This window comes from Anomaloglossus baeobatrachus, chromosome 5 (genome assembly GCF_048569485.1).
Source record: "Anomaloglossus baeobatrachus isolate aAnoBae1 chromosome 5, aAnoBae1.hap1, whole genome shotgun sequence".
NCBI classification, from domain to species: Eukaryota; Metazoa; Chordata; class Amphibia; order Anura; family Aromobatidae; genus Anomaloglossus; species Anomaloglossus baeobatrachus.
This window is the reverse complement of record NC_134357.1, coordinates 546239604-546383782: the sequence shown is the minus strand read 5'-3', so window position 1 is coordinate 546383782 and position 144179 is coordinate 546239604. Positions and strand designations below refer to the sequence as shown.

General features: G+C 45.3%; 1 protein-coding gene across 1 annotated transcript; it reads left to right on the top strand.

Annotated features, from left to right (window-relative positions):
- The first annotated feature begins 80978 nt into the window (after nt 1–80978).
- LOC142312955 (uncharacterized) lies at nt 80979–129495 on the top strand. The gene is given in 7 exon segments (XM_075351943.1): nt 80979–80996; nt 81054–81233; nt 81315–81438; nt 81522–81619; nt 81817–81907; nt 91508–92768; nt 128281–129495. Coding segments are annotated over 7 exon segments (2910 nt in total). The 3' UTR covers nt 129419–129495.
- The last annotated feature ends 14684 nt before the right edge of the window (nt 129496–144179 follow it).

Genomic DNA, 144179 nt, shown 5'->3' with positions numbered 1-144179 from the left:
CTAAAGAACACAAGGAATGTATATTAGACTAGTGGAAATCTGTGCTTTGGTCTGATGAGTCCAAATTTGAGATTTTTGGATCCAACCACCGTGTCTTTGCATGACGTGGAAAAGGGGAACGGATGGACTCTACATGCCTGGTTCCCACCGTGAAGCATGCAGGAGGTGTGATAGTGTGGGGGTGCTTTGCTGGTGACACTGTTGGGGATTTATTCAAAATTGAAGGCATACTGAACCAGCAAGCCTACCACAGCGTCTTGCAGCGGCATGCTATTCCATCCGGTTTGCGTTTAGTTGGACCATCATTTATTTTTCAACAGGACAATGACCCCAAACACACCTCCAGGCTGTGTAGGGGCTATTTGACTAAGTAGGAGAGTGAAAGGGTGCTACGCCAGATGACCTGGCTTCCACAGTCACCAGACCTGAACCCAATTGAGATGGTTTGGGGTGAGCTGGACCACAGAGTGAAGGCAAAAGGGCCAACAAGTGCTAAGCATCTCTGGGAACTCCTTCAAGACTGTTGAAAGACCATTTCCGGTGACTACCTCTTGAAGCTCATCAACAGAATGCCAAGAGTGTGCAAAGCAGTAATCAAAGCAAAAGGTGGCTACTTTGAAGAACCTAGAATATAAGACATATTTTGAGTTGTTTTACACTTTTTTGTTAAGTATTTCATTCCACATGTGTTAATTCATAGTTTTGATGCCTTCAATGTGAATCTACAATTTTCAGAGTCATGGAAATTAAGAAAACTCTTTGAATGAGCAGGTGTGTCCAGACTTTTGGTCTGTACTGTATGTAGGTCAAAGCGTAGCATCTTTGGTCAGCCCCCACTCAGGTACAGGGAGTGTCAAAAATAAGAGTATAAAAAGGTATCCTGATGTATATGGTTGTAGTAGTGTATATGTTGATTTTGCTTTAACCTGGTTTTGATATTGTTTTGATAAAAATGGACCACCAGTTACTGGACTGGTAGTAGCAAAAACTTGCCATGTAAATAGTTGTGTAACGTCCTGGAGGTGGATTCACGGGGCCGTGCGCCGGACTCCCGCAGTGAGGCAACCCGGAGCTAACCCCTATACAGGGACTGTCCGATCACCCCACCAGAGGGCCTAGATGCACGGTAGCCGGAACACTAGGGGTACGGGATAAGAGTCCTTCAGGGATCTGCGCAGGAATGTCTCTAAGTCCAAGGGCACCGTAGGCAGGACGGATGACTGGAACCGGGTTCAGGTGCCGGGTAGGAACAGCAGACTGGGTCCGGGTCCAGCGAGACGTGCAGGCTGATGTTACCAGGTGAAGTCGGGGATCGGTGACGGGTTCAGGCTGACGGAAGTTGGCAGGATCCTCAGCAGACAGTAACCTGGTTACTTCCTGTGGAATCAGCAGTCAGGACCAGGTCAGGGCGGCAGACGGACTCTGCGGAAGAGATAGTGTTAATCGGGACACAAGGCACAGAGGGACCTGAACACTTAGCTTTGGGAACACGTTAAACAGGCACCGCCCATCTGGAAAGGGAAGTCTATATACCCTGTACCAGTCATATCCTGTTCCCTGGACGCTGGCCCTTTAAGACGAGGTAAGTGAGCGCACCCCCCAATGCGCATGCGCGAGGCCCGAGTGCCGGAGACCAGTACAGGAAGCGGTGAATGAGATGCAGGGGTGCCTGACAGAGTGTCCTGGGTCGCAGGGAGACGCCGGGACCGGCGAACGAGAGGCACAGAGGACGCAGAGGAGGGGGAGTGAGAGGAGCAGCCGTGGGCAGGAGGACCGGAGCGGTGAGTGACAGGCGGCACCGGGACCCGGGGAGCATGACAAGTTGCATCAGTTGTGCACGCTACCAGAGTAATACTGCAGCAACGTCTTTCGAAGAGGACCTGTGTTCTGCAACAAAGTCTTTCGAAGAGGACCTACTGTATATTCTGCAGCAAAGTCTATTGAAGAGGATCCTTAATTTGCAAAAAAGTTTGGGGAGAGGAAAGGTCGCAGGAAGGTCTGCGTCAGAGGCAGCCGAGACCCAGTCATCATAGCAACCGTCGACATACCTCCCAGGGACCCGGGGTTGCGGATGGCAGAAGGGTTTCCTCATGTAAATATGTTTCAATTTATAGAAACGTTTAAGAAACGTGCCTCCCTTGCATGGGAAGAACGTTTTAAAGTTACTCTAAATTAAAAAAAAAATAAAATGTATAATTTGTTGTTTATGTTGCAGCCCGAGGACGTGCTGGAATTTACCTAGGGGGAATGTGGTGCCCCTGACTGTTAGGTCCCACAGGGTACTACATCCAACCCTGGATTCCTGGAAGACCAGTGCTGGTAAATAACACAACACACACAAATCCATACTCTTTGTCCCCAGACTGGGTGACAGGCCACAGATGGAACTGACAGGTGGTCACTTATTGGCTGGGACACATCCAATCCACTAGTTAGAAACCTAGGGGAGGAGGGGCTGTGAGTGCAGTTTCACACAGACAGACCGGAAATGGCAGTCTGAGGAGGGAGAGGGGAAAAGCAGTCAGTCAGCATTTTTGAAGTGACTTGTTGAGTGAAAAAGTAGTACAGTCACTGGGAGAGTACGTGCGAGTACTCACAGGACTGAGCATCGGCGGGGCACAGGTCCCTAGTTCAGGAGGACGCTATAGACTCACCTGATAAATACCTGCCCGGTAAGGGGACCATCAAGGACCTTACTGAAATTAGTGTCCGGGGCACAGCAGCCCCATATCTGGGGCTTTCTTAAGGGGTGTACGCGTGTGGGGTGCTGCATGCGTGTGCCATCTTATGCAAAGTCCCATCGTTGCTAAAGTGCTGGGAAGTTATTTCAATGGCAGTTAGTCAGGGCAGGAGGCGGCAGGTCACTTAATTTTAACACCCTCTGGTACTACTATGATCTTTATTTCTATCACCACCATCCTATATGCTTTTACTGTTCACTTTCACCGCCTCATCCCCTCTCCATCACCACTCATCCACATCAGCCCCTCTCTCCTCCCCTCTCCTATGTACAGCTCCCACATTCTTTTCACCTTCCTTAATAACTTCACTCCTTCATGCTCCAGGGTCTTGCAGAAAAAAACATGTCACAACTCCAAAAACTATCTGCTCTTCCCCCTTTTGCTGCTACTTCTTTCAGGCAATATCTCTCCTAATCCCGGTCCACCCCATGCCAACTTTACACCCTGCCCCACCTCTCATGGAAACCCTGCTAACCTCATTAACATTAGTTGTACACCCTCACCTCCCTCTTTTAATTGTGCTCTCTGGAATCCACGATCTGTATGTAACAAGCTTCCTTACATCCACAACTACTTTCTCAATAGCTCTCTTAATCTGCTAGCCCTCACTGAGACCTAGATTCAGGATTCAGACACTGCTTCCCCTGCTGCCATTTCTCATGGTGGCTTACACTTTTCCCATTCACCAAGACCTGAGAACAGACATGGTGGTGGAGGCGGCTTACTGCTGTCTCCACAGTGCACTTTCCAGGTCTCCCCCCCCCCCCAGCTCAATCACTCTCATTCCCATGCTTTGAGGTCCACACCATCAGGCTCTACCATGCCCTTTTTCTCAGAGTAGCTGCCATATACCATCCCCCAGGCTCACCCACCCAGTTCCTTGACCACTTTTCAGCCTGGCTGCCGCACTTCATGTCCTCAGAATTACCAACCCTTATCCTAGGAGACTTTTACATACCCATGAACCATGAACAGCCCCACCTCCCCTTATGCATCCCATCTTCTATCTCTAACCACCTTCCTTGGCCTCTCACAGCTCTCATCCTCTGAGACACATGAAGATGGCAACACCCTTGACCTGGTCTTCGCCCGCCTTTGCTCCATCTCTCAATTTGATAACTTATCTCTTCCCCTCTCTGACCACAACATCCTCTCCTTCAAGCTCACAAACCCTCGCTCACCCCAGCACACTCTCACCTATCACACATTCAGAAACCTACAGGCCATCGACTCACATTTACAGACTCTCTACACTCATCACTGTCCCCTATCTCCTCACTGTCCTGTCCTGATCTGGTTGTAAACCACTGCAATGACCCACTAAGAAGTACCCTAGACCACGTAGCGCACCTCACCTTCAGAAAGGCCAAACACAGAGGAAAACAGCCCTGGCTCACATCGCAAACTCGATTTCTCCAGCTATGCTCTAGGAGTGCTGAATGCCTATGGAGGAAAACCCGCCAACCAGAAAACTTCATCCACTACAAATTCATGTTAAGACCCTACAACGCTGCCCTTCACGTTGCTAAAACAGACCTACTTCACCACCCTGATCTCGTCACTATACAACAATCCAAAAAAACTCTCTTGGACACCTTTCACTCCCTCCTCAGTCCCAAAGCACAGACCCCTATAACAGACCTTCATGCTGATGATCTGGCCTCGTATTTCACAGAGAAAATAGAAAACATCTGTCAAGAGATCAGCTCCTAGTCACCAAGCGTCCTGATTGCCATCCCTCCCCACATCTCATCCGGATCACTCTCCACATTTCTCCCAGTCAGAGAGGAAGAAGTCTCCTGGCTCCTCTCCTCTTCTTATCCTACCACTTGCCCTACTGATCCCTTTCCCTCACATTTAAAATTAGAGATTTTTGGCAAAAAATTGCAATTTCTTGAGCTACCCCGCCACGTCACGGCAAATCTAATTGGGGCAGTCCTACTCTAAATATTTTTATATAAAATGTGCCATACGGCCTCACATATGAAAAAGTAGAATTGTTCTTAGCAGCACTTACTTGGTGTTTTTCAATCCCATACCCATGACTGAATCATGACTGTGGGCGGGACAGGCCTAAGCAAAAGCTGCTTGAAGTAAATAGCCGGTGGACAGGGCTGATGACTGAATGTGAACAGCCACCAATTGCCAAAATCAAGACAGGTGGAATACAATCCAAATTGTGGTGCACGGCAAAGTGGGGGTCAGCCACCCACCAATTCAATGGAAAAAAACAAGAAAGTCAGCACTAAATGTGCAATACTGCACTAAAAATTCCAAACTGTACTTATTATTCACCCCTTCAGCCCCCAGCCTATTTTGACCCTAAAGACCAGGCCATTTTTGCAATTTTGACCAGTGTCATTTTATGAGGTTATAACTCTGGAACGCTTCAACGGATCCCAGTAATTCTGAGATTGTTTTCTCATGACATATTGGACTTTATGTTAGTGGTAAATGTATGCCGATATTTTTTGCATTTCTTTGTGAAATCGGAAATTTTGCGAAAATTTTGTAATTTTCACACTTTGAATTTTTATGCTCTTAACCCCTTAGTGACGGAGCTAATTTTCACCTTAATGACCAGACCAAATTTTGCAATTCTGACCAGTGTCACTTTATCAGGTTATAGCTCTTGAACGCTTCAACGGATCCCACTTATTTTGAGATTGTTTTTTCGTGACATATTGGACTTCATTTTAGTACCAAATTTTGGACAAAATTTTTTGCGTTTATTTGTGAAAAAATATGAATTTTGGCAAAATTTTTGAAAATTTTGAAATTTTCAACTTTTGAATTTTTTTTCCGTTAAACCAGAGAGTTCTGTGACACAAAATAGTTAATAAATAACATTTCCCACTTGTCTACTTTACATCAGCACAATTTTGGAAAAAAAAATATTTTTTGTTAGGAAGTTAGAAGGGTTCAAAGTTTATCAGCAATTTCTCATTTTTACATCAAAATTTACAAAACCATTTTTTTAGCGACCACATCACATTTGAAGTGATTTTGAGAGGCCTAGATGACAGAAAATACCCAAAAGTGACACCATTCTAAAAACTGCACCCCTCAAAGTACTCAAAACCACATTCAAGAAGTTTATTAACCCTTTAGGTGCTTCACAGGAACTAAAGCAATGTGGAATGAAAAAAGCAAAAAATAAAATTGTACCTAAAAATGTTGCTTTACCCCAAATGTAATCAATTTTAGAAGAAATAACACAACAAAATGGACCCCAAAACTTGTTACCCACTTTCTTATGAGCGCGGTGATACCCCATAAGTGGTCAGAAACCTCTGTTTGGACAAATGGGAGGGCTTGGAACACAAGGAGCAATATTTGAAGTTTGGAAAGCAAATTTGGCTGAAATAGATTGCGGGCACCATGTTGCATTTACATGTCTGCTAAGGTACCTAAACAGCAGAAACCCCTCACAAGTGATGCCATTCTGGAAACTAGACCCCTCAAGGCTTCTATCTAGGGGTATAGTGAGCATTTTGGATCCACAGGTACTTCACAGATTTTGATAACGTTACGTTGTCATATTGAAAATTTTCATTTTTTTCTCACAAATGTTGCTTTAGCATTAATTTTCTTACTTTTTCAAGAGGTAATTCCAAAAATTGGACCCCAACGTTTATTACCCACTTTCTTATGAGCGCAGTGATACCCCATATGTGGTCAGAAACCTCTGTTTGGGCAAATGGGAGGGCTGGGAACACAAGGAGAAATATTTGAAGTTTGGAAAGCAAATTTGGCTGAAATAGATTGTGGGCACCATGTTGCATTTGTAGGGCCCCTAAGGTACCTAAACAGCAGAAACCCCCCACAACTGACCCCATTTTGGAAACTAGACCCCTCAAGGAATTTATTTAGATGTTTGGTGAGTACCCTGAACCCCCAGGGGCTTCACAGAATTTTATAGCGTTGAGCCATGAAAATAAACAAATTAAATTTTAACACAAAATTGTTACTTCAACCATGTAGCTTTTTTTTTCACAAGGGTAAAAGGAAAAAAAACACCATAAAATGTATTGTGCAATTTCTCCTGAGTTCGCCGATACATCATATGTGGCGGAAATCAACTGTCTGGGTACACGGCAGGGTGCGGAATGAAAGGAGCGCCATTTGACTGCAAAATTGGCAGGAATCATTAGCGCACGCCATGTTGGGTTTGGAGACCCCCTAAAGTGGCTAAACAGTAGAGCTCCCCCACAACTGACCCCATTCTGGAATCTATACCCCTCAAGGATGTTATCTAGGGGTATAGTGTGTATTTTGAACCCACAGGTACTTCACAGAATTTTATAACAATAGGTTGTCATATTGAAAATGTTCTTCTTTTTCACAAAAGTGATGCTTTAGCACCAAATTTTCCACTTTTACAAGATGTAACACCAAAACGTGGACCCCTCATTTTGTTACCCACTTTCTTACGAGTCCAGCGATACCCAACATGTAGTCAAAAACGTCTGTTTGGGCAAACGGCAGGACTTGGAAGGGAAGGTGCACTTTTCAAATTTTGGATTATTTGATTTGCAGAGCCTATGTGTTATCAGAACAACTGAAAACCGACATAAATGGATTTTTTGTACATTTTATCTTGGAGTGAAGGGCAAAATGTGGAGGAAAATACCGCCAATTATATGGCAGACTTGTGCTTGTTCCAGAGATGAAGGAACACCAGGAGGGCTAGAAGGACACGTTAATTTTTCAGAGACTGGTCGTACAATGTCTGTTTAGCACCATCAATCCCTATATGAGGGACAATTGTGCCAGCCGACATGGTACATCATAACAGGCTCCTACCTGCCAAGGTCGGAACCGCTATATGCACAAAACAACCAGTCCCCCACAGGGTTATAAAAGTATTGTCCAGTGCAGGAGGTTCGGCAAGAACCATGCAGTAAAGCCCATGGTGTAAAATTACAGAACAGCTTCAGATCCTCCAATAAAATTATCATGCCCGTATCACCAAGACATAGTTGTAATAGCAGTCAGACTAAGATGACTGGTGCTAAAACTTTGTGAGTGGTCAAATCTTGGAATTATTTGTCAGATGATCAGATGTTTCAAGAACATTTGCGGGGTCCACATTCTGGAGTACGCAGACGTGGGCATATGACGAGAATTTGTCTGCATAACACTTCGGTATGTGAGTGATCAAGTCCTGGAATTATTTGTGAAATGGGGTAAAATGTGTTTTACTGATGAAAATAGTAAATTTTATTTGACAAGTAACACAGGGGCTCACTACACAGGAAATATAAATGTTGTGAAAGAAAAACCCTACCACACAATTTGGGAATAGTGTATAACGTCTAATAATTGTGAGATGTGTGGTAGATCTCGAAGCAAGGGGTAACACAAAGTCCTGGCTGGGAAGGGCACATGGGACAGTAATATCTAGATTCGCTCCTATTGCCCTGTTTGCTGCAGACCCGGCACCTTTTTTTAGGACGGTTTTGGGTGGGAGTAGGAGGCATGAGACGCATAAAATGCCGTTCCGTTAGTCTCCGGGCATTCTCTGACTCGAAGGCTGCCTCTGGTGCCGCTGAGTCAAACATGAGGGACTCAATAATTTTTTCCTGGTATTGCAGAAATGTGAGGGCCCCTTGTGATTTTTTATACAGTACAAAACTGTTGTAGGTAGCAATCTGTATCAGGAAGATTGCTACCTTTTTGTACCAGGCCCTCGTTTTCCGCTTTACCAGGTATGGTTGGAGCACCTGGTCAGACAGGTCCACGCCACCCATAAACCTGTTGTATTGGGTCACACAGAAGGGTTTCTGTTTGTCCCTGGTGGCTCCCCTCTCTCTGACCGACACAGTGGTGTCCTCATGCAGGGTGGTGAGCATGTAGATGTCCTTGCGGTCATTCCACTTTACGGCAAGCAGTTTGTCACTTGCCAGTGCGAATGACGCCCCCTTCTCTAGACGTCTGGACACTAACTGTGCCGGCAAACCAACACGGTTTTTCCTTATTGTCCCACAGGCCCCTGTATTTGCAGCATGGAGAGATTGGTATAGGGGGATACTAGTGTAGTAGTTGTCGGTGTACACGTGGTAACCTTTACCAAGAAATGGCGTCATTAGCTCCCAGACAATTTTTCCTGGGATGCTAATTGTCTGGGGACAGTTGGGTGGGCTTATTTGGCGGTCCCTACCCTCATAAATGATAAAGTTACACATGTACCCGCTGGTGCTTTCGCACACTTTATATAATTTTATGCCATACTTGGCTCTTTTGGAGGGAATAAACTGACAGAATGAGAGACGGCCCTTGTAACTCATTAGGGACTCGTCAACCGAAACGTTCTCCTCTGGGCTGTAGGAAGTTAGGAAGGACTCTTTCAGGAGGGATATTAGCTGTTTCAATTTATTAAGGCGGTCATAATTGGGGTCAGTTCTTGGGGGGACTTGGGAATTATCACTAAAATGGAGGAATCTCAATAGGGTCTCATATCGGGTTCTGGGCATTACGGCTGCAAATACAGGGGTGGTGTGGACAGATTTAGTTGCCCAATAGGAGCGTAAACTGGGTTTTTTCACTATTCCCATGTTGAGGGTAATGCCTAAAAACTTTTTGATTTCCGGGACGCTTGTGGGGATCCAGGAACGGGAATGGACAGATGTTGGCTTTTGGGCAATATATTGGTGGGCGTACAAGTTGGTGTGGTGGGTGATAAGCTCAAGTACTTGTTGGTTAACAAAAATTTGGAAAAAATCCAGTGGGGCAAAATTGGTGACATTTATTTTTATGCCAGGGTCTCCTATGAAAGGGGGAATTTGTGGGGTAAAGGACGGGTCGGGGTACCAGAGAGCATGAGGGACTGCAGAACTAGGTCCTGCCCCTGACGCTTCAGCAGTGGCGACTGGCGGGGTGTGGGACCCCGTGGAGGAAGCCGAATCGTCACCGCTATCCGAAAAATCTCTTTCTGAGGCCGATTCGGTCTCTGACCCAGAACTGCCGGAGGCAAGCAGTGAGTACGCTTGCTCTGCCGTAAACATCCTGCGGGCCATGGTTTTTGTTTTTATCCCTGGCTAACAAAAAATAAACCTAAACCTAACACTAGTATTTTTTTTTTTTTTATATATAAACCCTAAATTTTTTTATAAAGATTATAAAAAAAAATATTTAGGGGAATGACGCAGCGAAGGATGACGGAATGATGGAGGAGGGGATGATCACAGGGGGGTGATCAGAAAAATTGGGAATAGATTATGATGATCTTTGTGAATTTATAACTTTTTCTCTCTATATGGCAGCACGTAGTCTCTCTCTCTTCTCTCCCAGATCAACTACAAGGGAGAGAGGAGAAAGGCAGACCTAAATGCTGCCATATTTATCAAATATTGGCATTTTGACTACTGTGATAGGATCTATCACAGTATTCAAATCTAAACAGCCAATCAAATTTTTTTTTTTTTTGCCGGGTGCAGGAGGCAGATTACGCCAAGCACACTGCGCATGCGCCCGCCATTTTCCCGGAGAAGGGAGGAAGGGGGGCCGCGGGGAACCGGGGGGCCCAACGATTCTTCATTGAGGTACTGTGCGGGGGCAGTGGGGGAACGGGGGATCCCAGATCGGGTGGGAGATACCGGGATATAGAGGATCGGACCCCGGTGGACCGGAGGGAGGGCTCTGGAGAACCGGAGGGGGCTCCGGGGGACCAGACAGCTCCGGTGTACCGGTGGAGGGGTCAGGGGGAGGACATTTCCCTCCGATCTGAAATGTTTGATCATTTCAGATTGGAGGGAAATGAATGTGGCGGCGGCGGCGGCAGCAGCAGTTTTCAGCGCGCGTCGGCGCCATCTTGCAAGGTCTGGAGAACCGGAGGGGGCTCCGGGGGACCATACAGCTCCGGTGGACCGGAGGAGGGATCAGGGGGGAGGACATTTCCCTCCGATCTGAAATGTTTGATCATTTCAGATTGGAGGGAAATGAATGCAGAGCCGGCGGCGGCGGGAGTTTTCGCCGCGCGTCGGCGCCATTTTGGATGTCTGGGGAGGGTGGGGGGGTGGGGGTTGATTTTCTCCGGTACCAGGGGCTTTGGGGGCACTAGGGGCTTATATTTCTTTATCATCTGACATGTTTGATCATGTCAGATGAGAAAGAAATTAGTAGTATTTGCCATTTTTTTTTTTTATGTGACCTGCGGTATACGGTGTATACCGGAGATCACATTATCGGGGTCCAAAAAAAACACCCCGATTCATAATCTTGGGGGTCTCAGCTACCCCCGGTAGCTGAAACCCCCGAGATTTTCCGTCACTGGGGGGCGCTACAAGCTTTTTCCGGCCTGACGTCTCAAGACGTCGGAACAGAATAAGTACCCTGTTTTTCCGACGTCTTGAGACGTTAGGCCGTCGCTATGGGGTTAAACCAGCGAGGCATATGACACAAAATAATTAATAAATTACATTTCCCACATTTCTACTTTACATCAGCACAATTTTGTAAAAAAATAATAATTCATAACTAAGTTATAGGGGTTCAACGTTTGAGCAATTTCTCATTTTTACAACAAAATTTACAAAGCCTCTTTTTTAGGTACCACATCACATTTGAAATGATTTTGAGAGGTCTACATGAAAGAAAACACCCAAAAGTGACACCATTCCAAAAATAGCACACCTCAGGCTACTCAAAACCACATTCAAGAAGGTTATTAACCCTTCAGGTGCTTCACAGGAACTAAAGCAATGTGGAAGGAAAAAATGAACATTTTACTTTTTCCTACAAAAATGCAAATTTCGCCTCAAATATTGCATTTTCACAAGGGTGTCAGGATTAAATGAACCCTAAAATGTGTTGCGCAATTTCTTCTGAGCACGCCGATACCTCACATGTGGCGGAAAAACACTGTTTAGGCGCACGGCAGGGCTCCGAAGGGAAGGCGTGTCATTTGACTTTTTGAACAGAAAATTAGATGAATTTGTTCGCTGTACCATGTTGCGTTTGGAGAGCCCCTGATGTGCAGAAACAGTGGAAAATCCCCACATGTGACCCCATTTTGAAAACTAGACCCCTCCCAAGGCATAAATATAGATGGGTAATGAGCACTTTTAACCCTCATGTGCTTCTTACATTGAGCCGAAAAAACAAAAAAGTACTTTTTTTTTTCCACAAAAATGTTATTTGGTGCTCAATTTTTTAATTTATACAGGGGGAACAGGATAAAATGGACCCAAAATTTGTTGGGAAGTTTGTCCTGAGTAAGCTGATACCTCATATGTGGCAAAAAAACACTGTTTGGGCGCACGGCAGGGCTCCAAAGCGAATGAGTTATGCAATTTATCAGGGACCTGGTATGTCAATTTTATATTTGTGTTGTGTAGGTTTTGTCAAGTTGCCTCTTTGTTGTGTAGTGTGCGTCAGGTCGCTGTCTTTGTCATGTAGTGTGCGTCAAGTCACTGTCTTTGTTGTGTAGTCTGCGTCAAGTCACCATCTTTGTCATGTAGTGTGCATCAGGTCACCGTCTTTGTTGTGTAGCGTGCGTCAGGTCACCGTCTTTTTTGTGTAGTGTGCATCAGGTCACCATCTGTGTGTTGCGTATAGCAGGAATGTGTATGTGTGTGTTGTGCAGGGAATTTTAGGTTGGCATATATCAATTTAGTCCTATATCAATTAGTCACTACACACGACCTATGTATACAAAGTCACGGAAACCACCCAATTTACATAGAAACTCAGCAGAAAAATAGTGGTATTTATCCAATTTTTTTAAACAACTATATACTTTATTCATATCAATTTAAAACATGATTAAAAAACAAGCAAGTAGTGCACAGTATGGGCGAGATTACAATCAAAGCAGATTCAAAAAAAGTGATTATACAAAAGCAGTTATACAACCTCAATAGTAGTAATGGGATATAGGGAAAGATCCTTGACCCAGCAGGAAGTACGCCGCCGCCTCGAAATCACTAAGGTTGACAAATCTCCGGGCCCGGATGGCATACACCCCAGAGTACTACAGGAATTGAGTTCTGTGATAGATAGACCATTATTTTTAATCTTCTCAGATTCCTTAATAACAGGGTCGGTACCGCAGGACTGGCGCATAGCAAATGTGGTGCCAATATTCAAAAAGGGGACAAAAACTGAGCCGGGAAATTATAGGCCGGTAAGTTTAACCTCTACGGTTGGTAAAATCCTTGAGGGTTTCTTGAGAGATGCTATACTGGAGTATCTCAAGAAAAATAACCTTATGACAGAGTATCAACATGGGTTTATGAGGGATCGATCCTGTCAAACTAATTTAATCAGCTTCTATGAAGAGGTAAGTTCAAGCCTGGACCAGGGAAATGCAGTGGATGTTGTGTATATGGACTTTTCAAAAGCTTTTGATACGGTGCCACACAAAAGGTTGGTACATAAAATGAGAATAATGGGGATAGGGGAAAATATGTGTAACTGGGTTAAAAACTGGCTCAGTGATAGGAAACAAAGGGTGGTTATTAATGGTACGTACTCGGACTGGGTCTCAGTTCATAGTGGGGTACCACAGGGGTCAGTATTGGGCCCGCTTCTTTTCAACATATTTATAAATGACCTTGTTGGGGGCATGCGGAGTAGAATTTCAATATTTGCAGATGATACTAAACTCTGCAGGGTAATCATTACAGAGGAGGATAATTTCATATTACAGGGAGATTTATGTAAATTGGAGGATTGGGCTGAGAAGTGACAATTGAAGTTTAATGTAGATAAATGTAAGGTCATGCACTTGGGTAGAGGAAATAACATTTATGATTATGTACTTAATTGTAGAACACTGGGTAAAACAGACACAGAAAAAGACTTGGGTGTATGGGTGGATGGTAAACTTCACTTTAGTGGACAGTGTCAGGCAACTGCTGCCAGGGCTAATAAAATAATGGGATGTATTAAAAGAGGTATAAGTGTTCATGAAAAAAATATAGTTCTACCTCTGTACAAGTCACTAGTGCGACCGCACTTAGAATACTGTGTACAATTCTGGTCACCGATATATAAGAAGGACATAGCTGAACTGGAGAGGGTGCAGAGAAGAGCGACCAAGATTATTAGAGGAATGGGTGGGCTGCAATACCAAGACAGGTTATTAAACTTGGGGTTATTTAGTTTGGAAAAACGAAGGCTTAGGGGGGATCTAATCACAATGTATAAATATATGAGGGGACAGTACAGAGACCTTTCCAAAGATCTTTTTACACCTAGGCCTGCGACTGGAACACGGGGGCATCCGCTACGTCTTGAGGAAAGAAGGTTTAATCATAATCACAGACGAGGATTCTTTACTGTACGAGCAGTGAGACTACGGAACTCTCTGCCGCATGATGTTGTAATGAGTGATTCACTACTAACATTTAAGCAGAGCCTGGATGCCTTTCTTGAAAAATTTAATATTACCAGTTATGTATATTAGATTTTATGACAGGGTATTGATCCAGGGAACTAGTCTGATTGCCGGATGTGGAGTCAGGAAGGAAATTTTTTCCCCATTGGAACTTGTTTGCCACATTGGGGTTTTTTTGCCTTCCTCTGGATCAACATGTTAGGCTACGGGTTGAACTAGATGGACTTAGAGTCTCCCTTCAACCTTAAAAACTATGATACTATGATGATACTATGATGACTATAATGCATCCAATAATCAATTAATTAAACTCACAGTAAGTTGGTTTGCACTTTGTCACTAGTTAGTTATACCCTATACTCTTTCCTTCCTTAGTAGTATTAGGTTAGTCTAAACCAGGGGTCTCAAACACGCGGCCCGCGGGGCGCATACGGCCCCTCAGGGTAGTTCGTGCGGCCCCCAGGCCCGTGCCCCTGGTCACTATCGCGGCAGGTGCAGGGGCCGCAGCCACTGTCTGCACTTTATGTCAGATGAATGTGTTGCTGGTGCTGCGCTCTCGCGCCGGCAATACAATCATCTCACATAAATCACTGACAGTGACACTGCACCTGATGTGATAGTGAACAGGGGCACGGGCCTGGGGGCCGCACTAAGCAGAGATGAGGAGCCGAGGGAACGCGGGGCAGGTGAGAAGAATAGTGTGTGTGTGCGTGTGTGCGTGTGTGCGTGTGTGCGTGTGTGTGTGTGTGTATGTCTGTGTTGGACGTTATAACCCCTTAGCGACTTATGACGTACTGGGTACGTTATGGCTCCCTGGTACTTAAGGACCCATGACGTACCCAGTATGTCATGACGAAATTGCAGCCCTGGTGGCTATGATCGCTGCAAATACCTTAGATTCGGGGAGGAGGAGACCTCAGGAGGGGTGGTGTCTCCTCCCCGGACCTACGGAGGCTGTGATTGGCTGACGAACGCCGCTCTGCCAATCACAGCCACTAATGTTTCAGCCATTGAAAATTGCTGAAACATTGAAATCCAGCCAAGATCAGTGCAGCTGTAGCCCTGATCATTGGCTGGAGCTGGGTGACCTCAGTTTCACCCGCCCCCAGCTCTGATTGGAGAGACCGGCCTTGTGACCGATCTCTCCAATCACTGTGGATCTGGGGCTGGAGACCACTCCCCTCAGCTTCACTCCGGCGTCTGTGGAAGGTGAGGGGAGCTGCTGACCCATTACTACAGGATGGGGACAAAGTGCGCACATTACTATGAGATGGGGATCTGGGGACATTACAATAGGATTGGGACATTACAAGGATGGGCACAATACTATTGGATGAGGACATTATTACTATAGTATGGGGACATTACTATAGGATAGGGACTAGGATGGGCACATTACTATAGGATAGGGACAAGGATGGGCACATTACTATAGGATAGGGACTAGGATGGGCACATCACTATAGAATGGGGACAAGGCTGGTGACATTACTATAGGATAGGGACTAGGATGGGCACAGTACTATAGGATGGGGACATTACTACAGGATGGGGGCAAGGTGGGCACATTACTATAGGATAGGGACTAGGATGGGCACAGTACTATAGGATGGGGACATTACTATAGGATGGGGACAAGGTGGGCACATTACTATAGGATAGGGACTAGGATGGGCACAGTACTATAGGATGGGGACATTACTACAGGATGAGGACAAGGTGGGCACATTACTGTAGGATAGGGACATTGCTACAAGGGGACAAGGATGGGAAACATTACTATAGAATAGGGATAATGCTGGGGACATTACTATAGGGTGGGGACAAGGTGGGCACATTACTATAGGATAGGGACTAGGATGGGCACAGTACTATAGGATGGGGACATTACTACAGGATGGGGACACGGTGGGCACATTATTGTAGGATAGGGACATTACTACAAGGGGACAAGGATGGGAAACATTACTATAGAATAGGGATAATGCTGGGAACATTACTATAGGATGGGGACAAGGTTGGCACATTACTAAAGGATGGGCACATTACTAAAGGATGGGCACATTACTATAGAATGGGGACAGTACTATAGGATGGGGACATTGCTACAAGAGGACAAGGATAGGGAACATTACTATAAGATGGGGGACAAGAATGGACACATTACTATAACATGGGGACAACGATGAACACATTACTGCAAAATGGGGACAAGGATGGGGAACATTACTTTAGGATGGGGACAAGGATGAGCACATTACTGTGGGATGGGGACTAGGATGGGGTACAATACTACAAGGGAACAAGGATGAGCACATTACTGTAGGATGGGCACAATACTACAAGGGGACAAAGATGAGCACGTTACAGCAATATGGGGAACATTACTAAAAGATGTTGGTCAAAATTTCTATATAGTGCTAATTGTAAGACTATTAGTTACAAGAAAGGAATAAAACATAAAAATAAAAATGTTTATATTTAAACAAAGAATGTGCACGTTTGCTATAATGAACAAGTGAAAATGTTCAAAATCAGTGATCCCAAGGTGTGTAAAAAACAATAAAATATATTATATATGGTACCAACAAAAATGTCACTTTGTCCTGCAAAGAATGCGGCCCCCCCAAATTATTTTTTTTTCCTCTGTGCGGACCATACACCCAGCCGAGTTTGAGACCCCTGGTCTAAACCGTACCAAATCAAACTATTTCTATTAAGGTTGTATTAAATACTAACCAGTTGACTGCTTGGTTTGAGTCATACCCGAGCGTCCCGATGCACGTTTCACCTCTTCATCAGGGAACGTATACTGAGCTAGATCAATTGCAGGGTTTAAATAGCGCGGGAAGGGGTGACATATGCTATGGTGGGCGTATACCATATTTTTCCCGGAAACCAACCTGTTACGATGGTTTCTGTTGTTGGAACGCAATCTGTGGTTCAACCGCCCAGTTCCTGTCATCCAAACCACGAGCATGTATCACGAGGAAGGTTGACGTGTATTACAGTGGGCGTGCGCCATGCTTACCCCGGAAAACATTTCCTTGCAATTGTTCCTATTATTGGAACGCAAGCTGCGGTTCAATAGATCACGAGTGAACATCACCTAGTAAATTGCACTCCCGGTGGCCAGTCCGGCGCCAAAGCGCCCTACAATAGTACTCCCAAGTCGTAAATATAGTACTTTTAGAATGACCAAGTGCCATTTACTGCTTAAAAAGCAACACTCTATAGTGGTTCCGGTCATTGGAACGCAAAGTGTGATTCACCGCCCAGTACACGTCATCCATATTGCATAATCTCCTTGTGACCTATAAAATTGCAGTAGTGAAAAGGGCGTATGCCGCCTCCCCAAGGACTTAGTACAGTATAACCACGACACAGATGTAACCTATATACGTCTCTCCACCATAGTAAGTATCAATTATACCTAAAACACCCAACTCCTCACCATTGAACAAAACCATCACTACCCCTCACCTAACCAACTCGTCTTTTATATATCCAATTATATGATTCTTTAAGACCTTCCTCGTTATATATGTCCCTTTAAACTATAATTATGGCTGTTGTTAATGGCGCATGAACCGCCGAGAATCCCGGTCAAGGCCAGTTCCCTGTTTCGGTCGATGTCAATCGCAGGGCAGCCCGTCTCCACGGCACTTATGCCGTGGAGACGAGGGGCCAATGAGACGACATCCGTACCGTAGTGGGGGAACGGGCACCTGGGATTGCCAATGGTCATGCTTTCAACAGCCGCAATGAATTTCAATTCAGAAACTGATCAAAGTCCTTAGCTCTTTAAAAGCAACTAATACCATCCCTCATCATATTGCATTAATTTGCATCATGAATTTCAACAACATCTTGTGACTGTAAATTGCATAATACATTATATGAGGGGAAAAAAAAAATATATTATTTGTCAGGTCATTATGCAGAATGTTCATCCACTTGGTAACGGCGTAGGGCTGGTTGGCACTTTTATGCAGGTCCAATGGAAGGTAACGTCCATATTATAGAAGTTGTCTTTATTCACACTGGTCCCACTCTTTGTCAATACGATAAATGCCTCAACCAACAAAAACCCTCTAGAGTGATTATTTCAGCATCTTAGGAGAAATAATTACAAAATTAGAATCATAACATAAAACCCCCTTAAATTACAAGGAAAGAAAAAAGGGGGGAAGAAAAAGAGAAGCAAGACACAAGGGCAATAAGGACATATATCGAAACCTGCAATCTGATCTATTTGCCATAACTAAATTAAAATTAACTGCTGGAGAGGGGGAAACAAAGGCGCAATAGGGTCTTACCCGGTAATAACCGTGTGAAGATATAAATAGGTACACTCACCTGGTGCGGTTGTGCCAGTCACAACCCCTAATAGAGCATATGAGTGTCCGCGTGGTTCAAGCAGCGGCCCCGTGGAGACGTAGTAAAAATAAATATATATATATACACATATATATGAGAAACGGGTTTTAGTCGCGCTAAAAAACCACTGTTGTCAGGATGTTAATTAAAAATCTTTTATTACAGCATTCCAACGCGTTTCAGAGACATGGACCGTCTCCTCCTTCAGGGAAAAGAGAAAATATACACACAGTATACAGACCGGTTACTTATAAAGGAGTCCATACCGCCACGTTGACATCTATGACGTCAATGCTCTCATGTTAACGGAGTGACTCATGGACACGTGAAAACTGCAGAGGAGGAGTACTTTCTGCTAACACGAAAAAGGCATACATAAGAATGTTGAAAATGAAAATAAAAAGCATGAAATGAATGTAAAATTAAAAATTTGTGGACAAATAAATGGAAAAAAATATATACTGTTTGATTTTTCAGAGCGCGTCAATATGATAACAGACGTATGTGTTTAATGTGATTCTCGAACTCAAAAATGTAAATCACTGAGTTCAACACAAGGTGGTTGATGATCATCCGTTACTCCAAAGCTGACTGCTTACAAGGGAAAGTAAAGTTTAGAGATTACTATAGTGCCACAGTGAAGAAATAAAAGTATGAGGGAATCAAATGCACTGATTCAATAAAGAAATGCGCATTTGGCTTGTATTTGTGCTATCAACCCGAAAGAAGAACTAAAGGTGCAGTGAACAAATCATTGCTCGGGGAACCTTATATAGTATTAGTAGGAAATGTCTCTCATATCAATACGGGTAATTGGAAGAGACACATAAATAAATAAATAAATAAATAGATGAATGGATATATCACTTCAATTTGAAATGGAGACTATGTCCGTGATACATGGAAACGTGCTGGCATAAAACATTTAGATAAAATCTGTCTAAAATACAGACCATTGTACATACATGATTCAAAAATATGTGAAGGCAAGTATAAACATAAGAAAAATTCATGAATAAATATATATATATATATATATATATATATATGTGTGTGTAAAATTAGGATATATAAATAGGATGAAGGGGGGGTGCTAGTAGCTCATAGGGAACTGGATGAAAAATAATGCTTGTACAATTGTATCAAATTCATACATCATATTTATTTTTACTAAATTAAAATTAAAACATAACTAAAACCATTACAATTAAAAATTAACTAAAAACTTAGTTAACAGGCCCAGCCCTATGTACTAAGGAATTACCGTATTTTTCGGACCATAAGACGCACTTTTTCCCCCCAAATGTTGGGGGAAAGTGGGGGTGCATCTTATGGTCTGAATGTAGGGCTGCGGGGAATGAGGGTGCTGCGGTGGAGCGGGTCCTCGGTGGCACGAGCAGGCTGTAGCAGCGCCTGCCGTGACCATGTGGACCCGCTCATTACATATGCACGCCCATCCTCCCGCCCATCATCTCTCAGCGCTGAAGTCGGCACTGACAGGTGGGCGGGATGATGGGCGGGTGACGAGCGCATAGTAAACAGCCGGCCGTATGATCACCCCTGGCAACTAAAGCCTGGAGTGATCATGTACAGCTGTATTCACTGCCCCCCGTGCATCATCAGCGCGGGGTGCAGTGAATCAGTATAACTCATCGGCCATGATCCCTGCAGCACCGCGATCTCTTCCTGTCTGTGCCGGCCGCGGCTGTTTGGACACTAGCGGTGCTCACAGCGATAATGTCATCACTGTGCGCACGTGTCCACACGCAGCCGGCAGAGACAGGAGGACGTCGCAGTGCTGCAGGGATCGTGGCCGGCTCCACACTGCAGCGATGCTGCAGGGAGTGAGGGAAGGGGTATGGTGAGTATGAACATTTATTTTTTTTTATGTACCACAGGATGCAGGCCGTATAGCAGGATTGGGGTATATTGTGAGCAGAATGGGGATATATGATCAGGATGGGGAGTATATGAGCAGGATGGGGGTATATTATGAGCAGAATGGGGTATATGAGCAGGATGGGGAGTATATGAACAGGATGGAGGTATATTGTGAGCAGAATGGGGGTATATGAGCAGGATGGGAGTATATAGCAGGATGGGGAGTATATGAGCAGGATGGGGGTATATGAACAGGATAGGCGTATATAGCAGGATAGGGAGTATATGAGCAGGATGGGGGTATATTGTGAGCAGGATGGGGGTATATGAGCAGGATGGGGCTATATGAGCAGGATGGGGCCATATGCAACGATGGGTTATATAGCAGGATTCGGCCATATGCCAGGATGATGGTATATAGCAGGATGGGGGCTATACCAAGATGAGGGACATATACTGTATATACAAGGCAGGAGGATCATTACCAGGCTGGGGTACCTTAGTAGAGAATTTGGGGACATTACCCCCATAACTGTGTCAGCAGCAGATCCTCGCCCCATAATAGTGTGTCATGACCACATTTTTTGCTTAAAATTTTATTTTCCTATTTTCCTCCTCTAAAACCAGGGTGCATCTTATGGTCTGGTTCGTCTTATAGTCCGAAAAATACGGTACTCCAAACTTATAAAAAGGAACTGAATCCAAAGTGCTCATTCAGGCCAGATGGTGCGACCGTATTCAATGCATATATCCACTTACTCTCCAATCTCCCCAGCATCACATTTATATCTCCTCCTCTTGAATCGACTTGAATTTGGTCAATGGCTTTTATTTGGAGGGAAGCAAGGTTGGAGTTGTGGTATTGCTTATAGTGTCTGGGCAGGGTTTTCAGGTATTCGCCCTCCTGGGCAGCTTTTGATTTCTCGATGTCACGTATGTGTTCATGTACGCAAATCTTTAATTCCCTGCTCGTAAGACCTATATAATGTTTATCACAGCCGCATTTGGCCTGATAGATGACATTTTTAGATGAGCATGTAAGGTGTAATCTGATATAATATTCTTTGGAGTTTCTAGTGCCTCTAAAATTCCTTGAACGTACCATATTTAGACAGCCCTTACACATACCACATGGGTAAAAGCCTGGGGATAGTTTGGATTTTAGGTCTTTTTTAGAGCCCGTGGAATGGCTTTGCACTAATAAATCTTTTTGATCATTTAGCAGTCACCAGTGGCTGATCGCGGAGACAGTTCTTAAGAATGGATCAACCAGCAATACACTCCAATGTCTCCTGAGAATTGTTAAGATATCTTTACATCGATTGTTATATGTGGTTATCAATCTCACTGGTTGTTCAACTATTTCCCTATCGGAGTTGGAATATAGTAATTGATCTCTGGGGGTATTAAGTGCTCTCCTGTATTCCTTATGTATACATCTCTTGCTGTACCCTCTATGTAAGAAACGATTTGAAAGTTCTTTCGCTTGCATTTGAAAACTCTCAGCCGAAGAGCAAATTAGTTTTGCTCGGAGAAATTGGGAGACAAATACTTTTAATTGTGGCAGGAAGATGGCACGAATCAGCATGTAACAGTATATTTGTAGAAGTTTTTTTCCTGTAGATATCAGTACTTATGTCTCCAATGGGAGAAGCTTGTATTTTAATGTCCAAAAACTCTACCATACGGCCATATTTCTAAGTCAGAATTATATTTTTTTCATTTTGATTGAGGCGGTGCATAAATTTCTCCAATTCTTGTACAGTTCCTATCTAGACGAATCAGATGTTGTCTATGTATCTGATCCAATTCTGGACCAGACACACCGACACATCTGGCTCAGTCTGGAAAATTTGTCGCTCCCATGCCCCTAAAAACAAGTTTGCATAAGAGGGGGCGCAAGACGCCCCTATAGCTGTTCCCTGCACTTGTACATATATCTCTTTTTTAAACATGAAACAGTTATGTTTCAAAATGAACTCAAGTAGAGTAAGAATCAGTTCAACCAATTGTGAGTCTAAATTGCTAGACTTCAGAAAAAACTCCACCGCCTCAATGCCATCATGGTGTCTAATTGAAGAGTACAATGCCTCTACATCCGTAGTCACCATGAGGGCATTGCTACCAATGTTCAAATTATCAAATCTTTTTAAGGCAGCTGTTGTATTTTTAATATGCGACGGTAACGTAAAAACCAATGGCTGGAGATAGAACTCTATCAAATCACAGACTCTTTCACAGAGACCCCCATTGCCCAATACAATGGGGCGACCTGAGGATCTACATCATTTTTATGCAACTTAGGTATTAAATAAAACGTGGGCATTCTGGGGTTGGATACTAACAATGCGTCCATGATTTTTTTAGGGATAATTCCCTCTTGGACCGCCTTATCAAAAATTTCATATAGTTCCACTTGGTATTTAGACAATGGATTGAATGATAATTTAGTGTAAAGGCTGCTTTACACATTACAATTAGACATGCGATCGCACCTGCCCCCATCGTATGTGTGGCACATTCAATTTGTTGCCCGTGTCGCACAAACGATTAAAAGCCGTCACACGTACTTACCTTCCATACGACCTCGCTGTGGGCGGCGAACCACAACTTCCTGGAGTGGGAGGGACGTTCGGCGTCACAGCGACGTCACATGGCAGCCGACCAATAGAAGCGGAGGGGCGGAGATGAGCAGGATGTAAACATCCCGCCCACCTCCTTCCTCCCACATTGCAGGCGGGATGCAGGTAAGATGAGTTCATCGTTCCCGGGGTGTCACAAACAGCGATGTGTGCTGCCTCGGGAACATTGAACAACCGGACGTTCAATTTTTAGCTTTTGAACAACGTATCTGCGATCAACGTTTTTTCGTACAATCCGAATCACACGTAGGTGTCACACACAACTACGTCACTAACGATGCCGGATGTACGTCACTTACGACGTGACCCCGCCGAGACATCGCTAGATATATTGTAGCGTGTAAAGCCCGCTTTACTCTTAGGGGTACTTTGCACACTACGATATCGCAGGTGCGATGTCGGTGGGGTCAAATCGAAAGTGACGCACTTCCGGCATCGCTGTCGATATCGTAATGTGTAAATCCTTAATGATACGATTAACGAGCACAAAAACATCAAAATCGTATCATCGGTGTAGTGTCCAACATTTCTATAATGTAGCTGCAGCGATGGTACGATGTTGTTCCTCGTTCCCCTACGGCAGCACACATCACTGTGTATGAAGCCGCAGGAGCGAGGAACATCTACCTGCGGCTCACACCGGCTATGCGGAAGGAAGGAGGTGGGCGGGATGTTTACGTCCCACTCATCTCCGCTTCTATTGGCCGCCTGCCGTGTGACGTCGCTGTGACGCCGCACGACCCGCCCCCTTAGTAAGGAGGCGGTTCGCCAGCCAGAGCGACGTCGCAGGGGAGGGGAGTGCATGTGAAGCTGCCGTAGTGATAATGTTCGCTACGGCAGCAATCACAAGATATCGCTGCTGCGACGGGGGCGGGGACTATCGCGCTCGACATCGCTAGCATCAGCTTGCGATGTCGTAGTGTGCAAAGTACCCCTTAGAGTTCTTCAATATTTTAAAGGCCTGGGCCTCATATTGAATATTAGGCCAAATTACCAGGTTCCCGCCTTTATCGGCGGGCTTGATGGTAACATCTGGTAATGCCTGTAATTCCCTTAAGGCTTTTCTTTCAGAGTAAGTGAGATTGCAAGGCTGGTGGGTGTTATATTCCAAACTTTCAATCTCCTTAGTCACTAATTTGACAAATATATCAACAGCAGGGCATGAGGCCAGTGGTGGGAACTTTTTAGATTTAGGGTACATATGAGTTGGAAAAACTCTATATCCACCGGTTGCCCCCTCCTCTTGATCATCATTTAGAAATTCCTCATCTGGAGAGTGGCTTACCGTACCTTCATTATCAGATGTATCCCCTTCAATCGCTGTCTTGCTAAATTCTCCATAAAAGGGGGCTGAAAGCCCGTACTTACGAAGCGCTCACTGATATCCTAATCTGGCACAAATACTAAGATTCTTTATAGCAAGATATTATTTATTTTAATAGCACATGAATAATCAATGGTACATAGGCATTAGAACTACTTTATAGTCATAGAATCTTATACAATAACAGAAATATGCATCAACATTACCGTATGTTGTAGCACGCCTTTCTCATCGGAGGAACTTGATTAGTGAGAAGGAAAACAACCCGGCCTCTGCATCACAGGAGCAGTGCGTCCACTTTGAGTGTTCTGAAAATGTCCCTAAGCTCACTAAGCGAATCCTGTATTTTTATACCAAAAATGTGTACGTCGTGTTCACCCAGTATTGCAATTGTGACCAGCATGTGATTGCTGAGTTATGGTCATGTAACCTGACCACACACCGCTGTGGGCACCAGTAGCTTCCTGCACGTTTTGTTAGTTGACCGCTGGCCGACCACAGTTTCCTGGAGATATTGCAATGAGCCGTGAATTTTACATGCCAGTTTCCTACACATGTTTCTGGCTAGCCACGAGTTTCCTGTAAGGTGAACTGTAAGCGTTCCTTCTCATAATAGTGGTTTGTTCAAGACCTGTCTAACATGCACGCTTGGTCATAGTGAAATAGGGTCAACCAGAGGACATCTCTCTGATACTGAATTTTGGATGGATCAATACCTGTGATCACTATCTTTTGATTAGGATCCCTACCCTATCTAATCACACTCATTCTTTCAGTCATATCACATTGGTATCACAGTCGCCAGAATTTTGGATCAATAGTGTTTCCTGCTCTTCTTTGGAAATACACTTTTCTCCTATGTTAGATTGACAAAAAAATACGTTTGAGCAAAACTTTACGTGCAAAGAGATGTATATCTTTAACAGTGGCAAACTTATCAATATTATTGGAGGGGGAGAAGGTTTTAGGTATAATTGATACTTACTATGGTGGAGAGACGTATATAGGTTAAATCTGTGTCGCAGTTATACTGTACTAAGTCCTTGGGGAGGCGGCATACGCCCGTTTCACTATTGCAATTTTATAGGTCATGAGGAGATTTTGATTATGCAATATGGATGACGTGTACTGGGCGGTGAATCGCACTTTGCGTTCCAATGACCGGAACACTATAGAGTGTTGCTTTTGGAGCAGTAAATGGCACTTGGTCATTCTAAAAGTACTATATTTACGACTTCGGAGTGGCCACCGGGAGTGCAATTTACTAAGTAATGTACACTCGTGATCTATTGAACCGCAGCTTGCGTTCCAATAATAGGAACAATTGCAAGGAGATGTTTTCCGGGGTAAGCATGGTGCATGCCCACTGTCACCCTTCCTCGAAATACATGCTCGTGGTTTGGATGACAGGAACTGGGCGATTGAACCGCTGACTGCGTTCCAACAACAGGAACCACCGTAACAGGTTGGTTTTCGGGAAAAATATGGTATATGCCCACTGTAGCATACGTCACCCATTCCTGCGCTATTTAAACCAGGCAATTGATCTAGCTCAGTATACGTTCCCTGATGAAGAGGTGAAACGTGCGTCGGGACGCTCGGGTGTGACGGGGTATGCGGCAGAGCAGTAAGGGACGCCAGGCCAAGGAACAATCTAAAGGGCTTTATTGGAACCACAAAGATAAAGCACCAAACATAAATATAGATCCTTTAAGTCTGCAAGGAGTCCACAACAAAACAAAAGATCCAGGGGCACCGCCCGGTATTCTGATGCCACGGAAAATATGGCAATAGTCCTTATATGAGTTCCTTGAGTCCAACAGGGTGAATAACAAAACACAATCCCACGTGGCCACTGATCTCCAGTCTGTAACAGTCCATACACAGGCTCTAGGATCCAGCCTCAACTATAGATCCTAGTCCTTTTCCAGCCAAGATCCAACTAACTGACCTAACATGGGTCTCATTGTTCTTCTCTCCTGAGAACAGCCCCTTTGGTGGGCACACCTTCCCCTAGATATTTGATACATGAATGCACTGTAGACTGCACCATGAGCACAGGCGGGGGAGGGACACGCTGTTACACTCGGGTGTGACTTAAACCAAGCAGTCAACTGGTTAGTATTTAATACAACCTTAATAGAAATAGTTTGATTTGGTGCTGTTTAGACTAACCTAGTACTTCTAAGGGAAGAGTATAGGGTTTAACTAACTAGTGACAAAGTGCAAACCAACTTACTGTGAGTTTAATTAATTGATTATTGGATGCATTATAGTCAAGGATCTTTCCCTATATCCCATTACTACTATTGAGGTTGTATAACTGCTTTTGTATAATCACTTTTTATTTGAATTTGCTTTGATTGTGATCTCACTCATACTGTGCACTACTTGCTTATTTTTTTAATCATGTTTTAAATTAATATGAATAAAGTATATAGTTGTTTAAAAAAATTGGATCAATACCACTATTTTTCTGCTGAGTTTCTATATATCAATTTAGTACCCGGATGAATGATAGACTTTGAAGCAGTCTTTCATGCAAAGTCCGGGTTTGTCGGGACAGGTATCGCATTGATACATTGTTTCCCGCCTCACCCCTTTTTTATAGCACACTTGGCACCTTTTCTGCGATCTTCCTCTTCCGGTGGTTTGTGGTACCTCACAAGGAAAATATTGCCCTGGTACCACACGGGAACCTTCAGATCTAGAGGTAGTAGGAACTACTGCTTCTTCTTCTCTTCTAAAGATCATGGTCTTGATTACTACCTCCTGGAACTGAAGGAAGGTGTTGGTCTGGCCTGCACATTGTGAGAGCACCAAAGCATTGCATTGTGCCATCTGCACGATGTGCACGGCCAGCTTTTTGTACCACACCTTAACCTTCCGCATGGCAGTATAGTGTTGGAGGTCTAGATCAGAAAGATCAACTCTCATATGTTTGTTGTACCCTAAGACACAGTCCGGTTTGGGAACCTGTGCTAAGGTACCTCGAACATTGGTGCCTGAGGTGTCGGGTCCATGTATTGTGGTCAAGAAAAGGACCTGCCTTTTGTCCTTGAACTTGACTACAACCATGTTGTCGCTACATTGAGCTCTGCTCTCACCTTTTTGGAGCGGCTGCCCAACTAGCGACATAGGGCGGCCCTTCTGGTTTTTCTGGATCGTACTGCAAGCTGCGGTACCTCTGGTAGAGAGGGATTGGAAAAGTGGGATGCTTGTATACAAGTTATCAACATACAGATGATAACCTTTATCAAGCAGTGGGTGTATCAAACTCCACACAATTTTCCCACTCACCCCCAGAGTAGAGGGGCATTCTGGGGGTTGGATTTGTATGTCCTTCCCTTCGTAAACACTAAAGCTTTGAGTGTAACCTGAGGTACTCTCGCACAGCTTATAGAGTTTAATGCTGTACCTTGCCCTTTTACTGGGCAATTACTGGTGTGGAACTTCAGTCTCTCCTTGAAGTGGATGATTAAAAAAGAGAAAAAGCGCAATGAGAAGCACCCGTAAATACAGTATTAATATTTATTGTCACTGCTCACCTTTTTTGGTTGTGCGACCCCTGCACAACTTCAGTAAAGAGTTAAAGTTTTATTAGGAGGAAATCCACTTCACCTCCCTGAAGCGCTTTGTGTGTGGAAACTTGATTCGGCCTTGCTGATCTCCTGACACCACCAGTCTGCACTGACACCGCAGGTCATGGAGTTCCCTTTCTAGCATCCACGTCCAGCAAGATCTGTTACTCTGGGCAGACTCCTATCCTTGAAGCAGCTCCTGCCGAATTTCCCTTGAAGTGAATATGTGAATAGAAAAAATAGCTATTCGGTCTGTTGGAGAGCTAATAAAGATATTTGCCAGAGGATTTTCTTAGAGACAAGAATTAATAATGGTCTCTTATAACCACAATGCGTTTCAACAATTCACTGTTGTTTTCCTCAGGTGATTATAAGAGAACGTTATTAAATCTTGTCTCTAAAAAAAATCGTCTGGCAAATATCTTTATTAGTGCTCCAAGAGACCGAATAGCTATTTTTTCTATATCTACTTGAAGTGGATGAGGGACTCATCCACACAAATTTCCCTCTGGGGAACGTACACTTCAGCAAACTTGTTGCTAAAGTGTTCGATGACCGGACGAATTTTAAACAGTCTGTCAAAATTCGGGTCATCTCAGGGAAGACACTACAAATTGTTCCTAAAATGTAAAAGTCTGTGGATAGCCTCGAACCGTGTGCGGGTCACAATCATACCAAATACTAGAGTGTTGTATAAAACATCAACAGTCCAATATTGGCGAAGTTCGCGCTTCTTCACTAACCCCATGTGAAGAGCCAGACCCCAGTACTTTATCATTTCTACTGAATCCGTTGGGGTCCAGCTAGAATATGATGAGCAAGGTTTTTCGATTAAAAATTGTTGGGCGTAAAGATTCGTTTGCACCACCATGAGACTGACAAACTCATCAGAGAAATAGACTTTGAAAAAGTTTATTTCTCTAAGGTTGTTAGTATCAAACTGGATTCCTGATTGGGGAGTAAAATCAGGAATCCATGGTGCAAAATTTTCGGGGGCTGGGGTCCATTCCCGGTAACTTGTGCTAGGTTAGGGGTCACTAGTAGTGGGCTGGGCGTCATTCGCGGTCTGCTCCGGGTCTTCTCCCCTGGGCTCTGGGTCTTCGACCCTGAGCTGCGGCCGATTCCTACTACGACGTCTTCGCAGTGGTTCCTTGACACTGGAGGAGGTAGAGGACAGGGAGGAACAAAGGAATGTGGGGTCATCTCCTTCGCTATCAGTCTCGGAGGCAACAATGGCATATGCCTCCTTGGCTGAATACAGCCAGGGGTGCCACTAGGAATTTCTGGGCCCCATACTGGCAAAATTATGGAGCCCCCTTGAGACTCCACCCCAGCTCCGCCTCCACCGCGCAAACCTTCCACAGTCCGCCACCACTCTTGGAAAAACATATATATATACATATATATATATATATATATATACAGTTAGGTCCAGAAATATTTGGACAGTGACACAATTTTCGCGAGTTGGGCTCTGCATGCCACCACATTGGATTTGAAATGAAACCTCTACAACAGAATTCAAGTGCAGATTGTAACGTTTAATTTGAAGGTTTGAACAAAAATATCTGATAGAAATTGTAGGAATTGTACACATTTCTTTACAAACACTCCACATTTTAGGAGGTCAAAAGTAATTGGACAAATAAACCAAACCCAAACAAAATATTTTTATTTTCAATATTTTGTTGCGAATCCTTTGGAGGCAATCACTGCCTTAAGTCTGGAACCCATGGACATCACCAAACGCTGGGTTTCCTCCTTCTTAATGCTTTGCCAGGCCTTTACAGCCGCAGCCTTCAGGTCTTGCTTGTTTGTGGGTCTTTCCGTCTTAAGTCTGGATTTGAGCAAGTGAAATGCATGCTCAATTGGGTTAAGATCTGGTGATTGACTTGGCCATTGCAGAATGTTCCACTTTTTTGCACTCATGAACTCCTGGGTAGCTTTGGCTGTATGCTTGGGGTCATTGTCCATCTGTACTATGAAGCGCTGTCCGATCAACTTTGCGGCATTTGGCTGAATCTGGGCTGAAAGTATATCCCGGTACACTTCAGAATTCATCCGGCTACTCTTGTCTGCTGTTATGTCATCAATAAACACAAGTGACCCAGTGCCATTGAAAGCCATGCATGCCCATGCCATCACGTTGCCTCCACCATGTTTTACAGAGGATGTGGTGTGCCTTGGATCATGTGCCGTTCCCTTTCTTCTCCAAACTTTTTTCTTCCCATCATTCTGGTACAGGTTGATCTTTGTCTCATCTGTCCATAGAATACTTTTCCAGAACTGAGCTGGCTTCATGAGGTGTTTTTCAGCAAATTTAACTCTGGCCTGTCTATTTTTGGAATTGATGAATGGTTTGCATCTAGATGTGAACCCTTTGTATTTACTTTCATGGAGTCTTCTCTTTACTGTTGACTTAGAGACAGATACACCTACTTCACTGAGAGTGTTCTGGACTTCAGTTGATGTTGTGAACGGGTTCTTCTTCACCAAAGAAAGTATGCGGCGATCATCCACCACTGTTGTCATCCGTGGACGCCCAGGCCTTTTTGAGTTCCCAAGCTCACCAGTCAATTCCTTTTTTCTCAGAATGTACCCGACTGTTGATTTTGCTACTCCAAGCATGTCTGCTATCTCTCTGATGGATTTTTTTTTTTTTCAGCCTCAGGATGTTCTGCTTCACCTCAATTGCGAGTTCCTTAGACCGCATGTTGTCTGGTCACAGCAACAGCTTCCAAATGCAAAACCACACACCTGTAATCAACCCCAGACCTTTTAACTACTTCATTGATTACAGGTTAACGAGGGAGATGCCTTCAGAGTTAATTGCAGCCCTTAGAGTCCCTTGTCCAATTACTTTTGGTCCCTTGAAAAAGAGGAGGCTATGCATTACAGAGCTATGATTCCTAAACCCTTTCTCCGATTTTTATGTGAAAACTCTCATATTGCAGCTGGGAGTGTGCACTTTCAGCCCATATTATATATATATATATAATTGTATTTCTGCACATGTTTTTGTAAACAGCTAAAATAACAAAACTTGTGTCACTGTCCAAATATTTCTGGATCTAACTGTATATATATATATATATACACCGTGTTTTTCCAAAAATAAGACCTCCCCCAAAAATAAACCCTAGCAGGGATTTTAAGCATTTTCGGAGCAAGATTTAAATATAAGGCCTCCCCCGAAAATAAGCCCTAGTTGCAGTTCAGTAATGAAGTGTCCATGTAGCTAAAAAAGATAAAGATACTGCAGGACACTTCATTATAGACAGCGGCACCTCGCAATCACTCACCCGATGCGGAGCTGCAGGACCTGACGTGATCTCACACTCACACACATCAGCTCTCACCCGCACACATCAGCTCTCACTCGCACACATCAGCTCTCACCCGCACACATCAGCTGTCACCCGCACACATCAGCTGTCACCCGCACACATCAGCTCTCACCCGCACACATCAGCTTTCACCCGCACACATCAGATCACATAGCCGCACACATCAGATCTCACACACAAACATCCGATCTCTCACACACACACACACACACACACACACACACTCAGATCGCATACACAAACATCCGATCTCACACACATACTTACCACATCCAGTGACACCGATTTTCTTCCGGCCCGCAGAATCCTGAGAGGCTGTGCAGTGCAGTGCAAGGACCTGCGACCAGACACGTGACTTCCTCCCATCATTCCCTGCAGCCAGAAGTGTTCAGTAAGGCTGGATTGTGTGTCAGCGTGTGTGTCAGCGTGTGTGTGTGTGTGTGTCAGCATCACAGGAAGGACCTGGGAGCCACGCAGACGTCCGGGTCTGGTAAGTATGAGTCTCCTGGGAAGGGGAGGGGGTCTGCTTTTTTGGAGAGGTAAACTTACCCACAACATGTTTCTCCAAAAATAAGATCTCCTCCAAAAATAAGCCCTAGTGCTTCTTTTGGGGGTAAAGAAAGTATAAGACAGTGTCTTATTTTTGGAAAAACACGGTATATATATATATATATATATATATATATATACACACACACACAGTCATGGCCAAAAGTCATAGCACCCTTTAAGTTGTTCCTGCAAATGAAGTATTTCCCTCAGAAAAGTAATAATACACCCTCTACATGCCTGCCCCTCTCAATAATGCACCTTCTACATTGCCCCTCTCCAGAACACCATAACACATCACCTACACCGCCTCTTTCCTTAATACACGCTCTAACACCTCCCTGCTCCATAATAAAAAATTGTTTAAAAGAACCGAAGTCCTCAGTGGTTGATACCTTTTAATGGCTAACTGAAAAGATGGTAATAATAGCAAGCTTTCGAGACTACTCAGGTCTCTTCATCAGGCATGGTATAACACAAAATCTGAAGAGTCACATATTTATACACAACAGGACATAGAATAATGCAGTAAAGAAAAAAAAAAAACACAGTTACATGAAACAGAACTATAACTATGGCAGGGGGGCAAACTGTTGTTGCCATAAATATTGCTGCAGTTCAGTGTGAAAGTTTTATTGTCCTCTGATTAGAGTCTGGTGCGGGCTGTGACATGCTCGAATGGTCAGAGGAGCACATCTCTTAACTGATGTAAAAAGACATGAATCCATGAGACACATTCATTCCTGCTCTGAATGTGTCAAAGGTCATCATAAGTTTGTACTCCCATAGTCTCCGATCTCTCTGGGACATCAAATTTCCTTTCAATACCAGCAATTTCATGTCCATGATGCTGTGGTCTGGGTTACAAAAATGTTTGGCCACAGATAGATCTATTCTTTTTTCCTTAATTGTGTGGCGGTGAAAATTTATCCTTGTCCTGAGCTGTTGTCCTGTCTCCCCTACATACAGACCCCCAGTTGGACATTTGGTACATATAATCAAGTACACCACATTGGTTGTGGTGCAGCTGAAGGTACCTGGGATCTTGTAGTCCTGATGTGATCTGGGAATCTTTATCTTGTCCGTTGTCAGTATAAATGGACAGGTCTTACATTTTTTCTGGTTGCAGGGAAATGTTCCTGTTGTTGGAGAGGATAGGGAGCTTCTGACAATGATGCTTCCTAGATTTGGGGGCTGTCTAAAACACAGAAGTGGGGGGTCTGGAAAAATAGATTTTAACCTGGCATCTTTTTGCAGTAATGGTTGTAGTTTCCGTGCAGCTCCTCTAAATACCTCCAGATGTGGATAGTAGGTGACTACAAGAGGGACCCGATTGTTTTCTTCTTTAGTTTTATAATGTAGGAGATGGTTTCTTGATATTCTGGTGGCTCTTGTAATCTGGTTTTCAATTGTTCTTGGGTGGTAGCCTTGATTCAAAAAGGTCTTTCTGAGGCCCTCAAGGTGATTGTCTCTATCTGTACTGTTGGAACATATACGATTGTACCTGATAGCCTGGCTGTATACAATAGAATTTTTTATGTGTTTTGGATGAAAACTGTCCCATTTCAGGTATGTTGGACGGTCAATTGGCTTCTTGTACAGGGATGTCTCTATTTCATTGTTCCGTAGTTTAATGATGGTGTCCAAGAAGTTGATTTCCGTGCTGGAGTAGTTGAGTGTTAGGTTGATGGTGGGATGAAACTGATTAAAGTGTTCATGGAAGGTCTTCAGCTGCTGCTCAGACTCTGTCCAGATGATTAAAATATCATCAATGTAACGGTAGTAGGCCAGAGGCCTGATAGGACAAGAGGATAAAAAGTCACTCTCAAGCTTGGCCATGAAAAGATTTGCATATTGTGGTGCCATTTTGCTTCCCATTGCAGTCCCAGTCTCCTGTAGATATAGGTTATTGTCAAATGCAAAGTAATTATGGGTGAGGATGAATTTTGTAAGCTTCACTACAGAATCTGCATCAGTTCCTGTATTTTCCAGGAACATTTTGCAAGCATTTATTCCATCCTGGTGTGGAATATTTGAGTACAAGGATTCCACATCCATGGTAGCAAGGATAGTTCCCTCTGGAAGAGGACCTATTGCTGATAGTTTTTTCAATAGGTCAGTAGTGTCCTGGATGTAGCTGGTTGTATCCCTTACCAAGGGTTTAAGGATACCCTCTACCCATCCAGAGACTTGTTCAGTGTGGGGGCCCACACATGAAATGATGGGTCTTCCTGGGTTTCCAGATTTGTGAATTTTGGGAAGCATGTAGAATGTGCCTATTCTTGGACTTACCGGTTTCAGTTCATTAGTTGTTGAGGATATGTCAGGCAGACAAGAGACCAACTTGTTAAGTTCTTTGTAATAGCCCTGTGTAGGGTCAGACTCCAATTTTTTTATAGTAACGTGTGTCCATCAGTTGTCTGTGTGCTTCCTTCACGTAGTCTGATTTGTTCGTCATGACTATTGCACCCCCCTTGTCTGCAGGTTTAATGATGATTTTTTTGTTGGTTTTCAAAGATTTTATGGCCCTTCTCTCCTGGGCACTGATGTTGGATGGTTGCCTCCTGTGTGTGTCTAGGATAGTGGATTTTACCAAATGCCTGAAAGTGTCTATATAGTTATCCAAATGAAGGTTGCGTCCTGGTGGAGGTGTCCAATCTGATCTTTTCCTGGTTGTCAAGATCCGTCTTCCTTCAGTCTGGGTGGATTCTGAAACATCTGCATCGTTAAAATATTCCCTCAGACGTAGTCTCCTGAAGTAATCTTCCATGTCGCTGCAGAGTTCAGTTTTGTCTAGAGCTTTAGTATGACAAAATATGAGTCCTCTAGAAAGCACAGCAAGTTCCACTTTGTTGGGTTTGTAATCCGAGAGATTGATAACACAGTTAGATGCTTTTGTGTCTTGAATGGAGTGGTTGTCCAAGTTGTCAGGTTTTGGCTTTGTTCTCAACCTGTTTGTATTAAGTCCTGAATTGAGGCGCAGTCTATGTAGCTTCTTTTCCTTGTTGTGGATCAGAACGGTTCGTAGTCTGTAGTAGTATTGTTGTACTTTTTGTTCTGTGCTTTCTGGAAGTGTCTTCTTTGTGTTTCAAATTCTCTCTGGATTTTACTCTTGATGCTGTAGAAGACATGCAAAAGGTGGTTCCTTAATCTCTCAGAAGTCCTGTGACAAAGGTTTTGTGCATAATGGGTATTGTAGGTATGTAGAATTGGGTTTGTAATCCAGAGTCCTTTGGGGATCAGATTCTCCTTTTTGCATTTGGATAAGAAAAAAATGTCGCTGTCCAGTTGTGCACGTTTCTTCAGAAGTGTCTTTAGTTCCATAAAGATGCGGTACATTCTGGTATCCTCCATTTTGATACAGGTAAAATATATCTTTGTACCGTGTTAGCCAGTATAGATAAAAAATTGTTTAAAAGAACCGAAGTCCTCAGTGGTTGATACCTTTTAATGGCTAACTGAAAAGATGGTAATAATAGCAAGCTTTCGAGACTACTCAGGTCTCTTCATCAGGCATGGTATAACACAAAATCTGAAGAGTCACATATTTATATACAACAGGACATAGAATAGTGCAGTAAAGAAAAAAAAACAAAACAAAAAACAAAAACAAAAAAGAAACAACAAAAAACAAAAAAAAAATATCTTAAACCCTTGGTAAGGGATACAACCAGCTAGGTCCTCTTCCAGAGGGAACTATCCTTGCTACCATGGATGTGGAATCCTTGTACTCAAATATTCCACACCAGGATGGATTAAATGCTTGCAAAATGTTCCTTGAAAATACAGGAACTGATGCAGATTCTGTAGTGAAGCTTACAAAATTCATCCTCACCAAAAATTACTTTGCATTTGACAATAACATATATCTACAGGAGACTGGGACTGCAATGGGAAGCAAAATGGCACCACAATATGCAAATCGTTTCATGGCCAAGCTTGAGAGTGACTTTTTATCCTCTTGTCCTATCAGGCCTCTGGCCTACTACTGTTACATTGATGATATTTTAATCATCTGGACAGAGTCTGAGCAGCAGCTGAAGACCTTCCATGAACACTTTAATCAGTTTCATCCCACCATCAACCTAACACTCAACTACTCCAGCACGGAAATCAACTTCTTGGACACCATCATTAAACTACAGAACAATGAAATAGAGACATCCCTGTACAAGAAGCCAATTGACCATCCAACATACCTGAAATGGGACAGTTTTCATCCAAAACACATAAAAAACTCTATTGTATACAGCCAGGCTATCAGGTACAATCAGATATGTTCCAACAGTACAGATAGAGACAATCACCTTGAGGGCCTCAGAAAGACCTTTTTGAATCAAGGCTACCACCCAAGAACAATTGAAAATCAGATTACAAGAGCCACCAGAATATCAAGAAACCATCTCCTACATTATAAAACTAAAGAAGAAAACAATAGGGTCCCTCTTGTAGTCACCTACAATCCACATCTGGAGGTGTTTAGAGGAGTTGCACGGAAACTACAACCATTACTGCAAAAAGATGCCAGGTTAAAATCTATTTTTCCAGACCCCCCACTTCTGTGTTTTAGACAGCCCCCAAATCTAGGAAGCATCATTGTCAGAAGCTCCCTATCCTCTCCAACAACAACAGGAACATTTCCCTGCAACCAGAAAAAATGTAAGACCTGTCCATTTATACTGACAACGGACAAGATAAAGATTCCCAGATCACATCAGGACTACAAGATCCCAGGTACCTTCAGCTGCACCACAACCAATGTGGTGTACTTAATTATATGTACCAAATGTCCAACTGGGGGTCTGTCATATAACTTGTTTTTTTTTTTTTTTTTTTGTTTTTTTTTACTGCACTATTCTAAGTCCTGTTGTGTATAAATGTGTGACTCTTCAGATTTTGTGTTATACCATGCCTGATAAAGAGACCTGAGTAGTCTCGAAAGCTTGCTATTATTACCATCTTTTCAGTTAGCCATTAAAAGGTATCAACCACTGAGGACTTCGGTTCATTTAAACAATTTTTTATCTATACTGGCTAACACGGTACAAAGATATATTTTACCTGCTCCATAATAAATGCTCTACACCGCCTCTCTCTGTAATGCAGCCTCTGCGCCGCCCCTCTCCATAATACATGCTTTACATTCTCCCTCTCCATAACACCCTCTACACCACCCCGCTCCATAATACACCCTCTACACCACCCCTCTCCTAATAATACACCTTCTATACCACCCCTCTCTATAATAAACTCTCTACACCACCTCTTTCTGTAATACACCCTCTACACTGCCCCTCTCCATAACACACCTTCTACACCGCCCCGCTCCATAATACACGCTCTACACCTCCTCTCCCACACTGCTCCTGTGTATAATATCCCCACACATACTCTACCCCTGTGTATAATATCTCTATCTCTCCCACACACACTGCCTCTATATATAATATCACCCCCACACACTGCCCCTCGATATAATATCCCTCACATACGCTGCCCCTCTGTATACTATCCCCCACACAAGCTGCCCCTCTGTATACTATCCCCCACACAAGCTGCCCCTCTGTATACTATCCCCCACACAACCTGCCCCTCTGTATACTATCCCCCACACAAGCTGCCCCTCTGTATACTATCTCCCACACACACACACACACACTGGCCGTCCTGGCATATACAGGTACTTCTCTATAAACTAGAATATCATCAAAAAGTTGAATTTATTTCAGTAATTTAATACAAAAAGTGAACACATGTATTGTATAGAGTCATTACACACAGTGATCTACAGTACAGACCAAAAGTTTGGACACACCTTCTCATCTCTAGAACAACTATTAAGAGGAGACTTTGTGCAGCAGGCTTTCATGGTAAAATAGCTGCTAGGATACCACTGCTAAGGACAGGCAACAAGCAGAAGAGACTTGTTTGGGCTAAAGAACACAAGGAATGGACATTAGACCAGTGGCAATCTGTGCTTTGGTCTGATGAGTCCAAATTTGAAATCTTTGGATTCAACCACCATGTCTTTGTAGGAAAGGTGAACGGATGGACTCTACGTGGCTGGTTCCAACTGTGAAGCATGTAGGAGATGGTGTGATGGTGTGGGGGTGCTTTGCTGGTGACACTGTTTGGGATTTATTGAAAATTGAAGGCATACAGAACCAGCATACCTACCACAGCATCTTGCAGCGGTGTGCTATTCCATCCGGTTTGCGTTTAGTTGGACCATCATTTATTTTTCAACAGGACAATGACCTCAAACACACTTCCAGGCTGTGTAAGGACTATTTGACCAAGAAGCAGAGTGATGGGGTGCTACGCCAGATGACCTGGTCTCCACAGTCAGCAGACCTGAACCCAATCGAGATGGTTTGGGTTGAGCTGGACCGCAGAGTGAAGGCAAAAGAGCCAACAAGTGCTAAGCATCTCTGGGAACTCCTTCAAGACTGTTGGAAGACCATTTCCGGTGACTACCTCTTGAAGCTCATCAAGAGAATGCCAAGAGTGTGCAAAGTAGTAATGAAAGCAAAAGGTGGCTACTTTGAAGAACCTAGAATAGAAGACATATTTTCAGTTGTTTCACACTTTTTTAAGTATTTCATTCCACATGTTTTAATTCATAGTTTTGATGCCTTCAATGTGAACCTATAATTTTCAAAGTCCTGAAAATAAAGAAAACTCTATGAATGAGAAGGTGTGTCCAAACTTTTGGTCTGTACTTTATTTCAAGTGTTTATTTCTGTTAATGATTATGGCTTACAGATGATATTCTAATTTACTGAGATGCACCAGTATGTCCCCATTCTGGGCCCTTCCTGATATGTATGTCCCCCTTCCGGTATACAGTCAGGTCCAGAAATATTTGGACAGTGACACAAGTTTTGTTATTTTAGCTGTTTCCAAAAACATGTTCAGAAATACAATTATATATATAATATGGGCTGAAAGTGCACACTCCCAGCTGCAATATGAGAGTTTTCACATCCAAATCGGAGAAAGGGTTTAGGAATCATAGCTCTGTAATGCATAGCCTCCTCTTTTTCAAGGGACCAAAAGTAATTGGACAAGGGACTCTAAGGGCTGCAATTAACTCTGAAGGCGTCTCCCTCGTTAACCTGTAGTCAATGAAGTAGTTAAAAAGTCTGGGGTTGATTACAGGTGTGTGGTTTTGCATTTGGAAGCTATTGCTGTGACCAGACAACATGCGGTCTAAGGAACTCTCAATTGAGGTGAAGCAGAACATCCTGAGGCTGAAAAAAATGAAAAAATCCATCAGAGAGATAGCAGACATGCTTGGAGTAGCAAAATCAACAGTCGGGTACATTCTGAGAAAAAAGGAATTGACTGGTGAGCTTGGGAACTCAAAAAGGCCTGGGCGTCCACGGATGACAACAGTGGTGGATGATCACCGCATACTTTCTTTAGTGAAGAAGAACCCGTTCACAACATCAACTGAAGTCCAGAACACTCTCAGTGAAGTAGGTGTATCTGTCTCTAAGTCAACAGTAAAGAGAAGACTCCATGAAAGTAAATACAAAGGGTTCACATCTAGATGCAAACCATTCATCAATTCCAAAAATAGACAGGCCAGAGTTAAATTTGCTGAAAAACACCTCATGAAGCCAGCTCAGTTCTGGAAAAGTATTCTATGGACAGATGAGACCAAGATCAACCTGTACCAGAATGATGGGAAGAAAAAAGTTTGGAGAAGAAAGGGAACGGCACATGATCCAAGGCACACCACATCCTCTGTAAAACATGGTGGAGGCAACGCATGCATGGCTTTCAATGGCACTGGGTCACTTGTGTTTATTGATGACATAACAGCAGACAAGAGTAGCCGGATGAATTCTGAAGTGTACCGGGATATACTTTCAGCCCAGATTCATCCAAGTGCCACAAAGTTGATCCGACGGCGCTTCATAGTACAGATGGACAATGACCCCAAGCATACAGCCAAAGCTACCCAGGAGTTCATGAGTGCAAAAAAGTGGAACATTCTGCAATGGCCAAGTCAATCACCAGATCCTAACCCAATTGAACATGCATTTCACTTGCTCAAATCCAGACTTAAGACGGAAAGACCCACAAACAAGCAAGACCTGAAGGCTGCGGCTGTAAAGGCCTGGCAAAGCATTAAGAAGGAGGAAACCCAGCGTTTGGTGATGTCCATGGGTTCCAGACTTAAGGCAGTGATTGCCTCCAAAGGATTCGCAAGAAAATATTGAAAATAAAAATATTTTGTTTGGGTTTGGTTTATTTGTCCAATTACTTTTGACCTCCTAAAATGTGGAGTGTTTGTAAAGAAATGTGTACAATTCCTACAATTTCTATCATATATTTTTGTTCAAACCTTCAAATTAAACGTTACAATCTGCACTTGAATTCTGTTGTAGAGGTTTCATTTCAAATCCAATGTGGTGGCATGCAGAGCCCAACTCGCGAAAATTGTGTCACTGTCCAAATATTTCTGGACCTAACTGTATATATCCACCTCCTGGGCCTATACTGGTTTTTGTCCCCTTCCTAGCACATATGTTTTCCTCCTGGTATATATGTCCCCTGCCTGGGATGCTCCTGGTATACATGTCCTCATCCTGGTTTATTTGTCCCCATCCTGGAATATATGGCCCATCCTGGGGGCCTCCAGGTATATATATCCCTCTCCTTGGCACATTCTGGTATATGTTCTTATCCTGATTTTTGTCCCCTTTCTGAGCACCTCCTGGCATATTTGCCGCAAAAAGAAAATTAAAAAAACCTAAACATTTTACAAACCCTCCTCACCAAGAGCAGCTGATCAGTGGGGGTCCTATTGCGCTCATATAAGAAGCAATCACAAGTGGGACCCAGGCCTAATAATGACACACAGTCAGTATCACAAATAAACGTTTACATTCAGGTACCTTATAGATGACATTGTCTCTGAGTCGTTTCTTTCTATTCTTTATCTTGTCCTTACGCCATGATGACTTTTCACATTCACATCTCGTCTCTGCAAATTTCCATCCTCTCCGGTCTTCTGCAGCACACCCCGACACAATGCCCCTAATAATAGCCAAATGATTATAATACTCCTATTTAAAAAAAATCTCCCCCATGCATCACCACTCATGCTCTCCTCCCACGCATAACCCCTCATGCTCTCCTCCCACGCATAACCCCTCATGCTCTCCTCCCACGCATCACTCCTCATCCTCTCTCCCCATGCATCACTCCTCATCCTCTCTCCCCATGCATCACCCCTCATCCTCTCCCCCCATGCATCACCCCTCATCCTCTCCCCATGCATCACGCCTCATGCTCTCCCCCCACGCATAACCCCTCATGCTCTCCTCCCACGCATGACCCCTCATCCTCTCTCCCCATGCATCACGCCTCATCCTCGCTCACTCCCAAGCATCACCCCTCATCCCCTCTCTCCCCAAACTGTGTCCAAAGACATTTTTCCCTCCCCATCATCTCTTCCGAATATACTCTGTCCACAGATAGTATGGGGGAGAGAGGGTGGGGGAGGGAACTGTTTCCACAGATACCCTCCTCTCACCCCATGCTGTTCCTCTTCCGTGTCTTCAGCTCCACTGGAGCACTTATCAGCGTCCTCTGCCGCCTCCGCAGTGTGATCAGCTGACCTGATCACACCACAGCCGTCGCTCTGACCCGGAAGTCAGCGTCCACAGTTTCAATTGTCCTCGTGTCACAGATGCAAGGACAATTGAGCAGTGGGAGCCGTGCGCTGCAGGTTCTATGAGTGCGGCTGTCAGCGTGACAACCGTGCTCAGAGAATAACCGGCTCCCACTACAGGGCCACAAACGCAGCCCCCGGGCAGACTTTCACACTGCCACATCAGGCAGCCTGACAGCACCCCCCTCACAGTTGCACCCAGGGTAGATGCACTGCCAGCTTCTCCCTAGATACCGGGTATGCTACTGCATACTCGGCATCTCTAGCACACGTGGCTAATTTGCATGCGATGCAAATTAGCCATGTGTATAGTGGCAAAAGCAACACTGTGGGGTCCTTTGCTGCGGCTGTGACTAGGTGGGGACCGGTGAAGAGGAGTGGGAGCCCGTCCTGCCGGGGGCTTGATAAACTAGGTAATTGTCCCTGGCTCAGTCAGGTCACCCCTCTTTACCGGGCCCCCTACACCAGTCTCAGTAGTAATGCCCTGATGGCGGCCCTGAATACAGCCTCCGAGATTGGGAAGATTGGGACATCGTATGTGGTGTGTGTGCGTGTGCAAAAAAAAAAACAACTTTATTCAAGTGTATGAGTGTGTGTCTTCTTCCAACATGAAAAATCTCAAAGAAAAATAATGCAAAAGGAGAATATTAAAATTTTGCAAAAAAAAATAAAATATACAAAAAATAATATATATATAAAAAACAGATAAAAACGAATGTCAATCAGGATGAAAAAAGGAAAGGATGAGGAGATGGCATGGACAAAAAAAGTGCTGGCCAAAATAGAGTACGGACACTGATCAGTGATCATTGACTTGGTGGCTGCAAGACGCTTGCTCATCATGTACGTAATCGCTTTATTCAGCATGCACAAAAAAAAAAGAAACGTCAGCGATTACGTATGCAATCAGCGATCATGAACATGATCACCAATCACATAGCTGATCAGTGCTCGAAGGAGGTGTATGGGGGTGAAGGAGGAAATGGGGGTGAAGGGGGGAGGGGTTGAAAGTGGGGGGAGGGGGAGGTGGGGAAAGCTAGAAAAGAGCTAGGATCAATACTCTCTCAGCAGCAGGACAGGAGAGATTGGAGTAGATCATCCAGGCAGCAGATGGTGAGCCAGAACCTCGAGATATGGGGGCAGCGGTGGATTGGGAGGTGGAGGGAGGAAGGGGGTCGGCAGCAGCAGTGATGGATGGGGGAAGGGAAGCAAGCACTGGGATGCGATTACAGGCAGTCAGCGGAGGATCGGAGCGGTGCAGCGATAGATCGGTGTGGGGGTGGGGGAACAGCAGTGGATGGGTTGGGCAGCAGCAGGTGGGGGCGAGGCATCAATACTTATCCAATGATCACGGGCTGGCTCGGCGAGGATCACGGGCTGGCTTGGCGAGGATCACGGGCTGGCTTGGCGACGATCACGGACTGGCTCGGCAACGATCACGGCGGCAGGATCGGTGCAGGGATCGCTCTCCTCAGCTTCCACGGATGGAATGAACCTGAGGTGAGCAGTCACCAAGAGTTCACTGGTTCCCAGATTCACGGTGATTGGAGGGTTCGATCACGAGGACGATCCCTCCAATCAGAGCTGAGGGAGGGTGAAACAAAGGTCACCCATCTCCAGCCAATGATCAGTGCTATAGAAGCACTGATCAGGACTGGATTGTAATGTTTCAGCCATTTTCATTAGCTGAAACATTACAATGCTTGTGATTGGCTCATTGTCACAAATCAGCCAATCACAGGCACCGTAGGTCCGGGATGGAGACACCACCCCTCACGAGGTCAAGCAGAGGTCCCCTCCTTCTAGAATACGCTGGAAAATTCCAGCAATTTCCATTACCGGGACCACAGTGCCTCGATTTCGCCATGACGGATATATCCGTCATGGGTCTTTAAGTACCAGGGCACCATGACGGATATATCCGTCAAAGGTCGGGGAGGAGTTAAAATTAGAGATTTTTGGCAAAAAATTGCAATTTTTTGAGCTACCCCGCCACGTCACGGCATATTTCATTGGGTCAGTCCTACTCTAAATATTTTTATATAGAATGTGCCATATGGCCTCACATATGAAAAAGTAGAACAGTTCTTCGCAGCACTTACTTGGTGTTTTTGAATCCTGTACCCATGACTGAATCATGGCTGTGGGCGGGACAGACCCAAGCAAATGCTGCTTGAAGTAAATAGCCTGTGGACAGGGCCTGATGACTGAATGTGAACAGCCAATTGCCAAAATCAATAATAGAAAAATAGCTACGGCACACCAAAAGAATAGAAGAACAAAATCCGGGATGGTGCAAAAATCAGTGTATTATTGACATAAAGGAATATCGAATAAGTCTGTCCCAACGTTTCAGTCCTTGATGGATTTTTCTCAAGGACTATAATCAAACTGGTGATATAAGTAGAAAACAAAAGACATAGTGTTACAGAAGGGAAAAAACATGATCATATACATTAACAAAAACAAAAAAATATTTCCACACATAAAAAAACAATATTGCAGGAATAATGATTATCAAATTCCATGGAATAAATTATATATTCTGTCCACACACAGTCCCTGTGTATTTTGACATCATAACTATTCCAAAATGTATGCAATGCATGAGAACTTATATGTCAATATGACAGAAGTGACATAATGTGGTATGACAGATACACGTACCTAGATATCAAAGATGTATTAATTATGTTGCACCAATGGGCGCTGCGTACAAGACATGGGAAGATTATACCCTTAGTCTGAATAAAGAACATTAGAAAAAATGTATTATGCAAGGGCCATATCAAACTAGTCCTGCCTATATAACAGTATGTGAGGGTAGTACATATGCTGGATACTTGTATGGGACATGTATAAAACGATGTCTATAATCCTAGTAGCACTTAAGGATTATATGGTACGGGGCGTCCATAGGAAGGGCATAATCTGAAAATACATGCATATATTTTCAGATTATGCCCTTCATATGGACGCCCCGTACCATATAATCCTCAAGTGCTACTAGGATTATAGACATCGTTTTATACATGTCCCATACAGGTATCCAGCATATGTACTACCCTCACATACTGTTATACAGGCAGGACTAGTTTGATATGGCCCTTGCATAATACATTTTTTTCTACTGTTCCAAAAATTCGGTACTCAAATTGAAAAGAAATAAATTTTATTTTTCAAATATTGGACAAGCAATATTGTGTTCTCAAAAAAACCGTTTTCGGTCAAATGACCTTCATCAAGTTTTTAACACTATGAAAAAAAAGAAAAAAACAGACATATAAAGAAATCATATGGCATGAAAATCATTAGCATGCGATATACATAAGTTGAAAGAAGTATCCTCAATTAATGCAAAAAGGATTTCTATAACAATCAGGGTGTCAAAAATATATCATATACTGATAAAACATCAGAAGAACAGGACATCAGAAAGAATACCCTACCTACTGTATCCTCACCTATCTCTTGTAGACTGTGAGCCCTCGCGGGCAGGGACCTCTCTCCTCCTGTACCAGTCTGTGCCTTGTATTGTTTATGATTATTGTACTTGTCCCTATTATGTACACCCCTTTCACATGTAAAGCGCCATGGAATTGATGGCGCTATAATAATAAATAATAATAAATAATAATAATACATCATCACTGAAAATATAATGCATAAATCAACATTCAATGAGCATTGGAATCTGTATCCTATAAGTAAAAAGGAACAATAAGTAAGTAAATAAATGAATAAATAAATGTCACCAAAACTGGAACTTTGAGACATTTAATTACTAAGACATCAATAACAATGTAAATTCCTATAGTAACAGGATTAAATGCACAAAGAAGTTATTGACACTCACGGGTCCGTAATGCATATGACCTGCCTGTGGGATGTCAAGGTTTAAATAGACCGTTTAATGGGATGATGGGCGGGTGATTAAGGATATTGTAACGTCACTTCCGGTAATGTAAACGATAGTGACGATCCTGGATGGCAATACGTAAAATGACTCGATTGGCAGGTCCGCGCATGTGCAGAGGTAATCGGAGCCCACATAGGTGTATGTTAGGGATATAGCGCGTGTTAGATAACCTAACGTCACTTCCGGTAATATAAACGGAAGTGACGATCCTGGATGGCACTATGTAAAAAGGCTTGGTTGGCAAATCCTCGTATAAAGGCAATCAGTACTTGTATGCATGTGTAATAGCAACGTAGCGCTTTCTCATAGTACTTATGTAAGGCTGAGGACCCGTTTAAACTAGGGGCAGTTAGCTTAAAAAATATATAAAAGGAAATGAAATTATTATAAGGAAAGAATTATTTTTTATTTATTAAGAATAAAAAATTAAAATAAAAATGAAAATAAAAAATGAAGAAGAATTATATATATAGGGAATAAGAAAAGCCAAAAAATAATAAAAATAAAATTAAATAGAGCTAGATTAATAGACAGTAATAACATATGGAAGACCAATATATCATAAGTGAGTTGTTTAATATAGACCTAGAAGTGAATTGAGAGGCTATTTCAAATAAAAATAAAAATATAAATAAAAAATAAAAATAAAGAAATTTATAAAAAAAATTAATAAAAAAATACAATAAAAATAAAGTAATAAAGTAATAAAATAAAATGTAGATAAATAAAAATTAAGATAAATAAAAATGAATATTATTAATTATTCAAACTAAAGTGTGAAGGACTAAAAGGAGAGGAGGAAAAGGGAGAGAGGTAATGAGGAATACCTATGTGGTTCGACCATCTTCTATGCTGTAATCAGTTTTTCTGCTAAAAAGAAAAATAGAAAACACTAGTGAATATTAAGAATCAAAGACAAAAAATTCACATGAAGCTCGAAGTGTCAAATTCTCGATTAAGACCCTTTGGTTCTAAGGTTTGGAGTGTAAAGATCCAATAAGCTTCCCTTTGTTTCAAAGTCTTAGTCCTGTCACCCCCTCTTCTATGTGGTAAAGTTTGTTCTAGGACCTGAAACCGTAATTGGCTGACCCTGTGACCCTGTCTATGGAAATGGAATGGAAGTGGTAATGCCAATTTTTCAAACCTCATAGTGGACTTATGTTGTGATATTCGATCTTTTATTGGCTGTGTCGTCTCCCCTACATACAAAAGGCCACATGGACATTTTATGACATACACCACAAAAGATGTATCACAGGTAAAAAAGCCTCTTATAGGGTAACCCCGACCAGTGTAAAGATGTAAGACCTTATCACCCTTTTGTACGTTGCTACATTGTGGACAACTCAACTTGTTTGTCCTTTTAGTCCTTCACACTTTAGTTTGAATTAATTATTAATAATATTAATTTTTATTTATCTTAATTTTTATTTATCTAAATTTTATTTTATTACTTTATTTTATTTTTTTTATTGTATTTTTTATTATTCATTTTTTTATGAATTTCTTTATTTTTTATATTTTTATTTTTATTTGAAATAGCCTCTCAATTCACTTCTAGGTCTATATTAAACAACTCACTTATGATACAGTTAGGTCCAGAAATATTTGGACAGTGACACAATTTTGGCGAGTTGGGCTCTGCATGCCACCACATTGGATTTGAAATGAAACCTCTACAACAGAATTCAAGTGCAGATTGTAACGTTTAATTTGAAGGTTTGAACAAAAATATCTGATAGAAATTGTAGGAATTGTACACATTTCTTTACAAACACTCCACATTTTAGGAGGTCAAAAGTAATTGGACAAATAAACCAAACCCAAACAAAATATTTCTATTTTCAATATTTTGTTGCGAATCCTTTGGAGGCAATCACTGCCTTAAGTCTGGAACCCATGGACCACCAAACGCTGGGTTTCCTCCTTCTTAATGCTTTGCCAGGCCTTTACAGCCGCAGCCTTCAGGTCTTGCTTGTTTGTGGGTCTTTCCGTCTTAAGTCTGGATTTGAGCAAGTGAAATGCATGCTCAATGGGGTTAAGATCTGGTGATTGACTTGGCCATTGCAGAATGTTCCACTTTTTTGCACTCATGAACTCCTGGGTAGCTTTGGCTGTATGCTTGGGGTCATTGTCCATCTGTACTATGAAGCGCCGTCCGATCAACTTTGCGGCATTTGGCTGAATCTGGGCTGAAAGTATATCCCGGTACACTTCAGAATTCATCCGGCTACTCTTGTCTGCTGTTATGTCATCAATAAACACAAGTGACCCAGTGCCATTGAAAGCCATGCATGCCCATGCCATCACGTTGCCTCCACCATGTTTTACAGAGGATGTGGTGTGCCTTGGATCATGTGCCGTTCCCTTTCTTCTCCAAACTTTTTTCTTCCCATCATTCTGGTACAGGTTGATCTTGGTCTCATCTGTCCTTAGAATACTTTTCCAGAACTGAGCTGGCTTCATGAGGTGTTTTTCAGCAAATTTAACTCTGGCCTGTCTATTTTTGGAATTGATGAATGGTTTGCATCTAGATGTGAACCCTTTGTATTTACTTTCATGGAGTCTTCTCTTTACTGTTGACTTAGAGACAGATACACCTACTTCACTGAGAGTGTTCTGGACTTCAGTTGATGTTGTGAACGGGTTCTTCTTCACCAAAGAAAGTATGCGGCGATCACCCACCACTGTTGTCATCCGTGGACGCCCAGGCCTTTTTGAGTACCCAAGCTCACCAGTCAATTCCTTTTTTCTCAGAATGTACCCGACTGTTGATTTTGCTACTCCAAGCATGTCTGCTATCTCTCTGATGGATTTTTTCTTTTTTTTCAGCCTCAGGATGTTTTGCTTCACCTCAATTGAGAGTTCCTTAGACCGCATGTTGTCTGGTCACAGCAACAGCTTCCAAATGCAAAACCACACACCTGTAATCAACCCCAGACCTTTTAACTACTTCATTGATTACAGGTTAACGAGGGAGACGCCTTCAGAGTTCATTGCAGCCCTTAGAGTCCCTTGTCCAATTACTTTTGGTCCCTTGAAAAAGAGGAGGCTATGCATTACAGAGCTATGATTCCTAAACCTTTTCTCCGATTTGGATGTGAAAACTCTCATATTGCAGCTGGGAGTGTGCACTTTCAGCCCATATTATATATATAATTGTATTTCTGAACATGTTTTTGTAAACAGCTAAAATAACAAAACTTGTGTCACTGTCAAAATATTTCTGGACCTAACTGTATATTGGTCTTCCATATGTTATTACTAAGTCTATTAATCTAGCTCTATTTAATTTTATTTTTGTTATTTTTTGGCTTCTCTTATTCCCTATATATATAATTCTTCTTCATTTTTTATTTTTATTTTCATTTTTTATTCTTAATAAATAAAAAATAATTATTTCATTATAATCATTTCATTTCCTTTTATATATTTTTTATTTTCTTGTTTTATACTTTATATTCACTATTTATTATTTATTGATCCATTATATTTGGGACCTTCTTATATAGCGTGCACTGTTAAGGAACACTTATTCCCGTCTCCCTCCCTACCTGCCCCCATTGTTCCTTTCCCTTATCCTATCCTTTCATATTGTTGAAGCTAACTGCCCCTAGTTTAAACGGGTCCTCAGCCTTACTGTCACGCTCCCCAGCTCCCGTGCCACGGTCCCCGGCTCCCCTGCCTTGCTTACCGGCTCCCCTGCCACGCTTCCTCACTCCCAGGCCGCGCTCCGCCGCTCCCGTGCCAGGCCTCCCGGTTCCCCGCTCCACAGCCTTCCTGCTTCATCGCCTGCGGTCTCCAGGCAGCCCGGTCCCCGCTCCCTGCGCCCGTCGACTACTCAGCCCCAGCCCGGCTCTCCTGCTTCCTGCTCACCGCTCCCTGCTCTGGCTTCTGGCACCCGGGCCTCGTGCATGCGCATTAGGGCGCGTGCGCGGTCATTGACCCTCTCTTAAAGGGCCAGTGTCCTCCAACAGGATATTGGTGAATCAGGTACAGGGTATATAGGGGAATCCTTTCCAAGTGGGCGGGGCCTGTTCTTCATGTTTTGCTATGCTAGGAGTCAAGTCTCCTTGTGTCTTGCGGTATACTTACCTCTCTCTCTCCTAGAGCCGCTCCTGCCTCGCCATCCGGTCCTGACAATTCCGGAACCCCGAACGGTGACTGTCCGCCATCCCGTCAGTCCATACCATCTCTGATCGCTGTGGTGACCCGTCTTCTCGCTCCGTCGGTTCCGGACTCTGCCTGACAACATCTCGGCCTCCGAACCTGAGCTCCGTCACCCGGACTACCTTCGGTGACTCCGTGGTCCCAGGGACTTCTACACTCCACTTCCTTGAACGGACTCTCCTGCTACCTGTAGTGCTCCGGCTACCGGACCCCTTGCCTTCAGTGAGGTGTTCGGCCCAGTGGATCCACCTCCTGGGTCTGCCCGTCCACCCGGCCCTAACAGTAAGAACAGGCCATGGATCCCGCCGAAGCACTAGCGGCCTTGCAGCAGGAACTCACACGCCAGCGCGAGACCCAGACCCGCATGCTGAACTTCATGTCTTCTGTGGATACCCGCCTGAACACGCTACAAGCGACGGCCACATCCTTGGCATCTCAGGTTTCCACTGTTCAATCCACGGCCACAGCTCCCGTGGCAGCCTCCTCTGATGCTTCCAGACTTCGTTTGGCCTCACCACCCCGGTACGCCGGAGATCCCAAGACCTGCAGGGGATTCATCAATCAATGCTCTCTCCATTTCAAGCTGCTGCCGCACCTTTTTGCCTCTGACCAAGCCAAGGTCGCGTTCATGATGTCCCATCTAGAGGGAGAGGCACTGGCCTGGATGAACCCCTTGTGGGAAAAGGAGGACCCTGTAACCACAAACATCCAGGACTTCCTGCAGGCGTTTAGAACCACCTTCGACGAACCCGGCCGTGCCGCCGCATCCGCCTCATCACTCCTCAGGCTACGTCAGGGGACCTTGACGGTGGGGCAGTATGCCATCCGCTTCCGCATTTTGGCCTCAGAATTGGGCTGGAACAATGAAGCCCTCACCGCCGCCTTCTGGGAAGGACTCTCCAGTCGTATTAAGGACGAGCTGGCAGGCCGCGACGTTCCTTCTACTCTGGATGCCCTGATCGCCCTAGCCACCCGCGTGGACCTCAGATTCCAGGAACGATCCAAAGAGGTGTCCCGTGAGAGACGTCCGATACGGCATTCCTCTCCTCCGCAGAAGCCCACCGTACTTCAGTCAACGTAGTCTGGTGTCTCGGTCCATGAGCCCATGCAGATTGACCGTTTGCGACAGTCCGAACAACGCCGAGCAGAATGGCTCGCCAAGGGCCTCTGCTTCTACTGCGGAGAGGGCACACATCTTCTACGCTCCTGTCCAGAGGGGCCGGGAAACGCTAAAGCCTAGGGCTGGTAGGAGAGGCCACCCTAGGTGCTGGGACTCTCTCAGACCCGGTTACGTGGACTGTTCAAGTGACAACGGGAGAGACGCGGTTTACGGCCAAGGCGTACCTCGATTCCGGGGCAGCAGGCAATTTCATCCAGCAGGAAACGGTGGACAAGTACCAGGTGCCTGTTACTCCACTCGACAAACCCCTCGTGATTGCCTCTGTAGATGGGAGACCCCTCTCTGACACCATCTCGTGGATCACCAAGCCGGTGGAACAACGTATCGGTGCCCTGCACACCGAGAACATCGCACTCTACGTCCTCCCACACATGTCTCATCAAATCCTGCTGGGACTCCCCTGGTTACGGACACACGAACCGTCAGTCAGCTGGGGTACTGGTGAAATCACCCGATGGGGCTCCTCTTGCCACGAGAACTGTCTGAAGACTATACAGCCCATCCGACGCCCTCCGGTTCCGGAGTCCCTACCAGGACTGCCCTCGGCCTATTGGTCCTTCGCGGACGTCTTTGATAAAAATGAGTCCGAAGTACTGCCGCCACATCGTCCTTACGACTGTGCCATCGACCTACTCCCGGGAACTACACCACCTCGAGGACGGATATATCCGCTGTCTTCTGCTGAAACAAGGGCCATGTCTACTTACATCACAGAGAACCTGGCAAGAGGATTCATTCGGAGATCCTCCTCTCCTGCTGGAGCAGGCTTCTTCTTCGTTAAGAAGAAAGAGGGCGACCTACGCCCATGCATTGACTACCGGGGATTAAACCAAATCACCGTGAAAAATAAATACCCCCTGCCGCTCAGCCCGAATTGTTTGATCGGCTTAGAGGAGCGCGTGTGTTTACCAAGTTGGATCTTCGGGGTGCCTACAACCTGGTCCGCATCCGCTCTGGGGACGAATGGAAGACCGCATTCAATACTCGCGATGGGCACTATGAATACTGTGTGATGCCCTTCGGCCTGTGTAACGCACCAGCAGTCTTTCAGGAATTGGTGAACGACGTGTTCCGGGACCTTCTCTACGTCTGTGTGGTGGTGTATCTGGATGACATCCTGGTCTTCTCTCCGGACCTCCAGACCCACAGAGAGAACGTGCAGCTGGTACTACAAAGACTGAGGGAGAATCGTCTGTACGCCAAGTACGAGAAGTGTGTCTTCGAGCAGTCTTCTCTTCCCTTCCTGGGTTACGTAATCTCCGACACCGGCCTGCAGATGGACCCGGAGAAGGTCTCTTCCATTCTCAACTGGCCTCCTCCTTCCGGACTGAAGGCAATCCAACGCTTTCTGGGATTCGCAAACTATTACCGTCAGTTCATCCCTCACTTCTCTGCTCTGACGGCACCTCTCTCCGCCTTGACCAAGAAGGGGGCTAATCCAAAGGACTGGTCACCTGTGGCCGACGCCGCGTTTGGCTCCCTGAAACAGGCATTTGCTTCCTCCCCTGTGCTCCACTGTCCTGAGTTAAACCGACAGTTCACCTTGGAGGTGGATGCCTCCTCCTCGGGAGCCGGAGCAGTGCTCATGCAGAAGTCCTCCTCCGGGAAGATGGTTACTTGCGGTTTCTACTCCAAGAGCTTCTCAGCGCCTGAACGCAACTACACCATCGGTGACTGAGAGCTATTGGCCGTCAAACTGGCTCTGGAAGAATGGCGCTACCTTCTGGAGGGAGCAGTGTACCCCGTGATCATATACACGGACCACAAGAACCTGGAATACCTGCGGTCCGCTCAGCGACTGAACCCACGGCAAGCCAGGTGGTCCTTGTTCTTTGCCAGGTTCGATTTCCAGCTCCATTTTCGACCCGCGGACAAGAATGTACGAGCAGATGCCTTGTCCAGGTCATTCATGCCCATGGAGCAGGAGGAGGAGACATCCCAGCCCATCATCTGACCTAGTAAAATTGTTCCGGTGGCCCCTGTCACCCTGGCCCAGATACCACCCGGGAAGACCTATGTCTTTGAGACTGACAGGCAAAAAGTGTTGCACTGGGGCCATGCCTCGAAAATAGCCGGCCATGCTGGTCAGAAGAAAACATGGAGTACAATTGTACGTCACTACTGGTGGCCATCCCTTCGCACGGACGTCGCTTCTTTTGTCTCAGCCTGCTCCTCTTGTGCCAGGAACAAGACGCCCAAACACCTGCCATATGGCCGTCTTCTGCCTCTGCCTATACCCTCCGTTCCGTGGCAACACGTTGCAATGGACTTTATTACGGACTTGCCCCTGTCCTCCGGACACACTGTCATATGGGTCGTGGTGGATCGGTTCTCCAAAATGGCTCATTTCGTCCCTATGGCTGGACTGCCTTCTGCCCAGGAACTCGCTGACGCCTATGTACAACACATCTTCCGGTTGCATGGCTTTCCATCACACATTGTGTCCGACAGAGGAACTCAGTTCACCTCCCGCTTCTGGAGGGCTCTCTGCAAACATCTGGGAGTGACTCTGGACTTTTCGTCAGCCTACCATCCTCAGACGAATGGCCAAGTGGAACGAGTCAATCAGATCTTGACCTCCTTCTTACGTCACTACGTCAACGCCCATCACGACGACTGGTCCACGCTTCTTCCTTGGGCTGAATTCTCCCATAACCATCACATCAGTGAGTCCTCCTCCAGCTCTCCCTTCCATGTCGTTTACGGACTTCAGCCTTCCGTCCCTTTACCTGTATCCTCTTCCTCGGATGTCCCTGCTGCTGATGCTGCAGTCCGTGACTTTGCAACAATTTGGGACTCTGTCAAGGTGTCCCTTGGACGTGCTTCCCTGCGGATGAAGAGGCACGCAGACAAGAGGCGTCTGGATCCTCCGTGTTTCTCTCCAGGAGATCTGGTCTGGCTTGCTTCCAAGTACGTCCGATTGACGCTACCATCATACAAGCTGGGTCCTCGCTCCATCGGGCCGTTTAAAGTCATCAGCAAAATAAATGAGGTCTCCTACAAGCTGCAGCTCCCGGCCACGATGAGGATACCCAACTCCTTCCACGTCTCCCTGCTCAAGCCGGTTGTCCTTGGTCCCTTCTCCGCTGCTGCCAGTTCTGCTCCTCCTCCTATTGCTGATGATGACATCTATGCGGTAAGGGATATCGTGGCCATGAAAACCGTGCGGGGCCGACAGTTCTTCCTGGTGGACTGGGCAGGGTATGGTCCTGAGGATAGGTCCTGGGAACCCCGGGAGAATGTGGGTACTCCCCTGATACGTGCCTTCCTGTCCCGGTTGTGGGGAGGGGGGCGTGGGGGAGGGGGTACTGTCACGCTCCCCAGCTCCCGTGCCACGGTCCCCGGCTGCCCTGCCTTGCTTACCGGCTCCCCTGCCACGCTTCCTCGCTCCCAGGCTGCGCTCCGCCGCTCCCGTGCCAGGCCTCCCGGTTCCCCGCTCCACAGCCTTCCTGCTTCATCGCCTGCGGTCCCCAGGCAGCCCGGTCCCCGCTCCCGGCGCCCGTCGGCTACTCAGCCCCAGCCCGGCTCTCCTGCTTCCTGCTCACCGCTCCCTGCTCTGGCTTCTGGCACCCGGGCCTCGTGCATGCGCATTAGGGCGCGCGCGGTCATTGACCCTCTCTTAAAGGGCCAGTGTCCTCCAACAGGATATTGGTGAATCAGGTACAGGGTATATAGGGGAATCCTTTCCAAGTGGGCGGGGCCTGTTCTTCGTGTTTTTCTAAGCTAGGAGTTAGGTCTCCTTGTGTCTTGCGGTATACTTACCTCTCTCTCTCCTAGAGCCGCTCCTGCCTCGCCATCCGGTCCTGACAATTCCGGAACCCCGAACGGTGACTGTCCGCCATCCCGTCAGTCCATACCATCTCTGATCCCTGTGGTGACCCGTCTTCTCGCTCCGTCGGTTCCGGACTCTGCCTGACAACATCTCGGCCTCCGAACCTGAGCTCCGTCACCCGGACTACCTTCGGTGACTCCGTGGTCCCAGGGACTTCTACACTCCACTTCCTTGAACGGACTCTCCTGCTACCTGTAGTGCTCTGGCTACCGGACCCCTTGCCTTCAGTGAGGTGTTCGGCCCAGTGGATCCACCTCCTGGGTCTGCCCGTCCACCCGGCCCTAACACTTACATAAGTACTATGAGAAAGCACTACGTTGCTATTACACATACATACAAGTACTGATTGTCTTTATACGAGGATTTGCCAACCAAGCCTTTTTACATAGTGCCATCCAGGATCGTCACTTCCGTTTATATTACCGGAAGTGACGTTACGTTATCTAACACGCGCTATATCCCTAGCATACACCTATGTGGGTGCCGATTACCTCTGCGCATGCGCGGACCTGCCAATCGAGTCATTTTACGTATTGCCATCCAGGATCGTCACTTCCGTTTACATTACCGGAAGTGACGTTACAATATCCTTAATCACCCGCCCATCATCCCATTAAACGGTCTATTTAAACCTTGACATCCCACAGGCAGGTCATATGCATTACGGACCCGTGAATGTCAATAACTTCTTTGTGCATTTAATGCTGTTACTATAGGAATTTACATTGTTATTGATGTCATAGTAATTAAATGTCTCAAAGTTCCAGTTTTGGTGACATTTATTTATTCATTTATTTACTTACTTATTGTTCCTTTTTACTTATAGGATACAGATTCCAATGCTCATTGAATGTTGATTTATGCATTATATTTTCAGTGATGATGTATTATTATTATTATTGTTATTTATTATTACTTATTATTATAGCGCCATCAATTCCATGGCGCTTTACATGTGAAAGGGGTGTACATAATAGGGACAAGTACAATAATCATAAACAATACAAGGCACAGACTGGTATAGGAGGAGAGAGGTCCCTGCCCACGAGGGCTCACAGTCTACAAGGGATAGGTGAGGATACAGTAGGTAGGGTATTCTTTCTGATGTCCTGTTCTTCTGATGTTTTATCAGTATATGATATATTTTTGACACCCTGATTGTTATAGAAATCCTTTTTGCATTAATTGAGGATACTTCTTTCAACTTATGTATATCGCATGCTAATGATTTTCATGCCATATGATTTCTTTATATGTCTGTTTTTTTCTTTTTTTCTTAGTGTTAAAAACTTGATGAAGGTCATTTGACAGAAAACGTTTTTTTGAGAACACAATATTGCTTGTCCAATATTTGAAAAATAAAATTTATTTCTTTTCAATATGAGTGCCGAATTTTTGGAACATTATTGACACGGGGTTGGACCTTATTCAGGCACCTTACTAAACAGCAGGAGTGCCGAACGTCTATATCTATTTGATAAATTTTTTTCTACTGTTCTTTATTCAGACTAAGGATATAATCTTCCCATGTCTTGTACGCAGCTTCCATTGGTGCAACATAATTAATAATCTCTGACATCTAGGTACGTGTATCTGTCATACCACATTATGTCACTTCTGTCATATTGATATATACGTTCTGATGCATTGCATACATTTTGGAATAGTTATGATGTCAAAATACACAGGGACTGTTTGGCAAAAATTTGTGGACAGTATATATAATGTTTTCCATGGAATTTGATAATCATTATTCCTGCAATATTGTTTTTTTATGTGTGGAAATAATTTTTTGTTTTTGTTAATGTATATGATCATGTTTTTTCTTTTCTGTAACACTATGTCTTTTGTTTTCTACTTATATCACCAGTCTGATTATAGTCCTTGAGAAACGTCCATCAAGGACTGAAATGTTGGGACAGACTTGTTCGATATTCCTTTTTGGCAATAAAACACTGATTTTTGCACCATCCCGGATTTTGTTCTTCTATTCTTATGGTGTGCCGGAGCTATTTTTCTATTATTGGACTATTTTTCTCCAGAGCACCCTCAATACTATAGTGAGCCAGGTCTATTCTCATACTGAATTGCCAAAATCAAGACAGGTGGAATAGAACCCAAATTGGGGTGCACGGCAAAGTGGATTAAGTCCATCCTTAATGCAGCAGCCAGGGTCACCTACAGTTAGGTCCAGAAATATTTGGACAGTGACACAATTTTCGCGAGTTGGGCTCTGCATGCCACCACATTGGATTTGAAATGAAACCTCTACAACAGAATTCAAGTGAAGATTGTAACGTTTAATTTGAAGGTTTGAACAAAAATATCTGATAGAAATTGTAGGAATTGTACACATTTCTTTACAAACACTCCACATTTTAGGAGGTCAAAAGTAATTGGACAAATAAACCAAACCCAAACAAAATATTTTTATTTTCAATATTTTGTTGCGAATCCTTTGGAGGCAATCACTGCCTTAAGTCTGGAACCCATGGACATCACCAAACGCTGGGTTTCCTCCTTCTTAATGCTTTGCCAGGCCTTTACAGCCGCAGCCTTCAGGTCTTGCTTGTTTGTGGGTCTTTCCGTCTTAAGTCTGGATTTGAGCAAGTGAAATGCATGCTCAATTGGGTTAAGATCTGGTGATTGACTTGGCCATTGCAGAATGTTCCACTTTTTTGCACTCATGAACTCCTGGGTAGCTTTGGCTGTATGCTTGGGGTCATTGTCCATCTGTACTATGAAGCGCCGTCCGATCAACTTTGTGGCATTTGGCTGAATCTGGGCTGAAAGTATATCCCGGTACACTTCAGAATTCATCCGGCTACTCTTGTCTGCTGTTATGTCATCAATAAACACAAGTGACCCAGTGCCATTGAAAGCCATGCATGCCCATGCCATCATGTTGCCTCCACCATGTTTTACAGAGGATGTGGTGTGTCTTGGATCATGTGCCGTTCCCTTTCTTCTCCAAACTTTTTTCTTCCCATCATTCTGGTACAGGTTGATCTTTGTCTCATCTGTCCATAGAATACTTTTCCAGAACTGAGCTGGCTTCATGAGGTGTTTTTCAGCAAATTTAACTCTGGACTGTCTATTTTTGGAATTGATGAATGGTTTGCATCTAGATGTGAACCCTTTGTATTTACTTTCATGGAGTCTTCTCTTTACTGTTGACTTAGAGACAGATACACCTACTTCACTGAGAGTGTTCTGGACTTCAGTTGATGTTGTGAACGGGTTCTTCTTCACCAAAGAAAGTATGCGGCGATCATCCACCACTGTTGTCATCCGTGGACGCCCAGGCCTTTTTGAGTTCCCAAGCTCACCAGTTAATTCCTTTTTTCTCAGAATGTACCCGACTGTTGATTTTGCTACTCCAAGCATGTCTGCTATCTCTCTGATGGATTTTTTCTTTTTTTTCAGCCTCAGGATGTTCTGCTTCACCTCAATTGAGAGTTCCTTAGACCGCATGTTGTCTGGTCACAGCAACAGCTTCCAAATGCAAAACCACACACCTGTAATCAACCCCAGACCTTTTAACTACTTCATTGATTACAGGTTAACGAGGGAGACGCCTTCAGAGTTAATTGCAGCCCTTAGAGTCCCTTGTCCAATTACTTTTGGTCCCTTGAAAAAGAGGAGGCTATGCATTACAGAGCTATGATTCCTAAACCCTTTCTCCGATTTGGATGTGAAAACTCTCATATTGCAGCTGGGAGTGTGCACTTTCAGCCCATATTATATATATAATTGTATTTCTGAACATGTTTTTGTAAACAGCTAAAATAACAAAACTTGTGTCACTGTCCAAATATTTCTGGCCCTGACTGTATCTGGCTAACCACTACTCAGATTCCTCCTCTCTGTGCCAGTCATTGCACTGGCTGCCCATATACAGTTTCACAGGATCCAATTCAAATTGCTTGTTCTCACCCACAAAGCTCTTCACAGTACGGCACCCCCCTACATCTCCTCCCTCCTCTCTGTCTATCACCCTACCCGTTCCCTATGCTCTGCAAATGACTTTCGACTAACATCCACACTAATCCGAACCTCCCACTCCCGGATCAAAGACTTCTTCCGAGCTGCACCAATCCTCTGGAATGTTCTACCCCAAGAAGTTAGGACGTATCACAACTTAAGGCCCTGTCACACAGAGATAAATCTGCGGCAGATCTGTGGTTGCAGTGAAATTGTGGACTATCAGTGCCAGGTTTGTGGCTATGTACAAATGGAACAATATGTCCATGATTTCACTGCAACCACAGATCTTCCAAAGATTTATCTTTGTGTGTGACAGGGCCTTTACTCAGCTTCAGACACTCCCTAAAAATGCATCTTTTTGGGGTGGCCTATAACACTCCCTAGACAAATTAAATTAACATAGTCCCTCCACAACTTCTCAGAACATAACTTCACGTCAAACTCCACTGCACCCAAATGCATCTCAAGGTTCTGGCTGACTGGTTAAGGCATTCATTATCTATCCCCCATTTCCTTGAGATGGCTGGATAGTCATTGTAAATACGCACTTGTAACTTGTTTCCCCCCCATCTCATTGTAGATTGTAAGCTCTTACGAGCAGGGTTGTCTCTTTTTTTTCCATACTCTAATTATTGTATTTTCTATAACTGTTATTTGTTTGTATATGAACCTCCTGAATTGTAAAGCACTGCGGAATATGTTGGCGCTATAGAAATAGATTTTTTATTAATTATTATTATAAAGGGTTAAAAAAGGTACTCAATCTTTCAGTTTGGCACTGATATCTTTGTGGCACTAAGGCTGAATTGTGTCCTCATTACTCTGAACTGTGTTTGGCACATATATGTTTGTGTGGCACTGTATCACACATCTTTGAAAAGTCCATATAAACAACATCCAATGCATTTTCCTGGTCCAGTCTGGATCTTATCTACTCATAGAAGCTGATCAGATTAGTTTGGCAGAACCGATCCCTCATACATTCATGTTGATACTGGGTCATGAGGTTGTTCTTCTTGAGATACTCCAGAATAGCATCTTGCAGGAAACCCTCAAGGATTTTACCCACAGTAGAAATTAAATATATCTGTCTATAAATTCCAGGCTCAGATTTTGTCCACTTTTTGAATATTGTCACCACATTTGCTATGCTCCAGTCCTGCGGTGCAGACCCTGGAAAGTGATGTTTTTGGGCTGATGGAAAAATTTAACTTTCAGTACAATGTGAGCGAGTGGAGATCCTTTATTGATTCATCCAAAAAAGTCTGAAATCTGTTACTGCACAATGGCAGCAAGTATGGCTCAGTACATGTAAAGCATTCTGTGCAGTTGAAGGCAAACTATGAGAATTTAGACTTTATTATCAAGAATTTTATTTACGAAGATCAAGGATGGTCAATATGTGGAGATCTGAAAGTTCTCATTTTGCTCCTTGGGTAGCAAGAAGGATACATGAAGTCCCCATGTTTTTTGTGTGAATGGAACAACCGGGATAGGACTCATCACTGGAGCCAAAATAGTTGGCCAACGAGAACATCTTTGCAATCTGGACTCAGGAACATGGTTGAGAACTAAAGTTGTCCTCCACATGAAGCGTGGACTGAAGAAGCAGTTTGTGAAAGATCTATGGGAAGAAGGAGAGATGTTTAAGTACCTGTGTGTAAAGCTTCAGGGACTGTGAAAAACAAACCTGAAAGAAGTCATTATTCTGGGTCCGGATAGTTGGAAACTCATGAAGGACGATGAGTTCTAAACAATAATGAAAGCTGCTGAGTAAAGGGCTTGAGACGATTTTAAAGAATTTGTGAAGATATTTCTAAGCAACAACAAACATCCAAAATGTTAGTCCATCATGGAGAACGTGCTGAAAGGTTTCACAGCTTTCTATTGTCTGATGACTGAAGTTCCATTTCTTACATTCCCATTTGGACGACTTTCCTGAAAACCCTGGTGGTGTTAGCGAAGAGCAATAGAAGGAATTATCAGGAAATCAAAGAGATGGAACAAGGATACCAAGGAGGATGGAAAATGGAGATGATGGGGGAACATGGACACGAATACAAAATGGCTCTGCTCCGTATACATGCAGCTCCACTCTGGACACGATGCATATATGATCCACACAGGCCGTACACAGGTGGAGTCATACTTGTTGCACAAACATGGCCTGTACACCTCCTACACACGCAGCACTGCTCCACACATGTTGAACACACACGGCTCCGCTCCCCACACCTCGTACACACACGGCTCCGCTCCGTACACCTCGTACACACACGGCTCTGCTCCGTACACCTCATACACACGCGGCTCTGCTCCGTACACATCGTACACACACGGCTCCGCTCCGTGCACCTCGTACACACACGGCTCCTCTCCGTACACCTCGTACACACACGGCTCTGCTCCCCACACCTCGTACACACACGGCTCCGCTCCCCACACCTCGTACACACACGGCTCCGCTCCCCACACCTCGTACACACACGGCTCCGCTCCGTACACCTCGTACACACACGCAGCACTGCTCCCCACACCTCGTACACACACGGCTCCGCTCCGTACACCTCGTACACACACGGCCCTGCTCCCCACACCTCGAACACACACGGCCCTGCTCCCCACACCTCGTACACACACGGCTCCGCTCCGTACACCTCGTACACACACGCAGCACTGCTCCCCACACCTCGTACACACACGGCTCGGCTCCCCACACCTCGTACACACACGGCCCTGCTCCCCACACCTCGTACACACACGGCCCTGCTCCCCACACCTCGTACACACACGGCTCTGCTCCCCACACCTCGTACACACGCGGCTCTGCTCCGTACACCTCGTACACACACGGCCCTGCTCCCCACACCTCGTACACACACGGCTCCGCTCCCCACACCTCGTACACACACGGCTCCGCTCCTAAGGCTAGGAACGCACTTTGCGTTCACCTACTTGCAGTTTAGAACGCATGTTTTGAGCTTAATTGATTTGACCAAAGTTGCCTTTTTCTGAAATTTAGCGATTTTGCTACGTATTTGATGCGTTTTCAGCGCTTTTAATCTGCGTTTCCACCTGCGTTCTGACAGTTGCGTTTTGAACATAAAGACACTGCTTAATACAGTTTAAATAGTCAAAATCTTAGAAAAAAAAACCCCTAATCTATAATCATAGAAAAAAATCATGAAATTAAATTATGTTCATTAAATTATTGCGGTAATTTGATATTTTATGGAAAAATTGCAATAAAGTATTATTTTCCTTAATTTAAATTGTCGGACTGTGTGTGTGTGTAAAGGGACTTATGAAATCATTATTTTATTGATCAAAACGCATGCTTTCTGCACTGAAAAAGCAGGTAAAACGCAGGAATTTGAAGGAATCTTGCTTTTTGCCATTTCTCATTGACTGCAATGTTAGCAAAACGCACCGAAAATGGCAAAAACAACTACATGCTCCTTCTTTGAACGCATGGTTTTTGCCACAAAATATGCAAATTAAACGCAGTGTTTAGAAACGCAAAGTGCGGTCTGAAAATCACTATTTTCCATTGACTTTGCTGGAAAATCAAAACGCATGGCTTTTGGCATGAAAAAGGTGCTTCCCAAAACGGACCTAAAAAGCACCTGAAACGCAAAGTGCGTTGCTAGCCTTACACCTCGTACACACACGGCTCTGCTCCGTACACCTCGTACACACACGGCTCTGCTCCGTACACCTCGTACACACACGGCTCCGCTCCGTACGCCTCGTACACACACGGCTCCGCTCCGTACGCCTCGTACACACACGGCTCCGCTCCGTACGCCTCGTACACACACGGCTCCACTCCGTACGCCTCGTACACACACGGCTCCGCTCCGTACGCCTCGTACACACACGGCTCCGCTCCGTACGCCTCGTACACACACGGCTCCGCTCCGTACGCCTCGTACACACACGGCTCCGCTCCGTACGCCTCGTACACACACGGCTCCGCTCCGTACGCCTCGTACACACACGGCTCCGCTCCGTACGCCTCGTACACACACGGCTCCGCTCCGTACGCCTCGTACACACACGGCTCCGCTCCGTACGCCTCGTACACACACGACTTCGCTCCGTACGCCTCGTACACACACGGCTCTGCTCCGTACACCTCGTACACACACGGCTCCGCTCCGTACACCTCGTACACACACGGCTCCGCTCCGTACACCTCGTACACACACGGCTCTGCTCCATCCACACTGTAAACCCCTCCTGACCCCACACATAACCCTCCCCTCATCCCCCACCATGACACCCAGCACAGCAGAGTCCTGCATACACTGAGGAGCTGATCATGTGACCCCTGACTCCTCCCCTCCATGTGACATCATCACAGGTCCTGGAAGCACAGAGCAGCCATATATCTAGTGTGCGGCTCTGCAGGAGGAGGTATGTGGAGATTCCCCATTACTGGGGCAGGGGGCATTAACCCCTTCAGCTCTGACACTTTCTTGGTGTTTTTCTCTCGATGATTTCTATGAATCGTGAGGTTTTTTGTTCCTTTTCCTCTGATAGTTACAGACGCCCCAACTATGAGAGGCCGGAAGTGAGGAAACCCGTCTGCCCTCAGTCCTCGGACCCTTTCCTGCCCTCAGTCCTCGGACCCTTTCCTGCCCTCAGTCCTCGGACCCTTTCCTGCCCTCAGTCCTCGGCCCCTTTCTGCCCTCAGTCCTCGGACCCTTTCCTGCCCTCAGTCCTCGGACCCTTTCCTGCCCTCAGTCCTCGGACCCTTTCCTGCCCTCAGTCCTCGGACCCTTTCCTGCCCTCGGTCCCCGGCCCCTTTCCTGCCCTCAGTCCTCGGCCCCTTTCTGCCCTCAGTCGTCGGCTCCTTTCCTGCCCTCAGTCATCGGCCCCTTTCTGCCCTCAGTCCTCGGCCCCTTTCCTGCCCTCAGTCCTCGACCCCTCTCCTGCCCTCGGTCCTCGGCCCCTTTCCTGCCCTCGGTCCTCGGCCCCTTTCCTTCCCTCGGTCTTCGGCCCCTCTCCTGCCCTCGGTCCTCGGCCCCTCTCCTGCCCTCGGTCCTCGGCCCCTTTCCTGCCCTCGGTCCTCGGCTCCTCTCCAGCCCTCGGTCCTCGGCTCCTCTCCAGCCCTCGGTCCTCGGCTCCTCTCCAGCCCTCGGTCCTCGGCTCCTCTCCAGCCCTCGGTCCTCGGCTCCTCTCCAGCCCTCGGTCCTCGGCCCCTTTCCTGCCCTCGGTCCTCGGCCCCTTTCCTGCCCTCGGTCCTCGGCCCCTTTCCTGCCCTCGGTGCTCGGCCCCTTTCTGCCCTCGGTCCTCTGTCCCTTTTTGCCCTCGACCCCTTTTCTTTGTCGCTCCATTGGGAGACCCAGACAATTGGGTGTATAGCTACTGCCTCCGGAGGCCACACAAAGTATTGCACTTTAAAAAGTGTAACCCCTCCCCTCTGCCTATACACCCTCCCGTGCATCACGGGCCCATCAGTTTTATGCTTTGTGTTGAAGGAGGCACACATTCACGCAAGCTCCACATTTTAGTCAGCAGCAGCTGCTGATTGTATCGGATGGAAGAAAAGAGGGCCCCCCACAGGGCCCCCGGCATGCTCCCTTCTCACCCCACTAAGTCGGCGGTGCTGTTAAGGTTGAGGTACCCATTGCGGGTACAGAGGCTGGAGCCACATGCCGTTTTCCTTCCCCATCCCTTAGAGGCTCTGGGAGAAGTGGGATCCTAACCGGTCACCATTCACTGGAACCGGGCTCCCTCCGCAGCCCCTGGGGGAATCTGACGGACAGGAGACTGGATATCATCAGGGACAGGGCCCTGCATCTATAAGGTACTCTGTGTCCCCTTGGGGATGCTGCATGGAGCGCCTGTGTTACAGACGCAGCGGCTGCTGTGTGTTTGTGAGGCCGGGACTACCGCGCCTGTTTGTCGGCTGCGTTATCAAATTTAGTCCCCGGCTTCTGCGGCCTAGTACCATAACTCCCGCCCCCGGGCCTGCCAGTCAGGGGTAAGGGCGGGACGGCCGACTGGACGTCGGCAGTGAGGGCTGGAGCATACTTTGGTGTCCTCCTCCCCCCTCACTGAGCACTGTGGGGCACCAGATTCCCGCACTTTATTAGGCACGCCCACGGCTCCCTCCTCCCCTGAGAACGCTGGCAGCCATTGTTATAATCACTTCTGCCGGTGGAGGATTTCAGAACGAGCTCTGCAGCTCTGGGAGGCCCAGGCAGGGAATCTGGTGGACACACAACCGCTTTGGGCGGTCGGTAAGCCACACCGGTTACCAGGTGCTGGCCCCCCTGGGGTGCCGAAGTGTATATATGTATGTATATATATATGTATATATATTATACATTTTCTCTGTTCGGCCGCATTATTTGCTTTTGGCTATATACCCTCACTGATCACTCTAAGAGGAGACAACAGCATGTCATCCGCAAAGAGCAAGGGTGCCAAGACACAGGCTTATTTTGCAACCTGTACCTCTTGTGCGGCTATGTTACCTGCAGGTTCCACCTACCCTCATTGTGTGCAATGCTCGGCCCCTGTGGCACTCACTCAGCCGGAGCCTCGGGCACTGGTGGGACCCTCGGCTCAGGTAGAACCGCCGGCTTCCACTGTCCAGGTGGCAGGGACAGAGTTTGCAGTTTTGGCTGAGAAACTCTGAGTCGCTTTCACAATCCATGGCTCAGTCTATGGACAGATGGTCTGCTAAGATACTAGAAGCCTTGCAGTCCAGACCGGTAACACAGGCCCAGGGCACTGTGAGTTCATCGCCCCCAGGCCCCTCTCGGTCGGCACAGCAAAGTGCTCCTGGGGTGACACCTAGGTCCCACGGTGAGGACTCCGACACGGACCGCAGTCCCAGACCGGCTAAGCGGGCTCGCTGGGAACCTTCCCCGACTTCATCACGCTGTTCGGGGTCTCAGCATGAGGACTCTCTGGAGGATGAAGCGGAGGTCGCAGCTCAGGGCTCTGATCCTGACGTTGCTCTCAATCTTGATACACCTGAAGGGGACGCCATAGTAAATGACCTTATAGCGTCCATCAACCAGGTGCTAGATCTTTCTCCCCCAACTCCACCTATAGAGGAGTCGGCTTCGCAGCAGGAGAAACACCAGTTTAGGTTTCCCAAACGTACACGGAGTGCGTTTTTCGATCACTCTAACTTCAGAGATGCTGTCCAGAAGCACAGAGCATTTCCGGACAAGCGCTTTACTAAGCGCCTTAATGACACACGTTACCCCTTCCCCCCTGACGTAGTTAAGGGTTGGGCTCAGTGTCCCAAGGTGGATCCCCCAGTCTCCAGACTGGCGGCTAGATCAGTAGTATCAGTGGCAGATGGTTCATCGCTCAAGGATGCCACTGACAGGCAAATAGAGCTCATGATGAAATCCATCTATGAAGCCATAGGCGCGTCTTTTGCTCCGGCATTCGCAGCCGTGTGGGCACTCCAAGCTATCTCAGCTTGTCTGTCTGAGATTAATGCGGTCACACGTACCTCTGCTCCGCAGGTTGTGTCTTTGACTTCTCAGGCGTCGGCCTTTTCGTCCTACGCCATGAATGCCGTCCTGGACTCTGCGAGCCGTACAGCGGTAGCATCCGCCAATTCGGTGGCAGTCCGCAGGGCCATGTGGCTACGCGAATGGAAGGCAGACTCTGCTTCCAAGAAGTTCTTAACCGGTTTGCCATTTTCTGGCGACCGTTTGTTTGGCGAGCAATTGGACGAAATTATTAAACAATCCAAAGGAAAGGACTCGTCCTTACACCAGTCCAAACCAAACAGACCTCAGCAACGAAAGATACAACCGAGGTTTCGGTCCTTTCGGCCCTCAGCCAGGTCCCATTCCTCCACGTCCAACAGGTCAGAGAAGGGCCAGAGGAACTCTTCTGCATGGCGGTCTAAGTCACGTCCTAAAAAGACCGCCGGAGGAACCGCCTCCAAGGCGGCCTCCTCATGACTTTCGGCCTCCCCAAACCGCATCCTCGGTCGGTGGCAGGCTCTCCCGCTTTTGCGACGCCTGGTGGCCACATGTCCAAGACCGATGGGTGAGAGACATTCTGTCCCACGGTTACAGGATAGAGCTCAGTTCTCGTCCTCCGACTCGTTTCTTCAGAACATCTCCGCCCTCCGAGCGCGAGCGAGCCGATGCACTTTTTCAGGCGGTGAACACTCTGAAGGCAGAGGGAGTTGTGATCCCCGTTCCCCTTCAAGAACGTGGTCGCGGTTTTTACTCCAACTTGTTCGTGGTGCCAAAAAAGGACGGATCATTCCGTCCCGTTCTGGACCTCAAGCTGCTCAACAGACACATGAGAACCAAACGGTTCCGGATGGAATCGCTCCGCTCCGTCATCGCCTCGATGTCCCAAGGAGACTTCCTAGCATCAATCGACATCAGGGATGCTTATCTCCATGTGCCGATCGCACTAGAGCATCAACGCTTCCTGCGTTTCGCCATCGGGGACGAACACCTTCAGTTCGTGGCACTGCCTTTCGGCCTGGCGACAGCCCCACGGGTCTTCACCAAGGTCATGGCATCAGTGGTGGCGGTCCTACACTCTCAGGGCCACTCGGTGATCCCTTACTTAGACAATCTCCAAGTCAAGGCACCCTCCCGGGTGGCATGTCAACACAGCCTGACCATTGCTCTGGAGACTCTCCAGAGGTTCGGGTGGATCATCAATTTCCCAAAGTCAAAATTGACACCGACCCAATCACTGACTTACCTCGGGATGGAGTTTCATACTCTCTCAGCGATAGTGAAGCTTCCGCTGGACAAACAGCGTTCGCTGCAGACAGGGGTGCACTCTCTCCTTCGGGCCCAGTCACACCCCTTGAGGCGCCTCATGCACTTCCTAGGGAAGATGGTGGCAGCAATGGAGGCAGTTCCCTTTGCGCAGTTTCATCTGCGTCCACTTCAATGGGACATTCTCCGCAAATGGGATAGGAGGTCGACGTCCCTAGACAGGAACGTCTCTTTCTCTGGCAGCCAAAACCTCTCTTCAGTGGTGGCTTCTTCCCACTTCTTTGTCGAAGGGAAAATCCTTCCTGCCCCCATCCTGGGCTGTGGTCACGACGGACGCGAGTCTGTCAGGGTGGGGAGCGGTCTTCCTCCACCACAGGGCTCAGGGAACCTGGACTCCGACAGAGTCCTCCCTTCAGATCAATGTTCTGGAGATAAGGGCAGTGTATCTAGCCCTAAAGGCGTTCCAGCGGTGGCTGGAGGGCAGGCAGATCCGAATACAGTCGGACAACGCCACGGCGGTCGCGTACATCAACCACCAGGGCGGCACACGCAGTCGTCAAGCCTTCCAAGAAGTTCGGCAGATTCTGCTGTGGGCGGAAGCCACAGCCTCCACCATCTCCGCAGTTCACATCCCGGGCGTAGAAAACTGGGAAGCAGACTTTCTCAGTCGCCGGGGCATGGACGCAGGGGAATGGTCTCTTCACCCGGACGTGTTTCGAGAGATCTGTTGCCGCTGGGGAACGCCGGACGTCGACCTCATGGCGTCTCGGCACAACAACAAAGTCCCGGCATTCATGGCACGGTCTCAAGATCACAGAGCGCTGGCGGCGGACGCATTAGTTCAGGACTGGTCGCAGTTTCGACTGCCTTATGTTTTTCCTCCTCTGGCACTGCTGCCCAGAGTGTTACGCAAGATCAGGTCCGACTGCCGCCGCGCCATCCTCGTCGCTCCAGACTGGCCGAGGAGGTCGTGGTACCCGGATCCGTGGCACCTCACGGTGGGTCAACCGTGGGCACTCCCAGACCGACCAGACTTGCTGTCTCAAGGGCCATTTTTCCATCTGAATTCTGCGGCCCTCAACCTGACTGTGTGGCCATTGAGTCCCGGCTCCTAGCGTCCTCAGGGTTATCTCTATCACGCTTTTCGCAGAAGGTGGCCTTCCTAGTGGCAGTCACATCACTTCGGAGAGTGTCTGAGCTAGCAGCGCTGTCATGCAAAGCCCCCTTCCTGGTGTTTCACCAGGATAAGGTGGTTCTGCGTCCGGTCCCGGAACTTCTACCTAAGGTGGTATCCCCTTTTCATCTCAATCAGGATATCTCCTTACCTTCCTTTTGCCCTCATCCAGTTCACCAATGTGAAAAGGATTTGCACTTGTTAGATCTCGTGAGAGCACTCCGGATCTACATTTTGCGCACGGCGCCCCTGCGCCGTTCTGATGCGCTCTTTGTCCTTGTCGCTGGCCAGCGTAAGGGGTCGCAGGCTTCCAAGTCAACCTTGACTCGGTGGATCAAGGAACTGATTCTTGAAGCCTACCGTTCTTCTGGGCTTCCGATTCCTTTAGGGCTGAAAGCCCATTCTACCAGAGCCGTAGGTGCATCCTGGGTATTGCGGTGTTAGGTTGACCTAACGGTCACAGCTGTTGCCAGCGATGTCCGAATGCAGAGAAGGTACCGGTGACCCCCCCTCTGCTACTCCGTCTCAATGAAAACAAGCGAACGCCGTTATACACATAAGACTGGAGATGTGCGGCTCCGAATAGAAAGTGTATTGGTATTGTTTACATTACAAAGTTATACAAAGTTGATTAGGGCGTAACTATGCAACATACATATTCATTAAAGGCGTGAATTACATATTCCCAGCAAGAGAAATTAATATAATGACTTATACTCCAATAACAAGATGTTTTTCAGTCGTCTCTAAGTCAAAACATTCTGCGTCCTTGAAGTTGGTCTCACAGTTTTATTACGCAAATAAGTCTGGTTCGGTCTTGTCAGGGAGAATGAATTTCTATTATTTTCTAAGTCAGTGAAAAAGGTTAACTCTTTCCTCACAATCCCCCCCTATTGGCGTGATTGATGGACAGGGGGCCATCGAGAAGCTTTGGACTATAGAGAAAGCAGGCTAGCCTCCAGATACTTTCTGAGCCGCGGGTGTGCTCAGGGAGTGTCGTCTCACATCCGTCACCCAGGACTGCCTGCATGCCTCTCGATAGGAGTCTCATCATGATACGCCAAGGTGATTTCTAGAGGAAAGAGTAGAGAAGAGAAAAAAGGCATATTAGTGATTTCTTACGGGTGCTGAATAATCATTGTATCTACATTGCTTCAAGCAGCGGGAAAACAAAGCCATTAGCAACTTGAACACTACATAAGCAACTAGTAAACAGAGTAACACTTGGAACACTGATAGTCTGTTGTAACAGCCTCCCCATTGAAACACTTTGTTTATTGGGACTGGTATGGCTAAGTATGGCATGGAAGAGGCTGTCACAAGTGCGTGTGTACATATCCAGCAGTCTGTGATCTCAAGTTTTTCAGCTAACACTTCATGATGGGTCTCAAATGAATTCTGCCGTGGTGTAGAAGGCCCCAAAAAGGGAGTACACATAGAAATACTTATCAGCAGTATTAGGCCTTCTTGCAGTGGCTGGCATGGACCCATGTCGATCTCCCCTCAAGTTTGACGGAGGTTGGAGTGGTCAGCTGGACAGTCAAAGGCCCATCGAATCGTGGCTCAAGGGTCTTTCTCACGTGCTTCTTTAGGTAGACCCAGTCACCAGGCTTTAGAGAGTGGGTTCCTGGAATGGCATCAGGATCAGGTAGAGAAGAGTAGACCCTTTGGTGGGTTTCAGTTAGTCTGTTCTGCAGGGAAACAACATAAGATGTTAGGCTATCACATTGCAGGTGTAACTCCTGCGGGAAGTAGCATCCTAATCTGGGTGCACTACCAAAGAGTATTTCAAATGGTGAGAGCCTGTGCTTTCCCTGCGGGGTGGTCCTTACAGAGTAAAGAGCTATGGGGAGACATTCTGTCCATGGTCTACCAGTCTCCTCCACTGCCTTGGCTAGTTTGAGCTTTAGAGTGCCATTTAACCTTTCCACTTTCCCTGATGATTGTGGGTGGTAAGGCGTGTGTAAGGCTGACTGCATGCCTAACAGGGCACAGGTGTTCTGAAAAACTTGTCCAGTGAAATGAGTACCTCGGTCTGACTCTATGACTTCAGGGAGTCCAAACTGAGGCACCAGCTCACAGGCCAATTTCTTTGCTGTAATTCGGGCTGTGGCTGAACTGACAGGGTAGGCCTCTGGCCATCCTGAGAAGAGGTCTACACAGACAAGTACAAACTCGTAGATGCCATGTTTTGGCAACTGTATATAGTCTATTTATACTCTTTGGAATGGGGCAAACGTCTTTGGCATGTGTCTTTGCGGGGTTTTAGTTAGCTGGCCTGGATTGTGTTGTTGACAGATGTGACAATCCTTTATTCTCTGGGAGGCGTATTGTCTGAAGCCGGGGGCTACCCAATATGGTTGCATCTGGTTCATGATTGAGTTTGTGCTTCCATGTGTGGGGTAGTGGAGTACTTGGAAAATGGCAGGGAACCAACTGCGTGGCAGGACGGGAAGTCCGTTTAGGCGCCAAATCCCCTCCACCTTTTCTGCCCCCTTGGCCCGCCATCCGGCCTTTTCTTCCTCAGAGGCGTTTTCTTGTGTCTCAAAGAGGTTCTGCATTTCTCCCTCCGTCGTTGACACTGTTTCCGTCTCCTTCAAAGGGAGTAAGGCTGCTTGTTTTGCTGTTTGGTCGGCCAAGCGATTTCCCCTTGCCTCGGGTGTTTGAGCCTTGGTGTGGGCAGCAACCTTTATGATTGCTAGCTGTTTTGGTATCAAGGCTACTTCCATTAGTTTCTTCACTGAAGCTCCATGCCTGATGGGATTTCCTGTTGCTGTCAGGAATCCTCTTGTCTGCCAGATAGTGCCAAAATCGTGCACAATGCCGTGTGCATAGGCTGAGTCCGTGTAGATGTTCGCTGTTCGTTCTTCCAGAAACTCAATTGCCCAGATGAGGGCAAGAAGTTCTGCTTCTTGAGCAGATATGCGTGGAGGTAGCGGTTGTTTGGCTAAGACTGCATATAGAGTCACTACTGCAAATCCGGTGTGGAACTTGCCTGCTTCATCAGCGTATCTGCTACCATCCACAAAAAGTTCAAAGTCTGGATTTGTAAGCGGTGTTGCCTGTATATTGTGCAGGGGCTTTGCCTCATGTTCAATGAGTTCCTGACAATCATGATCAAATGGTGCACTGGTACGTTTGTCACTCTCTTCTGTCCTCTCTTCTGTCCCCCCTTCTAAACTTGTAAAGATCAGCAGATCAGCAAGGTTTAGACTTGTAACTCGAGCAAATGAGATGTTTGGGGGTAGCAACAGCGTGCACTGGAGTCTGACCTGTCTTGCCATGGAGAGGTGTTTCAACTGCACTTGATTGAGAACAGCATAGATGTCATGGCTGGTAAGGATGGTAGTCGGGAAATCGAGTGAGATTTCAGATGCTTTCTGCAGTATATTTGAAACTGCTGTAACGACACGGACACAGGTTGGTGCTGCTTTTGTGACGTCGTCAAGTTGAGAGGAGTAGTACCCGATTATGTGATGTTTGTCCGTCTTCTGGGTGAGTACTCCTACGGCAAATCCTTGAAGCTCTGCTACGAACAGATTAAAGGTGAGATCATAGTTTGGTAGTGCCAGAGCAGATGCATCAATCACTAGTTCCTTGAGCTTTTGAAAGTTTTGTCAAGCTTCTTCTGTAAGGGAAAAAGGAACATTCTTTGTGCAATCATACAGCGGTTGCATGAGTAGTGACGCATTGGGAATCCACCGTCTGCATTTATCTCTGCTTGCTTTGCATCCTACTTCTGCCAGAAAGGTAAGCATTTCTCTTCACTAGGGAAGCACAGTAGTAAATCATCCACGTACTGGTAGATGTACTGCGAGAGGTAGCGGGAGGGGGGATTGTCTCAGCTGCGGTGGCGTAATTCCAGGCTTGACTGAAACTTTTACTGTGGGCACGGGTAGTGTGCCGAGGTCAGTTTTTTATGTGGACCAGAGTTTTGCAGGAACTTGTAGAAGTATTGGATCCGTGTTTACTTCACGTGTAACATCAGATTCTGGTTGATCTTCTATCATCTGGAGAGTGCACAGGACTTCTTCTGGGATATCTTTTGGAATTTGCAGGATAGCAGATCCATCTTCATTGTAGACAATCTGAGCTTGTAGTCTTGATAGTAGATCGGCTCCCACTAGGGCATCTCCACCCAGGGGGGACACTAAGAATTTAGACACGAACATGTGTGGTCCCAGTTTCACCTTCAGTGGATGTGTTATTGGGATTATCTGGGCTTGTCCATCAAATCCGGATACTACAGTAGCTTCAGATGAGATGGATCCTTCAGGCACTAGGTTCCTGGGGTTCAGGAGCGTGAGGCTCCTGAGTCCACCAAAGCTCTTATTTCCTTGTTGCCAATGTGAAGGGGGACATGTATAAATGGACCTCTGGCATCCCTATCCCGTGCTGCCGCAAGTCAGGCAGTCTTCTCCTCCTGACTCTCGGGTCGGTTTTGAGTGTCCCTCTTCTTCTTTCTACAGTCTCTGATCACGTCCTCTGACTCCACAATAGTAGCAGGTCGGAGCCTTCTTTCTTGTACCTTCTGGCTGGCCGTCCACTGCTGCTATGACAACTTTCTTGTTGCTCCTTTTATCCTTTGCGTCGGTTTCTAAGCCACTTGCTTTGTTGACTAGAAGATCTATGTCTTCCATGTTCCTCCATTCTGGGCAGCACGCTTTCAATCTTTCTGCCAGAGGTGCATGTATTCCATCCATGAAGGATCTTACCATCAGGCGACGTATTGCACCCGCTTGTAAGTCCAGCCCTTCATTTGCGAATGACTGCATCAATCTGTAGTAAAATGAACTGACATTCTCCACAGGACCTTGATGCACTGGTCCCATTGTGCCCTTAGTTCTTTGCTCCTGGGCGCAGAAGAGATTGAGTCTTATCATGAAGTCTTGGCCCGATTCCACATTACGGGTATCGTCCGGAGCATGTCCTGCCAGGTGGGCAGTGAGTTTGGCATACAGTTCGGGAGACATTTTAACTCTACACAAACCTTCCATGTCCAACCAAGTACTTCTGTAGGAGACCTGTATTTGGTTCAGGTAACGTGAAAAACTGACTGGGTTTCTAGTCGGGTCTGGAGCATTTTGCTCTTCTTTCCACTACGGGATAAAGAGGCACTGGTGCTGTGGCTTGTGGCTTGTAGCTTGTGCTGTGGGGCTGCACAGGCTAGGCATGTTTCACTCCAGTCCGGATTTTGTTGGCTACAGTTTGTGCAGGTCCATTCCGGGGATCCTGCTATTTTTGGAGTCGTTCCAGGAGTAGCTGACAGGTACGGAGGAGGCTGGTGATCCTTATTAGCTTGCTTCCCAGCTTCTTCCCATGTGTCTGATTCTTCATGGTATATCCAACCTTGATCGTGGGCTGTTTTTGCCATGTCAGAAAGAGTTCTGATCAGTTTAGTCCATGATTTATCTGCTATCACTCCTGCTCTAGTAGCTGTTATTGTATTCCATTTGTTGGGGTCCAATTGATCCTTTCCCTTCAATCCAAATGTCTTGAAAACTTCCTTGGACTGACTGGCTGTCCTCTTGCCATGATAACACGTAATGAGATGTTGCAGGGTGCATCCAGCTCTTCTGTCTTTTGATATTCGTTGCCCATTCTTCTTCTTCTATCTTCTTCAGCTTTTAGACCCTTGAACGTCCTTTGGACTAAACCTACCTATCCTGGAGATACTCAGAGACTAACTCCTTTTGTATTCCTACCTAAGGTGAGGTCTAGAACCACCTTTCCTGGAAGTACCCAAAGACTGATTCTTGATGTGTATTCCTACTGAAAGGTGGTGTCCTAACTTCAGAGGGGGCTGAGAATGTTGAATGGCGCTGGGTTACCCTTCTTGTAACAGAGATACACTCTATATCCGATAGCAATGGCAAACAGGGCTATTCCCACTAACACTAGGGCAGTGAATATCACATCCATTGGACAGAGCAGGTACACTATTCCCTTTCAACACTCACTGATGTATGGAATCTATGACAACCAACAAGAACAACAGCACAGAAGTAAAGCGCAGGAGAGCAGACACACGGAGAGGCAGAGAAACACAGAGAAACAAACAAACAAGGCACAGAAAACATCAGCTGGCAAGGCTCTCTCAGAGTTCAGTGGAAACCCGCCAATAACCCAGTTTCTACTCACAGTGTACCATTTTGCGCGTTGAGGAGAGGGGAGATCAGATGTGGGGAGCATAAAGAGAAGAATAAGGTTCAACTCTTACCTGGCCAGGTGTTTCTGGTCCCCACGTCTGGTCCACTCCTCCTCTGAATGGCAAGATAGTCCACTGCGTCCTGGGATTAGAAACACGGGTCCCTGCTTTTCGGGCGCCAGATAATGTTAGGTTGACCTAACGGTCACAGCTGTTGCCAGCGATGTCCGAATGCAGAGAAGGTACCGGTGACCCCCCCTCTGCTACTCCGTCTCAATGAAAACAAGCGAACGCCGTTATACACATAAGACTGGAGATGTGCGGCTCCGAATAGAAAGTGTATTGGTATTGTTTACATTACAAAGTTATACAAAGTTGATTAGGGCGTAACTATGCAACATACATATTCATTAAAGGCGTGAATTACATATTCCCAGCAAGAGAAATTAATATAATGACTTATACTCCAATAACAAGATGTTTTTCAGTCGTCTCTAAGTCAAAACATTCTGCGTCCTTGAAGTTGGTCTCACAGTTTATTACGCAAATAAGTCTGGTTCGGTCTTGTCAGGGAGAATGAATTTCTATTATTTTCTAAGTCAGTGAAAAAGGTTAACTCTTTCCTCACAGCGGCACCAGGCTACGGCTCAGCAGGTGTGTCAGGCGGCTACCTGGTCGAGTCTGCACACTTTCACGAAACACTATCAGGTGCATGCATATGCTTCGGCAGATGCCAGCCTAGGTAGGCGAGTCCTTCAGGCGGCGGTTGCCCACCTGTAAGAGAGGCCGTTTTCGGCTCTTTTTATCGAGGTATTCTTTTACCCACCCACGGACTGCTTTTGGACATCCCAATTGTCTGGGTCTCCCAATGGAGCGACAAAGAAGAAGGGAATTTTGTTTACTTACCGTAAATTCCTTTTCTTCTAGCTCCTATTGGGAGACCCAGCACCCGCCCCTGTTCCCTTCGGGCTGTTGTTCTTTTGTGTACACATGTTGTTCATGTTGAATTGTTCTTTTGGTTCATGGTTTCAGTTCTCCGAACATCCTTCGGATTGAATTTACCTTAAGGCTATGTGCGCACTAGAAATGTGAAGTTTCTCAAGAAAATTTCTTGAGAAACTTCTGCCAGTGAAAGATTTCCGGACCTGCGGAAAAATCCGCACCAAATCCGCATGCGTTTTTGCCGCGGATTTGCCGCGGATTTACCGCGGATTTACCGCGGATTTGCCGCAGGTTTGTCCCTGCAATAAATAATAAAGATAATCGATAGACAGATAATGGATAGAGGGAAAGATGGATAGATGAATAGATAGATAGATAGAGGGATAGATAGATAGATGAATAGATAGATAGATAGAGGGATAGATAGATAGATGAATAGATAGATAGATAGATACATGATAGATAGATGAATAGATAGATAGATAGAGGGATAGATAGATAGATGAATAGATAGATAGAGGGATAGATGAATAGATAGAGGGATAGATGGATAGATAGATAGAGGGATAGATGGATAGATAGATAGAGGGATAGATGAGAAAAACCTATATAATGTTCCACCTCCCTGCATTTTCTAAGCTGGCACCCTTTAGTGACTTTCATGTGGCACTTAGGCTACTTTCACACCTCCGGTTTTTGCTATGCGGCACAATCCGGCACTTTGCATGAAAATCGCAAGCGTTTTTTTTTGCTGCCGGTTGCGATTTTCCTGCATAAACTTTAATTAGTGCCGCATTGTGCCGCATGGCCTTGCGTTCCGTCCGGTTTTTGCCGCATGCGGCAGATGTAGCCTATGCGGCGGCCGGATGGAACGTTGCCTGGCACGTTTTTTCGTGCGGCAAAAAAAACCGCATCGCGCCGCATTCGGCCGATGCGGCGCATTTTTCAATGCATGCCTATGGCGGCCGGATGCGGCGCGATGCGGCAATAACCGCATCCGGCCGCCGCATGCGGTTTTTGCCACTGCGCATGCTCAGTAGCATGCCGCAAGCGGCAAAAACCGGACTGGCCGCACAGGAAAAACTTATGCAAAGGATGCGGTGTTTTCACCGCATCCGTTGCATAGCTTGCACAGCCGGATTGAGCTGCAGAGCTCAAGCCGGATGTGTGAAAGTAGCCTAAAGGGTGCTTAGCCTTGTATTTAGCCATAAAATAAATAAATAATTAAAAAAAAATGACGTGAGGTCCCCCCATTTTTTGTAGCCAGCTAGGGTAAAGCAGACGGCTGCAGCCTGCAGACCACCGCTGGCAGCTTCACCTTGGCTGATAATCCAAAACAGTGGGCACCCCACGCTGTTATTTTAAATTATATAAATAATTTAAAACAAAAAACGTGGGGTCCCCCCCATATTGGATCACCAGCCAAGGTAAAGCGGACAGCTGGGGTCTGATATTCTCAGACTAGGGAGGTCCACTGTTATTGGACACTCCCCAGCCTAAAAATAGCAGGCCGCAGCCGCCCCAGAAGTGGCGCATCCATTAGACGTGCCAATCCTGGCGCTTTGCCCCAGCTCATCCCGCGCCCTGGTGCGTTGGCAAACGGGGTAATATATGGGGTTGATGCCAGATGTGTAATGTCACCTGGCATCAAGCCCTGGGGTTGGTGAGGTCAGGCGTCTATCAGATACCCGACATCACCAACCCAGTCAGTAATAATTAAAAAATAGACAACAAAAAAAGTTTTATTTGAAAAAACACTCCCCAAAACATTCCCTCTTTAACCAATTTATTGAAAAGAGCACAATCAATTCCACGTCCGGCGTAATCCAATAAGGGGGGGGGGGGGCACGGCGATCCATACCATAGTCGCTGTCCCAGTCAATGAAAAACAGAATGTTTCCCATTGGCTGGGAGAGCAATGCAGTGACCTGAGCTAACATCAATAGGTCAGCTCAGGTCACTGCAGGGGATGCCGAGCGCTGCCATCAGGAGCATAGATGAGATCATTACCTTCTGTGATCATCTCCTGTACTGCTGACGTCAGCGCTGTCACTGACTTATCGCGAGAGCCCGTGACGTCACCGCTAGTGACAGTCTCGGGCCGCTCGCGAGACGGGCATAGACAGCAGTGACAGCGCTGACGTCAGGAGGCAGGAGATCGTCACAGCAGGTAATGATCTCACCTCCTGACAGCAGCGATCGTCATCCCCGCGGCTCCCAGCACTGCAGGATGTCAGTGTCTGCCTGCGCTGCCGCGTGACAGGCTGCTGACACTGCGGGCAGACACTGACACCCTGCAGTGCAGGCAGCCGCGAGGCCGGAGCAGGACACAGACTGCACGGGCACCTGGAGGTCGCACGGAAGTGCTTCTGTGCGGCGTCCAGGGAGTGCGACGTGTGTTTACTCTGCTCCTCTTCCTGGCATAATGACATCGCTTCCTGCAAAACCGCAGGCATCGATGGGCATTACCGCAGGTAAATCGCGGCTATTCCGGTGGTATACCGCACATCATTGCTACCTGCGGAATACCCCCGGAATACCGCAGGTACCTGCGGAAATTAATGGACATGCACATTTTCTCAAGAAAGTTTCTCGAGAAAATTTTCTCAAGAAATTTTCTTGAGAAAAATCCGCACAGTGCGCACAACTATTTTTTTTTCTCATTGAATTTCATGGGAAATGTCTGCACAAAGATTGCAGACATTTCTCAAGAAATTTCCGGGGCAAATCCGCGGGTAAATCCGCGGGAAAAACGGTCTAGTGCGCACATAGCCTAAGGCCCAGTCACACACAACGACTTACCAGCGATCCCGAAAACGATGCGACCTGATAGGGATCGCTGGTAAGTCGCTGGGAGGTCGCAGGTGAGATGTCACACAGTCAGACCTTACCAACGATGCAGGAACAATACAGGTCGCAGTAGTGACCTGTATAACGATCTCAGCAGTCACTGTGACCCTGTCACACAGCGTCACACACAGCGATGTGTCCTGCCCAGCAGGACATCACCTTTGAAGAAAATGGCCTGGACCATTCTGCAACGACTAGAGATCTCACAGCAGGGGCCTGATCGCTGGTAGGTGTCACACATAACAAGATCGCTAACGGGATCGCTACTGCGTCACCAAACGGTGACTCATCTGTGATCTCGCTAGCGATCTCGTTATGTGTGACGGTACCTTTAGACCAATTTATAAGTTTCCTCCTTCCTGCTTTGGCACCAAAACTGATGGGCCCGTGATGCACGGGAGGGTGTATAGGCAGAGGGGAGGGGTTACACTTTTTAAAGTGTAATACTTTGTGTGGCCTCCGGAGGCAGTAGCTATACACCCAATTGTCTGGGTCTCCCAATAGGAGCTAGAAGAAAAGGAATTTACGGTAAGTAAACAAAATTCCCTTCTTTGCCCTCGGCCCCTTTCTGACCTCTGTCCTCTGTCCCTTTCTGACCTCTGTCCTCTGTCCCTTTCTGACCTCGTCCTCGGTCCCTTTTTGCCCTCGACCCCTTTCTGCCCTCGATGCTCGACCCCTTTCGGCCCTTTGATCCTTGGCCCCACAGTACCATCCCACCCCCCACATGTACAGTGAGGAAAATAAGAATGTGTTTCTCTGCCAATTTTGCTCATTTTCCCACCTACAGAGAATGGAGAGGTCTGTAATTTTATTGTAGGTAACTTCAACTGTGACAGACAGAGTAAAAAAAAATCCAGAAAGTCACAGAAACCCTTGCAATTTCAGAGGTCAGACATTTCCTGTAGCGCTTGACCAGGGTTGCACATACCGCAGCAGGGATTTTGGGAACTCCTCCATACAGATCTTCTCCAGATCTTTCAGCTTTCGGGGCTGTCACTGGGCAACATTGAGTTTCAGCTCCTCCAAAAATTTTCTATTGCATTCAGGTCTGGAGACTGGCTAGGCCACTCCAGGCCCTTGAAATGCTTCTTACGGAGCCGCTCCTTAGATTCCTGTCCCCTTTGCATAACCACCCTCAAAGTATGTTGTTTCCACCTCCATGCTTCATGGATGGGATGCTGTTCTTGGGGTTGTACTAATCCTTATTCCTCCAAACACAGCAAGTGGAATTGATACCAAAAGGTTTTATTTTGATCTCATATGACCTCCCATGTCTCCTCTAGATCATCCAGATTGTCACTGGTGATCTTCAAATGTGCCTGGATATGTGCTGGCATGAGCGGGGGACCTTGCATGCCCTTCAGGATTTTAATCCATGATGGCATAGTATGTTACTAACTGTAATTTTTGAGACTGTGGTCCCAGCTGTCGACAGGTCATTGACCAGGTCCTGGCATGTAGTTCTGGGTTGATTCCTGACCTTTCTCAAAATCTTCCTCACGTCACGAGACAATATCTTGCGTGGAGCTCCAGACCACGTAAGATTGAAAGTCATCTTGTGTTTCTTCCATTTTCTATTAATTGCGTCAACAGCTGTTGTCTTCCCACCAAGCTGCTTGCCTATTTTTCTGTAGCCCATCCCATCCTTTTGCAGGTCTACAATTTTGTCCCTGGTGTCCTTAAACAGCTCTTTGGACTTGGCCAATGTGGAGAGGTTATGGTGTGATCGAGTGTCTGGACAGGTGTCTTTTATACAGATAATGAGTTCAAACAGGTGCAATTAATGTAAGTAATGAGCGCACAGTAGGAGCTTCTTAAAGACAAAATAACAGGTCTGTGAGAGCCAGGATTCTTACTGGTTGGTCAGTGGTCAATTTCTTATTTTATGCAATAAAATTAAACTAAATTATTTGAAATCATACAATGTGATCTTCTGGATTTTTTGGGATTCTGTCTGTCACAGCTGATGTGTACCTACGATAAATCTTACAGACCTCTCTATTCAATCCGCAATTAAGTTTAGTTCTTCAACCAACCGTCGGCTGGATAATATAGAAATCGAAGGTAAAAAAAAAGTTAGGTTGATATCCTCGTTTTCATTAAAAAGTTTATTTGTTGAATCATTTTTAAAATGACATAGAGGAGAGCAGGATAATACGTAATATAGCCAAAGATTGGGAGCATGGAGGAGACGTCTTTAGTCAGCAATTCAACTTATGCTCCAGTCTGTACGAGGAAAGAGGGAATACATCATCTACACTTTCTATCTCCTGATGTTTCCCCTTATTATCTCTAGTAATTGTATTATTACACCGGATTCTTTATGATGTTACATCATCATCTTCTCCCTATTCAGGTCCCTACAATATTAGATCCTCTCAGTGGAGATCTTCTATTCTATTCTCTAGAAGAGAATTCTCCTGATTGCCCCGTGAAGGATGGATATGGACAGGGACAAGATGGCGGAGAGGATATTACACCTCACCCTAGAGATCCTCTTCCGGCTTACTGGAGAGGTGAGAGATTCTGATGACGTCACATTACATCTTTCTTATCTCTGGGAATAACAGATGGACAGAACTGGAGAGGTGAGGACTCTGGAAATGTCTGTAGTGAGATTTATTAATGTGTCTCTCCATAACCAGGATTACACAGTAGTGAAGAAGACCTCCAGTGAGCGCTGTCAGGACCCTGTGTCTGAGGGATGGGGAAGACCCCTGAGCCCAATCACAGGGCTTCCACCTCACCCCCCGATACATGAGGACATCAATGACCAGAAGATCCTAGAACTCACCTACAAGATGATTGAGCTGCTGACTGGAGAGGTGACACTGCTGGGAATGCTGGGACATTATACAGTAACGCTACGAAGGGATCGGGGGTGACGGTATCATTGTATGTGTCAGGTTCCTATAAGGTGTCAGGACGTCACCGTCTATTTCTCCATGGAGGAGTGGAAGTATTTAGAAGGACACAAAGATCTGTACAAGGACGTCATGATGGAGGTTCCCCAGCCCCTCACATCACCAGGTAATAGACAGGGCTAAATACACACGGCCTATAATTATCTGTATGTAAGGAATGAATTCAGTCCCTGTATGTGTCTCCTCCAGGTCTATCCAGTAAGAGGACAACACCAGAGAGATGTCCCCATCCTCTTATTCCACAGGACTGTAAACAAGAAGATCCCGATGTTCCTCAGGATCATCAGGTAGATGGAGAGAAGGTGCCATGAAATCTCCCTATGATGTGTAGACGGCTGTGAAGGTCTTGTGCTCAGTCTTGTTTTATCGTCCAGTATTATATATGTTATACTTGTGTAATGAGAGCGGTGGAGATGGCAGGATTAGAGCTGATCATAGATGGGACTTCTCCATCTGTCTGTGACTTTTACAATATTTGTTTCAGGGTGAAGATCTGGCCCATATTAATACTACAGAGACATATGTGAGGGGTGATGAGCGGAGTAATGAGGAGGTTCCTACAGATAACCGCCCAGGTGAGTAGTGACCACTAAATGCAGAGAAGTCACAGATTCTTCTCAGTCACCGGCTGTGGCTGCTTTATAGGTGGTGTTGTGTAGACATCATAATTGTCTGATAACCATTTTGCCGCTAGACTATAACACTTTCTTCTATCCAGATTTGTTCAAATTACTTTGGGCACTGAAAGCCCTTTTTCTATAGAGCTTATAACCTGGAGGATCCACTTCCCTAAGGCTACTTTCACACATCAGTTTTTTGCCATCAGGTTCAATCCGGAAAAAAACGGGTAAAACGGATCCGGTACCGCATCCGTTTTTTCCCCATAGACTTGCATTGTTACCGGATTGTACCGGATGGCTTTGCGTTGCATCCGTTTTTTTCCGGATGCGGCAAAATTAGTTAATGCAGCGGCCGGAGGCAACGTAGCTTGCAACGTTTTTTTGTCCGGCAAAAAAAACGCATCGCGCCGGATCCGGCGCGATACGGCGTGTTTTACAATAGAAGCCTATGGACGCCGGATCCGGCGTAATGCGGTAAAAAACGGATGCGGCCGCCGGATCCGTTTTTCTAAACTGAGCATGCTCCAATGTAATTAACAAAACGGATCCAGCCAAAAAACGGACGAAAAGGATGCAAAAACGGATGCAAACCGTATCCACCGGATCCGTTTTTTAACGGATCCGGCATAACGGATCCGTTAAAAAACGGATCCGATGGATACGGTTTTCACTTTTTTTTCAGGATCCGTTGGATCAGGAAAAAAAAGGACTGTGCCTGAATACAGAAAACTGATGTGTGAAAGTAGCCTTAGATTAATAAAATTCTGACCATTTCCTGCTGCAAAACCAACTAACAGTGTATATAGAATGTGCTGACAAGTTAGTTAATCACTGGAAGAAAAATATTATGATGGGCCTCTATGACAAAATGGAGGTTCATGATGCTGTTACTTTCCTAGACTCCTCATATCTTTATATGAATGAATCTACCTTTTCCTTTTCTTTTTTTCTGTGCTGCTGAATGTGCTCATATTGTCTCTACACGACCGGTCCAGTCTTTGTGGCCAAACTTTTCATTAAAGGGTTATTTCCATCTACAATAACCTATTTCAATATGTAGTAGTCGTAATAATAATGATATTATCATATACCTGCAATTAGAAATAGAACAAATGTGGAGACAGAACAGGACACCATAGTATTCGTATATGACTACAACCCAAATTAGAAATTGTTTAGAACAAGAGGACTAGGGGTTATAGTAGTCAGTCATAAACATGGCTCAAAGTACAAAAATCACATATAACCTATTAGAAAAAGTTTTATTAAGGACATATATTACAACAAGAGATAAAATTTCAATATATAAAAGACGACTTAGTGAAATTCAGGTTTTCATAGGGAGTCTCTGAAGAAAAACAAAGGGCAAAATACAAACTGGGGGAAAGAGATAACCCAAATTTAAATGGGTATTAATAGGTCAATCAAACGGTAATCCACAAACCTCATACACACCACATAGGCAGTAAGGATCCCTTATAGAGAGCAAAAAAGTGCCTGGTACATTACATCAATAAACATATTAACATAAGGGTATCTCTAAATGGATCATGATGCTAGATGTCAATCCCAAACCACCATGATCCTAAGTAGAGTTGAACGATGTTCGAGGTTCACCAATTTCATGTTCGAGTGATTTTCGGGGGTGCTCAAGATCGAACTCGAGCTTTTTGCTAAAAGCTCGACAGTTCGAGTTACGTTTGAAAACGGTTCGATCACCAAAAGGTGGCTTTTTACAGCAACAGTGTGCAGGGAGCCATCGCTGGCAGCCTGCAGTAAACTGGTAACCAAGGTAAATATTCGGTATCCAAGCAAAACGCTTTGCTTAGTAACCCGATATTTACCCTGGCTATGTGTGCAGGGAGCCAACACTTCCCCCGCTCTGCTCCACCCTCTCCTGCACTCGGCATGTACACAAACACACTCACACTCACCTGTCCCCAGCCATGCAGTCCCCGACACTGACGTCCTCAGCGCCACATGGCCCCGCTCGGCTCCACCCACCTCGCACTCCGCTGCCCGCACACATGGCCCCGCTCGGCTCCACCCACCTCGCACTCTGCTGCCCGCACACATGGCCTCACTCAGCTCCACTCACCTCGCACTCCACTGCCCGCACACATGGCCCCGCTCGGCTGGCTCCAACCACCTCACACTCCGCTGCCCGCACACATTGCCTCACTCGGATGGCTCCACCCACCTCGCACTCCGCTGCCCGCACACATGGCCCCGCTCGGATGGCTCCACTCACCTCGCACTCCGCTGCCCGCACAAATGGCCTCGCTCGGCTCCACCCACCTCACACTCCGCTGCCCGCACACAATATCCCGCTCAGCTCCACCCACCTCGCACTCCGCTGTCCGCACACATGGCCCCACTCGGCTCCACCCACCTCGCACTCCGCTGCCCGCACACAATACCCCGCTCGGCTCCACCCACCTCACACTCTGCTGCCTGCACACAATACCCCACTTGGCTCCACCCACCTCGCACTCTGCTGCCCGCACACATGGCCCCACTTGGCACCACCCATCTTGCATTCCGCTGCCCGCATACAATACCCCGCTCGGCTCCACCTACCTCGCACTCCGCTGCCCGCACACATGGCCTCACTCGGCTCCACCCACCTCGCACTCCGCTGCCCGCACACATGGCCCCGCTTGGCTCCACCCACCTCGCACTCCGCTGCCTGAACACATGGCCTCACTCGGCTCCACCCACCTCGCACTCCGCTGCCCGCACACAACCCGCAATACTTGGTTGTGAAGGCGGCGGTCATTGAACTCAGTGACAGATCTGCTATCAGGAGTGCAGCGATCACCGCAGGTAATGTACCTCGCTATCCTCCTGACAGCAGCACTTGTCATCCCCTGCAGTGACCTGGGCTGACCTATTGATGTTAGCTCAGGTCACTGCATTGCTCTTCCAGCCAATATGGAACATTTTGTTCTTCATTGACTGGGACATTGACTATGGTATGGATCGTCATAGGAACCCCTTGGATTACACCAGACCTGGATTTGTTTTTATTTCTAATATTACCCCATTTGCCACTGCACCAGGGCAACGGGATGAGTTGGGGCAAAGCCCCAGGATTGGCACATCTAATGGATGCGCCACTTCTGGAGCGGCTGCGGTTTGCTATTTTTAGGCTGGGGAGAGTCCAATAACCATGGACCTCCCTCGTCTGAGAATATCAGACCCCAGCTGTCCGCTTTACCTTGGCTGGTGATCCAATTTTGGGGGAACCCCACGTGGTGTTTTTTTTTTGTAATTATCTATTTAATTTTTTAATTTAAAATAACAGCGTGGGGGGCCCTCAGTTTTGGATTGCCAGCAAAGGTGAAGCTGCCAGCTATGGTCTGCAGGCTGCAGCCATCTGCTTTACCGTACCTGGCTATCAAAAATAGGGGAAACCCCACGTCATTTTTTTTTTTTTTTAAATGTATTTATTTTTTTGGCTAAATACAAGGCTAACCACCCCTTAGTGCCACATGAAAGGCACCAAAGGGTGCAAAATTACAAAATGCAGGAGAGTGGGACATTGTGTCTTTCTGCCATTATAATGACAGAAAAGACTGATATGAAGTGCACAAGCAGAGGCTGTGAAAAGCAGTAGAAAATGGCACTGGAGTGAATTTGTGACCGCCTCATGTAGGTTGAAGCTATGGATCCTGGGTAAATTTATGTTTTTTCCTTCCTTCAGTTTTTTTGCAGTACGCAACAGAAACGGAAGGCACACGGATGACAAACGGATGACATACGGACCGTATACGGAACGGAAACGGATGCCACACGTATGCACCCGTGAAAAAAACGGACCGTTTTTTGCGGACCGCAAAAACGGATTGGTCGTGTGAATGTAGCCTTATTCTGATCTGCCGTTTATAAACAGCAGGCAGAAATAAGTGAATAGCTCCCCCCAGCGTCAGAAAATCTCCGGGGTTTCAGGGGGTAGCGGAGACCCTGGAGATCATGATTCAGGCCGGTTTTTCCGGTCCCCGCTTACGTGATCACCGGTATACACTGTATACCGATGATCACGTTACAGTAGATGACAGTGCCAGTAAAAAATTATTTATCTCCCATCTGGCATGAACAAACATGTCAGATGGGAGATAAATCTCCTCCCCGGTCCCCTTCGGTTCCCCGATGTCGCCAAAGTGCCCCCCCTCCCCCTCCCGAAAATCCAAGTTGGCCACGCGCACAGCAGCGCCCCGGCCGCATTCACCCTACTCCTCTGATTTCTGTCGCATGTGCCATGACACATGCGACAGAAAACTCCTCCCCAGGCCCTGCCAGGTCACCCCTTATAACCTCACCGGTGTTCCCCGGTGTCCCACGGTATCTGTGCAGCATTGATCCCCCGCGGCCCCCTCCTTCACAATAGACGCTGCCGCATGCACAGAGCGGGTGTCAGCTCAGCTTCCTGTGTTCAGACACATTGAGTGGCGGTAACCATGCATCTCTAAGCTACTGCAATGCCCTGCTCATGAGGTAAGTAACATAGTTGTTCAGGAGAGCTATACTACATTTCCAAATGGAGGTATTTGATTTTATAGTTGCCCTGCTGAACGACTACCAAACATGAGAGTCCGTTATACGCCACAAGAAAACATGTCTAAATAGCGAGCTCTGTTGTTTAGTATTCATTCAGCTGGATAACTGGACTTAAAGGGCTATTCCATCTCGAAGATCCTATCCCCAATATATAGTAGGTGGAATAGTAATAATATTAGGACATACCTTTATTAGCAAATTTAGTATAGTTCTCCTGATTAGGCATGCCCTTACCTCTTGAGCAGGGCATAGCAACAGTTACGACATGGACTTTGCTGCTGTGGACCCGGGGAGAGTGGGTGCAGATTCATTGCACCCACACTCCTCACATGGAGGGTCTGCACTCCTAGAAAATGGGGGATACATTCCCTGAGCATGTCACCCCATATTCTAGACGGTCCAGAGTCATCGTGGGATCCCCTTATTTTTTTTCCTTACAATATTGGTGAAAGAGGGAATGTTTTGGGGAGTGTTTTTTCAAATAAAAGTTTTTTTGTCTATTTTTTTTGTTAGTACTCACAGTTTGTGATGTCGGGTATGTGATAGACGCCATGACATCACAAACTGCTGGGCTTGATGTCAGGTGACCTTACAGCTAGTATCAACCCCATTTATTACCCCGTTTGCCACTGCACCAGGGCACGGGATGAGCTGGGGTGAAGCGCCAGGATTGGCGCATCTAGTGGATGCGCCACTTTTGGGGCACCTGCGGCCTGCTATTTTTAGGCTGTGCAGGGCCAATAACTATAGACCTTCCCAGCCTGAGAATACCAGACCACAGCTGTCCGCTTTACCTTGGCTGGTGATCCAATTTGATGGGGATCCTACTTTTTTTTTTGTAATTATTATTATTTATAAAATAATTATAAAGAGCCTGGGGTGACCTCCACATTGGATCACCAACCACGGTAAAGCTGCCAGCTGTGGTTTTTAGGCTACAGCCGTCTGCTTTACCCTAGCTGGCTATCAAAAATGGGGGGACCCCACATCATTTTTTTTTTTAACTATTTTTTTAAATAAAAATGGGCTGCCCTGTATTTTGATTGCCAGCCAAGGTAACGCCAGGCAGATGGGGGTGGCAACCCGTAGCTGTCTTCTTTATCTGCTCTGAGAATCAAAAATACTGCGTCATTTTTTTAATGATTTATTTTTACAGTACTGTCATCATGTCAGGCAATCAAAATACAGGGAAGCCCATTTTTTTTTTTAAATAAATATTTAAAAAAAAAATATATATATATGGGCTCCTGCTGCATTTTTTTGTATTGCTAGCTAAGGGTAATCCAAGCAGCTACTGGCTGCTAACTCCCACTGCTTGGTGTTACCTTCACTGGCAATGGAAAATCCAGGGAAGCATTTTTATTTTTTTGCCAAAAAACTAAAAAAAAAAAAAAAAATGACATGAGCTTCTCCATATTTTTGTATGCTAGCCAGGTACAGCAGGCAGGTACGGCTGCCCCCAACCCCCAGCTGCCTATTTGTATCCGACTGGGAACTAAAAATATAGGCAAGCCCTTTTTTAATTATTTCATGAAATAATTAAAAAAAAAACGACGTGGGCTTCGTCTCATTTTTGTGTCCATCCAGGTACAACTAGGCAGCTGGGGATTGGAATCCGCAGCACAGGTTGGGCCGAGGTTTATGGGCGCCTCTGCTGCGAATTGCAGTCCGCAGCCACCCCAGAAAATTGTGCTTTCATAGAAGCGCCATCATCTGGCACTGTATCCAACTCTCTCAGCTGCCCTGGTGACGGTGGCTCACTGGGTAATTATGAGTTAATACTAGCTTTGTTTTACTAGCTAGTATTAAGTCAGAGATTCTTAATGTCAGGCAAGTTTGACCCGGCCATTAAGAATCTCCAATAAAGGGTTAAAAAAAAGACACCACACAGAGAAAAAATACTTTAATAGAAATAAATACACAGACACACTTAGAGACTCCATGTCTATTACTCCCTGTCAGCCCTCCACGATCCTGCTCTTCTGTGTTCTTTCTCGTTCAACCCATGCAGCTCTGCTACATCAGCAGCACTGCATGGGAGAAAGACGCTGCTGCCCGTGCAGTCTTTTCTCTCCGTAAGTGATCAGAGAGAGGCTGCTGGCTGTAAGCGGTGCTCCGATCACGTGATTCCCGCTGCCGCTTAGTGCTGTAAGCGGTGACGTCACCGCTGACAGATGGGTAAATAGCGGCATCGGGAATCACGTGATCGGAGCTCCGTTGCTATTACCATAGCAACGGTGCTCCGATCACGTGATTCCCGATGACCCTATTTACTGGCTGTGACAGCTAGTCCCTGCATGTGGCTGTAAAGAGCGTCCATATGTAGGAATGGGGAGTCGACCATGTATCAGAGCATTTCGCCGGTACACGGACATGCTCAAACGAGCACCGCGTACCGGAGATGCACTGACAGGTCCTAGCATGACGTCATGGCCATGTGACCAGTCTGTAGCCAATGAGATAATATACACGTGACTGGTCACATGCTATTTTGACGTCACAATAGGTCCTATCATCAGTGCTGGTTACCGGGAGGACGCAGCGATTATCGGAAGGAATAGCGGCGGGAGACAGAGTGCAGGACGCGTTACGGGGACAGGTAAGTGTTATGGCAATGTTTATTAACTGTATGTGTACATTTATAATGTGTTTTTATGTGTTTGTGATTGCCTCTCATGGTTTTCAATGGAGTTCGAGAGGTTCGTCGAGCGGCTCGCCGAACCGAACTCGAACGCGGCCTCCGTTCGACGAACCGAACTCGAGCCTCTAGCCATCTCTAATACTAAGCCTATCAGTCCATAGCGTTCCAGGGGTCCCTGAGGAAGTTCACGAAACGTGCGCATCGGTGCACGTTGCTCTGGGCATTTTACTGACATGGGTAAGTTTATTTGTCATATTTTTGGCACGTTTGTTTAGGGGTAATTTTCTCTGGAACATACATTACCATGTATTATGGTCAACCAAAGGACATCACCTTTTTCTTTTTATTTGAGGCAAAAAATGTTGGGCATACAAATTTGTTTTGGTCACCATGAGATTTAAGAAATTCTCAGAGAAAAAGACTTTGAAAAAGTCAATATATGTGAGGCCGGCAGTGTCAAACTGGCTATTTGATTGGGCCACAAAATGAGAAATCTGTAGCTCATAATCTTCCGGGTGGTGGAGTGAGGTCCATGGGGGTGTCACTAGTGGTGGGTTGGGGTCACTAACTGTGGGCGGTGGCTTATTTGGTTTCTTTGGGCGTCTGAGAAGAAAAAATAAAGCAAGATGGGATGCCCTCCCTCACTATCAGTGTCTGAGTCAAGTGTGTGTGTGTGTGTGTGTGTGTGTGTGTGTTTTTGTTGTAAACTCTTTTATTTATTAGAATAGAAGAAAAGAATATAGAAAGAAAAATATAAAAACAAAATAGAAAACAAAATATAAAAATTTGGTGAAATAAAAAACTTTCTAAACGGACATCAGTAAAAAAAAAAGTACTGAGCGCCCACAACTGACACTGGCATTAACTATATTCAGTAAAAAAAAATACTGTAGTAGACGACGATTACTACAGTGTATTTTTACGGTCCCTAATCTAGCCGATCAACTAATCTAAATTATTATTTTTATTTGATTCTTATTTTACGGTTTCTGGAAACCAACAACCGGATGCCGAGCAGTGATGTGTGTCACTGATCAGTGCTCGTCTGCTGCAGAAAGCACGCATGGATGTGGTGAAAAACAGGAGAAAAAATGGACTGGAACAAAATAACAAAGTCCTAAGTCAAAAGCAAGCATGGATGCCGATCAGTGATGTGTGTCACTGATCAGAGCTTAGCACACGAATGTGGTGCAAAAAAACCTGCCAAAACTTGCACGATTAAGTACTGATCAGCAATCAAGTACTGATTAGGGCTTGGCGGCAGAAGGAGGACGGGGAAGAGGTTAGAGAGAGGGGGAAAAGGTGGAAAAGAGGGATCAGAGTAGGTTAGAAAAAAAAAAGGGCACAGGAACTGGTCAGGAAGAGGAAAACAATTTTCACAAGGCAGCAGCAGTGTTGGCACAGGCCTAAAAACGCTAGTGGTACCACAAATCCCAGCAGATCTGCAGCAGAGCAACACTGTGACTGATCTACTCAAATTTTCAAGCAGGAATGAGGTGGAGCAGAGCAGTCACTGGGGGTTCAGACCACATCTTTGCTTTCTGATTAGTGCGATCTCGTCATCGTCCGATTGCTCCAATCAGCTCTGGGGCTGGTGACGTCGCTGTTGCCAGAATCAAACATATGATCTGTGCTGTTATTGCACCAATTGTAGCTGCACCTGAATGTTTCAGGCATGAAACATTGAAATAGCTGTGATTGGCTGTTCAGAATTGAACAGCCAATCACAGCGATCATAGCTACGGGGGAGCTGTGTAAACCCCTGTGACATGGAGTCCTGGTACCATGCTGTCAGAGACAGCAGGCACCTTTTATACTATCAACATTGCCCCAGTCATGGTGGCCACATGATTGCCAGGACGTACACATAATATGTCCAAGGTCGGGAACTCCTTCCGAACCAGGACGTATGGGTCCGTTTTAATGTCGTCAAAGGGTTTCGGTACACTCCAACGCTCAGAAGTGAGAGGGAGATTTGACTTTGGGAGAGCGGATTTTGCTGGATTGGTTTCTGGAAGCCATGTTGCTTTTCATGCATTTATGAGCTACTTATAATGTGGAGCCCTCTGATTTTCCATTCAGAAATGAGGGCTAGTTATAATTTTTGTCTACATATTTTTTCGTAATTCTTATTCCAATATATTAGAGACAGAATGAACTAAGCATTGAACACCATACTTTACTAGTTCATGTTATGAGGTTTTTTAGTAAATTGAACTGTAATTGTCTTACTGAATAACTACATTTTGCTACATAACTTGCCATTTCTAAGGACATTTAAAGTAGAAATGTACAAAAATATGAATTTCAAAGATGTTTCGTTAAAAAATAATAATTCATTTCATTATTGGCAGATGACTGTACCAGGAGATCAGAGGGACAACTCACATCTTCAACTTTTACATCAGATGACCTTAAGATCACACAGGATACAATTGAAGTAAATTTCACGAATTTAGATATCCCATCATCCCTTCACAGCAAAGATCTATCATCTGATCCTATGAGACAGGTCCGATGTTCCGAATTATTACAGACTACTAAGAAAAATAAAAGTCACAAAACAGGCTTTAAAAAACAAACTGCTTTTACAGCAAATAAGCTAATTTCACATTCAGAGTATGGAAATAGTTTTCCCCTCAAAACATTTTTTGTTAAACATCAAAAAATTCACACAAAGGAGAATAGATTTTCTTGTTCCAAGTGTGGGAAATATTTTAACAGGAAATCAGAACTTGTTATGCATGATAGAATTCATACTATGGAGAAAACATATTCATGTTCCGAATGTGGGAAATGTTTTGCACAGAAATCCCACCTTCTTAGACACCAGAAAACTCACACAGGGGAGAAGTCTTTTTCATGTTCCGAATGTGGGAAATGTTTTGTACGGAAAGATATCCTAGTTAGACACCAGAGAACTCACACAGGGGAGAAGCCGTATTCATGTTCAGAATGTAGGAAATGTTTTTTACATAAGTCAAATTTTATTATACATAAGAGAAGACACACAGGAGAGAAGCCTTTTTCATGTAGAGAATGTGGGAAATGTTTTGTACAGAAATCAAATATGGTTGAACACCAGAGAAGTCACACAGGCGAGAAGCCTTTTTCATGTACAGAATGTGGGAAACGTTTTGCACGTAAATCAATTTTTCTTACACATCAGAAAACTCACACAAAGGAGAAACCTTTTTCATGTTCAGAATGTGGAAAGTGTTTTGTACAGAAATCTCATCTTATTACACATCAGAAAATTCACACAGGGGAGAAGCCTTTTTCATGTATAGAATGTGGGAAATGTTTTGTAAAGAAATCAAATATGGTTGAACACCAGAGAAGTCACACAGGGGAGAAGCCTTTTTCATGTACAGAATGTGGAAAATGTTTTGTACAGAAATCATATCTTGTTAAACATCAGACAATTCACACAGGGGAAAAGCTTTTTTTATGTTCAGAATGTGGGAAATGTTTTACACATAAATCATTTCTTCTTACACATCAGAGAACTCACACAGGGGAGAAGCCTTTTTTTTGTCCAGAATGTGGAAAATGTTTTGTACATAAATCAAGTTTTCTTAGACACCTGAAAACTCACACAGGTGAGAAGCCATTTTCATGCTGATGCGCATGTGCCATATTAGCATCGCTCGATCCAAATATGATTATTAATGGGGGATGGCGATTGTGTGTGTTTGGGGGCGGATTATATCTGGATGTTTTAAGGGAATAAGGGCGGCACTGGTTTTAGTTGCCGCACCTGTCTGAAACTGCATACAACTATACAGCGCCTGCGTGCATCTAGGTGGCATGCGCAGTGACATCATCAGAGATAAATTAGCCAGTTATCTTGATTGGCCGACAGCTCCATGTGACCTAATGGCGCCGGCTTTTAAACCCTGCACACTCTGTGATCAAGGCACACAGCCATGGATCACCACATCTGACAGCCAGGATTCTTTTGCCTCCTGATGATCCTTGAATCTAAAATGAAGGGGAAACGCGTCGAGGCGGTATGAAAACATTCATCTGAAGGGAAGTAGTTGGAATCTAACAATTCCCTTTTTGAGTGCTAAATTGTTGCATTTTGATGTGTTGTTTTGCTTCTTAACATGCAGGATTACCCTAAAAACAAGAATGCACGTTTGATGAATCTATTTAGCTTCATGACTATCCAAGTGTATCTTGATATACCTGCATAGTTTGAAGTTTTTGTGTGTATCCATGTATAATGGTTACAAATGTACGGATTTAAGTAATAGCATATTGATTATTGATTATAATCCTGTTGAGAAGGGATATCTATGCCATCAAAATGCAGGTTGTGGGTTCATAACTCCATCATCTTGAATCACGTATGAATGTTGTGCCATTTTTTTAGAATTAACTCACTTTTAGTCAGGGCGTATTAAGGGCAAGCCGACGTGGAACGGGGGCGCCCAAAACAGTTACGGCGTCATACCCTCCGTTGGTAGGTAGGAGTGAGTTTTCATAGGGTGAGATAGGGACCCCATAGAGAATGTCTCCTCCCCTCTCCTCCATCTCCCTGCCCTGTTAGTGGCTAATACTTTTTACTGAGGGTGCATTGAGGAATAATTGATGCTGGACGGGGGCGCCCAGAGAAAGTACGGCGCTATATATATATATATATATATATATATATATATAATATATATATATATATATATAATTTGTACATCACACCGTAGGATAGTTAGGAGCTTGACCTCTTAAAGAGAATATAAGGGTCCCATTTAGGTTGCTCCTACAATCTCCTTGTATGCCCCTGTGTGTGTTCACAATCACTGGGTGAGTTTTTCTAATATTTATGATATAATAAAGTTTATTATTTTATATTGATGATTGAGGCTTTCTCCATTTTCTGTTGAGAATGTTGGAAATATTTTAACCAGAAGTCAGATCTTATGATACACCAGAGAATTCACACAACGAAGAAGCCATACTGATACCTAGATTTTGAAACCTGAATTACTGGAAAATCATATTTTGTTTACCATCAAAAATAAATCACACTGGTAAAATGATATATTTTCTAAACAGATTGTTCAAAAAACATGAGCCTGTTGTATAATTTAATGAGAAAGGGAAATTCCTTTAGAACTAATTGTATTTTTTTGAACTATAAGAAACTTTGAACAAGAAAAAAAATCTTCCTAATAAGTGAGTGCCTCTTATAGTTCAGATGCAGCTTTATGTGATGGAAGAGAACGCTGAGAAAGTGTCCCTCCTGATCACTGAGAGAATTGCTCTTTCTCCTCCTGCCCCACACTGATCTATGTGATCGGTGCCAAGCAGGAGACAAAGCTACTGGTACCTGCACAGAGGCTTCACGTCCTGAGTGAGCAGAGGAAGAACCTTCCACCTGACTAGCTCCAGGGTCTTTCAGGTCATGTAATCAATCACGTACCCCGAAGGAACTGTAAAATGGGTGTCATGGGGCGTGACAAGGTAACTTGGAACAGGGGCACCTATACTGGCCCTAGGGCTAGGGTGTCTCTAATTGTCCCTGTTCCCAAAGATACGTTTAATATTTGGGCCACCTTCCTAACCCTAGGTCCTGAATAGCCCTGGTCTATACAACCGGCAAGAACTGGGACAGGTGTTGTTTTATCCCACATAAGAGAGAAAAAGAAGGTGTGAGATGGTATCACCGACAGAATACTATCTAATAAAAATCAAAAAGTGAACAAAAGAACTGGGGTTGCAAAAAATAATGCAAAAAACCCGTTTTATTTCCTCCTCCTCCAATTATTTGCAATATATGTACAAAAATGCAATGTGGGCGATAAACAAGAATACAAGGCACTCCGTAAATAGCAAACATGTATAGGCAGAGTTATAAAAAACAAGTACAGAAAAAACATGAGGACAACAATATTTAAGCAAACAATATGCTGATAAATACCAACTCTGCAGATATAATAAGAAACGAAGGTAGCCAAAAATGGACCACAGAGGTGTAATTAGATCGCCATGTTGGAGGACACCCTATTTTCCCTGAGGAAGCCACCATTTGGGGAGGTACTTTTCTTTCCTTCTGCCAACATGGCGATCTAATAACACTCTGTGGGTCCAATCTTGGCTACCTTCATTTCTTATATATGCAGGGTTGGTATTTATCAGCATATTGTTTGCTTAAATATTGTTGTCTTCATGTTTTTCTGTACTTGTTTTATATAACTCTGCCTATAGTTCTTTTGCTATTTACGGAGTGCCTTGTATTCTTGTTTATGGCCCACATTGCTTTTTTGTACATATATTGCATATAATTGGAGGAGGAAATAATACTATTAATACTAATAATATTTTTTTGCAACCCCAGTTATTTTGTGCACTTTTTTGTGTTTTTAGTTTCAACGATTTTTTTTGAAAGGTTCAGAGAGTAGATAGACAATTTACAACAATTTAAAGAATACATTAGATGGAGCCCATATGTAACATAATATATGAAATAACATATAAATCATGCATCGTGAGGCTAGATAAGCGAATATTATTTCGTATAGCCCTGCATAGAATATATTCCTCGAAACCGCTCAATTTTTAACATTAGAAGAGCTATTGGAGATATTTTATCTCCAAAGAATAGAGTAAAGAAAAAAGAACTAATAACAAGTCATAATTATCTTAAGAGAAAGGGAACTTAACTTAAGGGAACTTAACTTAAGAGAAAGAGAAAGTGTCACTACTATTGAATCTATACACCTCGTCTTGTCAGGTAGCTTGTCATACATAGTGTGCCTAATGGATCTACTGTGGATCACTACATGTCACAGGGATATAGAAATGGTGTTGGTCATAGAAGATGGCATTTGTGACTGTACCCAAGGGTCCCAAACCGTATGAAACAATTCCACTATGTCTGACCTGATTGCCTCTAATTTTTCGAATAACATGATATTATCGACTTTTTGTATAACTGCGGAGACAGAAAGTGTGGAGGATTTCCTTTGGCTGGCAATATAAATTTTGGTGGCTAAAGTGATGACGCTTATCAATCTGTGACAGTGGTTATTTGCCCTGGTTGGTCTATTATTGAAAAGCAGGACCTCCGGGGAACTTATATTTTGACTATCACAGAAATTGTGATTAATGGATCCGACTTCCCTCCATAGATTGGAAACTATACGGCAAGTCCACCAAATGTGAGCCATGTCCCCTTTCTAGCCACAACCTCAAAAGCAACAGTCAGATGTCTGAGGGTAAATTGCATTAAGGGTTGTTGGAACATAATAGGACCTATGGAAAAGTTTTATGGAAGTCTCAGAGAAGGAGACCTGGTTGCTACCCCGAGTGAGGTCTACATAACATTTGTTACACTGTTCCAGGGTCATGGAGAACCCTAGATCCTCCTCCCATTGGTCCATTATCTTCAGTTTAAGATCAATTCTATTGATAGCCTATTCATAGTGTTATATATCAAGGAAATGGTGCCCTTTCCTCCCGGATCAAAGATGCAACATTTTTCAAAGGCTGTCGGGGCTAGGGACCTTCGCTCTCCCAGTAGGGAACAAACAAAATTAAAAACTTGTTCAATTCCAAAGTTTTCATCCCGTGGAGGTTCATACCGTTCTATGAATTCCACCTTAGAGTAAAAAGAGTGTAAATAAGTTAGATGTCTTAGCTTGGATACCCCTCTTTGTTTCCACCAATTTGAAGTCTCTAGAATCTACACCTGGGATAAACATGGGATTATTGAAGAGGTTAAATAGGGGGGAAGGGTTTGACTGTAGTTTAAATTGGAACCTGTTTTATCTCCAAAGTGCAATCATTGTATATGAAAATGGGGCCAATTCTGCCAACATATGGGGTAGAGGGCCAGTCATCCATATTGGGCCATTTAGTGTGTAGGGTGCTAGTAATGTGTTTTCAAGTGTGACCCATCTAGGAGATTTGCAACCCATCTCAGTTGTTATTTGAGCTAGTATGGCTGCTTTGTAGTATAGAGACAAGTTAGGTAGGGAGATTCCGCCCCATTTCCTGTGCCGAAATAAGATTTGTTGGGCAATCCTTACCCTTTTGCCATTCCAAATAAATTTAGAGATTTCCTGATTAACTTTTTTTAAACATGCTTTGAGGCAAGAATATAGGTAGAGCCCGGAACAGATCTAAAAATCTTGGAAGTGTGGTCATTTTGACAGCATGGGTTCTACCTAAAATTGAAATGGTAGGGTGTGACCATTTATTAAAATCTTGTATCATATGCTGTATTAGATGGGAGAGATTTCATTTGGGTAAAGAAGATTTGTGGCTCGTTAAATTGATACCCAAATATGAAATATAGTGTGTCTGTTTTTGAAACTTGAAGTTAGTGAGGATGTTGTTTTGAATATTATTTGGGGTGTTTACGAAGAGCGCCTCCGTTTTCTCTACATTGACCCTGAGGCCAGAGAGGGCCTCAAAGCGATGCAGGAGCGACATGAGATTGGGGAGTGAAGTGTGTGGGGATGTGACTGTTAACAGGAGGTCATCTGAAAACAGGCTTAGCTGATAAGTTTCCACCCCAATCTTGTATCTCCTTATATCTGGATGTTCTCTAATGGCTTGTGCCAGTGGTTCCATAGCTATTGCGAATAACGCTGGCGACAGTGGACAGCCTTGTCTAGTTCCTCTCTTGATACAGATTGGTTGTGGATTAGTTGTGGGTAGCTTTAGGTAGGCCTTAGGGTTATCATACAGAATTTGTATAGAGCGAATAAAATTATTTGAGAACCCCATTTTGTTCATGACCCTGAATAGGTATGGCCAGATAAGTGAGTCAAAGGCCTTTTCTATGTCTAATGCTAAAAGGAGATTTGGATTTATTAGCATGTTGGATAATGTTGAGGTTTTTTCATATGTTATCTGGAGCTTGTCGTGTCGGAATGAAGCCAACCTGGTCAGGGTGGATGAGGGCCTGTAGACCTCTATTGATTCTGTTTGTCAAAATCGATGTGAAAATCTTCAGATCTACATTTAAGAGAGAAATGGGTCAATAGTTCTTTACCTGTAGAGAGTCTTTTTTTGGTTTTGGGATGACTGTGATTTGGGCCAATAAAAATTCTGGAGGTACTGTTTTACCCTCTATAATTGCATTACATAGGTTCAAGAAGTGGGGTTTTAATATGTGGGACAATTTGTTGTAGTATGCAGCCGACAGCCCATCATGGCCAGGTGCTTTAAGCAGTTTTAAATTTTTGACCACTTCATCTACTTCTTGCTCTGTCACCTTTGCTTGTAGAGTGGTGGAGAAGCTGGGCGTAAAGGATGGTAGGGAAATAGAATTTAAAAATTCGTCAATTGCACCTGTGGTAGAGGATGATGGTTGTGTGTATAGTGTTTGGTAGTAATTATGGAATATTTGGTACACTCTATCTGGGTGTGTTGTTTGGCCCCCGTGAGTATCATTTATTGTGTATACCAAATTTCTTCTTTCTCTTGCTCTTAATTTTCTGGCCAGGAGCTTATCCATTTTGTTAGATAATTTATAATAAGTTGCTGGCGTCCATTTTACGGCCCGTTCAGTAGCAGTTGTTAATAGGATCTGTAGCTGAGTTTTTGTGTCTGCTATCTGTTTCATGAGGTGTAGAGTGGGGTGTGCTTGGTTAGCCAATTCCAACCTCATTAGGGTATTTTCTAGATTCCTCTGTTCATCCGTCCTTTCTCTTTTTTTCTTTGAGGCTATTTTGATGAGTGCCCCTAATGAATTTTTTATGTGCCAACCAAAGATTCCATTCAGAGGTCTCTGGTGTGTGGTTTGTGGAGAGGTACGTCTCCAAATCTTTCTCCACTTTTTCCCTCACTCCCTGGTTGGTCAGCAAAGACTCATTAAGTCTCCATCTATATACTCTTGCTGATTCAAAATTAAGCCCAAAGGCAGCAAGAACACAATCTTGGTCCGGCTATGCTGAAGGTATGTGCCTGGAGTATAGTACGGCTGGCATATTTTCAGCATACGTAAATATATAATCAATTCTGGAGTATGAGTGATGGGTGTTCGAAAAATATGTGTAGCCACGAGTGGAGACTTTTGATTCTCTCCATGTGTCAGCTAGGGTGTGTTTTTTCACTATTGCATTGAGGGATTTCCTGTCTGTGTTTCAGATATCCATTCTCTTTGCCGATGAGCTATCTAAAGTTAAATCCAGGACTAAATTCATAACACCACCTCAGATCAGAGAGTCGTAATCTACATTTGAAAGGTATCTAGAAATAGCTCTAAGGCCAAGTGCGCACGTTGCGTTTTTTCATGCGTTTCTGCAGCGTTTTGAACTGCAGCGTTTTAATGCAAAAATGCATGCGTTTTGACTTCCAAGCAAAGTCTATGGGAAATAGGCATATTTTGTGCGCACTATGCATCCAAAAACGCTGTGTTTTTTGTGACAAAAGTTTGTCAAAATCTCTGTGTTTGAAGAAGCAACATGTCAATTGTTTTGAGCGTTTTGGCAGCGTTTTGGTAACATTGAAGTCAATGATAATTATCAAAATGCATCCTAAAACAAATTTCTGGCGTTTTACATGCATTTTTAATGCAAAACGCATGCTTTTTTGTCAAAATCAAAGGATGCGTTTTTGGCATTCTAGTGAGGTCAAGAGGTTTCCTTTTGTCCTCACATCCAGCCCGACTAAAAAAAAAAGAATCAAACAATAATTTTACTTTATTTTGAACATAATTATTAAATCTCAATAATCATTTTCAGTTTGTTTTTTTTTCACTTTTTTCCTAGTGTTTGAATGTTCAAACTTTATTTAGTAGTGTCTTTGTATTGAAAACGCATCCCATTCCATTTCCATTTTAAGCACTGGAAATGCATGTAAAACGTGGTCAAAACGCAGCAAAAACACAAAAAAAAGGCATGCGTATTTCCTGCGTTTATGAGGTCAAAACGAAATTTTATAATGACAAATTCTGCCAGAGGATGCGTTCATTTCTGAAAGGTACAGAACGCAACGTGCGCACATAGCTGTGTGGAGGAACAGGCTTCACCATCTTTTAAAGGGTGGAGGCGGCTGTGATAGGTCTCCAATAACCTGTGACCCTAGCAGCAATGCACGGGCTAGCAGAAATTAACTCCTGCTACACTGATTACTAATAAGCACACAACTGGTCGACGCCCGAGTCTGACTGTGCAACTCAAAAATACCAGGTGTTGTGTCAGATTCTGCAGTGTGAAGAGGGTCAGAAGTCGCCGTGATACTCGTTGAGCTTAGAGCTGAACACCGCATGATAATGGGAAAATGTATACACTGTGTACGTGTATGCAAATATGTATTTGTAGTAAAGCTGTATGTGTGTATATAATGTATATATGTAGCAGAGCTCTATGTGAATATCAATGTGCAGATGTAGCAGAGCTAAGTGTGCATGTACTGTTCATGCAGCAGTGTTGTGTGTGTGTATATACGTGCACTGCAGATTGCTCATTAATTTCCTTGCTGTGAAGCTACGTGTACAGTAAATAAAACCTCTGGTGCAGAAAAACACTAATAGAATTATCCTCCACAGCAGAGGTGACTCTTGGTCTTCCTTTCCTGGGGCGGTCCTCATATGAGCCAGTTTCTTTGTAGCGTTTGATGGTTTTTGCCACTGCACTTGGGGACACTTTCAAGGTTTTCCCAATTTTTCGGACTGATTGACCTTCATTTCTTAAAGTAATGATGGCCACTCATTTTTCTTTCCTTAGCTGCTTTTTTTTGCCATAATACAAATTCTAACAGTCTATTCAGTAGGACTATCAGCTCTGTATCCACCAGAGTTCTGCACAACACAACTGATGGTCCCAACCCCATTTATAAGGCAAGAAATCCCACTTATTAAACCTGACAGGGCACACCTGTGAAGTGAAAACCATTTCCAGTGACTACCTTTTGAAGCTCATCAAGAGAATGCCAAGAGTGTGCAAAGCAGTAATCAATGCAAAAGGTGGCTTTGAAGAATCTAGAATATAAGACATATTTTCAGTTGTTTCACACTTTTTTGTTAAGTATTTCATTCCACATGGGTTAATTCATAGTTTTGATAGCTTCAACGTGAATCTACAATTTTCAGAGTCATGAAAATAAAGAAAACTCTTTGAATGAGAAGGTGTGTCCAAACGTTTGGTCTGTGCTGTATATACAGCTGGTGAAATAAGTATTGAACATGTGTAACGTTCAGTCCAGAGGTGGATCCACGGGACCATGCACCGGACTCCCCCAGAGTGACAACCAGGAGCGAACCCCTATACAGGGACTGTCTGGCGGCCTCCCTAGAGGGCCTAGATGCACATCAGCTGGGACACAAGCGAGTTCGGGTTTCGCGTCCTTCAGATGTCCCTACGGGATATGGCGACTAGTCCAACGGCAGCCGTCGGCAGGACGGATGACAGGAACTGGGTACAGATGCCGAGTGGAAACAGCAGACGGAGTCCGGGTCCAGCGAGGAGTGCAGGCTGATGTGGCCAGATGGAATCCAGAACCGATGACTGGTACAGGCTGGCAGAAGATGACGGGATCCACAGCTGCTAGTCACCGGGGCAACTCCTGGGAAGCGGTAGGCTGGACACACTCAGGTTGGCCGTCGGACACTGTGGGCAGAGAAAGGGTTAAACTTGGTACAAAGCACAGAGGGACCTGAACATCTAGTGCAAGAGATAAACTGCAAGAACACGTTGAACAGGCACCGCCCACAAGAAAAAGGAAGTCTTATATACCCTGTACCTGTAATCAGCCATATCCTGTTTCAGTGACGCTGGCCCTTTAAGAAGAGGTGAGTGAGCGCGCACGCACCCTAGTACGCATGCTCGAGGCCCGAGCGCCGGAGATCAGCACAGGACGTAGGGGAGAGAACGGAGGAGATACAGGGGGGCCAGAAGCTGAGTTCCGGACCACAGCGGGACGCCGGGGCCGACAAGCGGGGAGCACGGAGGACGCACAGGAGGGAGAGCGGGGGCAGCAGCCACGGCCAGGGCGCCCAGGGACCGGATCGGTGAGTGACGGGCGGTGCCGGGATCTCTGGAGCGTGACAGTACCCTCTCCCTCATGCCCCCCTCCCTGCAACCGGGACAGGAATTCGCAAAGAAGAGGAGCAGCAATGTTCTCCCGGGGTTCCCAGGACCGAATTTTTCCCAATCAACAAGAAAGAACTGCTTACCCCTCACTCTCTTCATGGCCAAGATGTCTCTTACCTCATACACATCATCATCAGCAAAAGGAGGAGGAGACGTACTCGGATCAGAGAAGTAGGTACTTAGGATGACTGGCTTGAGCAAGGATACGTGGAAGGAGTTAGGGATGCGCATTGTGGCCAGAAGCTGAAGTTTGTACGAGACCTTGTTGATCCGGTTGATGATCTTGAAAGGACCGATGTATCGAGGACCCAACTTGTAGGATGGAATCTTCAGCTGGACGTACTTGGAGGAAAGCCACACCATATCCCCAGGAGAAAAGTGAGGAGGATCGAGGCGTCTTTTGTCAGCATGTTTCTTCATCTGAGCGGAAGCACATTCAAGAGAGGTTCTGACGGTACTCCATATCTTGGAGAAATCTCTGGACAGGACGTCTGCAGCAGGTACACCAGAAGTAGAGGGTACTGGTAGTGGAACAGAAGGCTGAAGACCGTAGACAATATGGAAGGGAGAGCTGGAGGAGGACTCACTGGTGTGATGGTTTTATGAGAACTCAGCCCAAGGTAGCAGCTTGGTCCAGTTGTTATTGTGGACGTTGACGAAGTGTCGAAGAAATGAAGTCAAGACCTGGTTGACCCGTTCGACCTGACCATTCGATTGAGGGTGGTAGGCCGAGGAGAAGTCTAGGGACACTCCCAGGAGTTTACAGAGCGTTCTCCAGAAACGTGAGGTGAATTGATTCCCCCTGTTGGACACAATATGCAGAGGAAAGCCATGAAGCCGGAAGATATGTTGAATAAAGATCTTGGCGAGGTCCGGAGCAGAGGGTAGTCCGACCAAGGGAACGAAATTGGTCATTTTTGAGAAACGATCCACCACAACCCAGATAACAGTACAGCTCGAAGACAATGGCAAATCCGTGATAAAAATCCATGGCTATGTGTTGCAATGGGACGGAGGGAATGGGCAGAGGCAAGAGACGACCGGTGGCCAGGTGCTTGGGAGTTTTGTTGCGGGCACGGGACGGATAAGCTGCAACAAAAGAGACGACATCCTTACGAAGAGATGGCCACCAATAGTGACGGGAGATAATGCCCCAAGTCTTCTTCTGACCCGCATGACCGGCCACCTTCGAGGAATGGCCCCACCTTTTGTCTGTCGGCGTCCACAATGAAGGTCTTCCCAGGAGGTATCTGCAAGAAAGTCACTGGAACCACCGGAATGACCTTACTGGAGCAAACGATGAACTGGTCCCTCTCTTCCTCTTGTTCTGCAGGTACGAAGGACCGGGACAAGGCATCAGCCCGCACATTCTTGTCAGCGGGCTGGAAATGTAGCTGGAAATCGAAGCAGGCGAAAAACAGAGATCACCGGGCTTGTCGAGGATTGAGTCTCCGAGCCGAATACAGGTATGCTAAGTTCTTATGATCAATATAAATTATGACCGGATATACCGCTCCCTCCAGCAAGTATCGCCACTCCTCCGAAGCCAACTTAATAGCCAAAAGCTCCCGATCACCGATGGTGTAATTGCGTTCCGGAGCAGAGAAGGCCTTGGAAAAGAGTGAAACAACTGAAAATATGTCTTATATTCTAGGTTCTTCAAAGTAGCCACCTTTTGCTTTGATTACTGCTTTGCACACTGTTGGCATTCTCTTGATGAGCTTCAAGAGGTAGTCACCGTAAATGGTTTCCACTTCACAGGTGTGCCCTGTCAGATTTAATAAGTGGGATTTCTTGCCTTATAAATGGGGTTGAGACCATCAGTTGTGTTGTGCAGAAGTCTGGTGATGAAGAACAAGAGAAAAAGGATATACCAACATGGGATCACCACAACAGAATATGGAAAATCAGTATTTTATTAGTTCAAGCAGAAAAAAACAGGAAAACACATATTTCCGCAGTTAGAGTGTGGACACACAATATCACGGTTAAAAACACTTAAAAAGCCAAAGGCATGGAAACTATACACGCCAGGAATCAATTTTATGTGATAAATATAATAATCATACAGTGCAAATAAAGCGAAGGTGCTCTACAATATATTGCACAAAGCCCGGTCCCAAAACTGGTCTGTCTGTAGTATATATGAGATGCAAGATATAAAAGACCGCTATACAGATATAGTGAGATTACATCACCCCTACTATGTATAATATATGAGCACATGGGTGAGTCATAGATTGTGCAGTATGTTGCCCCCATGTGCAGAAAACACAAAAGATAATAAGTCATAACAATGGAGGACCTAATAATGCACATATGCAGTATATATCATACTGAATGATTGTTGATAGAATATACGCAAAACACTATAGGTGCATATAGAAGTCTGAGTGAATCTGCACACTAGTATAATACAACACAGGTGTAACAATAGAAGGCAGCACAATGAATATCTGTATTGGGCCAGTAAATACCTCATACAGCCAGTATCTCCAGAATACAAAGCATGTCTATCATACCTATAACCCCTGTAATATGGCCAAAGGCCTCCAGGACCATGCAGAGAGGCCGAGGCACAAATCAGGCTAAGGGTAGCTCAGGAGCGAGACCGTACTTACTACCCCCAAAATTAGAAGGCAGCCATGCATATGGAGTAGATAGAGAGAGTAACCAACAGGGTTCCTGGCGTGGAAACCCCACGCGTATCGCCACGTGTTCAGTGGCTTCCTCAGGGGAAAGAGAAAGGCAATGTGTAGTGGTATTGTGTGTCCCATTTAAGGAACCATCATCAACACTCACCAGTGTTGCAGCTGGGAGATCCTGGACGCTAGGAGTGGAGCTCCGATGGCGGTCGCCATCTTGCTAGGTCACATGACGTGACGAACCTCCTCCCCTATCCCACACTGCACATGCAAGAGGCAGCCGGCACTTCAAACCTTATCGAGATACCATTATATACGGCACATAGATTCACTATAAGGTGGCGAAACGGCCCACAAAAACTGGTATGATCATAATTAAATACAAATCGTATTTTAATAAAGGAGCCGATCAAAGCTATGCGCATGCGTCGAACCACAAGGAGGAAAGGGCTATATTAACCCTATCATGGATGGAAAATTTAAATAGTAGAGGTTATAGGAAATTACCGATATATAAATAATCACATATACAGTAGGGAAACAAAAAGACCCCCATATATCTGCGTCTAAAACAGATCCAGACGTACCATCAGATCAGATATTGCAAAAGTATATTATTCATTTATGCAGATTTCCCTATCACTCAGGCGTGAGACACATATATATGCTGACTGTGTCCAAATTGACCATTTTACCAATATGTTTTAACTTATATGGTCCTAAATGACACAGAATTTGTTATAGGGTGGCGAAAATGGCCCACAAGGGCTGGTATTGTAGTCATGATGATTAAATACAGATCGTATTTTGGTAAAAGAACCAATCGGAGCTATGCGCATGTGTCAAACCACAGGGAGAGAAAGACTATATTAACCCTATCATAGATAGAGTGCTGAAATAATGAAAGTACTTTTATGTGGAGATTAGGGGAATTTGCAGGCATGTACATAATCACATATACAATAGGGAAACAAAGAGTCCCTCATATATCTGCGTCCGAAATAAATCCAGACATACCGTAAATGAAAATTTCCCTATTACTCAGACGTGAGACACATACACATGCTGACTATGTCCAAATACCCCACTATATTGTCTTACATGGTCCTAAATGACACACGGTGCGCCGCGGAATACATGTATTGGACAGAATGGCCAAGGACAAAATAGAAGTTAGACTTATCACCTATTGGTATAATACCAAATCACAGACTATGGGTGAATATACCCAAGGTCACCAACAAGGAACGAACAGTATGAGCATCCATGGTCAATAGACCAGAATGGTCGGCAAAGAGGAGGGGATATCAAGGACGCTGAGAAAACCGTATCAAGGGGCCAAATACCATTAAGAACCCCTTCTGTAGCCATATACCAGTGCTAATGTCACCATATAAGCGGAACAGTACAAACATAGTACGAATACTAAATCAAGAGGACCAAGAATAGTTGTAAAAGGTGGACCTATTAGACATCCATATGCAGATACTGAAATTGTCGTCCCTTTATATATCCAGTAGTAGAGGAGTTAGCAAACGAAGGACCGGGACAAGGCATCAGCCCGCACATTCTTGTCAGCGGACCGGAAATGTAGCTGGAAATCGAAGCAGGCGAAAAACAGAGACCACCGGGCTTGTCGAGGATTGAGTCTCCGAGCCGAATGCAGGTATGCTAAGTTCTTATGATCAGTATAAATTATGACCGGATATACTGCCCCCTCCAGCAAGTATCGCCACTCCTCCAAAGCCAACTTAATAGCCAAAAGCTCCCGATCACCGATGGTGGAATTGCGTTCCGGAGCAGAGAAGGCCTTGGAAAAGAGTGAAACAACTGAAAATATGTCTTATATTCTAGGTTCTTCAAAGTAGCCACCTTTTGCTTTGATTACTGCTTTGCACACTGTTGGCATTCTCTTGATGAGCTTCAAGAGGTGGTCACCGTAAATGGTTTCCACTTCACAGGTGTGCCCTGTCAGGTTTAATAAGTGGGATTTCTTGCCTTATAAATGGGGTTGAGACCATCAGTTGTGTTGTGCAGAAGTGTGGTGGATACACAGCTGATAGTCCTACTGAATAGACTATTAGCTGCTTTTTTTCTTGCTATAATACAAATTCTAAGTAAAGAAAAACAAGTGGCCATTAATACTTTAAAAAATGGAGGTCAGTCAGTCCGAAAAATTGGGAAAACTTTGAAAGTGTCCCCAAGTTCAGTGGCAAAAACCATCAATTGCTACAAAGAAACTGGCTCACATGAGGACTGCCCCAGGAAAGGAAGACCAAGAGTCACCTCTGCTGCGGAGGATAAGTTTATCCGAGTCACCAGCCTCAGAAATCGCAGGTTACCAGCAGCTCAGATTAGAGACCAGGTCAATGCCACACAGAGTTCTAGCAGACACATTTCTAGAACAACTGTTAAGAGGAGACTTTGTGCAGCAGGCCTTCATTGTAAAATAGCTGCTAAGAAACCACTGTTAAGGACAGGTAACAAGCAGAAGAGACTTGTTTGGGCACAAGGAATGGAAATTAGACCAGTGGAATATGTCTTCTATTCTAGGTTCTTCAAAGTAGCCACCTTTTTGCTTTTATTACTGCTTTGCACACTCTTGGCATTCTCTTGATGAGCTTCAAGAGGTAGTCACCGGAAATGGTCTTCCAACAGTCTTGAAGGAGTTCCCAGAAATGCTTAGCACTTGTTGGCCCTTTTGCCTTCACACTGCGGTCCAGCTCACCCAAAACCATCTCGATTGGGTTCAGGTCTGGTGACTGTGGAGACCAGGTCATCTGGTGTAGCACCCCATTACTCTCCTTCTTAGTCAAATAACCCTTACACAGTCTGGAGGTGTGTTTTGGAGTCATTGTCCTGTTGAAAAATAAATGATGGTCCAACTAAATGCAAACCGGATGGAATAGCACGCCGCTGCAAGATGCTGTGGTAGCCATGCTGGTTCAGTATGCCTTCAATTTTGAATAAATTCCCAGCAGTGTCACCAGCAAAGCACCCCCGCACCATTACACCTCCTCCTCCATGCTTCACGGTGGGAACCAGCCATGTAGAGTCCATCCGTTCACCTTTTCTACAAAGACACGGTGGTTGGATCCAAAAATCACAAATTTGGACTCATCAGACCAAAGCACAGATTTCCACTGGTCTAATGTCCATTCTTTGTGTTCTTTAGCCCAAACAAGTTTCTTCTGCTTGTTGCCTGTCCTTAACAGTGGTTTCCTAGCAGCTATTTTACCATGAAGGCCTGCTGCACAAAGTCTCCTCTTAACAGTTGTTCTAGAGATGAGAAGGTGTGTCCAAACTTTTGGTCTGTACTGTATGTATGTATGTATGTTTTTATATAATATATATATATATATATATATATATATATATATATATATATATATATATATATAATATATATATATATATATATCCTATTTATATGCTGCTATCTATAAAGTTCAGTCTCTTTTTTTAGCCTTATGTTGTTTTACAGAGACGGATGCTTTCCATCCCATACATGTGCGGATATTATACAGCCACAGCTCTCTAGATTCTAATCTCATGTTGTAATTCAAATAGATAAAATTCTCTTACTCTGGTCAAGTGTCAGCAATTAGAGGGGTTATCGGGCTTAATTTGACTTTTTCTTGTTATTACACTATTGGGCTACATTGGGGCAGGTAAGTAGATAGTGACTACTTGCCTGCCCTGATGTCAGCCCCTCTTCCCCGGCTCAGAACCGTCATGTAACCACTCCTACCGTGATTTTGCTGCTTCCTGTGATGTAACGACGACAAGTGCAGAAGCTTATGTGCCTGCCTAGTCGACAGGCAGCACAGGCGAAGTTATGTACCCGCCCTGCTGGGCAGGTACAGTGCGTGGCATCCCTGCCCCCTTCCCTGCACCCTCCCACACATCCCATAGTGCAGGGGTCTCGCTGCCTGTATGCTGCATGCTGCACCCATGCTACTGGCAGCGCGCAGGCAAATGGCCACCCTTGCTGAACGCGGCCTGTGCTGGAAGCCCGTGCAGTCAGCCCTGTATATCAGATGCCAGATTCCAGGGCGACCTGCAGAGCCTCTATACAGCGATGATCAGCCGCCGGCCAATCAGAGGCAGCAGCTGATCAGTGGAGAAGCTGCATAGAGAGGCGTCCCTGTACAGTACCTGGAGTCTAGTCATCTGATATAAACCGCTGACTGCACAGGCCGCGATCAGCAAGGAGGGGACTGCGGCTGCAAGAGACAGACAGGACACCAAGGAAACTAGGAGAGGTGAGGAGCGTTTGTGTTTGTTTTTTTGTGTGTGTGAAGACTGGCAGACTAGGGAGCAATTCTACAGGAGATAGCACTGCTACAAGAACAGGAGCCCAAGGGGACATTACTACAGGATGGGCAGAAGGATGGAGCACAATACTATAGGATGGGCACATTACTATATTATGGGGACAGGGATAGGCACATTACTATATTATAGGGACAGGGATGGGCACATTACTATATTATGAGGACAAGGATGGGCACATTACTATAGTATGAGGACAAGGATGGGCACATTACTATAGTATGAGGACAAGGATGGGCACATTACTATAGTATGGGGACAGGGATGGGCACATTACTATATTATGGGGACAAGGATGGGCACATTACTATAGTATGAGGACAAGGATGGGCACATTACTATAGTATGAGGACAAGGATGGGCACATTACTATAGTATGGGGACAGGGATGGGCACATTACTACACTTATATGTGAGGTGATTGTGCTGTTGCTAACTAGGCCGAATGTGCGTCACGAATTACGTGACCCCAACGACCTCTCGTTAGCGATGTCATTGCGTGTAAAGCCCCCTTTAGTGTACTCCACCCAGGCTCACTACTTATCCTACACTGAGACGGGGTTGGTGGTGTCAGATAAAGTTGTCTCTCAATATGGCATGGGTTATATTCATGTTAACGGTCAATCTGTGACATTTTTTAAATGTTTTTAATATTGCACTTTTTTCTCTTCATGTGACATTTATTTATGTATGTTTATTTTTGAACCAATAAAATATATATTTTTTGTCTATATACAAGGAGTTGCTTGGTTGATCCCTATTATACAGCAATTCTTTCCTCTTACATTTGTCTTTTGTTCCTTGTTGCTGTTGGAGATCCCAAGAGGGGAAAGGTGCCCCCTGTCTTTTCATCCATGTACATGTGTGATTTATCTGAGGAAGGAGATGTGATCTCCGAAACGCATAAGAAAATCACAATTTAACAATTACTGCTGACCATCTTCCTACGACAGCGCGGGAGTCCACTTCTGTCAGTAGATGGGAGAATCAATGTCATTAAAATGATAGTCCTCCCTAAATTCTTATATCTTCTGGAACATTCAGCCTCCTTTGACCCTTTAACTGTCTTTGACATGATCAACTTTCATTTAGCATCCCTCACATGGTGCTTAAACCTACACAAAATGAAACTGACTACTCTTCAGAGTCCAATGGATGAGGCAGGTGGGGCACTCCCGGACTAGTTATACTACTTAGCTGGCCAACTTCACTTTCTACAACACTGGATAGCAGATAATTATTGGCCTAATTCTGAACACCACCTTGCACACTTTTTCAGCCTTCAGAGTCTATAGGGGGTCTTGGAGGAACCAAAACAACAATCACGCTCCTTTTTGCCAATTCACAGACCTGAGGTCCTACATATCCAGCTACCAGACTTTAGAATTTTTTTCTAATATACGCAAACCCCCTGAATGGGATTCTAAGGAGCCAGGAACACAAGGGGCTGATCTCCTTTTTATACACCCAGTTACTAAGCAGGAGATGTTGCTCATCACAATTGTTGATTGAGGCCAAATGAAGAACAGTAATACCCACCCTATCAGAGGAGGATTGAAGCAAGCCCTTCACCTCCACACAATTTGTTCCACCGGCAATTAATAACATGCTAATCCAATAGATATATAGTCCATCAATGTTACTTGACACCTAGCAGGTTATATAAAATGGTTAGATCTACCACTGCAGATTGCCATAGGTGTGGGGAAGATTTTATACACCTGATGTGGCATTGTCATCCTGTTGCAGACTTTAGATAAAAAAGCATAGCTATCCTCAAGATCATACAATTCCATGTATTAAGGCCCCGTCACACGCAGCGACTAACGATAAATCGCCGGGGTCACGGATTCCTTGACTCACATCCGCCATTGTTAGCGACGTCGTTGGGTGTTACACGCACGAACGGCCGTTAACGATGGAAAATACTCACCATATTGTCCATCGTTGACACGTCTTTCCTTTTTTAAAAAATCGTTGATTGTTGAGCACGCAGGTTGTTTGTCGTTCCTGAGGCAGCACACATCGCTACGTGTGACACCTCGGGAACGACGAACTGCAGCTTACCTGCGGCCGCCGGCAATGTGGAAGGAAGGAGGTGGGCGGGATGTTACGTGCCGCTCATCTCCGCCCCTCCACTTCTATTGGGCGACCGCTTAGTGATGCCGCTGTGACACCGCACAAACTGCCCCCTTAGAAAGGAGGCGGTTCGCCGGCAACAGCGACGTCGCTAGGCAGGTAAGTCCATGTGACGGCTCCGAATGATATTGTGCGCCACGGGCAGCGATTTGCCCGTGACGCACAAACGACGGGAGTGGGTGCTTTCACAAGCGATATCGCTGCATGTAACACCCCTTTTACTCTGCCCTAAGGTGTATTTATTAGGGATCCTTAAGAGACAACCTGGCCTCACCACCCTCGCTCTCTTCTCTTGGAAACACTGATTTTGACTTGTAAGGTTATAGCCATGATATAGATAGATAGATAGATAGATGGATAGACCACCCAAATTTACACTGGTTTAATATGGTAAATACTGCCGCTTCCTATGAAAGAGTGGTACATAAAAAATTAAATAAGATATGGAAGCCTTGGTTTGATTCTCCTTTGACTCTCATTAGTCCCCAGGCGATCGCATGATTAAAATGTGATATTTGGTGTTTTATGCTATTGGTTAAAATATTAGACCCATGGTATGCCAATGGCAAAGGTTAGCTTGTCAGACAATATTAATAAACAATGAGAAATGCTGATTGTTCTTTTGTTCTACGATGTAACTTTGTTATGTTGTATAATCTTCAACTAAACCAGTTTAAAAATGAATAGAATAAAAGGACGTTCAAAAATATAATGCCGCCATATAGTAGACGTCCAATTACTGGTAATAATTACCTCAGTTGTGTCGTGTTTATAGCAAGGAAAATAACATATTACATTCCACACATAAAACTGCCTAGAAAAGGCGGCGCGAGGGAATAGTGAGAGACGTGAGGAGCGAATAATGCTGGAAACGTAACTGACTAAGCAGCCATGTCCATGTAGAAACTTCACTCCAGATATCACTGCGAAAGTGCGAAGGAGCCGCAGAGCTCACTCTTTATATACACTGAGGAGCTGACCATGTGACCCCTGACTCCTCCCCTCCATGTGACATCATCACAGGTCCTGGAAGCACAGAGCAGCCATATATCTAGTGTGCGGCTCTGCAGGAGGAGGTATGTGGAGATTCCCCATTACTGGGGCAGGGGCATTAACCCCTTCAGCTCTGAGACGTTCTTGGGGTTTTTCTCTTTGATTTATATGAATTGTGAGGTTTTTGTTCCTTTTCCTCTGATAGATACAGACGCCCCAACTATGAGAGGCCGGAAGTGAGGAAACCCGTCTGCCCTCGGTCCTCGGCCCCTTTCTGCCCTCGGTCTTCTGCCCCTTTCCTGCCCTCAGTCCTCTGCTCCTTTCCTGCCCTCAGTCCTCTGCTCCTTTCCTGCCCTCAGTCCTCTGCCCCTTTCCTGCCCTCAGTCCTCTGTCCCTTTACTGCCCTCAGTCCTCTGCCCCTTTCCTGCCCTCAGTCCTCTGCTCCTTTCCTGCCTTCAGTCCTCTGCCCCTTTCCTGCCCTCAGTCCTCCGCCCCTTTCCTGCCCTCAGTCCTCTGGCCCCTTTCCTGCCCTCGGTCCTCGGCCCCTTTCCTGCCCTCGGTCCTCGGCCCCTTTCCTGCCCTCAGTCCTCGGCCCCTTTCCTGCCCTCAGTCCTCGGCCCCTTTCCTGCCCTCAGTCCTCGGCCCCTTTTCTGCCCTCAGTCCTCGGCCCCTTTCCTGCCCTCAGTCCTCGGCCCCTTTCCTGCCCTCAGTCCTCAGCTGTCTTGAGACCTCCCCACATATGTTACAATAGTCAACTAAATCCCCCTGGAATGAGAGGTTTCAGCAAACTTTAATCTAATGTGTATGGGAGATTTAAAGGGAATCTGTCACCAGTTTTTCAGCCTATAAGCTGCGACCACCAACACCGGGCTCTTATATACAGCATTCTAACATGCTGTATATAAGAACCCAGGCCGCTGTGTAGAACATAAAAATCACTTTATAATACTTACCTAAACAGTCACTGCGGTGGATTTGGGTCATATGGGCATCTTCGTTCTCCGGTGCCGACTCCTCCTCTTTCGGCCATCTTTGTCGTCCTTTTTCTGAAGCTGAGGTGCAAGACGCATCCTACATCATCCACACTTGCCAGCATTGAGCTCCTGTGCAGGCGCACTTTGATCTGCCCTGAGCAGGGCAGATCAAAGTATTGTAGTGTGCTTGCGTAGGACTGGCGAGTGTGTATGACGTAGGACGCGTCATGCACACAGGCTTCAGAAGAAGGACGAAGATGGCCGAAAGGGGAGGCGCCGACACTGGAGAACGAAGATGACCCAACTCCACCGCAGCGACCATTTAGGTAAGTATTATAAAGTGATTGTTACGTTCTAAACAGTGGCCTAGGCTCTTATATACAGCATGTTAGAATGTATATAAGAGCCCACTGGTGTTGGCTGCAGCTTATAGGCCCCAAAACTGGTGACAGGTTCCCTTTAAGAGGTATCGTAAACAAAATGTTGTAAAATAATAAAAATGCCATTGCTACTTGAGTCCCCGCCAGTCTCTGTATTTCCACGTCAGACCAAAAGAACTTGTGATTCCTACAGCCACTCATTTGCTGGAGCAGTGGCCAACATAGCCAGTTATTGGGAGCACGGAAGAGATGTCTTAGGCAGCAATTCAACTTATGTTCCAGTCTGTATGCGACACAATAGAGAATACATCATCTACACCAGGAATCTCAAACTCGGTTGGGTATATTGGCCGCAAATAGAAAAAAAAAAAATAATCTGGGGACCGCATTCTTTTTAGTGGTACCATTTTTTTTTCTATACACCTGTGGATCACTGTTTTTGAACATTTTTTCGCTCGTTTATTATAACAAACATGCATTTTTATTGTGTGTATATATATATATATGTATATATAATATAAATAAAAAAGCATGCTTTATTTTGATTTTTTGTCAGACTCCACTTACTGGGGCTCCTGAAGCTACAGATAATTTAGCTTCCGGGTGCAGTTAGCAGGCAGACCACTAGAGGGCAGTAGAATAGTCAGTAATCTGAGTTGGCAGCAGGAGAGGGCGGCACGGTGGCTCAGTGGTTAGCACTGCAGCCTTGCAGCGTTGGGGTCCTGGGTTCAATTCCCACCCAGGACACCATCTGCAAGGAGTTTGTATGTTCTCCCCGTGATTGCGTGGGTTTCCTCGGGGTTCTCCGGTTTCCTCCCACACTCCAAAAACATACAGTTAGGGACCTTAGATTGTGAGCCCCAATGGGGACAGTGTTGCCAATGTATGTAAAGTGCTATATAAATGAATCAATATTATTATATTATTATTATCTAGACAGACATTTCAGGGAGAAACAAATCGTGGTCAGGTGGTAGCCAAGGTTCGGGAGCCGAAGAGTCACAGATAAGCCACAGCAAGAGACGAGAGCCAGAGTCAGGATCATGGATACAGGTCAGAAGCCGGGAAGTATGAGTACTGATCAGGAAGAAGGACAATCAGGTCAGGACCGAGATAGACAGACAGGGAGGGGAAACAGTAGACAGGAGCAGGAGGGCAGGGACTGGGATGGACGGAGGAGGGTACGGGTCAGAACACTGTAGCTGGGAGGCAGAACAGATCAGGGAAACTCAACAGAGACAGCACACACGCTGCAAAGCAGAAATATCACTGGCGCCAGGATATAGTGCTCCAGAACGAGGCAGGGAGGAATAAACCCCTCACATGACCAGGCCGGTGCTGGGGACCCCCCAGCAGCAGATACTGACCTGAATCATGACATTTTATTTTTTACATTTTATCCCCTTTTTGTAAGTAATATCATCTTACAATAGCACCATATAGTAATAATGGCCAACATCTTGTAATGTTCCCATTCTGGTCCTCAACTTTTAGTAATGTCCCCCATCTTGTTCCTCTTCTTGTAGAAATGTGTCCCATCCCGGTCTCCATTCTGTAGAAATCTGCCCATCCTTGTCCTCTTGTAGTAATGTGCCCCATCACTGTCCCTATCCTGTAGCAATATCCCCATCCTGTTCTCTATTTTGTAGTGATGTGCCCATCCTTGTCCCCTTGTAGTAATGCGCCCCATCTTGTAGTAATTGGTCTATCTTTGTCCTTATCTTGTAGTAATGTGCCCATTCTGGTTCCCATCCTGTAGTAATGTGCCCATCCTTGTCCCCATCTTGTAGTAATGTGCCCATCCTTGTCCCCATCTTGTAGTAATGTGCCCATCCTTGTCCCCATTTTGTAGTAATGTGCCCATCCTTGTCCCTATTTTGTAGTAATGTGCCCATCCTTGTCCCCATTTTGTAGTAATGTGCCCATCCTTGTCCCCATCTTGTAGTAATGTGCCCATCCTTGTCCCCATTTTGTAGTAATGTGCCCATACTTGTCCCTATTTTGTAGTAATGTGCCCATCCTTGTCCCCATTTTGTAGTAATGTGCCCATCCTTGTCCCTATTTTGTAGTAATGTGCCCATCCTTGTCCCTATTTTGTAGTAATGTGCCCATCCTTGTCCCTATTTTGTAGTAATGTGCCCATCCTTGTCCCCATTTTGTAGTAATGTGCCCATCCTTGTCCCCATCTTGTAGTAATGTGCCCATCCTTGTCCCCATTTTGTAGTAATGTGCCCATACTTGTCCCTATTTTGTAGTAATGTGCCCATCCTTGTCCCCATTTTGTAGTAATGTGCCCATCCTTGTCCCTATTTTGTAGTAATGTGCCCATCCTTGTCCCTATTTTGTAGTAATGTGCCCATCCTTGTCCCTATTTTGTAGTAATGTGCCCATCCTTGTCCCTATTTTGTAGTAATGTGCCCATTTTTGTCCCAATCCTGTAGTAATGTGCCCATTTCCCCCCCCATCCTGTAGTTATGTGCCCATTTTGGTCTCCATCCTGTAGTAATGTGCCTGTCTTTGTTCTCATCCCAATGTGCATATCATTGTCCCCTATGAGGATATATGTATGAGGATATATAAAGTGTAGATTAGAGGTATGAAACACGCAGGCCAAATGCGGCCCTTGATGCTGCTTCTGGCGGCCTGATAATCGCGGACGCTGCAGGGGGCCGCCACATTCAGCGTTTTATTTCAGATGACTGATTTGCAGGTGCTACGCAAAGACAAGCTCTGTTCACTGTTATTCCAGTGGCAGCCGCCATCCAAACAGAGACCAGCAGCTGATGCATATGAGATTTTGCAGGCCGCAAAAAGCAGCCTAAAGGGCCGCATGGGGACCGTGTGTTTCATACCCCTAATCTACTCTTTTTATATATCCTCATATCTTTCCCCTTATTATCTCCAATAATTGTATTATTACATGGTATTTTTTATAATCTTCTTCCTTTTCAGGTTCCTACAATATCGGATCCTCTCAGTGGGGATTTTCTATTTTTAGAGAATTTTCCTGATTTACATACTAAAGAATTGATATGGACAGTGACAAGATGATGGAGAGAATATTACACATCACCCTAGAGATCCTCTTTCGGCTTACTGGAAAGGTGAGAGATTCTGATGACGTCACATTACATCATTCTTATCTATGGGAATAACAGACAGAACTGGAGAGGTGAGGACTCTGGAAATGTCTGGAGTGAGATTTATTACTGTGTCTCTCCATAACCAGGATTACACAGTAGTGAAGAAGACGTCTAGTGAGCGCTGTCAGGCCCCTGTGTCTCAGGGATGGGGAAGACCCCTGAGCCCAATCACGGGGCCTCCACCTCACCCCCCGATACATGAGGACATCAATGACCAGAAGATCCTAGAACTCACCTACAAGATGATTGAGCTGCTGACTGGAGAGGTGACACTGCTGGGAATGCTGGGACATTATACAGTAACGCTATGAAGGGATCGGGGGATGATGGTATCATTGTATGTGTCAGGTTCCTATAAGGTGTCAGGACGTCACTGTCTATTTCTCCATGGAGGAGTGGGAGTATTTAGAAGGACACAAAGATCTGTACAAGGACGTCATAATGGAGGTTCCCCAGCCCCTCACATCACCAGGTAATAGACAGGACTAAATACACATGGCCTATAATTATCTGTATGTAAGGAATGAATTCAGCCCCTGTATGTGTCTCCTCCAGTTCTATCCAGTGAAAGGACAACACCAGAGAGATGTCCCCGTCCTCTTCTCCCACAGGACTGTAAACAAGAAGATCCCAATGTTCCCCAGGATCATCAGGTAGATGGAGAGAAGGTGCCATGAAATCTCCCTATGATGTGTAGACGGCTGTGAAGTTTTATCTTGTTTTATCCTCCAGTATTATATGTTTTATACTTGTGTAATGAGAACGGTGGAGATGGCAGGGTTAGAGCTGATCATAGATGTGACTTCTCCATCTGTCTGTGACTTTTACAATATTTTTTTCAGGGTGAAGATCTGACCAATATTAATACTACAGAGACATATGTGAGGAGTGATGAGTGGTGTAAAGAGGAGACTCCTACATATGGCTACCCAGGTGAATAGTGACCACTAAATGTAGAGAAGTCACAGATTCTTCTCAGTCACCGGCTGTGGCTGCTTTATCGGTGGTGTTGTCCAGACATATCATAATTGTGTGATAAACATTTTACCGCTAGACCGCAACATTTTCTTCCACTCAGAATTGTTCAAATTACTTTAAGTGTGACCCCCCCTGCAAAACCAGGTAGTCATAAATAGTTCACATGCTCCTTGTTACCATCACAATCCACACCTAGGCATAACACTCAGCCATAAAACCCTGGTCACCCCCCTCATGATAACTAGGACACACCAGTGGGCGGGATCATGCGGATGAGAACGCCCACCTAGGGGTCCTGAGGAGTCAGGGGTGGGAACTCGAGAGACAAGCTTTGACAGTTGAAATGTGGAGAGCTGACTGTAGGGTAGTCAGGGGTCGTAGCCCCTGGACTACTTGGTTAGATGGCAGACGGTGAGCAGAGCCACAGGCAACAGAGATCCGGTCGCGGGAGACCTAAAGTGGACCGGGGCAGGGTTTTAGTCCGCCGGTACCGACACTGGGAATCCGGTCCGGAGGCCGTGCACAGTCTGGGTGCCTGGACCCTAGGGCGAGGAAGGTTGCAAGCCCCTCTCCAATTAACCAGCCGGGGACAAGGTTCCAGACATTGTCCCAATTTACTGCCCAGATAGAGCGAAACAAAAGCCCAACGTGGGTGATAGGGTGTCCGCCAAGAACCCACTAAAATCCCAAGGGTCAGCTTTCACGGGCCACAGCTCCAAACACTAATAGAACTGGGAGTGGACTTCTCCGTTCCATGCGAAGTCGTCCAAAAGAGAAGGAAACACAAAGTGCAGGAGGAAGGGTTATCTGCTCATCAACCTGGGTGCGGGACCCGAGTGCACCCTCCAAAGGCAGCTGGCCACTGGCAACTTGGTTTACTACTGGACTTGTGTGAAATTATTGAACTGTGAGTACACCACTGTCCCCCCGGTCCGGCGCGCCACCTCCAGCAGCCATTCCTCCCGTGTTCCGACACAGGGCCCCGGGACTACACCACCCCTACCCGAGGAGGGGATCCCATCTTGCTGCCCCACTCCATCAGCCCCGGGCACCCTATCACCAGGCAGCGGCAGTGTCACCATCCCTCACCGCAACCCACGGGTGGCGTCACAGACAACCTCCCTTGTAAATATCCCCTTTCCGACGGTTGAGAGGACAGGCGGCCGTGCAAGCCCGGGTCCGGCCACCACTCGAGCCACAGCAGCGAACCCGGATCCGAGCAGGCCCCCCGAGAGAGAAGCAGCAGCGGCCCCCGCCCGCAACATAAGCACTGAAAGCCCCTCTTCTATAGAGCTTACAACCTGGATGATCTACTTCCACTAGATCCACTGGTGTTATTTGCTACAAAAGCAAATAACACTGTACATAGAATGTGCTGACAAGTTAGAAAATCATTTGAAGAAAAATATTATGATGGGTCGCGAAGAGAAAATGGAGGGCAATGATGCTGTTACCTTTCTAGAATCATGATGTTTTAATGGATGAATCTAACTTTTTTTTTCTGTGCTTCTGAATGTGCTCATAATGTCCCTACAAGACCAGATTCTTTAATAGCAGCACGCGTGATCCCCCAGAATTGACTTCCTGAAGCAGCTGGGCGATCATGTGTGCGTCTATTAAAGAATATGAAGATTCACTGCTCTTCACGCCCATAATCCTAGGCATGGAGAGCAGCAAATATGCTGGCAGCTGATGATGGTGTAAGTGGGCCATGCATGGCAGTGACCTCATGCGCTGCGTTGCTTACACCCTAAAGTCAGTTGCTAGCATGCCAGCATCAGAGGAGGATACCAAGGGAGCGGAGCATAATCATTTTGTTTTTTTTCTTTTTTTTACTCTGTGTGGTGTGATGGGGATCATATGTCCCAGGATGGGGCTATGATGTGGACATTTACCAAGATGGGGCTACGATGTGGACATTTACCAAGATGGGGCCATGATGTGGACATTTACCAAGATGGGGCCATGATGTGGACATTTAACAAGATGGGGCCATGATGTGGACATTTAACAAGATGGGGGCATGATGTGGACATTTACCAAGATGGGGCCATGATGTGGACATTACCAAGATGGGGCCATGATGTGGACATTACCAAGATGGGGCCATGATGTGGACATTTACCAAGATGGGGCCATGATGTGGACATTTACCAAGATGGGGCCATGATGTGGACATTTACCAAGATGGGGCCATGATGTGGACATTTACCAAGATGGGGCCATGATGTGGACATTTACCAAGATGGGGCCATGATGTGGACATTTACCAGTATGGTGCCATGATGTGGACATTTACCAGGATGGGGCCATGATGTGGACATTTAGCAGGATGGGGCCATGATGTGGACCTTTACCAGGATGAGGCTATGATGTGGACATATGCCATGATGGGGCCATGATGGGGACATATGCCAGGAGGGGGACATGATTTGGACATATACCAGTATGGAGATATGATGTGGACATATACCACCAAGGGGCCATGATCTGGACGTATACCAGGATTGGGATATACACTAGGATGGGGCAATGATGGGAACATATATACGAGGATAGGGCCATGAATGGAACATATATATCATGATGGGAACATATATACCAGGATGGGGCCATGATAGGGAAATATATACCAGGATGGGGCCATGATGGGGACATCACACTTGAAGTGACTTTGAAAAGCGTATATCACAAACAATTCCTAAACATGACACCATTCTAAAAACTGCAACCTTCAACAAGTTTATTAACCCTTCAGAGGTGCTTCACAGGAGCTAAAGTAATGTGGAAGGAAAAAATGAAAATTTTATTTTATCCCACAAAAATTTTACTTAAAGCGCACCAATCAACAGGATTTTCCTATATAACCTAAAGCCAGTGCTATACTGGCACTATCATGCTGATTCTATTCATACCTTTAGTTGCCAGGTAGGATGTATAGGTTTCGAAACACAAGCAAGTAAAGCTTGTAAAATGAACAGTTTATTGATTGGCAGCAGCTGCCAATCAGCTAATAGCTGGGGTGGGTATTCATAGTGATTTCTGCCCCCCTGCTCATCAATCCTCCCCGATATTTATGCTAAATCTATTATACAATCGTTTTAGTAACTGACTAAAAAGACCTGTGCTGATGTCATACCCATGGGATTAGAAGGGGCGGGGCCTCAGCCAACAGAAAAATAATATTGCTTCCCGGTATCAGCTATGTTGGCTGAGGCCCCGCCCCTTCTGGTCACATGGGTATGACGTCCGCAAGGACCTTCTTGCCATCATTAGTAAAACGCTTCTATAATGGAATTAGCATAAATAATAGGGGAAGGAACAACAGGCAAGGGGGCAGGAATCACTATGAATACCCACCCCAGTTATTAGCTGCTGCAGCTGCTGTCAGTCAAAAACTGTTCATTTTACAAACTTTACTTGCTTGTGTTTAAAACCAATACATCCTTTCTGACCACTAAATAATCAGCCTGATAACCTAAAGCCAGTGCTGTATTGATGCTATTTAGGAAAATCCTTGCGTTTGGTGCCATAAGTTTTAAGTTTTTAATTTTCACAAGGGTAACAGGAGAAATTACACCTCACAATATGTTGAGCAATTTCTCTTGAGTACACCGACACCACATATATACATACACGACACCACAGTAGAAACCCACTTTTTGGGCACACAGCTTGACTCAGAAGGGAAGGAGCGCTATTTGACTGTTTGTATGCAACGTTGGCTGGAATCGTTAACGGGCTCCACGTCGCATTTGGAAATATCCTGATGTGCCTAAACAATGGAACACCCCCCCCCCCAAGTGACCCAATTTTGCAAACTAGACCCCCAAAGATTTTATCAAGATGTGTGGTGAGCACTTTGAACCCCCCAAGTGTTTCACAGTATTATATAACAGCGATCCATGAAAATTAAAAAATACATTTTTACCACAATAATGTTGCTTTAACCTCAATTTTTTTTCATTTTCACAAGGGTAACAGGAGAAAATGGATTAGCTTTGCAATCTCTACTGAGTACAATGATACCTCATGTGTGGTGGGAAACTACTATTTGGACACACTGTTGAGCTCTAAAAGGAAGGAGTGATGTTTTGGAGTGCAGACTTTGGAGGACTCATCTACGGGTGTCATGTCACATTTGAAAAGCCCTTGAGGTGCCAAAATAGTAGAAATCTCCCCCCCCCCAAGTAACCCTATATTGGAAATGATCTAGAGTTTTCCTGGTATGTGAGTTTTATAATGTGGTGGCATATGTGAGTTGTGTAGAATGCATCAGGTTGGTATATACAAGTTGTGTAAAGTGCGTCAGTTGGCATATATGAATTTAATAATCCATGGATGTGTGGTAGACTCTGAAGCATTCTTTTGTACACTGGCCAGTGGTGTCCTTCCTTACAAAATACTAGTGCCTTGGAACTGAAGGAGGGTTTCGGTCTGGCCTGTACATCTTGATAGCACATAAGCTTTTATATACAGTAATGCTATCTATGTGATGTGCATGCCTTGCTTCTTATACCACACCTTAGCTTTTCTCATGACAATATAGGGCTGGAGGACTAGATCAGAGCGATCAACTCCCCCCATGTTTTCATTGTATCCTAGGGCACTTGTATAGGTGAACCCCGTACAGCGGTGGCTGTGCTGCCAGTTCCATATATTATGGTCAAGAAAAGGACATTGCTCTTGTCCTTGTACTTGACCACAAGCATGTTGTCGCTACATTGGTCTCACCCTTGCTGAGCAGCTGCCTTATTAGTGACCTAGGAAAGTCCCTCTGTTTTTTGCGCACAGTACATCAAACTGCGGTAGCTCTGAAAGGATGAGCACATTACTGTGGGATGGGGACTAGGATGGGGCACAATACTACAAGGGTACAAGGATGGGCACGTTACAAGATGGGGAACATTACTAAAAGATGTTGGTCAAAATTTCTATATAGTGCTAATTGTAAGACTATTAGTTACAAGAAAGGAATAAAATCTAAAAAAAAAATATTTTTTTTTATATTTAAACAAAGAATGTGCACGTTTGCTATAATAAACAAGTGAAAATGTTCAAAATCAGTGATCCAAAGGTGTGTAAAAAAAAAAATATATATATATTATATATGGTACCAATAAAAATGTCACTTTGTCCTGCAAAGAATGCGGCCCCCCAAATTATTTTTTTTCCTCTGTGCGGCCCATACACCCAGTTGAGTTGAGACCCCTGCACTAAAAGGAAAGTGACTTACAATGGCCACGACATCTCCTTTATTCCATCGAGATCTCCAAATGCAGGGCCCAATTTGGTGATGTAAAGAGGCAATTGCTGAATCTCCAAGTCCCATACTCCATGATTTATCCAGCAAAGCTGAGAGTGGCAGCATTGGGAAAACCTCGTTCTTCGAACATCCGAAAGATGCGCTTCATTAGATTGAACAAAATAGGCAAAGGATTCGCCGTAATTCATGAAAAGAAACGGATTTCATTTAACAATATTTGCCATCAGTACTTGCCGGTAGTGTGTTTTTGGTTTCTTTACAAAGATGATTATCCACGGCCCAGTGGAACTTTAATATTTTGCACTGTATCCGGTTAAAACAAAGGGTGAAGATCGGTGCGATAGACTGCTCTTGTTGCACTTTTTTTTTTTTCTTCTTCATGGTTGCTTCCTGCACAGCTGCAGGATGGACTTGTTCAACTGTTATTTACAGAAGGATTTCTCTATTGCCGTTACTTGTGGGGTTTATTTCTTTTTGTTCTCTTTTCTAGGGGTGGGAGGGGTTTGCATGTCTCTTTTAATTTGATCTAGGTGCTAATGTGCTAGATAATGGTAACCTTATTTTCATACTGCAATTTGTGATGAGTAGGTGGGTTTTCACATATAAATATGTCACTACGGTTCAGATACGGCTATGTATTATGGGAGGACGGAGCGGGGAGGTATTCAACAACACCATTTACCTTACAGTAAGATGTATAACAAAGTTCATATACTACCGTGTTTTTCCAAAAATAAGACACTGTCTTATATTTTTTTTGCCCCCCAAAAAGCACTAGGGCTTATTTTTGGAGGAGATCTTATTCTTGGAGAAAAACGGTTGGGGGTAAGTTTACCCCCCCCAAAAAAGCAGACCCCCCCCCCTTCACTTCCCAGGAGACTCATACTCACCAGACCAGGACGTCTGCGTGGTTCCCAGGTCCCCCTGTGATCTCCGGTCGGTGCTGCACGCCATTCTCCCCTGCTGCTAGCTGACACTCTGACACACACAGCAGATCACAGACACACACAGCAGATCACAGACACACACACAGCAGATCACAGACACACACACAGCAGATCACAGACACACACAGCAGATCACAGACACACACACACACACACACACAGCAGATCACTCACACACACACACAGCAGATCACTCACACACACACAGCAGATCACACACACACATATACACACACACACACAGCAGATCACACACACACATATACACACACACACACAGCAGATCATACACACGCTCTCTCACACACACAGCAGATCGCAGATATACACAGTAGATCACACACACACACACAGCAGATCGCAGGTACACACAGCCGATCACAGATACACACAGCCGATCACAGATACACACAGCCGATCACAGATACACACAGCCGATCACAGATACACACACACACAGCAGATCGCAGATATACACAGCAGATCACACACATCCGATTGCAGGCACACACAGCCATCACAGATACACACAGCCGATTGCAGACACACACAGCCGATCACAGATACACACAGACGATCACAGGCACACACAGCCGATCACAGACACACACAGCCAAACGCAGAAAAACACAGCCGATCGCAGACACACACACAGCCGATTGCAGACACACACAGCAGATCACACACACACATCACATCACATCCAGCACTTACGGCAGCAGGGAATGAAGCAAGTCACATGTCCGACCGCAGGTCCTGTTCATCGCTCTGCACTGCACTGCCTCTCAGAATTCTCCCGGCGAGAAGAGATCGGTGTCGCTGGATGAGGTGAGTGTGTATGCGATCCGATGTGTGTGCGATCCGATGTTTGTGTGTGTGTGATTTGATGTTTGCGTGTGAGCCGATGTTTGTGTGCGCGATCTGATTATGTGTGCAATCTGACTGTGTGTGCGATCCGATGTTTGTGTGTGAGATCTGGTGTGTGTGAGAGATCTGATTGTGTGTGTGTGTGTGTGTGTGTGTGTGTGAGAGAGCTGATGTGTGCGGGTGTGTGATCACTGCAGGTCCTGCCACTCAGTGTCGGGTGAGTGTAATTGCCAGTGCCGCTGTGTATAATAAAGTGTCCTGCAGTATCTGTAACCTTTTTAGCTGCAGGGACACTTCATTATTGATCCGCGACTAGGGCTTATTTTCGGTGGAGGGCTTATATTTAAGCCTTTCTCCGAAAATGCTGAAAATCCCTGCTAGGGCTTATTTTTGGGGGAGGTCTTATTTTTTGAAAAACACGGTATCCAGGAATGTTAGGGGTCTGGGGGACACTACTAAAAGAGCGGTGGTGATAGAGTTTGCTCATACACGGTCCCCGGCGATTATCTGTTTGCAAGAAACGCACTTAGTAAATGGGAAAACGGGACTGATAAATAGGGCGTGGGTAGGATCTAGCTTTCATTCTGCTTTCTCCAGTTATGCTAGAGGAGTAAGTATTCTAGTCCATAACTCTATACCATTTGAACTGATAATATCCAGGGTGGACGGGGAGGGCAGAATGGTGGCACTTCATTGTACACTAATGGCTAAAGAGATGATACTGATTGGAGTTTATATTCCACCACCTTTTAATACTAAAGTGCTGGAGATGATAACAGCATTTGTGGTTAAGATACCGAATGTGCCAGTAATATGTGTAGGGGATTTTAATAACATTATGCACCCATATTGGGATAAACTTAGACAAGGGACGGCGACGGCGGATTCTCAACAGTCGAAATTTGGGGTACTTATACAGGAAATGTCGTTATTGGATGTATGGCGTCCTGTTATTCTAAAGCACATAATACTTTATCGCAAATTGATATGGACCTGGGCACGGAAAGCATCCTCGCGGCGATGGAGAAAGTGGAGTACTTACCTAGACTTCTATCTGACCACTCACCGCTATTGATTACTATTATTTGTTTTTCTAAACTTCCGTTAAATGTCACTATGTGGTCCATGAATGCTTTCTGGCTTCAGGTTATTGACTTGGAGTCAATTGGGATCTCTCTGAATAGGTTCTTTGAGGAGAATGTGGGATCAGTCACACAAAGTGTTCTTTGGGATTCTATGAAGGCATGCTTATGGGAAAATCTAATACAAGCCATAAACAGATCCAAAAATCAGGTGACCGCATCAGCTGATCACCGGCAGGTCCTGCAGCCATCGGATGTGTCCCGGGAGTCTGCAGACAGGTGAATATGATATATATTTTTTTTCTACTGTTCACTTTTGATTTCGCAGCTGCTTCCACCTCCCGTCTGGACATGGCGCCGAATTGGAGCGGACATGGCGCCGGACGGGAGGTGGAAGCAGGGGTGGCGGTACCGGGAGGATTCACGCTTCTGTGTTTACCAACACAAGGAATATTCTTCCTGTACACATGACTGTACTACCCACCCCTTGCATTTCTAGCTGCGTTTTTAGTCATAGAAACGTAGCTATATTTGCAATTTGCATTTTTCATTGCGTTTTTGAACATCTCATTGAACTCAATGAGTGAAAAACGCAGGAATAATTGACATGCTGCGTTTTTGTGGGCACCACAAAAACACAGCTAAAAATAAACGCTGTGTGCAGACAGCAAAAATGAAAACTCATAGACTTTGCTGGTGAAGCAAAGTCATGCAGTTTTCTGAACAAAATCGCACCCGAAAAATGCGCAGAAAATGTGGTAAAAGACGCCTATTGCGCACATAGCATTACAGTGAGAGTTAGATCTACCCAAGCAGGAGTTTTATAGATACTTATAATTACGACATGCATGGCGAGCAGAGTATATACAGCTGGAGCAGGGGATCCCACAAAATAGGATTATAAATAGCATAGCTGGGGTTGAAGGGTCAGGGGGCTTGATTGAGATAATCTATTGTTTGGTACTAGATTTGCTGCTTTCAAAGTTTCCGTCGAAGTCCAAGGGGAAATGGGAGGGGGCAATAGGTCCTATTGAAGACGGTCAGTGGTTGGAAATTTTAGAGAGGGTACCGGACTTACCCTTGAGTGAATCCCACCATTACTCACAGTTACTACTGCTACATCAAAAATATAGAACTCAAAAATTCTTGCATGTCATCGGACTCTGACATAATCCTATGTGCAATAGATGTAAGACTCTTTCTGCGGATCCCATTCACATGATGTGGTCCTGTCCTAGGCTTGACCGTCTCTGGGAAGAAGTAGTTGATATCATTAACAAAGTCTATACGGGGGGGCTAGTCTGTTCACCTCTGGTATGTGTTTTGGGCTATGTCGAAGATCTAACGACAGATGAGTATGGCAAAATAGCGGTGCCTAGAATGCTCTATATGGCCATAAAGCTGATAGCACAGCACTGGTTGGATGATCAGATTCCCTCCATTCCGGAATATATTAGTAAGGGTCGTTGGATGATTAACATGGAAAAAGCAATTTACTTGAAAAGAGGCTGTATTGGCAAATTTGAAAAGGTTTGGGCGTCCTGGATAGACAGCTCGGGCCTTGGTTCCAGAGAGCTACAGAGATTCCGATTAGGTCTTATATGAATATACCTTCATTTAATTAAAGAGAATTTGTATCTACATGTAGCAAATTTAGTAACTCTCTTATATATCTACTTATTTTTATTTAATAAGGAGACGTGATCCGGATGTTATGTAATAAAATGTTTATTTTTGATAAGTTGGGCGATAATTCAGGGGATAGGGGGTTGGAGTAGGGGACTGCGATCCCTTAGGTTGTTATACCTGTTTTGTTGGAAAACGTTCAAATAAAAAATATGTGATTTAGAAATGTTAAAAATATTTGTTTAAAAGATATTTTGAAATAATTGGTTTTATTTTTGGCAGATGACTGTACCAGGAGATCAGAGGGACTACTGAGATCTTCAATTTTTAAATCAGATGACCTTGAGATCACACAAGATACAATTGAAGTAAATGCCACGACTCCAGATATCTCATCATCCCTCCACAGCAAAGATCTATCATTTGATCCTTTGAGACAGGTCCTATCTTCTGAATCACTACAAACTACTAAGAACAATGACAGTCACAAAACAGGCTTTAAAAATCAAACTGCTTTTACACCAAAAAAGCCAATTTCAGGTTCAGAATATGGAAATAGTTTTCCCCTCAAAACATTTTTTGTTAAACATCAAAAAATTCACACACAGGAGAATAGATTTTCTTGTTCCAAGTGTGGTAAATATTTTAACAGGAAATCAGATCATGTTAGGCATGAGAGAATTCATACTAGGGATAAGTCATATTCATGTTCAGAATGTGGGAAATGTTTTCTACAGAAATCCTCTCTCGATAGTCACAAGAGAATTCACACAGGAGAGAAACCATATTCATGTTCAGAATGTGGGAAATGTTTTGTACAGAAATCACACCTTCTTAGTCACCAGAAAACTCACACAGGGGAGAAGTCTTTTTCATGTTCAGAATGTGGGAAATGTTTTGTACGGAAAGATATCCTAATTAGACACCGGAGAACTCACACAGGGGAGAAGCCTTTTTGGTGTACAGAATGTGGAAAATGTTTTTTATGTAAATCAACTTTGGTTGAACACCAGAAAACTCACACAGGGGAGAAATCTTTCTCATGTACAGAATGTGGGAAATGTTTTGCACAAAAATCTAATTTTATTAAACATCAGATAATTCACACAGGGGAGAAGCCTTTTAAATGTACAGAATGTGGGAAATGTTTTGCACATAAATCATTTCTTCTCACACATCAGAGAACTCACACAGGGGAGAAACCTTTTTCATGTTCAGAATGTGGGAAATCATTTGCTCTTAAATCAATTCTTGTTACACATCAGAAAACTCACACAGAGGAGAAACCTTTTTCATGTGCAGAATGTGGGAAATGTTTTATACAGAAATCTTATCTTGCTACACATCAGAAAATTCACACAGGGGAGAAACCTTTTTCATGTGCAGAATGTGGGAAATGTTTTGTAAATAAATCAAATATGGTTGAACACCAGAGAATTCACACAGGGGAAAAGCGTTTTTCATGTACAGAATGTGAAAAATATTTTGTAAGGAAATCAAGTCTTTTTACACATCAGAAAATTCACACAGGGGAGAAGCCATATTCATGTTCGGAATGTGGGAAATGTTTTGCACGTAGATCATTTCTTCTTGCACATCATAAAACTCACATAGAGGAGAAAACTTTTCCATGTTCAGAATATGGGAAATGCTTTGTATAGAAATCAAATATGGTTGAACACCAGAGAAGTCACACAGGGGAGAAGCTTTTTTCATGTACAGCATATGGAAAATATTTTGAAAGGAAATCTCATCTTGTTACACATCAGAAAATTCACACAGGAGAAGGCTTTTTTCATATTAAGAATGTGGAGTTTTATAGAGTAATTTCAACTTATTAGACACCACAACAGTCATACAGGGAAGAGGTTTTTTTACTGTTCAGAATGTGGGAAATATTTTAACCAGAAGTCAGAGCTTTTGATACACCAGAAAATTCACACATGGAAGAAGCCATACTCATACCTAGATTTTGAAACCTGAATTACTGGAAATTCATATTTTATTTACCATCAAAAATAAGTCACATGGGAAGGAATTATATATTTTATAAACAGATTGTACAAAAAATTATTTGAGACTGTTGTATAATTTAATGAGAAAGGGAAATTACTTTAGAACTAATTGTAGTTTTTGGACTATAAGACAAACTTTTAACAAGAAAAAAAATTGCTAATAAGTGAGTGCCTCTTATAGTTCAGATGCAGCTGTCTGTGATGGAAGAGAACGCTGAGACTGTCCTTCCTGATCACTGAAAGCATTGCTCTTTCTCCTCCTGCCCCACACTGATCTATGTGATCGGTACAGAGCAGGAGAGGAAGCTCCTGAGACCTGCACAGAGGCTGCACGTCCTGAGTGAGCAGCTGAGGAACCTTCCACCTGATTAGCTCTAGGGTCTTTCAGGTCATGTAATCAATCACATGAACCTGGAAAGAACTGTAAAATGGGTGTCATGGGGTGTGATGAGGTAACTTAGAAGAGGGGCACCTACTGGCCCTACTACCCTATACTGGCCCTAGCCTAGGATGTCCCTAGCTGTTCCTGTTCCTAAAGATACATCTAATATTTGGGCCGCCTTCCTAAACCTAGCTCCTGAATAGCCCTGGTCTATACAACCGGGAAGAACAGGGACAGGAGTTGTTTTATCCCACACATACACAGACAGGGAAAAATAAAACTCAGACTCACTGCACATATACACAGACGTAAGATAATACCTGCTGAGGAGGATATAATGAATTAGGGAGGAAAAAAACAGACAACGAAGTTATTTCCATAACACACCAAATAACGCACAGGAGATCACCAGAACAGGTTCACCACAACACAAGGACCAGGCTCCACCATCTTTTAAAGAGCGGAGCCAACTGTGATAGGTCTCCGGTAAACTGTGACCCTAGCAGCAATGCACGGGCTAGCAGAAATTAACTCCTACTACACTAATCTAGTAAGCACACATCTGGTCGACGCCAAAGTCTGACTGTGCAACTCAAAAGTACCAGGTGGTGTGTCAGACTCTGCAGTGTGAACAAGGTCAGAAGTCACCATGACACCGCATGATAATGGGGTAATGTATACACAGTGTATGTGTATGCAAATATGCATTTGTAGTAAAGCTGTATGTGTGTATATTATGTATATATGTAGCAGAGCTCTGTGTGAATGTAAATGCGCAAATGTATCAGAGTTCAGTGTGCATATACTGTCCATGCAGCAGTGTTGTGATTTTGACCCTTCTTTTTAGATCTACAGGGAAGATTTTAATTAGTAGGAAATATATTTTTTCTATTTGATACTTTCTAAATCTGGGATGGGTTTTATGATAACTTTCATCTTATAGTTCAAAATATATTGTATATTAGAATTACAAATATATGCAGTTACTAATATCTTTCATCTCAAAAGCAAATAAAAATCAATATCTGATGTGCTTTGACTATTTCATATTGTTATATATTCATATACTGCTGGTGAAATAAGGATAGAACATGTCACCAATTTTCTAAATAAATATATTTCTAAAGATGATTTTGACATGAAATTCCAATTAAATGTTAGTAACCAGCCTTCTAATCTGCACAGGTAAATACATCAAACCATAGATGTCCATAAAATTAGTGCGTTAGAATGAGAAATAACACCGGGAAAGAGCATTGCACATTTGAAGAAAAATGCCATGGAAAGTCATGATATCATCTGAAATCTATCACTCATTAGAAAGCAATCCTGCCATGTAATGAAAAATAATATTAGAAAGGTCAACAGATGGCCTATAAAAAGGTGCTCCATTATAAAGGTGGCACACAAGAAACATCTCACGGTTGGTTAAACCAGTGAGCTGTCTCAATACATTTGCAACCTTATTGTTGCAAAATATACTGATGGCATTGATTACAGAAGAATTTCTAAACTACTAAAGGTTACAGTGAGCACTGATGGGACCATAATCCAAGTGGAAAGAGCATAATTTTACCATAAAAAGGTCATGACAAGGTTCTCCCAACAACATATCAGCCATAGAAGCGAAAAGAATTATCAGAAGAGTTGTCCAAGAGCCAATTTATCTGTGGAGAGCTAAAGACCTGGATTCGGAAGATACAATTGTTTCTTAGAAAGCAATAAGTAATACACTCAATCTTAATGCTTTATATGTACGCTCGCCATGCAAGACTCCATTGCTCAACAAAAAGCATGTTCATGCATAACTTGCAGAGGAATTTGAGTCGAATGCCTCACTCATGACTGTCAGCGCTCCTGACACGGTACTAGACTCAGCACCAAAATGAATTAGAGACCTGTTTGTCAGACTTAGGACCACTAACAACACTTTTGTGGTAGCAGAGAGATTTGTGCTCATACCATAAGAGCAGGTGTGTTTCTGCTCCTTGTTGTACTGGATGTAACTCGGCCTTCTATCCTGATCTCTGGTCATCTACATCAGCGGCTGAGCACAGATCTTCGGAGAAGGAGGGATGTGACTTGTCCCATCTCAAACTAGTTCGGGGCAACTGAAGGAGACATGCTGATTTGGTGTCTGGTGGCTTCCAGGACTTTGTTCCCTTTCTTGGCTGCTATCGCACATGGTATAATGCATTATTCAAAATGAAGGATGATTGTACTGATGCAGCGTCATTGATACCCTCCTGGATTCACCTCAGTTGTCATTACCTATTATCAGTCCTGTCTAACGTGTCTAAAGTTAAATGCAAGAAAAACTTGTAGAAGATTCTGCGAAATATTCACCCAAAAGCAGTTACAGATTGACTTCATAGAAAGTGTAAACTGGATGAGTATGTGTGTGTTTGTCTGGTTGAGTTTCCAGGGTGGGTACAAGTTGGGAAAGCTAAGTTAGGAGCCCGAGCCAGTGCAGAAATTAATGTCTGGTAAAATCTACAAACCTTAAATATAAGTTAGTGGCAGGTACACGTTTACACAGGGCAGGTAATGCACATATGGTTATGGGATAGTTACCGTATTTTTCGGACTATAAGACGCACCGGATTATAAGACGCACCCTGGTTTTAGAGGAGGAAAATAGGAAAATAAAACTTTAAGCAAAAAAATGTGATCATGACACACTGTTATGGGGCGAGGATCTGCTGCTGACACTGTTATGGGTGTAATGTCCCCAAATTCTCTACTAAGGTACCCCATCCTGGTAATGATCCTCCTGCCTTGTATATGATCCTGCTATAAACCCCCATCCTGCTCATATACCCCCATCCTGTTCATATACCCCCATCCTGTTCATATAACCCCATCCTGTTCATATACTCCCATCCTGTTCATATAACCCCATCCTGTTCATATACCCCCATCCTGTTCATATAACCCCATCCTGCTCATATACTCCCATCCTGTTCATATACCCCATCCTGTTCATATACCCCCATCCTATTGATATACCCCCATCCTGCTCATATTCCCCCATCCATCCTGCTCATATACTCCCATCCTGCTCATATAATCCCATCCTGTTCATATACCACCCATCCTGTTCATATACCCCCATCCTGTTCATATACCCCCCATCCTGCTATATGCCCCCATCGTGCTCATATACCATCCTGGTATATGGCCTGTATCCTATAGCACAGAGAAATAAAATAAACGTTTATACTCACCTTTTCCTCACTCCGTGCAGCACCGATCATATCTTCCTCTCTGCGCCGCTGACCTGTGTGTGTGGAGCCGTTCCCCTGCAGCATCGCGATGTCTGACCAGCACAGATCAGCTGACCGGCAAAGACAGGAAGACATTGCGTGCTGCAGGGGGACTGCTCCACACATGGGGACGGGTGAGTGTACTGATTCAGCTGATGATGACGCGCGGGGAGCAGTGAATACAGCCGCACATGATCACTCCAGGCTGTAATTGCCAGGGGTGATCATGCGGGCCGGCTCTTTGCAATGCGCGCGTCCCCGCTCGTCCTTCCGCCCACCTGGCAGCGCCGGCTTCTGTGCTGAGAAATGGGCATGGGGAAGGGCGTGCATATGTAATGAGTGGGCCCACGTGGTCACGGCAGGTGCTGCTGCTGCCTGCTCGTGCCCCCGATGACCCTCTCCACCGCAGCACCCTCATTCCCGGCCGAAGCCCTATAGTCAGACCATAAGAAGCACCCCCAACTTTCCCCCAACATTTGGGGGGAAAAAAGTGCGTCTTATGGTCCGAAAAATACGGTAGATGTTTTCAACCCACAGCAAGTAGGAAGGGTAAATGTTAGAACTTAATTCTGAAAAACAAAATTACTAAAGTCTGTGAACATAAAGGGTTAAAAAAGGGACTCAATCTTTCAGTTTGGCATGTATATCTTTGTGGATCTAAGACTGGATTGTGTCCTTACTCTGACCTGTCTCTGGCACATGTATGTATGTGTTACACTGCATCGAACGCCTTTGAAACGTCCATATAGACAACATCCATTGCATTTCCCTGGTCCAGTCTGGATCTTATCTACTCCTAGAAGCTGATCAGATTCCAATCCCTCATACATTCATGTTGATACTGGGTCATGAGGTTATTCTTCTTGAGATACTCCAGAATAGCATCTTGCAGGAAACCCTCAAGGATTTTACCCACAGTAGAAATTAAATATATCAGTCTATAATTTCCAGGCTCAGATTTTGTCCCCTTTGGAATATTGTCACCACATTTGTTATGCCCCAGTCGTGTGGTGCAGACCCTGGAAAGTGATGTTCCTGGCCTGATGGAAAAATGTAACGTTGAGTACAATGTGAGTGAGTGGAGATCCTTTATTGATTCATCCACAAATTCATCTACTGCACAATGGCAGCAAGTATGGCTCAGTGCATGTAAAGCATTCTGTGCACTTGAAGGCAAGCTATGAGAATTTACACTTTACTCTCAAGAAACTTATCTAAGAGGATCAAGGATGGTCAATAAGATCTGAAAGTTCTAATTTTGTGCTTTGGGCAGGAAGGATTATACATGAAATACCCAAGGTTTTTGTGTGAATGGGACAACCGGGATAGGACTCATCACTGGAGCCAAAATAGTTGGCCAACGAGAACATCTTTGCAATCTGGACTCAGGAACATGGTTGTGGAACTAAAGTTGTCCTCCACATGAAGCGTGGACTGAAGAAGCAGTTTGTGAAAGATCTATGGGAAGAAGGAGAGATGTTTAAGCACCTGTGTGTAAAGCTTCAGGGACTGTGAAAAACAAACCTGAAAGAAGTCATTATTCTGGGTCCGGATAGTTGGAAACTCATGAAGGACGATGAGTTCTAAACAATAATGAAAGCTGCTGAGTAAAGGGCTTGAGACGATTTTAAAGAATTTGTGAAGATATTTCTAAGCAACAACAAACATCCAAAATGTTAGTCCATCATGGAGAACGTGCTGAAAGGTTTCACAGCTTTGTGTTGTCTGATGACTGAAGTTCCATTTCTTACATTCCCATTTGGACGACTTTCCTGAAAACCCTGGTGGTGTTAGCGAAGAGCAATAGAAGGAATTATCAGGAAATCAAAGAGATGGAAGAACAACACCAAGGAGGATGGGAAATGGAGATGATGGGGGAACATAGACACGAATACGAAATGGCTCTGCTCCGTATACATGCAGCTCCACTCTGGACACGATGCATATATGATCCACACACACTGTAACACACAGGGCTCTTCTCTGCTCCGTATACATCGTATACACACCTCGTACACACACGGCTCCTCTCCGTACACCTCGTACACACACGGCTCCGCTCCGTACACCTCGTACACACTCGGCTCCGCTCCGTACACCTCGTACACACTCGGCTCCGCTCCGTACACCTCGTACACACACGGCTCCGCTCCATACACCTCGTACACACACAGCTCTGCTCCGCACACCTCGTACACACACGGCTCCGCTCCGTACACCTCGTACACACACGGCTCCGCTCCCTCCACACTGTAAACCCCTCCTGACCCCACACATAACCTTCCCCTCATCCAGCACCATGACACCCAGCACAGCAGAGTCCTGCATACACTGAGGAGCTGATCATGTGACCCCTGACTCCTCCCCTCCATGTGACATCATCACAGGTCCTGGAAGCACAGAGCAGCCATATATCTAGTGTGCAGCTCTGCAGGAGGGGTTGCGTCTAGATCAGAGTTGATTTTTTGTGGTCCTCAAAAAATCAACTCTGATCTAGCTGCTTCAGTAGTGAGCCGGCTATATCGGAGTTGATTTTTTGAGGCCTCATTTTTTCCACTCTGATCTAGCCGGCTCACTACTGAAGTGTCTAGATCAGAGTTGATTTCTTGAGGCCTCCTGCAGTCACATGTTTTTGGTCACCTCATTTTCTCCACTCCGTTCTAGCTGCTTCACCAGTGAGGAGGCTAGATCAGAGTGGATTTTTTGATGATCTCTGTGATCTTTTCTCCATACAGCACAGTTCAGTTTCTACAGCAGGGGCTGGAATCAGATGTATAATTGGAATGATTTCATGTTTTTATTTATTAGATGCTCACACTGTTATATTTATTATTTTTTTCCAAAGGGCAAATTTTTATTTTCATTATTATTATAACTTACATTTTATTATTATTTTTTACAATATAAATAATTCCACACAGCGCTGATTGTTCAGTTTTGCTGGAATTTTAATTTTACCGTATTTCCACAAGTCGTGGCCGCAGGACTGACATTGAAAGAGTGGGCGGAGCCTCACAAGGAAAAACGGAACCGCGCAGCTGACAGTCTTCATAACTTACCATATTGGATCAGAGTGGATTTTTTGAGGATCTCTCTGTAGCCTTCATTATGTACATTTGGTACTGAAGTGACTGAAATTCAGTTTTTTGAAGAGTGGGAGGAGCCTCACGGCGAAAAACGTAACAGAGCGCAACCGAGAAAGTGCTTATAATTTCACACATGGTGTCGTAGTGGATTTTTTGAGGACCTCATTTTAGCCACTACATTATGTATATTTGGTACTGAGGTGACTGCAGTGGATTTTTTCGAAGAGTGGGAGGAGCCTCACGGCGAAAAACGTAACAGAGCGCAGCCGAGAAAGTGCTTATAATTTCACACATTGTGTCGTAGTGGATTTTTTGAGGACCTCATTTTAGCCACTACATTATGTACATTTGGTACTGAGGTGACTGCAATGTATTTTTTCGAAGAGTGGGAGGAGCCTCAAAGCAAAAAGCGTAACAGAGCGCAGCTGAAAGTCCTCATAATATCCACATTGTGTCGTAGTGGATTTTTTGAGGACCTCATTTTAGCCACTCCGTTCTAGCTGCTTCAGTAGTGAGCCGTCTATATCAGAGTGGATTTTTTGAGGACCTCATTTTAGCCACTCTGTTCTAGGTGATTCAGCAGTGAGCCGTCTAGATCAGAGTGGATATTTTGAGCACCTCATTTTTGCCACTCTATTCTAGATGATTCACTAGTGAGCTGTCTAGATTGGGCCCGTGAGTCACTGTGGCCCCGTGGACCTCCTGACGACGATCGTACTTTCATTTATATCGGCATCACCATCACAGATGCCAATACAATTGAAAGGAACAATGCGAGGAGGAGCAGAACACTCTATTTCTAATCATTCTACTACTATGTGTCTGTGAGACACTGATGTTTCAGCATGGAGGACTGCGGTTACTAGAGATGAGCGAGCCTCTGAAGGCTCCGTTCGAGGTGCCGTTCGACGAACCGTTTGACGAACCTCTCGAACCCCATTGAAAACAATGGGAGGCAAACACCTAAAAACACATAGAAAACACCTTCAAAGGTGTCCAAAAGGTGACAAACAACTCACAACATACCACAAACACATGGGAAAGTGACAAGGACATATACTCATGCGAAAACGAAACAGCTGGACGAGGAAAAAGAGGAGGAGACACAGATATAGGCATGGCACGCCCTTCTAAAATCATGTAAAACACAGCAAAGGGACTCTAAGCAGAGTCTCCCTTTTTTCCAAAAATTGGGCCACACACACCCCTTCAGTGGCATCACTTGTGCCCCAGTTGCAAACTTGACCTGTTGATTTGCATCAAGCACATTCAAAAATACGCCAGCCTTAACTGTCTTCAGGATGACACCTGGGTAGGTAGCAAAGTCCTTGCTGAACTATGACTTGTTCATCTTGGATCATTTTTAAAAACACAGCAAGGAGACTCCAAGCGGAGTCTCCCTTTTTTCCAAAAATTGGGCCCCACACACACCACTTCAGTGGCATCACTTGTGCCCTAGTTGTAAACTTCACATGTTGACTTGCATCAAGCACAATCCAAATCCACAAGCCTTTACTCTCCCCAGGATGACACCGGGGTAGCAAAGTCCTTGCTGATCCATGACTTGTTCATCTTGATGAACATTAGTCTGTCCACATTGTCACTGGACAGACGCGTGCGCTTATCTGTCAGCACACACCCAGCAGCACTGAATACACATTCAGAGACATCGCTGGCCGCGGGACATGACAAGATCTCCAAGGCGTAAGTGGAGAGCTCTGGCCATTTTTCAAGATTTGAAGCCCAAAATGAGCAAGGCTCCATTTGCAAAGTCATGGCATCGATGTTCATTTGGAGATACTCCTGTATCATCCTCTCCAGCCGTTGACTATGTGTCAGACTTCTTGTCTCTGGTGGCCTTGCAAAGGAGGGTCTAAAAAATTATGAAACGATTCAATAAAACTGCTGTTACCACCAGATACGGTGCTGCTGGTACGGTTTGACTGTTGATGACGAGACAGTCCCCTGTTTGTCAAGTTACAACTGGGAGATTCACTCCCTGCACCTGCACGGTTGTTTGGTGGAAAAGCCGAGCTAAGATCGAGTAACAGCTTCTGCTGATACTCCTGCATACGTGCGTCCCTTTCTATGGCTGGAATTATTTTGCAAAACTTGGACTTGTACCGGGGATCTAAGAGTGTGGCAAGCCAGTAGTCATCATTACTTCTAATTCGGACAATCCGAGGGTCATGTTGAAGGTAGTGCAGCAAGAAGGCACTCATGTGTCTTGCGCATCCCTGCGGACCAAGTCCTTGCTGTGTTGGTGGCGGCGAGGTGATAACCATGCTGCCTTCCTCTGACATATCCTCCCAACCTCGAACAACCGAAATTTGACCAAGGTCTCCCTCATCAGCTGAGTCTTCCATGCCCATCGACAGTTCGTCCTCCATTTCTTCATGGGCTCCTGCCCCTTCCTAAACAGTTTGGCTGCTACCATGCGCCCTTGTTAATCCCTCTCCCCCACTGTCCCATGCCTGCCGCCTTGTTGATGATGAACGTCTGGTCCTTGTAGATCTTGTTAACCCTTCCGTTGTCATGCTAATAATGGCATTGTCAGCGCTAAACATATTCGTCGCCATGTCGAAGCTGTGCAGAAGGGTGCATAGGTCCTTGATCTGAGACCACTCCATCAGCGTGATCTGCCCCACCTCTGCATCTCGTTGGCCCAGGCTATACGTCATAACGTATTGCACCAGGGCTCGGCGGTGCTGCCACAGTCGCTGTAACATGTGGAGAGTCGAATTCCAGCGTGTCGTCACATCGCATTTCAGGCGATGAACCAGCAGGCCGAAAGACCTCTGCAGCGATGCAAGTCGGTCAGCTGCGGCGGTTGAACGGCGGAAGTGAGCAGAGAGTTACCGTGCCCTGTGCAGAAGCCCATCTAGGTCGGGATAGTGGGTGAAAAATTGCTGGACAACAAGGTTCAAAATGTGAGCCATACAAGGCACGTGTGTCACCTTGCCCCGGCGAGGGGCCGCACCCAGGTTTGCAGCATTGTCGCACACGGCCTTACCTGGCTGCAGGTTGAGTGGAGACAACCATTTACGAAACTCTGAGTGCAGAGCTGACCACAACTCCTCAGCTGTGTGACTTTTATTTCCCAGACATTTCAACGTAAAGACCGCCTGATGCCGTTGAGCTCTACTGCCAGCATAGTAAGGAGGTGTGTGGGATTCCTTGTGCACAGTTACAACGCGGGTGGCCTGACCACACAGGCTTTGGGCGGAGGTGGAGGACCCAGATGAGGTTGAGGAGGCAGAAGCAGTGGAGGAACTTCGACATACAGAGGATTGACGCACAAGTCGTGGGGACGGCAAGACTTGTTCAGCAGACCCCTCACCATCTCTCACCATAGTTACCCAGTGCCCAGTCAGCGACATGTAACGCCCATGTCCATGCTTACTGGTCCAAGTATCGGTGGGGAAATGCACCCTGTCACACACAGAGTTTCTCAAGGAAGCGGCGATGTTGTGTGCGACATGCTGGTGTAGCGCAGGCATACCTTTCTTGGAGAAGTAGTGGCGACTGGGCATCTGGCACTGTGGCACTGCGACTGATATAAGGTCTTGAAAATCCTCTGTGTCCACCAGGTGGAAAGGCAGCATTTCGGTAGCCAAGAGCTTACAGAGGGTGAAAGTCAACCTCTTAGCTTTGTCATGGCTCGGAGGAAATGGCCTTTTATTTGTCCACATCTGAGGGACCGAGATCTGGCTGCTGTGTGGAGACGGTGGTGAGTAGGGTGTCCCTGGAAAACTGCAGATCTGTGAGGAAAGTGCAGGCGGAGACATGATGTTGCCTTCATCCAAAGTTGATGCTCTCGATGTCTGAGAGAGCTCTACACCAGCACTTGTTTCCCCTTCCAAACCAACTGACAACCTGCGAAGCAAACTGGCTGTTGCGGTTAAAGAGGTGGAAGATCTGCGTGGAAAAACATGTGTGACAGCTGTCCCCACAGTCATAGAAGATGAAGGGCGCGCGGAGGAATTTGAAGGGGCAGGCGGTGGTTGGCTCGCTCCGCTAGGCCGCATTGCAGCACGGTGAGCTTCCCACTGGGACTTATGCTTGTTATTCATGTGACGATTCATGGAAGAAGTTGTCAAACTGGTGAGGTTTTGGCCTTTACTTATAGATTGGTGACAAATTTTACAGATCACATGATTTGGGAGATCCTTTGCAAGGTCAAAAAAGGACCCGGCTAGGCAAGGCTTAGAGGCCATGCGACCTGCAGAGCCACCCCGACTTGTGCTCAGAGGCAGAGTTGTGGCTGAGGATGCAGTTGTTGACGTGCTTCCAGTTCTCCGACTCTGTCCAGGAAGGCGCAAGGTAACTTCGTCATCAGTTGCATCCTCCTCCACCGCCTCTGGTGTCCTCCTCGAGTGCCTGACTGTGGGTTGACAGTAAGTGGGATCTAGAACTTCATTATCAAGTTAAGTTGTCATCCCAATCTGGTATCTGCGTCTCATCGTCATCAGTATGTTCCTCATTGTCTCTACCAACAGGTGTTACAGTTTGGGAATGAGGGTCTACATTATGCTCAGAAACTTGGTCATCAAGGCCTGAATCAGACTCACAAAGGTTCTGGGCATCACTGCAGACCATTTCCTGGTCTGTACTCACTGTAGCTTGGCAACAGACCTCTGATTCCCAGAGGCTATAGTGTGACTGAACAGCTCTGCAGACTCAGCCATCTCTGTTACACCATACTCTTCAGGGCGGGTGGAGACTTGAGAGCTGGGAGAAAGCAAGTGCGATTGGGATGACAACTCAGAGGACTGTTGTTTTTTGGATGTTGAAGTTGAGGTGGAGGAGAGGCCACTTGTTGGAGCACTTGAGATCCATTCAAGCTTGTTTTTTTTTGTGCATCATCTACCTTTGTTACAGTTGTTCGGTTCCGTAAAAAAGGAAGCACATCGGATTGTCCACGGAAAGTAGTAGACATCTTACTTTTGCTGGAAGATGGCATTTCTTCAGCAGATGTTAATGTAGCTTTCCCACCTACCCCACGGACACAAACTTTTTTTCCTTTTCCAACACGCCTGTTCCCCTTTCCACCAGCATCTGTCCTTTTGCCACTCATTTTGTTAGCGAAAAGATTGGACACTTAAAATGTGGTAGCAAAAATGGAGAGGTGCTGTAGATTGCAGCGGTGGTCTAGCTTTATTGACAGCTGAAGAACCAACACTGACTATCCCAGACAATTTTAATATGCCCCTAACAGTGGCAGCACAGTTTGCAAATAGAATTGTGTGGGAAAAATGGGCAGTTGGGTAGAATGCCCGGGTGCTGTGGGTAGCAGGACAGCAAAGGGACACTAACGTAGTATTCCAGACACTTTTAGGATGGCACAAAAAGTGTCAGCTCTTTGGTCAAATAAAATAGCATGGCAAAAATGGGCAGGTGGGTATAATGCACGGGTGCTGTGGGTAGCAGGACAGCAAAGGAACACTAAGGCGGGCTTTGCACGTTGCGACATCGCAAGCCGATGCTGCGATGTCGCACGCGATAGTCCCCGCCCCCGTCTCAGGTACGATATCGTGTGATAGCTGGCGTAGCAAAAATTATCGCTACGCCAGCTTCACGCGCACTCACCTGCCCTGCTACCGTCGCTCTGGCCGGCGACCCGCCTCCTTCCTAAGGGGGCGGGTCGTGCGGCGTCATAGCGACGTCACACGGCAGGCGGCCAATAGCGGCGGAGGGGCGGAGATGAGCAGGATGTGAACATCCTGCCCACCTCCTTCCTTCCGCATATCCTACGGAAGCCGCGGTGACGCCGGTAGGAGATGTTCCTCGCTCCTGCGGCTTCACACACAGTGATGTGTGCTGCCGCAGGAACGAGGAACAACATCGGACCGTCGCGTCAGTGTAATTATGGATTACGCCGACGCTGCACCGATGATACGATTACGACGATTTTGCGCTCGTTAATCGTATCATCTAGGCTTTACACACTACGATGTCGCATGCGATGCCGGATGTGCGTCACTTTCAATTTGACCCCACCGACATCGCACCTGCGATGTCGTAGTGTGCAAAGCCGCCCTAAGGTACTATCTCAGACACTTTTAGGATGTCACAAAAAGTGTCAGCTCTTAGGGCAAATAAAATAGCATGGCAAAAATGGGCAGGTGGGTATAATGCACGGGTGCTGTAGGTAGCAAGACAGCAAAGGAACACTAAGGTAGTATTCCAGACACTTTTAGGATGGCACAAAAAGTGTCAGCTCCTTGGGCAAATAAAATAGCGTGGCAAAAATGTGCATGTGGGTAGAATGCACGGGTGCTCTGGGGAGCAGGACAGCAAAGGAAGCCTCACTTTCTATCCCTGCTAATGAAAAAATGCAGTAAGGAATTGCCTGAGCTGAGGTAGCCAGACGCTGTTATCTAAATCCCTACACCGCATTTGCACGGACATGCTTAGCAGCTATGGCTATGAATGCCTGTAAATCAGCCCTGAAAAGGGCTGAAATAACCAGCAGTCCCTAATCCCTAAAGCGCTGTGTAGATTGCACTGTATCTCTATAGCGCACACAGCAGCAGCAGCAGCAGCGTGAGCGGTGACTGTCACCCACACGCAGAAGACAGATAATAGCGGCGAAGGGGAAAATGGCCGTATCTTATAGGTTAAGGACATGTGACATGCACAGCCTATGACACATGCCCTTGCTTGTCTGGCAAAAATCAACTTAGCTGTGTTTGTGTCTGTGATTTGCTGACAGCTTGGAACGCTCCACTGCACGCGCGGTTAGGGGGAAAAAAAATTAATAAATGGTGATCGGCATTCTCTCAGCACTTTGCAGTAGCACAGATCTAAACCCCGTCCCCCCCGCACACTATAAGCTGAAATTTGATAATAGTGTGAATCACAGAGTGACTCACACTATTACAGTGAAAAGCCAGCTAGTAACTAGCTAGGCTTTTTGGTGATCGAACCGTTCTCGAACGTAACTCGAACTGTCGAGCTTTTAGCAAAAATCACTCGAACATGAAATTGGCGAACCTCGAACATCGCTCATCTCTAGCAGTGACGTCACTACTGCGCACTGATGTGCTAAAATGTCAGAGTGGCATAACAGTGGACACACGCTGAGGAGACTGGGGCAGTGGCTGAATGAGGAGAAGTGAGTATATTTGTGTATTTAATCAGGAATTCCAGAGGACTATGGGGAAGCATTTATTGGGGTTGCAAAATAGTATATGGGGCTGCATATTGTTAGGACCAGGATGACGGGTAGGCCCAGGAGGTGGATCCACTGGACTGAGCACCCAACCGAGGGCAAGGTGCCCGGTAGCCGAAGCACTACGGGTAGCAGGACAGTCCGTTCAGAGGAGTGGGTGTAGAAGTCCCTGGGATCACGGAGTCTCTGAAGGTAGTCCGGGTGACGGAGCGCAGGTTCGGAGGCCGAGATGATGTCAGGCAGGGTCCACAACCAGCGGAACGGGGAGATCGGTCACCGCACAGATCCAGGAATCGGAGACGGTAGGGACTGAGAAGATGGCGGACAGTCCGTTCGGGGTTCTGGAACCGTCAGGACCGGTTGGCGGGACAGGAGCGGCTCTACAAGAGAGATAGGTGAGTACGAGACAATGACACAGGGAGACCTGACTCCTAGCTTAGCAAACACGAAGAACAGGCCCCGCCCACTTGGAAAGGAACCCCCTATATACCCTGTACCTGCATCTTCAATATCCTGTTGGAGGACGCTGGCCCTTTAAGAAAAGGTCAATGACCGCGCGCACGCCCTAATGCGCATGCGCGAGGCCCGGGTGCCAGAAGCCAGAGCAGGATGCGGTGTACAGGAGGCAGGAGTGCCGGGCCGGCTCAGGACAGCAGACGGGCGCCGGGACCGGGGACCG